A 144,179-nucleotide genomic window follows, 5' to 3' on the forward strand; every position below is an offset into this window, starting at 1 on the left:
ATACCCAGCAGAAACTATTTTGCCCTTATCTCTAATTTTGTTGAAGAGAGAGTATAAGCAATAATAGGAAGAAACAAGGGTTTTTGCTGGTTGAGATAAGGATAGCTATACAGGGCATTGACTCACATTGATTTCCTATGTGTGTGTGTTACCTTCTAGGTTAATTCTTTTTGATCTAACCTTTTCTCTAGTTCCTGGTCCCCTTTTCCTATTGGCCTCAGTTGCTTTAAAGTATCTGCTTTAGTTTCTCTGCGTTGAGGGCAACAAATGCTAGCTAGTTTTTTAGGTGTCTTACCTATCCTCACCCCTCCCTTGTGTGCTCTCGCTTTTATCATGTGCTCAAAGTCCAATCCCATTGTTGTGTTTGCCCTTGATCTAATGTCCACATATGAGGGAGAACAAAAGATTTTTGGTCTTTTGGGCCAGGCTAACCTCACTCAGAATGATGTTTTCCAATTCCATTCATTTACCAGCGAATGATAACATTTCGTTCTTCTTCATGGCTGCATAAAATTCCATTTCTTTCAATAAACATTTTCCTTCTTACTATATTTTTTGAAAAAGCACACATACAAAGTCTGTGACTGTTCCTCTTGGTTGTCAACTTGATTAGATTGAGGAATGATAAGAGATTTTATAAAGCACACTTCTGACTGTGTGTGTGTGAGGGTGTTTCCAGAGACAACTGACATGTGGAAGAGTAGCTGAGTGAGGAGATCTGCCCTGAAGGTGGTCACATCAGCCAACTGTAGGCTGAGAACTGATTGGAATAAAAGGGGGAAAAAGACAGAAGTTCAATAGCATAGGCATGCTGTCTGTCTGGCCACCGTGCCTGTCCTTCATTCCTAAATACAATGTTAGTCAACTAAACATGGACCAAAACCTCTGAAACTGTAAGCTTTAAACTGTTGCTTTTAGATATTTGTCACATGGTGAAAAATGTGACTAGCGCAATATGTTATCCTAGAGAGAAAATTTCTTCTATGAAGATACGATTTTTAAATTATTTTTGTAATTTTATTTCTTTTCTGCTCCCATTGTCTCTTCATATTTACATAATTTTTTTTCTGATACCCTCACTTCTTTTTTGTATAATTACTATAGTTAATAAAAAGTTCTCTGATAGGTAATTAAAATGCCTTCCAAGTAATAGTTTTAAAAAACGCTAGTATAAAGATAGAGCTTATCTAATCTCTTTCTCTGACCTGTGACAGAGCGAAAAGCCAGTGGTTAGAGTCACATGTTGGTTAATTCTTATTTCTTCCCTTGTTTTATTACTCATTCCTCAATTCCTGACAACACGGGTTTCTTCATCCATAAAAGCTGCCATGCAGGGAGTAGAGTTCCTATAACCAAAACACAGTTTGAGACTGCTTTTTTCCTATGACCACTTTCTTGTCTTTCATTCCTCACCTTTTTTTTTATTAGCCTATTACAGTAGTGAAGGGGGATACATTGTGATATTTACATATGTGCTTACAATATTTCTTAATTAGATTCACCCCCTCATGCCTCTTCCCCACTTTTGCAGAGCACTTTCTTTTTTAATTATTCATTTATTCACAGTTTATACATTGTTTGGGTCATTTCTCCCCCCCCCCGGCCCCTGCCCCCACACTCTCCCCCCACCCCCTTCACTTCCAGGCAGAACCTGTGCTGTGCTTTTTTCCAGTTCCATTGAAGAGTAGAAATAAGCAATAATAAGAAAGACATAGCTTTTTTGCTAGTTGAGATAAGGACAGCTATACAGAGAAATTCCTAGCATTGCTTTCATGTACAAATGTGTTACAACCCAGGTTGATTCATCTCTAACTGATCTTTACACTGGTTCCTGATCCCCTTCTCATGTTGACCTCTGTCACATTAAGGTTTCTGTATTAGTTCCTCTGGAGAGGGGACATCAAATGCTTTTATGTTTTGGGTTTTCTACCTATCCCCATACCTCCCGTATGTGCTCTCCCCTTGTCATGTGACTCAAGTTCAACAATATTGCTGTAGTTGCCCTAGATCTAAAGACCACAAATGAGGGAGAACATATGATTTTTGATCTTCTGAGCCTGGCTAACCTCGCTCAGAACGATGTTCTCCAGTCCCATCCATTTACTTGCAAATGATAAGATTTCATTCTTCTTCATGGCTGAGTAAAATTCCATTGTGAATAAACATCACATTTTCTTGATCCATTTGTCAGTAGTGGGGCATCTTGGTTGTTTCCATAACTTGGCTATTGTGAATAGCACTGCAATAAACATGGGTGTGAAAGTGCCTCTGGAGTGACCTGTGTCGCATTCCTTTGGGTATATCCCCAGGAGTGGGATTGCTGGATCATATGGCAGGTCTATGTTTAGATTTTTAAGAAGCCTCCAAATTTTTTTCCAGAGTGGTTGCACCAGCTTGCATTCCCACCAGCAGTGTACAAGGGTTCCTTTTTCCCCACATTCTTGCCAACACATGTTGTTGGTGGTGTTTTTGATGATCGCTATTCTAACAGGGGTGAGGTGGAATCTTAGTGTAGTTTTGATTTGCATTTCCTTTATGGCTAGAGATGGTGAGAATTTTTTATGTGCTTTTTGGCCATTTGAATTTCTTCTTTTGAGAAAGTTCTGTTTAGTTCAGTTGCCCATTTCTTAATTGGTTCATTGATTTTGGGAGAGTTTAGTTTCTTAAGTTCCCTGTATATTCTGGTTATCAGTCCTTTGTCTGATGTATAGCTGGCAAATATTTTCTCCCACTCTGTGGGTGGTCTCTTCAGTTTAGAGACCATTTCTTTTGTTGTGCAGAGCTTTTTAATTTTATGAAGTCCCATTTGTCCATTCTTTCTCTTAGTTGCTGGGCTGCTGGGGTTCAACAGGTTTCCTTGTTCTATTTTCATGCTTGAATACAAAATACATTACATCTACTATATTCATCTCCCTTCACACTTTCCTTATGTCCCCCCTCCTCCACTGGTATCCACCAATGCCCTATTTTTCCTTCCTGTCCTTCATATTTCCAAAACATTTTGTTAGTCTATGATAGTTATACAGGGGGTTTCATTGTGACATTTTCATGCAACATGTTTTATACCTCAAATTGTTTCATCTCATTATTCTTCCTACCCAATTCCTTTCTTAAGGGTCCCTTCAACAGGTTTCAATGCTCCATATGTGTACATGTATAGAAAGTACATCAACCATATTCATCCTCTTTTACTCTTAACTTACCCTCCCCCTCCTACTAATGCCTTCCCCTTAACATGATCTGTTTTATATTCCTGTCCTTCATTGTTTAGCTGTGTGTTTGTTTTTTAGTGGAGATTTTCTCTTGGTACTTTACCTGTAAATATATTGTGATTAAATCAGTCTAACCCTCACCACTACTCTTCTTCACCTTTTCCTCTCTCTACCCTGTATTGTTCAACAGTTTTCAGTGTGTTTCATTGTGACTTATTCCTACACAGATGTGATGTATTTCATTATTATTCACTATCATTCTTTTCTTCTTTTCCTCTTCCCATAGTTTCTTCTAATAGTTCCACTTTTAGAAACATGTTCTATGTATATTTATGTGTATATATGATAATGCTTGTATTTGTATTGGTCTGTATTCCACATATGAGAGAAAATATGCAGCATTTGTTATTCTGAACCTGGTTAACTTCATTTAAGATGATATTCTCTGGTTTCATCCTTTTACCTGCAAACGACAAAATTTCATTCTTCTTTGTCATTCTTCACCTTTGAAGTAAGAGATGGTTTCTTTCCTGGCTCCTTACTTGCTTCTTTCTTAGCTTCTCACATCTGAGATCATTTCTGGTTTTTCTTTATGATGGACTGTGCACGTGTACACGCACACACATGCACGCATGCACATATCTTTAGCATTGACAAACTGGAAATGTCTACTTCCTTTGATCAACTGCTCTTCCTGGTTCATCCATCAAGAGCTATCTGCCTGTCTTTCATCTTTTTAGGCAGAGCCTAACCTCAATTGACCTTATAAGAAACACTGCTCCAGCTCTCTGAGTTGTATTTTTGAAGATATTCTCACTAGGTTTGAAGTAAAAGAGAGTTCATCCACATCATCTTTCATCCTTTCTGAGCTATAGCCCCTATCCCTCCCTTTCTTATAAATTACTAGGATCATCATAGTAAAAAATAATTCCTTCTTTCAAAATCAAACTTTCTCTGACAAAAGTGAGGGGCAAATTTCCATGTGGTTTGTTGCTTTGTAAATTCCACAGAGTCAAAGATATCTTTTGCTCCATAATGCAGTCTTGGGTTGCAACCTTTTCTAGTCACTCCATTACCCTCCCCAGATCAACTGTACATACTGGTCTCAAGTTACTCATCTTCAGAACACAGAACTTGAATAGGGGCAGCACCTTGTGCAATCAGCATTTGCTTGACTGAGAAGTGTAATAGTATAGTAGTAGTGTTAATTAGCTTCAAAGTAAGCTCATCTGACATGGATTAGAAGGAATACATGGGAAAAAACACAACAGTAAAATGACATTGGCATTCAGCTTTGATGATATGACCATTCTAAAATGTGACCATAATGACTGAGTATATTAATTGAAACCAAACAAAACTCTATCTTTCTAAAATATCATTGCTATTAGGTATGAATATATGCATCTATCTCTGAAAATTGGGAAAGGAAATAATCAGACAATTTAGTGAGACTCATCAAACAATCTTTAGTTAAAAGACTTGAATCCTAGTTCCAAATAGTTCAATCTATGGAGATGAAAAAAATTTACTGGTGAGTTCTACAGGTATAGTTTTTCACATCAATGGCAGCTCAACTGCCAATATTTTGACTCTTCTGTTCTACTGTTCATCCTTTCTTGACTCTACATCTCTTTACAAATTGTATTCTTTATGGTCTTCTCTCTGTAGGTGTCCTTGTTGTAGTTCCCAAACTCTAAGAAATGGATATCACAAAAGAATCATGGAAGTAGCTATCAGTAGCCTACTGTGATTAGCTGGGCAGGGTACATGTTTCTACCCTGTGCTGGAGACACTCCCAATATTATAAAGTAGAAGAGGAGTTTGCTAAGGAAAATAGAAGAGGTTCTGTGTATTAGTTTGCAAAGGTTGCTGTAATGGTACCACAAACCAAATGGTTTGAATAACAGAAATGTGTTTAAAAAGAGACATGTGTTGTCCATAGTTCTGGAGACCAGAAGTCCAAAATCAACATGTTAGGAAAGCTGATCTTTTTTGAGGGCTATTAGGGCAGAATCTGTTTCAGGCCTCTCTCCTTGGCTTATAGATGGTCCTCTTTTCCTTGTGTATTTTAATTTTATCTCACTTCTATGTATCTGTGTCTGTCTGTATTTAAATATCCCCCACATTTTTTGCAGTGCTAGGGTTTGAACCCAGGACCTCATTAATGCAAGACAAGTGCCCTACCACTGAGCTATATCCTCAGTTGCTCCCATTCTGATAAGTTACCAGTCATATTACATCAATACCTCTCATAATAATTTTGTTTTTAATGTGATCATCTCTACAAAGGCCCTACCTCCAAATAAGGCTACATTCTGAAGCACAGGCTTTAGGATTCCAGTGTGCTTTTTTAGGGGGACATAATTCAACTCATAACACACTATCACTTTTAAAGAGAGAGTCAGTATTAAGATGTGTTCAAGCAGTAGAGAAGACAAATCTCTACTGCTGTATTTGTCATATACACTTACTTTGTGAAAAATATGCAAATGAAGCAGTTAACAATGTGCTCACCCTTCTTTTTCTCCTAAATATATTGTGATTAAATGTCCTTATATTTGAAACTTTTAAATATATATCTGAAATTCCTTTATTTTTGAATATCTGTATTATTTAATGTCCTAAGAAAGGAATTACTTGGCAGTGTTCTATGTATGTGTTTTCTGAAAAGTTTTGCTTTTCAAATGGTTAAAATGTCTTGTTCAGACTTTCAGAAGAAGAAAAAAATTTAACACAATGGTTCATTGAAATTATTTATATAATAAAATAATCTTACAATGTTCATTCTGATCAAAACCATAATTTCTAAATAATATCTGTGTATTTTTCTCCTATCCATCTAAATGCTTATATGAATTTCTAACTAAGAGAAGAAACATTTCCTCAATTGAAGTTTGCAGTTACTTCTACAAAATCGAAAAGATTTGTTTTATAGAAATCTAAAAGAACATATTAGAAGTGCAGCATTTGTGTTAATGTACATTATTCTTTACTTAATTGTAAAGTCCAGGACTACTTTATCATTTAAAACACAATTGAGCTGTACTTTGTTCTTGATAAATTTCCAGAAAATTTTTGTTTAATGAATGAGTGAAGGAAATGACAAGTCCTCCATGAAATAAAGCAAAACAGCATCCTTATCTTCATTTTTCTTAAAAAGAAAAAGACAGAAGATAAAAATTGAGTGACAATTTAGAAATACACACACATGTTTAGAACCAATTCCCTATTAAGATAAGTCACTGTTTAAGCTGAAAGAGGTTCTGTTTTAATTTTTTTTTGCTGTTTGTTCATTTTCTTTTGTTTTGTGTTTGAGTGAAGAACTGAAACAATATGGGTTGAACTGAGACTGAACCATTTTGGGTTACGTGTTAAATATAATTTGAATAGAATGTATACAGAATGGTTTATTTTTCAATTCAGTAGTAATATATCCATGGGCTTTAAAATACTATTGGAAACTGTCTTTTGAAATCATACTATTTTAAACAATGTTCCCTCTGGAGCTGATATGAATTATCTGGTGCCAGAAGATGTGCCCTCACAGAACTCTGTGATGCTCATCTTACTTCCAGATGTTCCTATCTTCCCTCCTTACACACAATAACCCAGGAAAGAGTCATGTCAGAAATTTGGAAAGCAAATAAAATATTCAGATTCTGGTACTTTCCATTAGTAGACTAAAAGAAGTGAAAATGCATGGTCCCAAGCTCCTTTGTATCTGAGTAGGTAATTGTGTTTTACACTATTATTGAAGTGTGCACTATGCACTTATTGTTGACATTTTGTGATTAACATTATTATAGTCTGGGATTAGTGATTAGTTCTTTTTAATTCTAAAATGTCTGATGTTATGATTTAGCATTTTAACTGTATCTCAACTTTAATTTTCTGGCATCAATTTTATCATTTTAATTTGAGAGCCAAATACATTCTTTGAAAAATAAAGGAGACATTGCCCACTTCCTTGTTTTCAACTAAAAATAAGAAGTAAGCCTACTTCTAAAACATTTCATTAGTTCACCAAAGGTAATATAATCACTTCTAAGCCTAATGCACAGAGATCTGAGCTTCAGATTTCAGGTACACTATCTTACGGAGTGTCTCAATTTGGAGTAATACAACTAATATTTTGCAAGTCAGATTTTTGTCTTTGCAAAATGGAAATTATAAAAAACTACTCATTTCGTGTTGCAAAGAATTATTTGCTGCGACAGAAAGGTGTCTGGGTCATAACAGGCCCCTGAATGCTCACTCCTTTCTTTTTCATTTGTGTTACAAGGCAAAAGAAAATTATTCTATTAAGAAATAGAAAATTGGATGCACTTGAATAGATTTTCATTTATTCTATCACTTTTTAAACAATACCTTGAAACTTAATCACAAGTACAAAGTCTTGTTTAACTTTTAGTAGGGGGATGTGTAATGTAGGAAAAATAGTTAAGACTCTCAACTGATTTTGTGGCAAATTCTTGATGTTACTGGCATGTATTTATGCAAGAATATCCCACAGTATCAGTAACATGCAACTATGTCTTGTCCATTATAATAATTATGGAAGAAAATGATTTATTTTCTATTTATTACAGCAAGAGATGCTGGGACAAAATTAACTTCTTTCTCACTAATAATAAATTTATTTGATAACTTAAAATTCCACACGCCTCTTCTTAATTAAGGTTTTGTCAATCTCTTCTTGTCCTAAAAATTGGATATATCTGATCAGACCTTCTGAAGAATGAACTTATCTTAACACCTATGTTTATGACAGAGGTATTCTAGACTGTCAGACACATGGTATCAATCATTCAGATTTAAGTAACATCCTTACAACATGAGTGCTACAATGCCTGCATGACGAAGAACGATTAAAACATAGAATGGAAAGCTGGGTGCCTAGCTCAAGTGGTAGAGTACTTGCTGGCATGTGTGCAGCCCTGGGTCCAAATTCTAGTACCACAAAATATATATAATAGACACATATCATGTACACACTATATATACATATACGTATGTACAGAATTGATAAGATGCTAGTCCATGTCAGCTACTATAATTCACTACATTTATTTTTAAAATACAAAAAAACACTATAATTGAATTATTAAAACTCCATTTCTACATCCAGACACATCTTTAATAATAGATGTTCTGGTAAATATTCCCTCTGAAAAGATGATTAATCATTTGTATCAGTTTTCTGTTTACAGCCTAACCCTTAGGAAGATTTCATGACAAATTGCATATTGGGCCAAAGAAATGGCTTGTCTAACCAAATGTTATGTTTTGGAATAACACCAAAGGACATTTAATTAAGATGGTAACAAAATTGGCGATAGGACCTATCCCTAGAGAATCCTACTGTTTATATTTTTCCATCCAAAAATGAATTCTTTTTTTAGTTTACTTGTCTTTAAGCCAGTTCCCTAGTTATGTCACAATATTTTTCATAATCTTGTGATTTTCTGTAACAACACTTGTGTGTGCACACCACACACACACACACACACACACACACACATTCAATGATCCTCCTTTGTCAAACCTTTTTGCCCTCATAAAAATTGAAGATAATGTATGAGGAGCTTTCCATGCCTACATGACCATAATTGATATCTGCTTAAATACTTTTTCAATTCTCCATGGAACATCGTTGGTGCTGCAGGGTAATTGCTGAGGAACTATTGCACAGCACTTTCCACTAATTGAAAAGGGAACGTGCATAGAGATTGATGCAATTTCCTGGAACCCAACTCATGCTCCAAAAGTAGAGCATAGTAATGAGCACTTATGAATATGAGGTGCATTTGGAATGTGGAACTGGGAACTTGGACTCGATAGTGATCTTATTCAAATACCATCATTACCAGTATTCTTAAAATTTTTTAAATTGAGAAGTCCAACATAAAATTAATTATTTTTCCTTTATTGTTGTGCTGGGTAGGGGTACAGTGTAGCATTTATAGTCAAATATGTCATACTTGAATTCATCCCTTCCACTGCTCTTATAATCCAAGGTGTATGTACATATAAATCTCTCTATACCTCCCAGTAATTCTTGTGCTCACTTCTGATAAACATAAATTTCAATTTACAATACTTTATTTAGGGCTGGGAGTGTGACTCAAGCAGTAGGGTGTCTGTCTAGCAAGCACAAAGCCCCAAGTTCAAAACCCAGTATTGCCCCCCCAAAAACAAAAAACCCAAAACTTTCTTTAGTTAAATGATAACTCTCTAACAACAATTGTTAAAATACCAATAAGCAATGTCTAGTAGGTAAAAGAAATTGCATAAATACCATGCTTCATCTTCTGTGCATAAGTCATTATGCACATAAGGCTCTGCAATCAGTCATTATATCATTTTTTTCAAACTGTATCAGTGATTGGTCAATGTGGCATGTTACCTAGTTACCCATACATAGCAAGGCCTATGTCTCTCTCTCTCTCTCTTACTCTCTCTCTCTCTCTCTCAGAATGGAGTTTGAACTCAGGGCTTCATGCTTGCAAAGCAGTCACTCTACCACTTGAATCATACCTCCAGTCCATTTTGCTCTGGTTATTTTGGAGATGGGGATCTTGTGAACTATTTGCCCAGGCTGGCCTCTAACTGTGATCCTTCCAATCTTGGTCTCCCAAGTAGCTAGGATTGCAAGGGTGAGCCACCAGCTCCAGCCCTTCCTCATCTCTCAATGGTGGAGCATGACAGTTTACAACAAAAACATAAGCTAAAAAAATGAGTTGAGCAACAAAAACTAAGGAGCAGCAAAGAAACATAAAGATATTAGAAATTCTAATTTTGTAAACAGCGTTATAGAAGCAATAGTCAATTACAGCAATAATGATGGGAGTGTTGTCACTGCTGCTATTTATTTGTGAGGACCTAGTCCTGCAGGCAGAAAAGCTCAGTTAAGGTGAACAATGCAAATCAGAGAAGCAGTTTTGAGGAAAATACTGAGGAGGTCCCAGTAGAAGTGATGTTTGAAAGAACCTTCATGCTAAAGGAGTTTTCAGGAATTGTTTCCTGAATGAGAGCATGAGGGATAAAATGGAAGTTGATCCAAACATAGATATGAATAGACAGTTTGCCAAAGAAGGGAAAAGATGGCCTTTCAATATCATAAAGTATTTGATAAGAAGATAAATTGTGTTCAAACTATTCAATAATGTCTTTACCTTTTATTTTAAAGTAACTGTAGATTATAGGAGGTTGCAGGAAAATATACAGAAAAAGACCCACTTGTCCTTTTAGCCTCTGCCAATAGTAAAAATTGTGCAATATCAATATAAGGAAATTGTCATTGGAGCCAGGCACTGGTGGTTTACACACGTAATTCTAGCTATTTGGGAGACTGAGATAGGGAGGATCACGGTTAGAGGCAAGACTGGGAAAATAATTCATAATAACCCATCTCCAAAATAACCAAAGCATAATGAACTGAAGATGTGAGTCAAGTGGTACAGTGCTTGCTTGTGAGCACAAAGCCATGAGTTCAAACCCTATTCCCCAAAACTACAAAAAACGTGACTGGTATAATCTATACATAATTTGTTCACATTTCTCAAGTTTCTAAGCACTCATATGGGGAATTATGCATATGTGTGCACACATGAGCACGTGTATGTATGAGTTCTATGCCATTTTATCACATATGTAGCTTTCTTTAGCCACCACCAGAATCACAACTGTTCATCACCATAGGACTTTATAGCAACACCATCCACTCTTTGGTCTCATAACTCCTAAATCCTAAATTGTTGGTCATATAATTTTGTTAGTTTGTGAATATTTTATAAGTTGCAGCATGCAGGGTATTACCTGTTAAGACTGGCTTTCATTTCCCTGAGCAGAATTTTCTTTGTTCCTGACATGACTCCCAACACTTCCCATGTAAGAGTTGAGTCTATTAATAGTTCATGCTATTTTACAAAGAAGTGAAAATAATTCCTTTCTCAATGTTTCAAACATTTTAAATAACAGAATACTAAATAATACTAATTTTATTGTTTTCAATTCTCATACATTTATCATCAACAGTAAGAGCTTACAAGGTTTTGACAAAATTTTGAACAATTATTTTCCATATTCATTGTTAAGGCTATTTTGCATGGTTTCAATTTGCATGGTTGCTTTCACTTTCCCATACTATTGTACAAAGGGAGCACGGTTTGTTTCTGCCTGTAATAGTGCTTGGATGTATTGTGTGTCTTTAAAAAGGATTTCAAAGGAAAAACTTCTTACTACATGCATTACTTTTATTGCTGTCATCAAAATTACCAAAACATTACTGACAAAGGACTACACAAATTTATTGCTTTATGATTATATAAGTCTTAATTTGGGAGGACTATATTTCTTTAATTTTCTTTCTTTTTGTTTTTTTGTTTGTTTGTTTGTTTTACTGGGGGTACACTGTGACATTTGCAACACTTTTTAGAATGTTTCATAATTGAATTCACCCTCTAACATTTTTCTTTGTCTCCCCTCCCTTCATTCCTGAAATAGTTTCAACAGGTCTCATTTTTCCATTTACATACATGTACGCATAGTATTTCTAACATATTCACCCTCCTATACCTTTTTCTTATATTTTCCCCCTTCCCACTGGCACCCACCTCCCAGACAGAACATATTTTGCCTTTCTGTTCTCCAGTTTTGAAAAAGAAAAAAATTGACATTTTTGTTTGTTTAAGATAGCTGTACAGTGTGTTCCATTGTGACATTTTCATGTATATATGTATTATAACCTGAATTGGTTCATCTCCTTTATTTAAAAATAGGCCTAAAAATTCTATATTAATTGTTGTATAGGAAGTACATCAACTATATTATTCACCTTCTTAATTTCCTTCTTTTAGCCCCCCTCTCTGGTTAGTGAGCGCCCCTTACCGTGTCCTGCTTTTCATAATATTACTGTATTTATATTGGGTCTATATTCCACATATGTGAGAAAACGTGTGGCCTTTGGCCTTCCGAACCTGGCTAACTTCACTTAAGATGATTTTCTCCAGTTCCATCCATTTATCTGCAAATAACAAAATTTCATTCTCCTTTATGGCTGAATAAAATTCCATTGTATATACATACCACATTTTCTTAATCCATCATCAGTTGTGGGGCATCTTGGCTGTTTCCCTAGATTAGCTACTGTGAATAATGCTGCAATAAACATGGATGTTCAGGTGACTTTATTAGGAACAAACTTGTCTGTAAGCAACAGAAATTGCCTCTGGTTAACATTTGCAACAAAGTTAAAAATTACATAGAGAAACATGAAAACTTTGTGAAGCTGGGGAACCAGATGCATAAAACAGTCAACGATGAGAAGAATCTACACAGTACATTTCTTTTAGAACCTCATTGCACCACAAGACTTGGAGTTAGCACTGCTGTGTTACACTGTGGGTAGTTGTTTAACTGCTAATGGTTCCGTGCTCCCTGCTGGAGATTCAACACCCAAGCAGGAGCATCTTAGTAACCACGTATGTCAGGATGTGAGAAGATAAGATATCTAAGAAACTAGAGGTTTGTTTGGATTGGTGAGCTGCTAAAAACAAATGACATTAGCCATTGAAACCAAAGTATATCTGTAATACAGTAATAGAAGCTAATGTTTTGACCTAAAAGGTTGAGAACTAAATATCTTTTTTTCTTCATTCTTTCATAAAATAACCAGTTCTCAATGATGGGACAGCTCTTAAATATCATCTAATCTGACACTTCCCTGGGTTTCACTGAACATGCAAAGGGTAATAATGATAGAGAATGTCCCTGTGATAGTCCATTTTATTTTATTTTTTGAGTGAGGAACAGTTCCCTTCCTGAGAAAAATGTTCCTTGTGTTGAAGTTTATTCTTCAATACAAATTCTACCTTTTTTAGCTATAAAGGACTAGATTTTATTACTTTCCATCTAATCATGCCCTCACATTGTGTATATATACATGACTTTTGTATCATTCTTAAAGTTAAATAAAACCTAGTATGTTTAGCTGTGATTCCTATGACATGCTCTTGACTCCTTATTCCTGCTTCTGCAATTTCTGTTTCTACTCATAAACATCCATGCACACACACACACACACACACACACACACACACACATACACACACACATGATGGTTGTCAGATTTTTTTGTTGCTGTGACAAATTCCTGAAACAATGTAAAAGAGGAAAGATTTATTTTGGTTCATAGTTCAGAAGTTTCAGTCCATGATCAGCTGGCCCTACTGTTTTTAGGCCGATGGCATGGCAGAGGAAAGCTATTCACTTTAGGAGAGCTAGGAAGCAAAGAGGGGAGACAGGAAGGGGCCAGGGCAAGATATAGACCTCAAACACATACTCCCTCCAGTGATTTACTTCTTCAACCTGAGCTCCACTTCCCAATGTTTCTAGCACTTCCTAATACAGTGCCACCAGCTGGGAACCAAGCCTTCAATACACGAGCATATGGGGGAATGTTTCATATTCACACTCTTAAGATACAGCAATGCATACAATACACATGGACACACTGCTACATCCAGTAGAACCACCAACAAACACACCACTATACACAGTTACATGCACACACAAATATTTGTGCTATTAAGAAACAAATACAAAGCTGGAAAAGATCTGACAAGTGCATGGTATGGAGTGAATTTTATATTTTGTAGATAACTAGCATTTTATATTTCTATAAGTAACAATATTATATTTTATATTTCTACAGATAACATTATTTAAGGTTTTGTTTGGGGGGATAGACACACAGCACTATTTATTCATATTAAGCATTTTCCCATAATTTATCAGAATGTGTTGTCTTCTAGAGTTGTCTCTCTCCCTTCATGAGATGTGTTTATCTTGGTCCACAATGTGGACCCAAATTTTAAACTAGACCTTTAGTATATATAGCACTGTAGATATGGGTACTGAACCTAGTTTGGAGACATTCTTTCCCCAAATATTATAGCAAATCTGTTAAGCAAATCATCAATGTCTTCATTAGCTCCTGGTATATAAAATATAAAATGAGTAAGAGAAGGACAAACTGTTATTCTTTCACAGTCTCTATCATGTTATATTACGAAAGACTCCAGTAGATGTCTTTTTGGAATAAAGACGCATCAGTTTTGCCTACTGTTAGCTGGTGAAGAATTGTCAATATTCCAATTAGGCATTTAAAATACACACATTTCTTTCATAACCTAAAAGTTAGAGTCTCCCTCAGAATATGTACAACTTACATGATATGAGAAATGGGTTGACCCTATGTTTTTCTTGAATTCCATTCTTCCACCTACCCATCCTTCCATCCATCCATTCATCCATCCATCCACCCATTCATCCAAGTGGTTGAGGATTTATTGTATGTTAAATCCTATTCCAAGTCATTATTATGTAATTAGGAGAGGGTGATGTTGTCGCCAAATAATATTTCATTATGAAAGACTGAAGAGGATTGAAGCTTTCCCCCAAATTAGAAGCCAATCAGATACTGTAAATTAAATAGCATTAAATGTGTATTATTTTTCATTTAGATTAGAAAATATTTTTCTATTTTTTTAACCTTAGGAATTTTTCTGTTTTATGTTGATTTTGATAAAGATATAGTCTTGTATTAGAAATATGTCCCTACAAGGTGAAACTAGAGGGAAAGTGTGGTAACAAATGGCAACTGATACTTAGGTTCAGGATTGAAGAATATGTTGGAATGGTGGGGACTGTGGCATGGTGAAGAGTACATTCTTTTCTTGTTGGAGAGCAACTACCTAGATCTAGCCAATTGTTGTCATACAAGAATGTGAACCTAGTGTTACCAGATCTTCTATTTCTTTTTTCAGCAGAAACCAGAAATCTGGGTTTTTATGTGAAATTTCTGCATTTATAATGCTGGTAATATTTTCTTAAACAGTATAAAGGCCAAATAAAACATCATGTGCCAGGTTCAGTTGCAAGTTGCCAGCTTTCAACCTGTGTTCTAGAGATGGAGCTGGAACCCAAGTCCAAAAGCAACCTAGTGATTGTTGCTCCCTAAGACCTGTGGCTCTTAACAGAATAGTACCTTGATAGACTCTCCTGGTAGCCTGCCATTGTCTATGCAGATTCCAATGTTAGTAAGCTTAATGCCCTCCCTGAAGGTCTGGCATGACATGGGACTTAAACCACTGCTTTCCCCACCAGACCACGAATTCTTGGAAAAGATAACATTTCTGTGTTTCACAAGCAAATTGGACAGCAACTAAGGATGTCAACTGTCATAGATGAGCCTCACTTTACCAATGTTTTCATTCTTTGTCAGCATTGTGTCTATAAGTAACATTTTTTAAACATTCCTTTCCCTGTGTTCTAAGAGATGACTCTTATGAAACATTGATTTATTGTTTTTTGTTTATTTATTTGAATGGGCCTTGTGCAACTTAGGCAAGTATTCTAACACTAAGCTACACCCCCAGTCCATCTGTTTTTTTTTTTTTATGCAATAGATTGAAAGATAACTTTTGACCTTTTGACTAACTAATCTTTCTAAGCAACAATTAATTCTTTACTGTTAGTGTCATGGCAAGCAGAAAAGAATGCTAAGTGACTTCAAGGTCAGTAGATAGTTATTGAGTGTGTACTAAGTATTAAGAGCCATAGATGCCGAACCCAGTATTCAGATTGTGAGAAACGAGTGTCAACCAAAAAATCTAGCACATATAAAGGAACAAGTATCTGTCGAAATTTGGATAGAGATCTCTCCACAAATGTCTCTGTTTATGCTTGTCTTGAGTGGAAGTGGCACCTGAGCACTGTTACCTGAAACTAACTTGCATCTTAGCCCAAAGCCACCATGAATGTGTTGCAACTGAATTCTGCCCCTTGGATCTGGGGGTGCCAAGAGACTGTTCTCAGTGTCCGCACCCCTACCTTTAGATTCTCAAATCTCTTTACTTCTGCCTCTTCCATAAATCCCACTGGTGACATTGGACCACATATACATATATTAAAATAAAATTGTTAGAGACAATATATGCAAAGTGGTCATTAATAAAGATAGGCTTCTAGGTGCTCAAATCAAATAAAATTTTGAACTAATGTCATTTCAGGAAAATAATGTTAAACTTAATAGACTGGTAATAGCTACTATTTATAGACTGAGGACTACATATGTTAGATGTTACTCATATTCTAACTATGTTGAATCCTCCCAAAAAATTATCAAGGAATGAATAAATGTGCTGGATGCATGACATGTATAAACATTTCATTACTTACCAAAATAATATAAAACAAAATAATAAGGAAAGTATTCATCAGCTTCACATTTGAGGAAAATGAGACTAACACAGGTTTAAATATGTTGATTAAATTTACTTGGTTATTTTAAGTGACTATGCCTGGATGGAGCTGAACACCCAGAAAAGGTCCTGGATTTTCCATCACACTGCAAAATCTCCTCCTCTGGAGTTAATTTCACAAATGTTCTCAATACCCACAGTCCTGCTATTTCAATAGTGGAGACTATTTCGTAGTGTGGAGGCTATTTCAATAGTTTCATATGGTTATGAACCTATCCCAATAGGTTCATATAGCCATGAAAAAATGAGGTATAATAATACAGTAGTTCACCTTCTCCTTGGTTTTACTTCCCACAGTTAGTTGTATTCAAATGTGGTCCAAAAATATTAAATGGAAAATTCAAGAACGAAACATTCTGCAAATTTTAAATTGCATGTTGTGGAGGGTAGCATGATGAAATCTTGTGCCATCCTGCTCTCTCACATCTGGGATACGACTCACATCACCGTCAAATGAGTCTATGCTGTATATATCACCCTTCTGTTAGACACTTCATAGCTGTCTCAGATGTGAATTCAATAAGGGTGCTGCTGCAGGACTTATGTTCAGGTAACTTATTTCATTTAATCATGGCCCTAAAGCACAAGAATACTGACACTGGCAATTCAGATACACCAAAGAGCAGGCATAGAGTGCCTTTTTTAAGTTAAAAAAAGAGCATTTGATTTGACAAAGAAAGAAAAATGGTATGCTAAAGTTGCTAAAATTTATGGTAAGAATGAATCTCCTATTCATGAAATTTTGAACACGAAAGAAATTGTGCTAGTTTTGCAGTCACAACTCAAACTGCTGAGGTCATAGTCACAGTATGTAAGTGCTTAGTTAAGATGGAAAAGTCATTAAATTATAGGGTTCAGTACAATATGTTGGTTCAGACATCTCCCACAAATAGGAGAGAATTCTGTACCGTGAAACCTAACCATGGATTAAACAATATTGTAAATTGGTTTTTGTTAAAAGCTGATCGGAGACACATGAGCATCTGAAGTTTTCATGTGAAGCTTAAGACGCATCTCAGAAGCATCTCCCTAGGCAAAGTGAAGGAAGCCATACTCTGGGCACAGGGAGAGCTGGGCTTACAGTTTCTTTCATAACAAGGATTCAGCCAAGGTTGTGGGGTACTGCACAGACTGTATGGCCCTTCAGAGTTACTCTGTTTTGAGGAGAAACACCTAGGTTTTCATACTTGCTCATCAACCACTTGCTGGATGTAAGTGTCACAGAAGGGGACATGTCTTTGGGTGAGGAGGCTTTCTTCAGCTGATCCAATTCTGGAAGAGGCCTTGAAAATTGAGAAGACATAACTCATAATCTTCATGGAAGCATGAAGAATATGTTCTTTGATACTGAAGGAGAAATACAGGAAGCACTTAATAAGAAATCTGGATGCTAGTGGTTGCTTAGAATTTTGGTTCACCCATTCAAAGATGTTATAATTTCTGTATATCAGTGTCACTGTTCATCTTTATGATAACAAAATGGTGAGCCAACTGTAGACATTTAGAAGAGGAAAAGAGAGGAGAGGTGGTACCAATTATCAAGGCTCCCTTTATCAGTTGGCACTGAAATCCTCCAGAAGACTTGCCCTTTATTCTTTTTGGCCATATGTGGGTCAGTGACTAAGAGAAATTGGAAAATTTAATTCTTTGACATGGGAGTATAAAGGATCTTATTAATTCACTTAGATTATTTTTCTGAGGCTGGAAATATTGTTCGCTGATAAGGTCTATTAATAAAAGAGAAGTAGGAATAGATATGTTAGAACCAAAAGAACAGGATTAGTTGTGGGTCATTTTATTCAGCTCTTGTTATCACATTGACCTCTAAGAAGCATATGCCTTACAGCCGTATGTGGGGCATCTGAGAAGGGAGGATATGATGTGTGGAAAGAACAAGTTATCACTCCCTTAAACCAGTGCTTATCTCGACTCAATTCCTTTGATTCTGCAGAATATGATGGATGATGAAAAATAAACTGGGAATGGAAAAGAGAGCAGAGATGATATCCTGGACTTGGGTAAGAACTCCAACCTTATATGTAATAGGTAATAAAAATAATGAAGAAATCCAGTTGTATTCAACAAGAGCTAAGATGAGCTTTCATTTATATCAGTCTCTGTTTGCACCATCAAAAATATTTAGCTTCTTATTAGCTGTTTCTCAGTGCTGATGTTTACTGGCATTGATACTGAATAAGGATACATCTGCAATAAATTAACTTTGCTTAGTGAGGCTTGAAATATAGGGTCATCGAGTCCTAGAAATTTACAGTTGGAGAGACTTTGGAAATCATATAATGCAAACTCATCATTTTACACTCAGGAAACTTAGGTCAAGAAGGGTGAGTTGCTCACAATTTCTGTTGCTCACAAATAATCTGTTTTTTCCTCTTTTTCCATCAACCTATAGTTATGCATTTTTCTGGTTTTGGACTTCTCTTTGTATGGCTTTAAGCAGAATATGAATAGGATCATCCCTTAAAAAATTGAAAGGATTCATTCTTATTCAGGGAAAAGAAATGCAGATAGATTCAGAAATTTTCATAAAATTGGAGTCTACCTTAGGAGCCAAAAACATCAAATATTAGAAGTACCACCGTTTGACAAAGTAATTATTTTAAAATAATACTCAATGATCATTAAATTCACAGAACAATTAAGATGTTTCTGAATCAGCAGAAAAAAGCAGATATTTCAGCAAGCATCTATTTAACTTGGTGATGTCCCAACAGTCCAAATCTAAACATAAATTTCAATGGCTAAAGTTTGTTTAATGGGAAAACCTATCCAGAGAGAAACATTTGTTTCATCTGTAGTGAGGAATTATCCATCTGCTATTACGCTGGCACAGAAAGCCAAGGGTTTTGCAAAAATTTCCACAGGATCGCTGTTGCTATGATCCAAGTAAAGGAAATATATTTTTTTTAAAAAAATCAATGGGGGTGGGTCAATCACTTTTTAAAATGTTACCTTGACAAAAATTTATGTGGGTAGTACAAACAAGTAACATTTTTTATGTTACTGGATGTGCTATGTTGGATAGTTATAAATAGAGTTCCAGCATGAGTGAATTGGTAAAGGTGAATAGTATAATCTAAATAGCAAGACGGATGATGCTTTTTTAAGTTACTTTTTGTTAATTAGCAAACCTTGCAAATTATTATGTTCCTCCTGCATTTCTTGTGTTAATATATGTATTTCTTTTTTTCCTTTATTGTTGTGCTGGGTGGGGGTACATTGTGGCATTTACAAAGGTTCTTGCAATGAATCAAATATATCACACTTGAACTCACCCTTCCAATGCTCTCCTTTATCCCCTGGCCTCCAATTCCTAGAATACTTTCAGTATGTATCATTTTTGCATTTAAATACATGTATACACATTTTTTTGCACTGAACACAACCTCCTATGCCCTTTCCCTGGCATTTCTCCTCTCCCACTGGTACCAAAGCCCCCTTGGGTAGGACCTGTCTGCCCTCCTGTTGTCTGATTTTGTAGAAGAAAAAAGAAGATAAAAAAGAAAAATATGACACTTTTTTACTTGTTTGAGATAAAAGTAGCAATACAGAGCATTTCCTTGTGATATTTCCATGCATATGAGTATTAGAACCCCACTTGGTTTATTTCCTCTAATTTTCTTCATTCGAACTTAATCCCTTTCTTATGTTGCTTTCAGCCGGTATAGGATTTCTATATTCATTCTTGTATAGAGAGTATGTCAATCACATTTAAGTTCTTAGTTTCCTTCTTTGACCATCCCCCTCCTGGGAGTGACCTCCCCTTAGTGTCACCAGTGTTTTTGCTGCTTTTGTCTTAGGTCTATATTCCACATATCAGGGAAAACATGGTGTTTCTGGCTTTCTGGGCCTGGTTGACTTCACTTAAGATGATGTTCTGCAGTTCCATCCATTTACCTGTGAATGACAAAATCTCATTCTTCTTTGTGACTGAGTAAAATTCCATTGTATAAAAATAACCACATTTTCTTAATCCATTCATCAGTAGTGGGGCATTTTGGCTGTTTCCATTTCTTAGCTATTGTGAACAGTGCTGCAATAAACATGGGTGTGCAGGTGCCTTTGTTATAACCTGGCTCATATTCCTTTGGGTATATCCCTAAGAGTAGTCTTGCTGGTTCATATGGCAGTTCTATTTTTAGTTTTGTAAAGAGCTCTATACTGTTTTCCATAGTGGTTGTACTATCTTACATTCCCACCAGCAGCATATGAAGGTTCATTTTGCCCACATCCTTGTCAACATTTGTTGTTTGTGTTCTTGATAGTAGCTATTCTACCAGGAGTGAGATAGAACCTTAATGTGGTTTTGATTTGCATTCCTTTTTTTTTTTTTTTGTGGCACTGGGGCTTTAACTCAGGGTCTTCACCTTCAGCCACTCCACCAGTCCTTTTTTGTGATGGGTATGTTCAAGATAGGGTCTTGTGAACTATTTGCCCAGGCTGGCCTCAAACTGTAATCCTCTTGATCTCTGCCTTCTAAGTAGCTAGGATTACAGACCTAGCTTGTGAACCACCAGCACCCAGCTTGATTTGCATTCTTTATGGCCAAGGATGGTGAGCATTTTCTCATGTGTATTTTTGGCAATTTGGACTACTTCTTTTGAAAAGGCTCTGTTCAGTGCAGTTGCCCATTTCTTCATTGGGTCATTGATATTTTTGGGAATGTAATTTTTTGGGCTCCCTGTATATTCTGGTTATCAGTCCCTTGTATGATGTATAGCTGGCAGAGATTCTCTCCCATTCTGTGGGCGGCCTCTTCAGTTTAGAAACCACTTCATTTGTTGTAAAGAAGCTTGTTAATTTCATGTAGTCCCACTTGTTGATCCTTTTTCTTAACTGCTAAGCCACTTGTGTGTTCCATTGAGGAGGTCCTTGCCTATGCCTATTGCTTCCAGTGCATTCCTTGCTCTTTCCTGCACTAGCTTCAAAGTTTCAGGTCTTATATTAAGGTCCTTAATCCAATTTGAGTTGATACTTGTGCAGGAAAATAAACATGGATCTAGTTTCAGTTTTCTATTGGCAGACATAAGTTTTCCCAGCAAAATAAGAGGCTGTCTTTTCCCCATCGCATGTTTTGGATAACTTGGTAAAAATTAGGTGGGCATAGCTGTGTGGATTCATATCTGGGTCCTCTATTCTGTTCCACTGGTCTTCATACCTGTTTTTTGTGCCAGTATCATGCTGTTTTTATTGCTATCATTCTGTAGTATAGTATAAAGTTGGGTATTATGATATCTCCAGCATTGCTCATTTTGCTCAGTATTGCCTTGGCTATTTGTGATCATTTGTGCTTCCAAATGAGTTTTAGGGTTTATTTTTCAATTTCTGAGATGAATGTCACTAGGGTTTTGTGGAAATTGTATTGAACACGTGGATAGCTTTTGGTAGCAGATTTTTACTATGTTGATTTCACCAATCCATGAGCACAGGAGATCTTTCCATCTTCTGTAGTCTTCTTCGATTTCTTTTTTCAAAGATTTGTAGTTTTCCTTGTAGAGGTCATTTACATCCTTTATTAAGTTTATTCCTAGATATTTGATTTTTTAGAGGCTATTGTGAATGGAATTATTTTCCTATATTCTCTTTCACTCTGTTCCTTATTGGTGTATAGAAAGACTATGGATTTTTTAAGTTGATTTTGTATCCTGCTACTTTGCTGGAGCTGTTTATGGTGTCTAGGAGACTTTTTGGTGGAATTTTTTTGGGTCTTTTTGGTATAACATCATGTTGTCTGCAAATAAGAATAGTTTGAGGTCTTCCTTACCTGTTTGTATTCCTTTTATTTCTTTTTCCTGTGTTATTGCTCTGACTAGGAATTCCAAGACTATAATGAATAATAGTGGGGAGAGTGGGTACCCTTGTCTCATTCCTGACTTCAGGAGAAATGGTTTCAATTTTTTTCATTAAGTATAATGTTGCCTATGATATGAGGTCTGTCATAAATAGCCTTAATTATGTTGAGGCACATTCCTTCCTTTCCTATTTATATTAGAGTTTCTATCATGAAAGGATGTTGAGTTTTATCAAAGACTTTTTCTGCATCTATTGAGAACATAAAGTGGTTTTTATCTTTTCTTCTATTAATATGGCATATTACATTTAAGGATTTGTATATGTTGAACCATCCTTACATCCCTGGGATAAAGCCAACTTGGTCATGGTATATGATGCTTTTTGATATTCTGTTGAATTCAGTTTGCCATTATTTTACTGAGGATTTTTGCATCTATGTTCATTAAAGAGATTGGCTTATATTCTCTTTTTTTTGTTGTTGTTGTGTCCTTCTCTGGTTTTGGGATGAGTATAATATTGGTTTCATACAATAACTTTGGTGGTGTTCCTTTCCTTTCTATTTCATGAAGAAATTTAAGGAGCGTTGGTATTAGTTTTTCTTTAAGGTCTGGTAGAATTCAGTGGAGAATCTGTCAGGTCCTAGACTTTTCTTTTTTACAAAACTCTTTATTGCTGCTTATATCTCTTTAGGTGATAATATACTCTTTTTTCAGTTTTGGATGGTCATATGTATCTAAAAACTTTGTTCATTTCTTCTAGATTTTCCAAAGTATTTGGGTGTAAGTTTTCAAGATAGTCCATGATGATTCCCACATTTCCTTGGTGTGGGTCATTATCTCTCCCTTTTTGTTGCTGATTGTATTAAAATGAGCTCCCTTATTTTGGTCGGGGGGGTTATCAATCTCGTTTATTTTTTCAAAGAACCAGCTTTTTGTTTCTTTGATTCTTTGTATGATTTTTTTTTTGGTTTCTGCTTCAATGTTTTTGGCCCTTATTTTTATTATTTCTCTCCTTCTGCTTGTTTTGGGCTTAGCTTGTTCTTGTTTTTCTAAGAGTTTGAGATGCAGCTTTAGATTGTTTATTTGAGATCTTTCTGTGTTTTTAAGGTATGCAGTCATAGCTATAAACTTTTATCTTGGTACTGCTTTTGCTGTGTCCCATAGGTCCTGGTAGGTTGTATTTTCATTTTCATTAAATTTCAAGAACTTTTTGAGTTCCTTCCATATTTCTTCTATGACCCACTGATCTTTGAGCAACTTGTTGTTCAGCCTTCAGTTGAGCATTTTCTGCTGCTTTTCTGGTTGTTAAGTTCTAGTTTTATTGCATTGTGGTCAGACAATATATAGGGGGTTATTTCAATTTTCTTGTATTTGTTGAGACTTGTATTGTGCCCTAGGATATGAGTTAATTTAGAGACAGTTCCATGAGCTGCTGAGAAGAATGTATATTGTGCTGTTGCAGGATGGAATTCTTTGTAAACATTTGTCAGGTCCATTAGATCTATGGTGTCATTCAATTCTAGAATTTCTTTGTTAATTTTTTGTCTAGATGACATATCTATAGGTGATAGAAAAGTATTAAAGTCTCCCACTACCACTGTATTGGGGTCTATCTGTGTTTTTAAGTCTTTTAGTGTATGTTTAATGAAGTTGGGTGCACCTACATTGGGTGCATATGAGTCGATAATTGTTATTTCCTCTTGATGTATCACTCCTTTTATTAGTATGAAATGTCCTTTTCTGTCTCTTCTAATTTAGGTTTGAAGTTCACTTTATGTGATACAAGTACTGCTACTCCTGCCTGGTTTGGGGGGCCATTAGCTTTGTAAATCTTCCTCCACCATTTTACCCTAAGCCAGTGTTTGTTTCTGTCAATAAAATGGGTTTCTTATAAACAACAGATTGTTGAGTATTCCTTTTTAATCCAGCTTGCAGAACAGTGTGTTTTGATGGGAGAGTTGAATCCATTGCCATTCGGTGTTAATATTGAGAGGTACATGGTGTTTCCTGCCATTTAGTTGTTTTTGTTGTTTTAGGATTTGTATGTTTACAGCCAATTCTGTGCTACTCTCTGAGTGCTTGTCTGTTCTTTTCTTGAGGTTTAATAATTCCTGTCCTTTCATGGTTATGTTTGTTTTCATCTTCTATGTGTAGGATTCCTTTCAGAATCTTCTGTAGTGATGGTTTTGTGGTCATATATTATTTTAGTTTCTGTTTATCATGGAAAACTTTTATTCCTCTATCAATTTTGAATGATAGCTTTGCTAGGTGGAGTATCTTAGGACTGAAATTGTTTTCTTTCAGTGCTCAAAATACCTCACTCCATGCCCTTTTTGCTTTTACAGTTTCTGTTGAGAAATGTGCTATTATTTTGATGGATTTACCTTTATATGTTATTGGATATTTCTCTCTAACAGCCTTGAATACATTTTCCTTGTTCTCTATGGTAGTTGTTTTAACAATTACATGCTGTGGATAGGTTCTATTTTGGTCATGTCTGTTTGGTGTCCTGGATGCTTCCTGTACTTGAATAGGCTTCTCTTTCTCCACATTTGGTAAATTTTCTGATACCGTTTTGTAGAATATATTTCATATCCCTTTGACTTACACTTCTTCAATGCCCATAATTCCCAGGTTTGGTCTTTTAATGGAATCACTGAGTTTTTGAGTATTCCTTTTGTAGCTGTTGAGTCTTTTGTCTGAGGAGTCTTCTGTTTTTATTCTTTAATTTCCATTTTGTCTTTGAGCCCTGAAATTCTCTTTCATGTGTACTAGTCTGCTGGAGTGGCTTTCAACTGTATTGTTTATTTAATTTAAGGAACTCTTTATTTCCAGAATTTCTATTTGATACTTTTTTCTGAGGTTTTTAATATCTTTGTTAAGCTCCTCTTTCATTTCTTGTGCTGTTTTCTTTATTTCATATCTCTCTTTTTTATAATCTCCTTAATTTCATTTTGGAGTTTTTTGAAGTCCTCTCTGAGTTTATTTCATTGTTTCTGTGTCTTCTTGAGTTTTTTATTTGTGTTGTCTTGATACTCTTTGAGTTCTTTCTGTATATTCTCCTTAATATTCTCTTGAAACTCCTCCATAAGTATTTCTATGAATTTTTTTTTGAGCTCATCTTTAAGTATTTCTTTAAAGACCTCATTGAGTTCATTAGACATACTTATCCTTGTTCTACTGTGGTCAGCAGCTGGGTATTCATTTCTTTCACTCTCCACTAAATCCTCCACTATCTTCTCTTTTGAGGGGTTGAATTCCCCTGCCTTCTTCTCCCCATGTTTGTATTTTTGCCATGTTCCTACATTATTGACTACTTGGGAATTTTAATCACCTACTGTCCTTTCCTTGACTTAATTACTGTGCCATGACTGGAATTAGTTGTTAGCTAAGTTGATGTGCTATTTCTGTTCCTTGACCTGGAGGCATTAATTAACAATAATAAATTCACTGATTCAGTACCAGACAGGTTATTTACAAAATATATAGAGAATACCTTGGTGATATTATCTATAAGCAGTGGCAGTTAGAGGGATAACAGTTGTTTGGATAGAGATAGATATTCAGTAAATAAAAAGATGGCACTGAGGGGGGAAGGGTTGTGAGGTGTGAGTGTTATAGGGTAATAAGTCCCTAATGTGTGTTAAGGTGTAGTTCAGTCATTGTGGAGAAAGGTGTTATTGTCAGGGATTGCTGAGGGTTAGGAGGATGGGGAATGTGTAAAGTTGTTATAATATACTATTCATTGGTTGGTGAGTATTGAGGAGGTAGAGACAGTGGAAGGGAAGGGAGGGGAAGGATGGGAAAGGAGAGAAGAAAAGAGAGGAGAAAAGAATTTGGGGAGAGAATAGAAAGTGAATTGGTGGTTGGACAGAATGGAAGAAGGAGTTAGCTATTAATAAAGTGGAATAAAAAATGAAAAAACAAAAATTAAAATTAAAAATATATATATATATATGTGTATGTATACCAGTTCAATGAATGTTCTGAATGTTCTGGATTCTTTCCTCTGATTTTGAATTCAGGTACTGACACTTTTTCCAGGGGCTTTGACTGTGACCCTATTCCATCTTAAGGTTGGTATGCTGTACTGCATGACAATGGATGTTGCCCCTCCATACCATATAACTGTGGGATAGGAGAGTGATCAGCTCAGGGTGTTTGAACCTTGGCTTCCCTTGGTGAGATGGATCCCTTGGTGTGAGCAGGTTCTCGGATGCGTTCCCTCAACGAGCTGGTATATGAGTAGTTGCCAGGTCAGCCCCTTCCACCCACAGGGCAGGTCTGTGAGCTAGAATTGAGCTTTTCTCTTGGAAGATCGTCAGTTTCAATTTGCTCCCATTTTCTCTAAGGCAGGACAATGTGTAGTTTTCACCAGTATGCTGCTGAGTTGCCCAGCCCTACATATGCTAATTCAGCTCGGTGTTCTTCCCCTTTCCTTTCAAAAAAGAGGGCAAATGTTCCCTCCATGTATTTAGTCATCAGTTTTGTTCAGGGGATGTGCAGTCTAGTAGCACTAGACTATGTGGTTCCCGCTAAAGCACATGTGTCCCACTCATCTGGCAGGTTTGTTGCATCACTCAGGGGGAAATGGTTCAGCTACAGATCAGAGCAGGCAGATGGAAGTCAGAGGTTCTGTGCCCACACATATTATGGTGAATCCAGGTCATCCCAGATGCTCACAGATCTCTTTCTGCAGTTTTCTGCTTTGTGTTTTTGTTTTACCACCCAAGATAGGAAGGAAATAAGAGAAAAAGAAAGAAAAAAGAGAAAAGGAAAAAAGCACCTTCCCAGCAAGTGGACCAGCAACTGCTTGTCCCTACTCCCAGCTGTTATGCTCTATAAAAAGCTAATTTAAGGGTCGATCACTGAATATTATGTGCCCCTTATGTATTGATGGTATCTTAGTTGGCAGAAAAAGCAGGGTTACCTGATCTTTGCTATCATGAAAATCTGGAATATTTGTCTGAAATCATACAGGTCAAGGTCCCCGGGTCCATCAGCTATCCACCATTTGGTCTCTCTACAGATATACTTTATATTAACATTTGCATTGCAAAATTTTACATTTAAGAGGGGAATTTAGAGAGGTTGTTTGCTTCTGTTCTTCATTTTATAATAAAAGTAATGAAGGCAAGATAAGGAAAATGATTTTGCTAAGATCACATGCCTAGTTTGTGACAAGCTTGCAGGTTCTTACATTCCATTCCATTAGTCTGTGAGCTTCTTCAACACTAAGTTGGCCAAATCATATAGTATAATCTTCAATTCCTAATTGTTGAAAAATAATGTGGGGTCATGGCTCAAACAGTAGAGCACTTGCCTAGCAAGCCCAAGGCCCTGAGTTCAAATCCCAGTATCTCGAAAATAATGTGCACACCTCACATAATATTGTGTATAGGAAAACATTATTTTCACTCAAAGTTGTTAAATATCATAACTTATTTCTGTAATTTGAATGCCATGTTGGTTTAATGTATAGTTGTATATAAAAATCAATATTATTTGCTGAGTACTATTTTTATTGATTGCAATTAGTAATCCAAAACGGTCATCTTTAGTCATTTTACACAGTGTACTACTTGGAAAAGAAATATGTGCTATTGTCAAATGTGATTATTTTGCTTCTATAGTTCCAAATAATTTTAAAGTGATTAGCTTTTCATTTTCTAATAAAACTTGCTGAATATCAAAAAAAGAGAAGGAATGACAAGAGGCCTCCTCAGTCTCTACTGTCTAACATAGTTTGTAAAATTAGACTGTTCATTGAACAAATATATATAGTTTTACAGAACAGGACAAGGTATGAAGGACAGTCCAAGGGCCAGTTATTAAGAATTGACAGATAAAACAGAAAGCATGGCCAGGTGTGGTGGTACATGCCTGAAATCCTAACTACTTAGAAGGTAGAAATCAGAGGATAGCATTTTCAGGCAAAAAATTAATGATACCACATCTCAACTATTAAGCCGGATGTCTGTATTGCTAGCTATGGAGAAGGTGGTAGGTAGGAGGATGTGGTCCAGACTGTTGTGGACAAAATCATGAGACCCTATCTGAAAAATATTAGAGCAATAAAAGACTGGAGGCATGACTGAATTGGTAAAGCAACTGCCTAGCAAGCACAAGACCCTGAATTCAAACCCCAGTAGCTCCCTTCCCAGGACAGGAAACACAATGCTGTAAAATATGAAGGTTTAGTACAACTATCCTAAAGAAAATAGCTGTGTTAGTCAGCTTTTTGTCATTGTGACAAAATCCCTGACACAAACAAAAGAAGAAAGACTTATTTTGGTTCACATTTTTAGTCCAAGCTCTGTGGGCTCCAGTGCTTTTAGGCCTGTGTCTAGGCAAAAGAATGGCAATGAGAGTGTGTGGCAGTGGAGGCCCACCTCAAGGCAGTCAGGAAATAGCAGGAGAGACAGAAAGGTGCCAGGAACTAATGGTATGCTCCCAGTGACCTCCTTCCTCCAACTAGGATCCACCCTCTAATGGCCCAGCTATGAACTCATCTATGGTTTAATCTCATGTTCCAATCATTGATCAATATTGCTCCAAACCTCCAGCACAGGAACATTTAAGGACATTTTATGTCCAAATCTTTACAACAATTTTATATATTTCAACAGATCTTGAGAATATGTGTGCACATGAAACATGAAACAAATTTCAGTCATTAAAGTTCCTATGAATGGTATTGAATTCTTAAGGCATTTTAGTATACATACGTTATGTTTCATATATGACGAAACTCTAAGGAAAGAAAAGCTGTAGGGGGGATTTAAAATCTGAATTGGACAAATTTTGCATACAACAAAAGGCAATTCAGTGATTTTCATAGGACTCTGAGAGAAAATCATATATTGACATAATTTGAATTAATGCTATATACAGCATGTTGTTCAACTGTATTTTATTCAAGTGATCCTAATATTCTGGCTCTTAGCAATTAAAATTTCTTTAATGCTAATTAGAGATGAAATACTACCAACTATTAGTTCAGATGTGCTTTTTCTTTCCTCTTGCAAGTTTTAACTAAGAATTTGGTTTTAGCAACAATCATAAATAACTTCTATTTCATTGACTTAGGCATTTTTAGTACAGGAAATATGTGATTTGATTAGCAATTGCTATTCTATTGTGACATACACTGTAGAGAAATTTGTAAAGTAAAAAATCATAGGTCCCAGAGTTTTTTTAAATCAGTATTATTTCATGATCTTGAAGTGTTGAGCTTATTAAGCTAATAATTAGAACACTAAGAAGATATTGAATAAAAAAAAAAACTCCCCCAAAGGACATATCTGAAATTTCATTTATTTTTATTTTCCTGCCCCTTACTCTTCTCCCAAATTAGCATGATCCCACCCTTTCCTTTGAAATATATTTATATTTTTGTAATTGCTATAAATATAATAATCCCAACAATGTGTCTTCAAATTTTAAATGCAACCGAGACTTCCAGAATTGAGAAGAACAATGTTTGGAAGCAGGATTCTTAATACAAATCATGACGTTTTTATTCTTTCTTTTTTTTTCGGTTGTACTTGGGATTGAACTCAGGGCATGAGGCTTGCTAAGCAACTGCTTTACTGCTTTAGCCGCTCCCCCAGTCCTTTTACTGTTGGTTTGTTTTTTAGAAAGGGTCTTACACTTTTGTCCACACTGGCCTTAGATCTCAATCTTCCTACCTCTACCTCCCAACTAACTAGAATTATAAGCATGTGCCATCACACCCTAGCTTGGGTTTGAGATCAAGAAGTCCTTGGGTTTGAGATCAAGAGTTCTAACCTCTGCCTCTGGAGTAGCTGAGATTACAGGCCTGGCTGATCATTCATTTCTGACTAAAATTAAGCAAGTAATTTTATTGTTGTAGGCATATGCATAATTATCATTTCTAAATGTTAATCTAGAAATACATATTCCCATTTTTGTCATTATAAAACAATGAGATCAAAACATTCTAGCACAACGATATTCCATTTTCCATCAAATATCTGCTATTAATTATGCCTTCATGGTGATATGAAGGGTTATACCAGAAGAGAGAGAACTATAACTTGTCGCCTACATTTATTATGATTGGTCTCTACTATCTTATCAGTTGTTTAGGACACAGATACCTCCAACAACGTCCACTCCTGACATGAAAGTAGATTGTTTCATGTGAAAATGTTGCAAGTTAATTCTCCAATTTTGTAGTCAAAACCATGAGATTACTTTAATCAATGGTTAGTCATGGAAATTGATGTTGACAAAAACTTTATAGTCCAAGAATAATATGAACATGTGACAAGCCCGACGCCAACATCAAAGAAGGAGTAAATGTTTAGTAGGGACACCTGGAAAATAGCTCCCAGATTCTTTTTAAAACACTCAAAAAAAAAAAAAATAGAGCAATAGAAACAGAATGGCAATGACAAAAAAAGCGGAATGAGTGTACACTTTAACATAGTTCACATCCCAGAAACAATTGATCTAAAAGAGACAGCTTTGGAAGTTTTCAAAATTGCTATGTGTTTATTATAATAACAACTTGCACAAACTTTGTATTTATACGTTTGTAATTCAGGTAAATTACCATCTTTGATCTTTCAACGTATGGTTTTAAAATCACTATATTTAAACTATCACGCAGAGATAAAAGAATATGGAACATGTCCATATTCTGTGAAGGTCTCTTCATGGAATGAAAGCTGAAAGATTGACTTACTTCTTGTCAATAGTGGATCTGAAAATTTCCTCTTGGAACTTAGCCTCAAACGTATATTTTTTTTTCATTAATAAGCAGCCTGACATATTTGTGTCCTACACTTGCCACACATATAAACTTAGTAACGTTTAAAAATTATTAAGCCTTACCGAGTTCATCATACAATAATTAAAAGCTGGATACATCATGTCACAGTGTTCTACCATTTAGGGATTATGTTGCAATTTTCAGGTTGGTCAATGAAAGAGAGAGAGAGAGAGAAAGAGAGAGAAGAGGGAGGGAGGGAGAGAGAGAGAGGGAAAGACAGTGTTTATTGCTGAGGAGAAAGGACAGAAATTGCAGTATTACTTGAAAAAAGGAGAAAATAGGGAAAATTTTCTAATTTTTAATTATATTTGGTTAAGTAAAAGACAGTCAATAGTTCAACTCCATTTGTTCCTATCACCTATTTCTATTAAAGCAAAATACACCAAGATTTTGTATCACAGTTTATATAAAGTCATTTAAAAATTAGCTTTATGGCTTAAAAAAGCCTCTTCTAATCCAAAACTTCATTATCTATCTATAGATAGATAGATTGATATGCAAATTTTAGATTAGAAAACTCTTGAGCCTACCTCTTAAATTATGTCAAAATATATTTAGTAGGAGTATATTGTGAATCACCTAAATATCAAGTTATCTTTTATATAAAATATTCCATAGGCTGTAACGAACTATCCTAAAATCCAGTGGCTCAATTCAAAAAGCATTTATTGAGTTTATCGTGGATAAGCATTTAAGCTGGGCTTTGCTAAGAAGATATTCTTATCAAACTTCATTTTCTCACATGTGAAGTTGTTGGCTGGCTGTTATCTTGAACAACTAAAAGGATAACTCTGGTGAGGGATGGCAGATCATGTCTGACTCCCTGTTACACAAGAGGCACATGTAGGAGGATCCCAGTCCAGATTGATTCTGGCAAAAATAAGAGAACTTACCTCAAAAATAACCAAAGCAAAAAAAACCCAGAACATAGCTCAAATAGTAGAGAGCCTGCCTATCAAGTGTAGGTCCTGAGTTTAAATCCACTACCACCAAAAAATAAATAAATAAAATACAAAATAAATAAATGTGTTTTCTCTCTCTTTCATCCAAAAATAAGTTTTCCTGTTTAATTTAGAGTCTTAAGAGTAAAACCAGACAAGCATGGGTGCCACAGTAGAAATGTATACACACTCTGCAAACCTCAGCTTACATCACATTGACCATAAAATGTCACATGGTTGATCCAAGAATGAAAGAGGAGGAGCACTGCAAAGACACATTTCAAAGAGGATGCAAATGAGGGAGGTCATTAATTGGGGCTTTTAATGCAACCAGTCTGCTTGTGTCCTTCATGTTCTTATATTTCTACAAACATCTACTTCTCTTACTCAAAAACCACCAAGTTTACCTAATGTCTTCTATTGAAATGTGTCTTTAAAATTATTTATAACTAAGTTTGTTGGGGTATAATTTACATATAATGAAGTTTATCCATTTTGAGCATACAGGCACATGGATTTTGAGAAAAGTACCACAAATAATTGTGCTACCACTGCTCCAATCAGGCTGTAAAATATTTTTATCATCCCCAAAAGTTCATTCATAAGTCTTTTCAAAAATGACCAATGCCCTGGGCCAGGAAAACTTAATGTGATTTCCTTCTGACTAAAAACACTGTATATTTAAGTTAAGTTATATGTTCACAGCAAAATTAAGCAGAAAGTACACGTGTTTCCCATATACCTCTTACCCCACAAATGAATTGCCTCTATTATTATCAGTATCTCCCACCATTGTGCTCCATTTATTATAGTGGGAGAATGTATCTGACACATCATTATGACCTGAAATCCACAGTTTACCTTAGGGTTTTCTCTTAGTCTGTACCTTCTGTAGATTTTGACAAATGTAGCAGATGTTCCTACCATTGTATTATACAGGGTAGTTTTGCTGTCCTAAATAGAACTTTTGACTCAATTAGTCATCCCTTTCCCCTTCTGGCAACCACTGATTTTTCTCCTGTCTTTCTTTTTGTAACTGTCTCCAAAGTTAGGTTTTTTTAGAATGACATATAGTTGGATCGTATGGTATGTAGCCTTTTCAGATTAGGTTCTTTCACCTAGCAATGTATGCATTAAGTTTCCACCATGTCTTCTCATGTTCATTTTCCTTTAGTGCTGAATAGTAGTCTATTTTGTGAATGGATGATCATTTATTTAGCCATTTACCAACTGAAGGCCGAAGGACATCCTGATTGCTTTCAGATTTTGGCAATGAAAAATAAAATTGCTTTCATTCATGTTTTTGTGTGGCCTTGATGTGATTTTGTTTTGCTAAAGATCAGTTTTCTGTTGTAAAATTTTACACATATGGAATCATTCCATTTGTCTACTTTTGTGTTTTGCTCCTTGTGCTCAGTATGCTGTTCCATGATCCACCTATGCAACAGTTGAATACATTAGCATTGTTATATTAAATAATGCTCCACTGAGTGAATATAACATAGTTGGTGTATCTATTCAGTTGTTAAAAGACATTGTGTCTTCTTCCAGTTTGGGGGCATAATGAATAAAGATTCTATAACATTTTTGTATAGGCCTTTTGATCAATACATTTTTATTTCTCTTAACTAAGCTTTTCAAAATTGTACTATTAGCTCATATGGCATGTGTATTTTTAGCTTTGTAAAAAATACCAAACTGTTTTTTCAAAATGATTGCACCATTTTACACTTTCAAAACCAAATTTTGAACTGGTGCACATTCTCTTCAACAGGAAGTATCTAAAATCAATTGGCAAGTAGTCAATCTTTAAAAAACTTCAGCAATTATTCTCTTTGTGATAGGTTTGTGTGGTATTTTTAAAAGAAATTAACATTATTGAAGCATAACTTACATAAAATAGCCACATTAAAACTGTAATTTGATGAACTTTACTAAATGTACAAATTGATGTAACCACCACAGTCAATAAATCAAATTTATCTCCCACTCTTGCTGTCAATCTTCCCCACTCCTCAATCCAGGCAACCACGGACCTGATTTTTGCCACTTTCAAATGTTTTAAACTACATGCTATGTAATTTAAATCATATTATATGTGTTCTTTTGTGTCTGTGTCTGGCTCCTTTTGTTCATAATAATGCTTCTGAGATCATCTGCATAACTTTGAGTATCAGTAATTCATGTTTTATGTCCAGCTAGTATTAATTGCATGACTATATAATCATTGCTTTTGCAAAGTAGTGACTCCATTTCATATTTCCACTAGCAGTGTATGAGAGTTCCAATTTAGATTCAGTTCATTATTTTTTCTTGCATAGTTAGTGACTGTATTATGACAACAAATTTTTTCCTACATTTTTTTCTCAAAGCTTACATTTCAGTTTACCTGTTAAATCTGCAGCCTGCTTTGAGTTCATTTGTGTATGAACTTTATGGTGTAAGATAAGGATAGATACATTTTTTATATGGCTATTTTTCTACCACACTGGGAGAGAATTTTCTCCCTCCACTAAATTTTAGGACTTTTTGAAAAAACAGTTGACAACAACACATACATATAATGTACTTTGATCACATTTATCTCCCCATCACTCTCTTCTTACTACAGTTTTATAATACATTTTGAAAGGTGCTGTAAGCACTAAAATATTTTAAATTGCTTTCTATTTCCATATAAATTTGAGAAACACTTGGTTGAGTTCTTCAAAACTTATGTTGAGGTTCTTTTTTAAATTTAGTTTGAATTGAATCTCTACCTCAACAGTTCTGAAGGGTATAAGTACGAAGTCAACGTATTGGCAGAGTTCTAATGGGTCTAGAGAAGAGTCTGCTCCCTGCCTCACTCCTAACTTCAAGCAGTTACTAGCAATTCTTGTGGTTTACTTGGCTTGTTAAGGCATGTCTCAAATCTCAACCTCTGTCTTAATGTGGTATTTTTTTCTTTCCCATGTCAGTCTTTGTGTCCAAATTTTTCCTTTTTTAAAGGCTATCAACCGTCAGGCCTACCCTAATGTAACATGACCATATCTTATCTTGATTACATCTGGAAAACCCATTTCCAAATAAGATCACATTTACAGGTTCAGGTAGACATGAATTTGGGGCACAATATTCAATAGTATTGTACTAATATAAAGATTATATTTTAAATTTCTTTTTATAATTGCTTATTATCATTATATAGAAATACATAATCATTTTGTGTATTTACATTATACCCCATAATCATATTAAATTTATTTCTTATTTGCTATCAATGCAGCCAGTCTCCACAGACAGCTTGCTTTTCTATTTTAACTTGATTCTTTTATTGCTAAGTATCTTAGCCTGTTTTCTTCTGTTATAACATCATACCACAGGCTGAGTAAATTTTAACAATAGAAGTTTATTTGGCTCCTGCATCTGGAGGCTGGAAAGTCTAAAACTGATAGGCCACATTGAGTGAGAGCCTTGTTGCTGCTTCACAACATGGTAGAGGTGTGTCTACTCACACCACAAAAGAAAGAGAGTAGGACAGACCTCATTGCTTTTATTAGAAACCACTCCCGATCAGTGTCAGTAATCCAATCATGAGGGCAAAGCTCTCATGATTCACCTCTTAATCTTACTACAATGGAAACTTAAATTTTAATGTGAGTTTTGGAAGAGGATTTCAAATCATACAACCAAGTCTTCAATTTTTCTTCATGTGTTTCTTTCGGTTTCACACAGGCCTCTCACTATAGTTGCATTCAGAAAGCGGTAGTCATGGTAGGCTCCACTGGAATGCTGAGACGAATTTGCTTCTCTCCTTCCTACATGGTCCCAGGCCACCTCTACATAGTTCTACGGTGATGTCACTGGACACCTTCCATGGTAGCTCTGGGTTCTGCAGGTCTCAAAATTGGAAAACAGCTTTTTTTAATGTATAAGTTGGAATTTGCTTACTTTTTTTTTTTTTTTTTTGAGACAGGGTCTCACTGTGTAGCCTGGATTAATCTCAAACTCATTATGTAGCCCTGGTTGTCCTCAAACTTGAGATCCTACTGCCTCAGTCTTCTGAATAGCTGGAGTTACAGGTATGGGCCTGATGCCTGGCTGGCTCACCATTCTTTGTGGTCAGGGACTATCCATGATCTGGGAGGCTGTTTCCTTGAGGGTCATTTTGAAGACATTTTTCTAGTGTACCATTAGCCAAAATATCTTAAATGCTTTTTTTAGTGATTTCTATAATGTGAATTCCAGGTTTTGTCATCCCAATGTTATCTAATAGTTCTAGGTAATAGATCGCAGTTAATTTTTTTTAATCAATGGATATTGCACTGAATTTTCTGAAGTACTTTGAAGTAAATTACAGACGATTCAATATCACAGATGTACACTCTTACTAATTAAATTCTGATACATTTACATGAAACAGTAAACCCTTACTTAATTTTAAAACACTATAAGAGATATTTGAAACTATATCAAAATAATCACATTTATATGCAAAACACTCAAATAACATTTGTCTTTATCTATAAAACTCAAAACTATGAAAAATAATCATTAATCAAATAAAAATAGAAGAAGAACTGGGAGACTAAATTTTAAAATGTCCAAAAGATTTAACATGAATGGATAACAATATGACTAAGAAAGAAAAATATACTTGATTTTAAAGTGATGTCATATTTATAAAAAAATGAAAAAAGTGACCACAAAAAAAGTAAGCAAACATTTCTCAAGTGAACCTTTAGACATACCCTTGCACTGCAGAGGGTTTATGCAAATGGTTGTCTTTAGGAAATTTTGACAAAGCAGACACCGCGGAGAGCAATAAAATAGACTATCCCTAAGTTTATATTTGATTCCTATTTAAATGAACATAAGAAACATTATATAGATAAGCAAATTAATATGATCCATGAATATCATTTCCTCAGGAGTAAAATTTAGTACAAAATGTTATAGCTAAAGCCATTTTCTGGTTTCTTAAATAGTTTCCAAGGAAAGTGGCTGGAGTGGTAGAGTGCCTGCCTAGACAGCTCAAAGGCCTGAGTTCGAACATGAATACCACCCAAAAAAAGAAAAAAGTGTTTTAGCCAGAATCTGGTGGCTCATGCCTGCAATCCAGGCTATTTGTGAGGCTAAGGTTGGAAGGATTGCAATTTCATGCCTGTCCTGTCAAATAATCTATGAGATCCCATCTCCAAAATAAACAAAGCAAATGGACTGGAGGTGTAGCTCAAACAGTAGAATGCCTACTTTGCAATGGTGAATCCCTGAGTTCAAACCTCAAAAAAAGGTTCAAACCTTTTTTTTTGCATTAAAAAAAATACAAGATCTTATTGCAGACTAGTTGTCCTAGGACTTTGTTCTCCTCTCTACCTCCTAGTTCTTATTCATCCTTTTTGAATTCTCAGTACTCAAACTATTGTGTCTTCTCTTTCCTTCTTTTGACATATTTAAGTCAAGTAGTGACAAACAGGACTCGTAACTGTCCACCAAAGTGTCCTTGAATATATCAGTCTAGAATCAGCTCTCTCGTTTGCTCTGAAGAACTGGTTAGATCCACTCACTTCCTAAGATCAACCGTTTATGCTGTTACTTCTCTGCTATTTTTCTATTGAGATCTTCTCATTAACTTTCTTAATCACTTATGACTAGAGAGCAAACTTTGAAGCTTTTATATCGTCTATATTTAAAACTGTACCAGCATGTTTAAGACTGTAAATATTTGTAAAACTGAACTAAACTTTGACATTATATTTCTCAAAAATCAGTAATAGAAAAAATGATTTACAAAAAAAAAACTTGAGCATATAATGTGGTATGTGTGTTCAAGTGATTCACATGTTATAGAGTGCATGCATGTTCAGATACTTCATATTGACAAACGATGAAATGCACTGTGTACATCATTTGATCAATTCGTATATCATAATTGTAAAGAATGTCCAGCTAAATACCCTGTGTTTTAGATAATCTTCAAAATAATAATACCTACTAGTAATTCTTAAGAATGTAATCCAAGCCCCAATAACTATGAATTTAGTGGTTGAGCTGGACCAAGCAAATAACTCCTCTAGGCTTACTCACTCATTCAGAAACTATGTGTTAATATCAGTGTATTCTTAGAATTTTAAGGTGACATTATTTTATTATTTTGGAGGGCAGTACTGGTGTTTGCATTCAGGGCCCTATGTTTGCTAGACAAGTACTCTTCCATTTGAGACAAACCTACAGTCCTTTTTGCTGTAGGTTATTTTTCAGATACCGTCTGAAAACCTTATAAACATAAATTTTTATCTTAGCCAGACTTGGACAGTGTTCCTCCTACCTATGCCTCCTTAATAGCTGCAATTACAAGCATGGACCACCAAACTCAGCTGTTTCTGTTGAGATGGAGGTCTCACTACTTGTTTTGCCAGAGTGGTCTCTAACTTCATTGTCTCGAACTTCACCTTCTGAGTAGCTGAGGTTACAAGTATGAGCCACTACACCCAGCTATGAATGGACATTATTGAATGAGTACTCTGGAAGACTTCATGAGAACCAATCACATTTAAGGCACTGTTTGGACTTTGAGAGTGTGTTTGGAGGTTTTAGCAGTACGACATAGCTACCTGTAAATCCTCAACAAGACAATTCTCTTTTTTCAGGGAAGATTACCCCTGCAGCTTTGGGAGGAACACACATGGAGGAGTGAGGGACACTAACAGATGATCTGAATCTACCCTGTTCCTGACGGATTGACAATATTGCAGTCAGATCATCCCCACATCCTGGAGGGGATATCTGTGTGTTTATAAACATTATTAAACTATTTTTTCTGCAATCTTCATATATTTTTATTATCATTTCAAGTCAACAATGATATTCTTATAAAATCTACTGAGAATAAAAGCATAAATAAATTCTTGTTATGAATGCAAACATTTTATATAGAAAGGACTTCAAATAATTTTTTTTCACTGGATGAAAGAACCAGAAGTTCAAACCTATTATTGACAATAAATCTTTCTTGTTAGAAATATAAAGGAAGGATGTCAAAACTATGAAATAATTAAAGAGGCGCTATGATAGTTTAATGATTCAGTGGCAACTAACAAAGTCTAAAAAGAAAATTCTTACAAACTGCCAAGTTTTGGTCCTCAACCAGGAGATGGTTGCATTTCCTTACCCTCAGGTCACATAAAGAGAAAATGAAAGGCATACTTAGCTCATATGAAACCAGAAAATTAGCTTCATGAAGTGCAGCTGGACTCTTGCTTTCGCCCTGTACCTTCCGTTTTTTATTCACCAGTCACCTGAATTTGAGTCTGATTGTAGTCCTAGAAATGAAAATCTGCATTACATATAAGCAGATCCTTTTGGTTGCTGAACTAGTCAAAAGTCCTTGACTCTGTTTGTGTGTGTGTGTGTGTATGCGTGTGTACGTGTGTGTGTGGTTTGATTTAACCAGACTTTCAAAATACTACTTTTGGTGTGGGAATTCAGGTTTAGGGAAAATACTACATTTTGGATATATGTCTAATTATGTCTTAAATAAATTTAGAGAGTAAGGACTATTCAAAGGAATCTTTGTTACTTCCCTCACCTCCCCACTGTGTTGTTCTGCAACTCTCAGTGCACTTTAAACTTTCAACTTGGTCTTATTTTCTTTTGAATAGATAGTGTGGTACAGGTAAGCTATAAATTGTATTATTGTACACTAAATACTTTTAAAAAGCATGGTAGGAACTAGCTATTGCAAGAACTATTATGTATCCTAATTGATCCCAGCTGAGCTTGGAAGGGAGCCTGGCCCGAGAGCCTTCAAAGACTTGCCAAAAAGCTGTCAGATTTGATAACTCGCACTACTCTGAACTTGGCTCAGAGAGGTCAGTTACAGAGTGAACACTAAGCTCCCCCCATAGCCAAGCCTGCTTAAAAATGCAAAAACCCTGCCAGCTGACTTGCAAGCCACTAGATTTTCAGCTTTGTTTTAAGAGGCTCATGTTTTCTTGGAACTGGGGATGGGAGAGAGAGCAATGAGAAGAAGTTCTCATGTGGAGCTATGGAGCAGATGTAACTGTCCTGTGTGCTGGGAAGCATGTGTTTTTGTTAAATCATGGTTTATGCATTGGCCTAAAGATATAGAATGAGCCGGGGATATAACAAAGCCTCAAATTATGCTTATTGGACTAAATAACTGAATGCATCCATGCAGTTGTATTTGATTATTTTATGTGACATTACTCTTTTTCTCATAAAATTTCTCATTTACAGAGTACACATACAAAGACTGTGCTGTTCTAAATTACCAAAAATCCAGTTGAATGATCTTTAGAGTGAGAATAATTTATAATATTAAGTTGTGAGCACCATGAAGAAAATAAAACAATATTTGTCCCTTCGTTGTTGCAGTCTCTTTGCTTAATAAAACCCCTGGCCTCATAATAGGACACACAGAGATGTATTTGTTGATGAATTAATGGGTACATGAAGAAATAATCACGTGAATGAAGAAACTGGGAATCTATTTAAAGACTTTTTTTCTTAGCTTAATGAATTTCCTCACTATTGCCATTTTTTAAGACGTTTTTGTAGGAATAAATTATTTCAGCCATACAGTCACAGGTTTCTACTTGGAATTTCCTTGCACTTTAATACTATTCAGGGAGAAGATTTTAAGTAGGCTAGAAACTTGAACGTTCTTTTTCTCCATTTTTATGGATATATACAGTTTCTTCATATATTTACCATAGTACCTAAAATCTGGTTTATACATCATGACAGATTAAAGATGACCACAAACTATTTGCCCTTCTTCATGGAGAGGAGGGTTCTTCTTCCCTTCACCTAGAATCTGGGCAGGCACTGCAACGGACTGTGACCCACAAATGCAGTAGAGTGACATTATGCACCTCTTGATCTTGAGCCTAAAGAGTTTCGAAGTTTTTTATGATACCGCGTGGAGTTTTATCATGCCTCTGTTGGAATGATCTCTCTTGGAAGCCAGATGCCATGTAAGAAATCCAGATGACCACCATCTTGCGTGGAAGGCCAGTCTTCTCAGATGGATAGGAAAAGACCACAGAAAGGAGGACATGGATGCAGACTTGAGTGGACTTCTTGTATCCTCCAGCATGGTGATGGAAAGAGTGAATGATGCTGGTACTACATGGCTCAGACTTCTCAGCTTATTCATTCCCAAATCCCTGATCTATCATTATAGCTTTAAATCACAAAGTTTTAGGACACTTTGTAGGCACAGCATATAACACATATATATTTTCATTATTAAATATTAACTTGAAACACAACAAATATACTTTTGACTCACACTTCAAGTAAAAAAAGAAATAATTCCATGTTATATTAAGACAATTTTCAGTGTGATACCTCTGCAGACAGATTATTTACTCCAGTATGTATCTTTCATGTTAAATTTTTACACTCAAAGTCAAACTCATTGAATTATTATCAGGCCATTAAAACACTTACTATTCAAAAGCTCAGCTTTAGAGGTGTGGCTCTGTGATTAAGATTTTCACTGGAGTTTGTAAAAGATTTGACTTTAGTCACATCTAATTTGAGTTGGTTGTATTCCCTTTACCATAAACAGCTATTTCACATATGAGGGTCATGTGTAATTACATGTGCAGTCCTTCTTAGTGATCCATCAAACACAAGTCTTTCCTTTAGTTTTTTAAAAAATACATTAATGAGTTTAGTCATTCAAAATTTGAGGTTCCAAGATAGATTAAGGTCACTACTTGGAGTTTCTTATTAGTACAAATAGCATACTTGATATGTACTGATATGTCAATCATCTCAGGATCATCACTTTATCTAATGTAGCAGTAGATCATCCTTTTTATCAGTTCATTCACACTTAGACCTTCTGCAACTATTGGAGTTCCATCATAAGATCATCAGAAGAAAAAGAGAGGGATAAATTTCGCATGCTGATTATTTAAGTTTCACCACAACTGTACTGTTGGATCAGATGGAGCTCAGTGATAGGTCACTGGCCTAGCCTGTGCAGGACTTAGGTTCAGTTCTTAGCACCTCAAAAGATTATGTGGGAATAGTCTGTTTCTTCCATTCCTTTCACAGCATGAAAGCTTGTGTCACATCTCATCCTTATCACTAAGCCAGACTTTTCATTAGTGTAAGTTAATTGCTCAAAGAAGCTTCATCGTGATATTCTGATACATGGATATAATGTACTTTGACCAAACTTACCTCTTCTCTTACTCATTCTTTTCTCCTTCTTCCTCCCTCTCTTTAAATGGTTTTTAATGGGTTTCATTATGCTATTTTCATATGGTCGAGTCTGGTCAAAATGAGTAAGAATGTAACATCTGTCTTTAGCAAGCATCTAAGAAATTTGTGCCTTTAATACTAATAAATAAGTACTAATAAGTCATATGACTTAGACCTCCTCAGATTTCCCTTTTTTGACCTGTATGACACAAATATAGCACATACGTTATTCCTAAATAATTGTTCCAAGAGTCCATACCCCGTCCCCATCTTAGATAAAGTAAAAATAAGCACATATTTAAAAGATTACTGTATCCTTCAATTACCAAAGGAGGTTTACACCCTGATAGCCAATGTTAAGGAAAAAGATTAATTTCATTTAAAAAATGTTTATTTAGAACATTGTAAAGTTAAATATTGATGCTAGTAATGAAAGCATAGGCACTGTATTATACATAGAAGTTCATTTTTTGTTAGAAATAATTCTTTTCTATCTTCAATTATCACATGTAATATATGTGTAAAGTTGTGGTCTGGTCAATCTCATCTACTACTATCATGGACTATTCAATTTTCTTTTGGAATATTTCATTTCTATCTATATCATCTATCATCTATCTGTCATCTATCTGTTATCTATCTGTCATCTATCATCTGTCATCTATCATCTATCTATCATCTATCACCTATCTATCTATCATCTATCTATCTATCTACCTATCATCTCTCCACCTACCCACCCACCTCTACTCAAAAGATCAGAGAGAACAAGAAGCCAATAGAATAGAAACCTTTCAACCATAGTTGTCATTTTCCAAGATGAACACCATGAAGAATTTTGTGTCTCTCCCTCCCCGAGCAAGTGCTTTGGCATTGGGACCGGGGGTGGAACTCTGTCTTCCACACACTTCCTTCAGCATGGAGGCTGTGGAAAGAGCTCTGACATCTATCTGTCTTTCACAGAAATAAGGTAGCATCCTTCTCCCACATAGACTCTGACAAATCTGCTTTCACTTCCACCCTCCTGCTGAGGTGACAGAGAGGTCTCTCTCCCCAGTGGAGCCTCTGTGCAGAACTTGGCTCCTATTTCCCTTCTCAACAGCAATGTGGCACCCCTCCCAAGCAGGAAAGGCAGGCAGAAGTCCTCAACCTCTACCCCATAACAGGAGGTACCTCTTTCTGTTGACTACTGTGGGCAGAATTCTGCCATTCATATTGGACTATACCAGTGAGTGGATGCCTTTCCCTATGTTTTTGTGAGTTCATCATCTCCTTGTGGTAGAGATGATTTCTCTCTTTCTCCCAGTCCACACTGAGAAGAATATAGGGCAGAGTCCTGTCGCCCGAGTAACATAAACCTGAGGGAGATCAGACTGTACTGCATTGGATTTATTAACTAATTCGAAATTTTAAACATCAACCCAACAAAGAAAGCCATAACATCTACTTTAAACCAAAATAGGTTAAATGACTGCTTTATTTTTACGTAGAAGATTTAATAAGAGTTTTTAGTTTTACAATGTAATTCTTAGAATGCCCACGTTGAAAGGTTCAAATTGTTTGAGGAATGACAATAGCAGGGAAAAGAAAGTGAAAGATTTCTTGTTGACATACTAATTTCATTTCCTTTCAATATGTACCCCCTAGTGGGACTCCTGGATTATATGGAAATTCAATTTTTAGTTTTTTTAAGGAATTCCATACTGTTTTCCATGATGCTGGCGCTAATTTACATTCCCAACCAACAGCGTGCGAAAAGAACATTTCTGCCACGTTTGCCTGCAATTTTCTTTTTTGTATTAGCTGTGCCTCCTGGAACAAGGTTGTACCTCATTGTGCTTTAGATTTATCTTTCTCTGACGATTACTGATGCTAAGAATTTACTTATATACCTGCTGACTACTTGTATGTTTTGAGAAATGTCCATTATTCAAATAGACATGGGGGGAAGTAGAAGGATGGGAAAGGGTTTTCAGTGGGCAGTAAGCCATAACAAGAAGTTGTGGTGTGGAGCTACACAGTAGGATGACTACAGATAATCATAAAGTACTACATATTTCAAGAGTTGGAGAAAAGGATTTTGAATATTTTCACTATTAAGAAATTATAAATGTTTAAGGAGATACTTTAACCTTTTTTAAACGTTATATTGTGTCTACAAGTATGAAATACCACAATACTTCATAAATACATACGATTGTGTTTTTATATATCAGTTCTGTTCTTAGATTTTGTAGGAGAAAAAAGAGACAGATAAAATGAAAAACATGACATTTTAGCTTTGGATAAAAGTAGCTACATAGGGAGTTTCCTTGTAAAATTTCCATGTATTATAACCCCAGTTGGTTTATCTCCTCTAAAGTCAGCTAATTATAAATTGTGTTTTTAAAGAAACAAGAATCTTGAGACTTAAGCAGTATTAATCTCATAAGTAAAAATAATTTATTTTGACAATAGCTATTTAAAAAGCCTATCTTCATCAAAGGGTTTGATGAAGTTTTTAAGTTTATTATGGTTAGGTTTATTATATTATATTTATTATGTTCTTTTTAATCCAATCATTGTCTTCTTATGGCTTAAGGACTCACAGAAATAAAGTGATACAGAGTATTTCATATTATCTGGTCTCTTTTGTTGACATCTGGGATGCAAACTTCAACATATGCCTGGATGGTTGTATGTATGTATGTCGTACCTGTTTTTATTAAGAAAACAGGTAAGAATGGCTCCAAAGGCACCTGGGTTTCCGTAAGTGTTTGAGAGGAAATACAGTTTTTATAACTATTACAACTTTCACACAGTATGCCACTTATAGTGAAAATTTTTAGTAAAGATACTGATTTTTTTCAGAAGTCAACATTGTGTGCTTTAGCCACCTCTCCCACAATCATGTGAATATTTTTAGAAGATATATATTGATATTATTGTGTAATCAATGAGAAAACATCGATACTAACACTTCTTTTCTTGGCCATATTTTATGTGAGAATTTCTTCCACATTTCTATTACTGAAGCTGAGTTTTCTCTGATAGTTAAAACTTCACTGTCTTTTAGATTGAGGCTCTTTTTCTACGTAAAGAGGAAGTGTCAAGACTACTTATTCATGGCCATCAGTTTTTTCAACATCCTTTCTTATTTTTAATTCTTATAATAGCATATATGCCTTCTAGTCTAAGAGCCATCAACTTGAGACCTACCAACATCCTCATTTTTTGAGTACCTGTCTCATACTCTTTCTTTCCACTGCAATCCTATCATCTGCTTTGTCTTAGTAGATGATCCTTTAGCATTCTTTCAACCCACTCTCATTTCATTTTGTTTGTTTTCTAGCAACATAAATGTAATCCTAATTGAAGCAATCATTTCTTGGTTTCATCTTTTGATTCAAATAATCAAAAGATGTAATTTTGAATTACATTGTTTTCTGCTTAAAACTTAAAGTAAAACAGATACTTTCTAGGGTGGATACCAGCGAAAGAGAATAAGGAAAGGGTGAATAAAGGCAAATATAGTGGGTGTATCTTATATTCATGTATGAAAATAGAATAATCAAAACTGTTGAAGTGGTTCTAAGAAGAGTGGGGGTTAAGGGAGAACAATGGAGGGAGTAAATCTAACCAAGATATATTGCAAGCACATATGTAAATATCACAATGTAGCCCCCTGTACAACTATTATATGTTAATAACATATAATTAGGAATTGTAGAAAGTGTTCTTTTTATGTGCTTCAACTCTCCTTCTTCTATTAGTCTTCCAAGTTTTGAGATCTTAATACCAATGTCTATAATTTCTATGATTTTTAAATCCAAAGCTTAATTCTCATTTCACTTTCCTCCATTGCTAGCTACAATGCCAATGCAGTTATCCATAGCTCCAAGGGCACAGCACTGTGACTGCCATGAATAGTTTTTGTACACGTGTTCTCCTAATTGAAGTTGTTGCTAAAAAAAATTTCTAAAATACTCTGACCATATCCTCTTTGAGTTCATGTTATTCTCATCACTTCCTACCTTTTCCTTCTTGAATCAATTTCATATTCCTTTCAACAGGTGTTTTAAATTGATTCTCAACTAACTGCCATCTCTGCTATTTCCTGTGGAGCTGGTTTCCTCCATCTTCAATGATAGAGATGAAATCCCATGACAGGAATTACTTTACCCCCATTTATCCATTCTGTAAACATATACTGAGAAACATGCCTTCTGCCAGGTGCTAGAGAAAGAATATAATAAGCCAAAATCATTTATTATAAATTTCATTTTGATTAAGAGAAATGCATAAATAATACCTTTCATTTAGTATTTTTCCCAATTCTGTTTTTTCTTTATTTCCATGTGTTTTTTACTTCTCCATTTCTTCCCATGCCCTTTCTTTAACTGACACTTTTGCCAGTGCCACACAATTGCTACACTGTTTTGATACACTGTGTGTAGTCTCTAATCCTCCAAAAAGTTGTTTCTTTGTAATTAAAATTATTATTAGCTTTAAGGTAATTTTTGGCTGGATCTAGATATTTCTTGATAATTCTTAAATAATTTTTTTTCCATTCTGAGCATGATTTTTTTCATTGTAATCTTGAAAAGTAGCTTCTGTTCCCACTGCTATTGAAACTTGCTATGCTGTTTTCCAATCCAGGTACCTTTATTCTTTTTTTTTTTTTTTTTTTTCAGTACTGGGGTTTGAACTCAGGGACTTTCCCTTGAGCCACTCCACCAGCCCTTTTTTGTTTTTTTTTTTTTTTTTTGAGGTAGGGTCTCTCGATCTATTTGCCCGGGCTGACTTTGAACCATGATCCTCCTGATCTGCCTCCTAAATAGCTAGGTTTACAGTTGTGAACCACCAGCACCAACTCTTTATTCATTCTTCATCATCTTTAAATACCTTCTTTAGTGAAATTCTTTACAACTCTTCTTTTTTTTTTATTGTTCCTGGCTTGAAAAATCTATTCATATTTCACTTACTGATTCTCTTCTCTCTCAAGATCCTGACACCCACAGCCTCTCAGAATTAATATGCCTAATTTTACTCATGGTTTGCTCTTACTACTAACATAACTAATCCGCAATTGGTTATATTTTTTAAAAAAAATCAGTAATATGATCAAAATGAGAAAAAAAACTATTAAATTATTATAATAAGTCATTGGAGTTTAGATTTTGAGTTACCAGGTAAGAAAAGGTGAATCTTGGAAATGGATGTTGACGGTGGCTCACTACCCAATTGTGAGGACCTGGAAAGTCATACTCAGACATCTGGGCTTTAATCTTACTTGCATTTATCGATATTGAATGTACAAACCATTTGGTTCAACTGCATTAAATATTCATGTTCTTCAACAAAGTAATTCAACCTCTAGGAAACCTATCATAAGAAAATGATCAGAATGGAAAAAATTGTTTACATACATTATTTTTAGAAGTAAGATAGTAGCGAGAATCCAGAGGTTTCACATTAGAAAAGCTAGACATATATATTTTGACATAACTATCTGGAGATATATTCTAGAACCATTAAGGTACTTAAGGGTAAAATATTGCATGGAGAAAATAGCAAAATTAGAGATAAAATTCAGTAGCTATTAGGAAACTATACTCAAACAAATGCCCACAGGTATGAATGATGTTTTTCAGAGTTAGAAGAATACAGGAATTTTAAAAATCTTAGTATTTAAACCTCTGTCTTCCCATTTTAGGATTCCTATACAGCATTCTTATTAGCCTTTCATCATAAAAACTTCCACATAAATTGCTAAGTGTTGCCTGTAACTCTTGCTACTGCAAGTGTGATGTGGTCTAACATTGACTTCATAAGAGACATGGCTAGAAACTCAAAGCCTATGTGGGAGAAAATGCTATTGAAAAACTTGAAAAAACTGATGGGCCTCAGTGATCATGCTGAAATTCCTCTGTGGGCAAGGAGACAGCTTTTAATCCCTGCTCTCTACCAAATCACAGTGTTCATTCCTTCCTTCCACATATTTTACTTTAATATCTTTGTGTTGTGATTAATTCCATGTCTGCACAGACCAAAACACTTTATTTTAAAGAAAGCATATTGCTATTTTGGCCATAACTTTTAGATAATGGAGGTTCTTTGAAAGCTGTGGGTTTTTTTGTTTGTTTGTTTGTTTTTAAGTAATGTTGTTTGAACTCAGGACCTTGTGCTTGGTAGGTGTTCTACCACTTGAGTAATACTCCAGCCTTATTTGCTGTAGGTATTTTTTTAAATAGGATTGTTCCTTTATGCCCTGGCCAGTCTGGACCATAATCTTCTGTTTATGCTCTTGCTTAGCTGAGAGGACTGGCATGGACTACCATGTCAACTTTTATTGGTTGAGAGGAGGTCTTGTGAATGTTTGGCTCAAGCTGACACTGAAGCCACAACTCTGGATCTCTCCCTCTTGAGTAGGTAGGATTACAGGTGTGAGTCCCCACGCTTGGCTGCAAAGCCTTTTTATATTTCAATAACAATGGTGATGATATTATTACTGAGCATAGTATTTAAAAATGATTTTGCTTTGAGTGGAGATATAAAATATTTCCTTTCTAGCATCAGATATAATTCAATTAGCAAGTAATTAAATTAAATATCACATTCTACAAAACTTAATTTTCTCAATTGAAAAATCATAATTTAAAAAGTTTCAAAGTCCTTTGTTAATCATGTATTGATCAAGAATTCATAATTTTAATAAATTAAAATTTATGCTTTAAAATCTCCAATGACGTGCTGGGTCCGTGGCTTTTATAGAGAGATGTTAGAAACGATTTTATCTGATGACATTGACCATGGTGTTATGCAGCTAGCTAAATAAAATTTCCCTAGAAAAATATCTTGCTTCTAGGAAAAAATGAATTTCTACTGCTTCTATATATCATGCCGAGAAGATAACTCATGTTGTGTACTGAAATGCATTTTACTTTGTAGTTTTTGAACTCACAAATAGTACACTACTAAGAGTCCAGTGATCTCTTAATTCCTGATGTCTTGCACATATACCTTTTTTCATTTATATATCTTTGGACTATTTTAATTAGCTTATGTTTATACCTCATCTGTAAAATGCAAATCAGGATCAGTATTTCACAAGGTAAGTTGTGAAAATTAAATGACATAAAACATTCTTCAAAAGTTCCACTGTCATGTTTACATAGCTGCCAATTTTATTATACATTTTCAGTTTTTGAATCATTTTAAAATATAATCCAACAGATGTTTTTGAAAGTGGATATTAATATAAATATCATTTTTATAAAAATTATTTTAAAATCGTCTTAGAAATATTCTCCTAAATATTCCAATATGTCTTCAGGTATGTATAGTATTGTGATGTTTTAAACACTTATTAAAAAAGGAATATTAGTTTCTTGACCATTAATCCTAAGGCAAATTATATGAAAATTACCAATTTTTCATTTTAATCATACAAAATCATAGGTTTCCTTATGACATTTCCTTACATGACTGTAAAGGAAAGGGTGACCTTTCTTATCTCCCTCCTCCCTTTTACCTGTGCACATCTCTAATAGTAACCATTTACATTTATGTCTTCTCTTTTTCCTCAATTCCTTGTATGAGAAGCATGTAATGCCTTTCTTTGTGGGACTGGCTTATTTCACTTAACATCTTGATTTCTAGTTCTGTCCATTTTCCTGCAAGTGACATAATGTTGTTTTTCTTCTTGATTCAATAATATTCCACTGTGTATACATACCACATTTTCTTTCTTTTATCCATTTATGGGCACCTAGATTGATTCTTGGCTTTTGTGAATAGTGCCACAATAAACACAGGTACACAGCTATCTCCATAGTAAGTAAGCTGATTCATTTAGGTATATAACCAGAAGTGTATAGCTGGATCATCTGTAAATTCTGTTTTTAGTTTTTTGAGAAACCTCCATACTGATTTCCATAGTGACTGGACTAATTTATATTCCCACCAACAATGTGCAAGTTCTCCTTTCCACTCTCATTCTTGCCAACCTTTGTCTTTTCTGTTCTTGATGATAACCATCCAGACTGGGGTAGAATGAAATCTCAATGTAGTTTTATTTTGCATTTCTCTGTTAGCTAAAAATGTTGTATGTTCTTTCATGTATTTATTAACAATTTGTACTTCTCCATTTGAAAGGTGTCTGTTCAGTTGATTTGTCCACTTATACATTGGATTGCACATTCTCTTGGTGGAGCTTTTTTTTTTTGAGTTCTTTATATATTTTGATATTAATTCTTTGTCAAATCAGTAGTTGGCAAAACTTCCCTCCCATTGTGTAGGCTCTCTCTTCTCTCTGGTAATTGTTTCTTTTGCTATACAGAAGTTTTCAAATCTGGTGCAATCCCATTTGTCAATTCTTGCTATTATTTCCTGAGCTACTCAAGTCCATAAGCCAATTCAAGTTTTTATTCCAGTTAACCAAATCATTTTTTTTCTTTGAGGCTTAATTTCCTCATCTCTCCTACAATAGAATGAGAACAGTTTCTTGCTAATTTCTCCTGATGCAAAAATTTCAAAAAGTCATACCTAGCCAAATGGAATTTAGTTCCTCAATCAAGAATAAGAGCTTTAATTCTCAAAATTTTATCTATTTATTTTTCAAAACATATATTAAATCTTCAAAAATACATCTGCATTCTAAAAATCATGTTCCAAACAATACTTTAAAGGAATATCACTATCTCTGACCAACTAAACTCCAGAATACTGAATATTTTTAAAATTTTGATCAGTCTACTCAGTGGTTTATGGCTCATATCTGCTCTTAAACCTGGTCTCAGATTCAACTGTTTACTCAATGATGCAGCAATACAACTGCAGTTGGCGTATTTAGTCAAAAAGCACAGAACATCTTCAGCAGAGTGCTAGATTAAGTTTTCAACCCAAACTGAGATTAACTATCTATCTATCTATCATTCATCCAGCTAGCTAGCTAGCTAGCTATCATCTGTTTGACTCAATAAAATATCTAATTTTCTGCATAGCCAATAGCCAGTGCATTTTAAAGAGGTAAATTTTGGTCATGTACATGGCATATGCCTCTTCAATGTAATAATACATTGAAACCAAAGCTGTCTGTGTGGAGTAGTCGTTGGACAGTGACATGTACTTAAGCACAATGATGAAGTTCTAACTGCCATACTAATTTTGTTTTTGACTTCACAAAAAAAAATCACATATTGAATTGCTTGTGAAAGGATGTATTTGTTATAAGTTGTAGACTATGAAAAGCATACTGGCAAGATGGTGATTATATTTGGGCCAGATGGAGTTTTTGGGTGGTCTTCATCATGAAGGCCAGTGTTAAATTCATTGCAGCAAGGTAAAGGGGTCCATGAAAACCATGAGTTGACAGTGTGCGGTCTATACTATTCTGAGAAAGAAAAACCTTGATACAATGCAAGTATTTAGCATGCAAACTCCCTGTTTATAAGATGCATTAATGAACGTCTTCAAGATATTTCAATCTATAATTTAGCCAATCAGATTTTAAAACTTGGACTAAAATAAACTTGCACGAATATGCAAATTTAATTTCTAATTTTGGGATTAATTTGATGCTGTATGTCAAATTAATTCTTAGCTCTCTAAGAGAAGTACAAAATTGTTGGAACACTTTCAAACAGAATTATTCTACTTTCCTCTGTCCTTAATACCACTTTCATAAGATCCTCTGTATATAACTAGGGAAAACAACACTATCATAGGCTTATTTTAATAAATATCAACTCCCACCATAACATTTAATCTAAAGGATCATAGACTAAAGATATGTCATCATTATCAGTTTGGCATATAGACGCTACTTTTGAGAAAGTCTTAAAACCAAAAGTAAAAATATATTACGCAAGTGATGTATTGAGTTCTCTGACTAAAATGCTAATTTTGACTAGGATTTAGAACAGATTTTAAATGAGATCAAGAAGCTTTTGAATTGCAGTTATAAACTTTTCCCCCATTATTTCCTACGTATCCACATTTCAGAGAAATACAGTTTATATGTTGCAGAGATAAGTAGCTTCAATAGTACCATGCGCTACAAATTGCATTATTACCTACAGAGAAGTAGAACTGGTCTTTATGATCTTAAATTCCTTGCTCTTTTTGACAAAACCATAGAATGTGCACCTAGGATTCTCTTATGCTAGTGCAGTTAATTAGGGGGAGGTGAAGATAACTAACAATGCAGGAATTACTGGTAATTTCTCATTTGATTTCCTTCCATTATTAATTTAAAGGAGCTTCAGATTGCAGTCCAACTGGGAACTTACTACTGATAGTAGTATCTTCTTTTATTTATTTTCCATGCATAAATTATGAAGTTTTATTATGTCACATGAACTAAATGATTATATTGTGGTATATCTGTGCAATAAATGGCAAGTATTAGTTGGAACCCTAATTATTGAAGTTATTGAATTATTGAACCCTAATTATTAGTTGGAACTGTAATTTATACCATGGCGTAAAGACAAACCATTGACATTTTGGTTATTTTGTTTTCTTACCCCATATTAATTATACAAAAGGGTTTCATTGTAATAATTTCATACATTCATACAATTTACTTTGGTTAAATTCACCCTCTCTTTTACTCTTTCTTATCAATCCCTTTTTAAAAGTAGTATTAAGGCATTTCATTATCCTATTTCTTACATGAATCTGAATTACTTTGATCATATTCACTCTATTACCCTCCCTGCTCTTTCTGGTTCCCCACTCCAACAGACCCTTTTTTACATTCATGTCAAAGTCTTTTAGATTCTTTGTATGACACAAAACATGTGATATGTGTTTTCTCTGCCTGGTTTATTTCATTTTACATGACAATCTCTAGTTTTATCCATTTTATGACTGAATAATATTTCATTGTGTATGTGTACTATATTTTCTTTGTCCATTCATTGGTTTATTGGCACCTAGACTGATTCCATAGCTTGTCTGCTATGAATAGTGCTGCTGTAAACATGGGTGTGGAGGTATCTCTATTGTGTGCTGACTTACATTCCTTTGGATATGTACCCAGAGTGATACAGCAGCATCTTATGGTACTTCTATTTTAGTTTCTTAAGGATCCTCCATACTGGTTTCCATAGTGGCTGCACTAATTTGTATTCCCACCAACAGTGTATAAGTGTTTCACCTTCTTCACATCCTCACCAGCATTTGTTATTTGTTTTTTTATGATTGGTAACCATTCTAACTGGGATGAGAGGAACTTTTAGCATCCTTTTGATTTCCATTTCCTTTAGGGCTAAAGATGTTGAACATTTCTTCAAGTATGTGTTTAGCTTTGGCAATTTTATATACTTGTTAATCCCTATTCTTTTAGAAATCCATAGTTTATTCATTCATGGCTCCCTGAGCTGCAGGATTTAGATCAATAATGAAGTTTATAATATCACCATTTTTTCAGATGAAACTTTTGGAAATATAACTTAATAGTGGCTTTGCAAGAAACAATGCTTAAAATAATATAAGCTGTTTTTCCAAAAATTTTAACCCAACACTTGATGAATGATGTTTTAATGTCGTAATGTTAATTTATAGTCCCTGAAAATTAAAACACATTTTCTAAAATGTGCTTTAGATTACTGGTACATTACATGGCCAGCATGTTTATTCTGTAGGATACTTTTCATTGTACATTTTATTTCTTAAGTGTATTGTGCGTAATATATACAAGTGGAGTAATGTAAGTAATTTCAGGACTGAAAGTCATTTTATCACCATCAACTAACCTAGACCATTTGATTCGTGCTGCCAAATTTTTTTGCCCAGCAACAGCTACCAGACCAAGCAGAATTTAAGGAGAGTTAATTAGTTCCAGGATGAACCTATTAAATGTTAAGTCAAGTTATCGAAATTCTCTCTTTCTCCGTGCATGTGTGCTGCTTATTTTATGCGCCATTATCGCCAAGAAACATAGTCAAGATGAATTAACTTTATACAACAACTACAATAAGGTCTTTAAAAATGTGAGTTATATAAAGCAGACCATTTAAGCAAGTTCCTACTTAACAACATGAGTCTTAATACAAAGAACAGTAACAAATAGTCTGTCCTAAGCAAAAGAGAGTACTTTGCCAGTTAAACCAAACTCACCATTTCACTCAGCTCATGATGAATATTTTAGTAAAGCTAAACTAAAAACACTGGGAAGAACATGTACACAAAAAGGTCATGCTCTTTAACAGTGGAATCATTCATTTTGAAATCATGTTATCATACTTTTTCCTCTCTTAAACTTAATGTGGACGTAAACCATTAATTTAGGATTAAAAATCAGATATGGGTTTCAGGTATTTAAACATAATAAATTTGAGTAAACTTTTCATGTATGTATTTACAAAACATTTGTATCAAAAGTATGTAGAAAAAATCATATCAAATTATTTTGTGGTTCCCTTTAAGGACAAGAACAGCAATTAAAGGCAGCGGAAAATTAAGGAATATATGTTTTGTGTAGGTGTGTTGTTTGGGAAATTTATTACACTTGTGTGTAAGCAAAGATTTTCCAGCAGCACTTTTTGATAATGCAAAAATGCTAAATAGAAACTACTAAAATAACCGTTAGTCAGAAATTGAATACACAAATTTTAGTATCTTCACAGACTGCTGAAATATAGCTGTATGGTAATATTATTTAACTACATCTGAACAGAGCTTCACTAATCAAAATGGATAAATTATACCAAATTAAGTTGAGCAAAAAGAAGACATAGAAAATATGAATATATTTTCCCAATACAATGCAATACAGTGCATTGTATTAAGGATTTATATAATATACAAAATAACAAAAATATAAATCTGAACAGCAAAATTACAAAAATAATTACCTCTGGGGCACAGAGAAGAGAAATGAAGGTGGTCAAAAGAGATTTAATTATCTTTATAGTATTTTTTAAGTGAAATTTAGTAAATAAATATTTATAAAATATATAAGGTGGCATATAAAGGGTATTAAGTTGTATTATCACATGCTTCCTTGTTTTAATTAAATAATCCTAGTGGTTAGATCTGGTCTCGGAAGTCACTCCCAAGGACCTGAATAAGACACTCACTTTTGTGGGCAGAAGATCCAACTCTTCTCCTGGGCTGAAAATTCATCACAAGTTCCAAGAACCTCTGTTCCTGTCTTTGATTCCCTGTGATACTATTCTGATAAATTCTAAACAATGGTATCTCTGGGACGTGGTGGTGGGACGGATGGAAGTGAGGACAGATACTGGGGGAACCCTGACTGGTTGCATTTCGTGATTTCTGTGGTCTACATTTTCCCAACATAGGCATTTTCAAGACATTATTGTGTCATTGAATGCAGGATTCAGAAGAGTTGCACCACATGCAAGGCCACATGAAACATCAAGATGTAGACATAAAATACATTAAAATGATTAAGAATTGATGAGTTTGAGTATTTCCTTTTTAAAGTATTATTGATTTAATTCTATGTTTATATAATTTACTTTTCAGTAATTCGTTCAACAGTCATCTTTCAAAATTTCTAGAAATATAACAATTGGAACTTATACAACAGAGCTGGTCTTGTCCAGTTCACCACTGGTCCCCCACCTCTTTGCTTCCCATTGTGTCCATCTTTTCTCCTCAAAGGCATGACTAACACCCTGGCCAGGTGTAGGGAAGCCCACTCATCCAAAACTGCATCATTTCAGGCAGAAAAATATTTCTATTTTTTCTATTTTTCTGATATAAAGGTCATGGGTGGATGTGATTTTTTTTTCACAGTAGGGAGTTCAGAAGTACAAATGATCCATGACTATGTGATTATCCCTATAAGCTCAGCAGTATATTCTCTCTCTCTCTCTCTCTCTCTCTCTCTCTGTCTCCCTCCCTCCAGCCCCCATGGTGTTGATGCTGTTCTTCTTTTGTATTCTTGATTCTGTGTGGTAACATGAAAATATAAACTAAGGTTCAGAAAACTGATGCAGATGCTAGCAATACAGGTGGTCTTCAACCTACTGTAGATTTTCTTTCAAAGTAGTATGCAGAGTGTGGGTTTATGCATCTAAGTAGGCCTTTTGATATAATGATAGACTATTCAGAGGCAGGCAACTGTACCCTCTCACAAGAATCTCTGTTCATTCATGAGAGTAGATGTGTGTCACATTCCTGAATTCAAATGGTGCCAATGTACCATCTGGATTTTCATAGGCCCAACAAAATCTTTTTAGAACTCACTCAAGTACAAATAAATCTCTTCTCCACTTTTACTTGAATATGATCATTCTTCTTTATAGAATTGTGTCATAAAGGGGTTGGGCATAGGTTTAATCTCTTGAAATGACTTAATCTATAACAGCACAAATTAACCTTTAAAATATTTGGCAACATCTGGTGATAAAGGTGCCTATTAGTATAGAAAAGTGTCAACAATGTTATCAGTGTTCATTCATATAAATTTTGCTTCCTTTTTCTTTTAAAAGGATTTAATTTTCCTATAATAAACTATACAAGAACTGTGGCATTTACTTTTTAAATTCATGTAGTTCTCTGTACAGAGAGGAGGCAAAACATCAAAGAGACAGAATCATAAAAGTGACTCTTCAAAGTACAAAGCAAGGAATTTCATCTCTTTGTACTTCTAATTTATGAAGGACATGAGACAGTATATGACCAGCAAGGGAAAAGGTGGGTTTGGGGAACTTCCGTCTTTTTTTTTCTTTATAATGTTCCCAGTAATTTGTTTATAATAGCATGCCTTGTCAACTTGCTTGGGTCCAAGTCTTGGTAAAAGAAATAATGAAACTTAAAAATCAAAATGGAGTCTTTTTACTTTTTTCCTCAGTGAGAAAAGTTTCTCAAAGAGGTCCTTTAGAGAAATTCATTTCCTCATCACTTCAGAAAAACTGTAATGTTATACAAAAGGAAAATTGTGCTTTTGGTCTTAACTATAAAAATGAAGACTAGATTGACCAAAGTAAGAAACATTTTCAAATGCTCTAAAGGACTTCTATTTGATCCATAATAAATAAATATTTGTCTAAGAAGAGCTTAACTTAAATAATAATGAATAATAAAAAAATACTCCTTTCAATTTAAAAATTAAAAAGATGCTTTGGAGTTCATATTGGAAAATGGATCAAGAGGAAATGGATCAATTTTGTCCACAGATGAATGCTATTTCTTTTAGCATATAGACGTTGACATTACTTGGACTCCAAAATTTTGTTATGAACCAAAGGTTCATGAAATTTCATGCATTACAGTCACACAAACTCTGTAGCTTTGATCTGGTACATCTGACATGGGGCCTGATAATTTGTATTTCTAACTAGTTCCCAGAGAGGCTCTTTCTGCTGTAAAATAGTTCACATACTAAAAAACCACAAGTATAATCAATATGATATATTAAAGAGAAATATGACCATCTGATATAAAATTATAAAGAAATGGATGGACAAGAAAATTGCCAGCTTCAGAATAATGTGTGCATGTTTAGGGAAATTGATATGGAATATTTACATAGAACTTTCAACTCTGTTAGGGGAAAATATTTCAAACAAACTGGGTAGGTAGATGACTATTTGATACAGCATCCTTTATAATTTCGTATGTCTTGAATATTTCATGCTTCACTTTTTAAAAAATAAAGAAATTGTAACTACTCTGCTAAGGTTTGTAGTACTGATCAGGTACATTGTATTAGCCAAACAATACAGAACTGTTAGCTTTGAAATCTATTTTAATCAAATACCTTAAATAATGTAATCTGAAAAACTAAGCAATCCTTCATAAACGTAGTTTAATAAATGATATTAATAATAGCAAAAAGTATTGGTAATGAGTTCATTCTTTTTTATTCATTAGTTTAGTCAACAAATATTTATTGAGTGCCTATTATGTCTGAGAAACTTTGGTAGGCACCAGGAATATAGCAATGATAAAAGTAGACAACGATCATGCTCTCATGAAGTCGATATTCTATAAAAGTCATTTTTGGGTACAAAACAAAGACAAACAATGTATCACTAAATTGATGGAAGGAAAGGCAAGCAAACCTGTTTTTAAAAAATTAATCCATTGTCAATATATAAAATAGTAATGGACAAAAAATGTGAATTTTAAGAGAAAAATTGCACAGAATATGCTGATATGGAAAAGTGAGCATCATAGCAAATACATCTAAACAAACTGAATTTGTAAATAATATAATTTACACAAGAAAACTGGTAGGAAGACTAATGAAAATTTCCTCTGTTTTTTTTTTCCTCTAAATATCTAAATCAGTCTCATGCAACATTTTTTCTCTATAAACATCTCCATTAAACATACAATTCAATTTTCATGGTGCATCTCTAAATAGAGACAGTGATTGGAGGATTGGAGAATAGGGTTAGGTTGTTTGGGTGTTCTCTCTCAACTAAGCTGAGACATAATGGGTGAAAGGTAGCTAAGCAAAGAAAGCAGGACAAATGTGAGGCAAAGAAGACGACATGAAAATTACTGCAACATTTGCTTTCATTATGTTTGTGACCAAGAAACTCAGGAAAATGGTTAAAATATTATGTGTCTCTGTGGTGTGTGTATCCATGCGTGTGTGTGTATGTGTGTGTGTGTGTTGTAATGTTTTTCATGGTTTCTGCTGACTCTCCATAACCTAAAATTCTTTTCTCAGAGAAAAAGTTCCTTTACTGGGAGCAAGGCACTTTCATACTTGTCAGGCATTCAAAGGTGAATGAGACATGGTCACCCTTTCAGTGAATTTATGTCCTATAGAAGATTTGCAAATTGTTCTTTGCTTTAGAGGTGCTAAATGAATATATTTTACAGGATAAACATCATAAAATACTCTGCAGTAAAAGTGTAAGTATCTTACTTGCTCTTAAATTTTATGTGACTTTACTATGAAAACTGTTCAAAATACCTGCGTAATGAATGACTACATTTGCTTTTTACTGCACATCAAGTTCCTCCTTATGTATGCATTGAATTCATCAATTAAGTGATTTTTGGATACATTTTCATCAGACTTTCAGTACACTACTGTCTTAGTTGGAAATTTAAAACCAAACTAAAGAAATAAACCAAAGAAAAACTGCTTATTTCTCTGACCACAAAAATCTAACAGTGACTTCTGCTTTCTTTCATATATAAAATCATATTTGATAATATATCCTAAAGTATACCTGCCAGCTACACTTTGAGGTAATTTGTGCCTCCTTTTTTATTAATACAGATAATAGTATTCTAGTAAAATCATGTCTTCTGTTTCTTTCTTTCATTTTATCATTTTTACATTTACTTACATGTGCATACATTGTGCCAACACCCCCTCCCCTGCTTCTGGGCAGAACCTGTTCCACCCTCTTCTCCTATTTTGTTGAAGAGAAAACATAAGAGATAATAAAAAAGACATAGAATTTTTGCTAGTTTGAGATAAAGATAGCTATACAGAGAGATTTCTAGTGTTGCTTCCATGTACTTGTATATTGCAACCCATACTGGTTCATCTCTGCCAGACCTCTTCACTACTTCCTGGTCCCCTTCCCATAGTGGCCTCTGCTAGTTTAAGATTACTTTATTCGCTTCTCTAAGTGAGCACATCAACCACATTCAAGTTTTAGGTTTCCTTCCCTTTCCCTATTCCTCCTGTGCATGTTCTCCCCTTAGTGTGTGACCCATGCCCAATAATATTACTGCATTTGTTTTAGATCTATAATCCACATATGAGAGAGAACATGTGATTTTTGGCCTTCTGAGCCTGGCTAACTTTGCTTAAAATGATGTTCTTCAGTTCCATCCATTTACTTATGAATGACAAAATTTCATTCTTCTTTGTGGCTGGGTAAAATTCCATTGTGTATAAATAACATATTTTCTTAATCCATTCATCAATAGTGGGGCATCTTGGTTGTTTCCATAGCTTGGCTATTGTGAATAGTGTTGCAATAAACATGGATGTACAGGTACCTTTGTAATAACTTGAATTGCATTCCTTCAGGGATATCCCTAGGAGTGGTATTGCTGGATCATGTGGCAGATTTACTTTTAATTTTTAAGGAGCCTCCATATCGTTTTCCAAAGTGGTTGTACTAGCTTACATTGCCACCAGCAGTGTATGAGGGTTCCTTTTTCCCGTCATCCTCACAAGCATTTGTTGTTGGTGGTGTTCTTCAGGCTAGCAATTCTAACAGGAGTGAGGTGGTATCTTAGTGTGGTTTTGGTTTGCATTTCCTTTATGGCCAGCGATGGTGAGCATTTTTTCATGTGTTTTTTGCCTATTTCTGCTTCTTTCTTTGAATAAGTTCTGTTTAGTTCAGTTGCCACTTCTTTATTGGTTCATTAATTTATGGGGAGTTTATTTTTTTAAGCTCCCTGTATATTCTGGCTATCAATCCTTTGAGGTATAGCTGGCAAATATTTTCTCCCACTTTGTGGGTGGTCTCTTCAGTTTAGAGACCAATTCTTCTGTTGTACAGAAGCTTTTTAATTTCATGTAGTCCCATTTATCCATCCTTTCTCTTAGTTGCTGGAGTTCTACTAAGGAAGTCCTTGCCTATACCTATTGTTCCCAGAGTATTCCCTTCACTTTTGTGTAATAATTGCAAAGTTTCTGGTCTGATATTAAGGTCCTTGATCCACTTTGACTTGATTCTAGTACAGGGTGACAGGCATGGATCCAGTTTCAGTTTTCTGTAGGTAGATAACCACTTTTCCCCACAACATTTGTTGAAGGCGCTGTCTTTTCTCCATTGTATGTTTTTGGTGCCTTGTCAAAAACAATGTGAGCATATCTGTGTGGATTCATGTCTGGGTCCTCTATTCTGTTCCACTGGTCTTCATGTCTATTTTTGTACCAATACCATGCTGTTTTTGTTGCTATAGCTCTGTAGTATAGTTTGAAGTCAGGTATTGTGATACCTCCAGCATTGCTCTTTTTGGTTACTATTCCCTTGGCTATTCATGGTCTTTTGTGTTTCCAAATGAACTTTAGGGTAGATTTTTCTATCTCTGTGATGAATGTCATTGGAATTTTGATGGGGATTGGTTTGAACATATAGATTGCTTTTGGTAGTATAGCCATTTTTACTATGTTGATTCTGCCAATCCATGAGCATGGGCGATCTTTCCATCTTCTGTAGTCTTCCTCGATCTCTTTCTTCAGTGGTTTGCAGTTCTCCTTGTAGAGGTCATTTACATCTTTTGTTAAATATATTTGATTTTGGGGGAGCTATTGTAAATGTAGTTGTATTCATATATTCTTTCTCAATTCACTCATTGCTGTTGTATAGAAAGGCTGCTGATTTTTGTAGGTTGATTTTGTATCCTGCTACCTTGCTGAAGCTGTTTATGGTGTCTAGAAGTTTTTGGATGGAGTTTTGGGGGTCTTTGAGGTATAGGATCATGTCTTCTGCAACTTGAGATACTTTGAGTATGTCTTTATCTATTTGTATTCCTTTATTTCTTCTTCTTGCCTAATTGCTATGGCTAGGAATTCCAGGACTATGTTAAATAGGAGTGGGCAGAATGGGCACCCTTGTCTCATTCCTGACTTTAGGGGAAATGGTTTCAGTATTTCTCCATTAAGTATGATGCTGGATGTAAGTTTGTCATATACAGCCTTTATAATGTTGTGGTACCTTCCTTGTATTCCTAGTTTTCTTAGAGCTTTTATGACGAAGTAATGTTGAATTTTATCCGAGGCTTTTTCTGCATCTATTGAGATGATCGAGTGGTTTTTGTCTTTGCTTCTATTAATGTGCTGTATTACATTTATTGAATTGAGTATGTTGAATTATATCTGCATTCCTGGGATGAAGCTGACTTGGTCATGGCAAATAATCTTTCTAATACGCTGTTGGATTTGGTTTGCCATTATGTTATGGAGGATTTTGCATTAATGTTCATTGAGGAGATTGGCCTATAGTTCTCCTTTTTGGATGTGTCCTTGTTCAGTTTTGGGATGAGTGTAATTCTGGCTTCACAGAATGAGTTAGGCAGTGTCCCTTCCCTTTCTATTCTGTGAAAAAATTTAAGGAGTGTTGGTATTAGTTCTTCTTTAAATGTCTGGTAGAATTCAGCTGAGAATCTGTCAGGTCCTGCACTTTCCTTTTTTGGGAGACTTGCTGCTTCAATTTCATTATGTGTTATAGATCTGCTTAGGTGGTTAATATCCTCTTGGTTTAGTTTTGGATGGTCATAAGTATCTAGACATTTGTCCAGTTCTTCAAGATTTTCTAATTTATTGGAATATAGGTTCTCAAAGTAGTTTATGATGATTCCCTGGATTTCCTTAGTGTTTATTGTTATTTCTCTTTTTTCATTTCTGATTTTACTAATTTGGGTCTTCTCTCTTCTCATTTTAGTTAGATTTGCCAGGCGCTTGTCAATCTTGTTTATGTTTTCAAAGAAAAGCTCTTTGTTTTCTTAATTCTTTGTATTTCTTTTTTTTTTTTGGTATGTATTTCATTAATTTCAGCAATTATTTTTATTATTTCTCTTCTGCTTGTTTTGGGTTTTTTTTTTAAAGGCACTTATTATTTGTTTAAGATAGCTATATAGGTAGTTTCATTATGATATTTTCATGTTTATATGTATAATAACTTGAATTGGTTCATCCCCTCTGTTGTTTTGGATTTTGCTTGTTCTTGCTTTTATAGGAGTTTGAGATGTAGTTTAGGTCACTCACTTGAGATTTTTCTGTTCTTTTAATATATGCAGTCATGTCTATAAACTTTCCTCTTAGAACTGCCTTTGCTCTGTCCCATAGGTTCTGAAGGTCTCATTCCCTTCCAGTAACCTTTGATTTCCTCTCTTATTTCTTCTATGACCCATCAATGTGTTATTCAGCCTCCAATTATTTGTGTATTTTCTGCATTTTTCTGTATTTTTGTAGTTGAGTTAGTTTTAATGCATTGTGATCAGATAGAATGCAGGGGTTATTTCTATTTTCTTATGCTTGCTTTGTGCCCTAAGATATGATCTATTTTGGAGAAAGTTCCATGGGTTGCTAAGAAGAATGCATATTGTGCTGGTGTTGGATGAAAGATTTTGTAAACATCAGAAAGGCCCATTTGGTTTATGGTGTCATTTAGTTCTAGGATTTTAGGATTTCTTTGTTGATTTTTTTGTTTGGATGACCTATTGGTGTTACAGGGGTATTAAATTTTCCCACTACCATTGTGTTGGAGTCTATATGTGCTTTTAAGTCCTTTAGTGTATGTTTGATGAAATTGGGTTCACTGACATTGGGTGCATGTATGTTGATAACTATTATTTCCTTTTGAGGTATTGCCCTTTTTATTAGTATGAATTTTGTCCTTCTTTATCTCATCTGACCAACATAGGTGAAGTCTACTTTGTCTGGAACAATTATTGCTACTCCTGCCTGTTTTTGCTGTAAATGGTGTGGTTAATCTTCTTCCAGCCTATCATTCTAAGCCAGTGTTTATTTCTGTTAATAAGATGGGTCTCTTGTATAAAACAGATTGTTAGATCTTGCAATTTGCCAAACTATGTCTTTTGATGGGGGAGTTGAGTTCATTGACATTCAGCATTAATCACTATTAACACTTCTGTAGTGGTGGTTTGGTGGGCATGTATTGTTGTAGCTTCTGTTTATTGTAGAAGATTTTTATTGCCCCATCAATTTTGAATGACACTTTTGCTGGGTAGGTATGTGGTGATTCCTGCCATTTAGTTTTTTTTGTTGTTTAAGGATTTGTTTGCAGTCGATTCAATGCTATTCTCTGATTACTTGTCTTTTCTTCTCCTGTGGTTTGATACTTCCTGTCCTCTCGTGGTTTTATTTGCTTTCATCTTCTGTGTGCAGAATTCCTTGTAGAATCTTCTGTAGTGGTGGGTTGGTGGCCATGTATTGTTTTAGTTTCTGTTTGTTATGGAAGGTTTTTATTGCTTCATCAGTTTTGAATGACAGTTTTGCTGGCTGAAGTTATTTTCATTCAGTGCTCAAAATACCTTACTCCAGGCCCTTGTTGCTTTTAAGATTTTTGTTGAGAAAGCTGCTGTGATTTTATAGCTTTACCTTTACGCATTAGTTGTTTTTTCTCTCTTACAGTCTTCAATATTCTTTCTCTGTTGTCTGTGTTTGTTTTTTTAATAATACCTCATGGGGAGGTTCTACTTTGGTCAAGTCTGTTTGGTGTCCTGGAGGCTTCCTGTGCCTGAATGGGTAAAACTTTCTTGAGATTTAGGAAGTTTTTTGTTATTATTTTATTGAATATATTACATATACCTTTGGCTTGCACCTCTTTTTCAATGCCCATGATTTTCAGGTTTGGTCTTCCTATGGAGTTGCTGAGTTCTAGAATATTCCTTTCACAGCTCTTGAGTTGTTTGACTAGGATTTCTTTTGTTTTTTCTTTAATTTCTATTTTATTTTCGAGCTCTGAGATTCTGTCTTCCACTTGTTCTAGTCTGCTCAAGTGGCCTTCCACTGTGTTTTTTGTTTGACTAAGGGACTTTTTATTTCCAGGATTTCTGTTTGATTCTTTTTCTGATGTTTTCCATATCTTTGTTCAACTTCTCTTTTATGTTTTGTGTTGTCATCTTTAATTCATAAATCATCCTTTTTATAGTATCCTTTGTTTCACTTTGGTGTTTGTTGAAGTACTGTCTGAGTTCATTTATTTGTTTCTATGTTTTCTCATGTTCTTTATTTTTGGTGTATTGAAATTTCTTGAGTGCATCTTGTATATTCTGTTTAACCATATATAGTATCTTCTCCATGAATTTCTCAGTGATATTTTCCATAATTTCTCTTTGAGGGTTTTAATGTGGGTGTCACTGGGCTCCTTAGTGACATTTGCCATTGTTTTGTTGAGATCAGGAACTGGGTATCCATTTTCTTCATTTCTCACTGAATCCTGTATTGAATTGTTTTTTGGATGAGAGTGGTTTCTATCCCTTCTTCTTCTTCCCATCGCTCCACTTGGTGCTGTGCAACTATGTTTTTTGGTAAGCTAGTTAGTGGTTTTGATTCCTGATTTCTTTCCCTGATTTAATTTTTGTGTTGTGACTGACTTGGTTGTTACCTAAGTTGATCTGTTCTTTCTGTCCCTGGTCTGGAGGTGCAATGTAGCAATAACAAATTCACATGTTCAATGCCAGACCAGTTGTTTACATTTTATATAGAAAACCCCTGGGAGACAATATCTATAAGCAGTGGGAGTTGGTGCGGGTGATGGTTATTAGGTTATTCATATATTTTGGGGAATTTGTAAAGGTGGTACTGAAAAGGGAGGTGTGGGAAAAGGGGTGGGTTGGTGGGAGAAGTGTTATGGGGTGCTGGGTTTTGTGGCCCTTGTGTGTGTTTGGGTGTATTTTTGTTGTAGTGGAGGGTGTTTGTGTCAGGGATTGCAGGGGCTGGGGTTGTGTGCAGTTGGTAGGGTAGGCTGTCAGCAGGTGGTGAGTGTGTAGGAGAGAGTGATAGTGTGATGGCAGGTTGGGGAAGGATGGGAGGGGGAGGTGAAGACAGGGGAAAGAGTGGATGAGAAGGGGCAGAGAGAGTAGTTGGGAGGGAGAACAATGGATTTTAGTACAGGAGAAGAAGGGAGAGTGAAGAGGATGAGAATAGGGATAAGAGAATAGTGATGATGGAGTTAATAATACAGGAATAAAAAAGGGGGAGAAAAGAAAGAAAGAACAAACAAAAAAGAAACGCAATAAAAAAACACCAGGTTCAGGATCCTCACAAAGTTCAGTCTATTAATAAAACTTCTGGAGTTATGCCTTAGGTGTCCAATCCTGGTTTTGGTGTTCAAGCTGAAGCTTTGATGTGGTCTTACCAGGTGACTGGCTTGTGAGTAGTATTTGGACATTCTGTCCACAGGATATAGTTGGAATTGTGAGGCAAGGTAAGATTGCTAGCTCATGCAGGGTGGTCAGAGTACCTGTTTTCCGCAGGTGACAGTTGTGTTGTTCTTCAGCTGAAGCTCTGTTTGGTCAGGTCATCCCCAAGCAAGGTGGGTAGTTCAGTTTTAAATGCTGCCCTCTGTCCCACAGATCAATTCTGGGATTCACCTCCTGCCCTGCTTTTGGAAGTTAGTTTGTCTCTCTCCTCCCTCTCTTAGCCTTCTTGCCTCTCCCAATCTCTTCTGGGTGCCAGCAGGTCCTCTATGTGGCTGGCTTGTCAGCCTGTCCCCACTCTCAGCCTTTGTTGCTTTATGGTGCATCACTGAGAGTTTGGCATGCAAAGCACAGTTCTTTGCCACACCCCTGACAGTTCAGCAGTTAGAGATTGACTCTTTGCCTCTCCCCTATTCTCCAGGGCAGGTTCAGAGTTCCACACACCAACCATCCCCCTAACCTCCCTGCTCCCCCTCCCCAATTTTGATATTAAATTACACTTCACTGCTTATGGTTTTCAGTTTTGCTGGGAGGGGTGTTCAGTCAGCCCAGGGGCTGCCCTGGATTATCTTCCCTCAGTGGGGGATAGGTTAAATGAGGTGTGATGCTTACCTGTACCTTCTGCAGCTTCATGCAGGCAGCTTTGGAGCTAGCTTTTGGGGAGAAATGATGTTGTTTTCAGTGCAGCATGGTGTAGGGAGGTTTTCCATGGGCTAAGGATCCAGGATGTCATAGGGTTTGATTCTGATTAACGCTTTGTTTTCTGCTTGTTGAGAGAAGAAAGAAAAGAAAAAGAAAAAGAAAAAAAAGAGAGAGAAGTGGCTGGGGGCTTTTTTTCCAAGGCCAGAGGCCAGACACACCTTGCTGTTGTGCCAGGTGGGATTGTCACGGCTGATAGGTACAATTAAAGGCTGATTTAGGGGTCAGTCTTTGAATTTTATCTGCACCTAATTTGATGGTGGTTATTATTTTGGCTAGGAGCAATCGGAAAAGTTGGCACAGTAGGCTAGTCAGTAGGAGGGAAGGGTAGAGTGGTGACAGGGTGGGGGAGGATAAGGAGAGGTGAAGATAGGTGAAAAGTGGATGAGAAGGGGCAGAAAGAGGATTTGGGAGAGAGAACAATGGATTGTTGCACAGGAGAAGGAGGGAAAGTGAAGAGGGTAAGAATAGGAATAAGAGAATAGCTATGGTAAAGTTAATAACATAGGAATAATAAAAATAAAAGTTAAACAAAAAAAGAAAAGAAACAATAAAAGACAACAGGTTCAGGAACCACAGAAAGTTCAGTCTATTAATGAAAGTTCTGGAGTTTTTCCTTAGGTGTCCAATCCTGGTATTGGCATATAAGCAGAAGCTCTGATGTGTTCTCACCAGGTGACTGGCTTGTGCATAGTGTTTGGCTCCTCTGTCCACAGAATTAGTTGGAATTGTGAGGTGAGGTAAGACTGCCAGCTCATGCAGGTTGGTCAGAGCTGTTTTCACCAGGCAGCAGCTGGGTTGCCCTTCAGCTGCAGATCTGCTTGGTCAGCTCTTCCCCCAGCAAAGTGAGCAATTCAGTTTTGAATGCTGCCCTTTGTTCCAGAGATCAGCTCGGAATCCACCACCTGCTCTGCTTTGGGAGGTTGGCCTGTTGCCCCACTCCTTCTCTCAGCCTTTATCCCTCTCCCAATCTCTCCTGGGTACTAGTGACTCCTTTGGAAGGTTGACTTATCACCCTACTCCTGCTGTCAGCCTTAATGCCTCTCCCAATCTCTACTGGGTGCTGGTGGCTCCACTGGGAGGTTGGCTTGTTGCCCTCCTTCTACTGTCAGTGCTGGATTTTTTCCCTAGGGGTTGGTAGTGGATATGCATGTCTTGCGTGATGCTCACCTGTTCTTCTGAAGTTTCATGCAAGTAACTTTGGAGCCAACTTGTAGGGAGAAATGGCCTGCTTTTTTCAGTGCAGTGTGGCATAGGGAGGCTTTCATTGGGCTAGGGGTCTAGGATGTCGCAGAGTTTGATTCTGATTGGTGTTCTGTCTTCTGCTTATTGGGAAAAGGAAAAAAAGAGAGAGAAATGGCCAGGGGTCTTTTTTCCTAGGGCCAGAGGCTGAACACACCTTGCTGGTTGTGCTGTGTGGGGTTTTTGCAGCTGTTAGATGCAATTAAAGACTAATTTAAGAGTGAGTCTTTGAATTTTATCTTCACCTAATGTGATGACAGTTATTATTTTGGCTAGGAGAAATCAGAATTACCAAAGTGTAGCTCCAACATCTCAAGGAGGTTTGTGGTGCCACGAAACTTAGGATTTTTGATTCTCTACCTTACCGCAATTTTGGATCTCTCCTTCTCTTCTGTTCTTTAATATAACTGAAATTGTAGCAACTCAAGGGAGGTCACCACCCAATCCATTATGAAATCACTTATATAAAATACATAAAACAAATGATGGATATGGTCTATGACACCTTTTTCTCTCTTGTACAAGTTATATTCATCTGGTGTAGTGTAGTTCATAGAAAAAGTATGCGGTGCTTTGTAAAGTTTGTATTCTAAATTTGATCCTGCTGTCCTCAACATTGAATCCTTTAACATTTTAATTCATTTTTTCTTTGATAGAAGTATTAAAGTTAATAATGCACATAATTTTTTAAATTATGTTTTCTTTTTTTGTATGGTACTGGGGCTTGAACTCAGGGCCTCATGCTTGTGAGGCAGGTGTTCTATCACTTCAGCCACTCCACCAGCCCTAATTAGGTTTTAAATGCAATGAAGACAGAAACTATATTTGCATCCTTTATAAAATTTATACTAATAAGCAAAGCTAGTCCTAGTTATCAGCATGAAAAAGAAGTGAGCTTTCTTTCTACTTCTAAACTTCAGGTGTAATTTTATAAATTTTACAAATACTTTAATTGTAAGCAAATTTCAGAATCATGATTAGATCCATACTTACGCCATCATTTCATATAAAATGACATCATGAGAAATAATTCTCTTTAAGATAAATGTTCTGATAGACTAATAAAGGATCAGGGATGATAATCCTTGCCCTTTTCATTCTACACTCTTATTTCATTCTAACGAGGAGGTGCAGGTGTCACAGAGAAACCTGTAAGTTGCACCATCACTCATTCCATAGTAATATTTTAGGTACTGCTACTCAATTAATAAAAAGAGCTACTAGGCACTCCTGACATAAAATGCTCAAAAGCAAAAATTATTATGGTGTATAAATCCTCATAGGAATTTATTACCAGCACCAAGACTTTTTACCTGGTAAAAGCTGGCTTAACATGTTTTTATGTATTATCACATTTCTAAGACAAATAACTTACTTTTAGTTCTTAATCACTAACTCAACCTTGTTCATGTTGAATAAACAGATTTATATAAGAATAGTAAAAATATCTTTGTACTGGTATATCCTGAAAATCAATTATAAATATCTTTTAATATATATGTAGGTTGATACTGAGAAAATAATCTTGCAAAAGAGTCAAGAGTCAAGAGTCAAAATACCCCTCAAGGCTCATCCTCATTTCTTATTCTTAAGTAAGCAAGTAGGTAAGATAATTTGTTTGCTATCTTCACTTTTCCAGCCTGTTCTTGTGTAGTTACTACTCTGGGCAACTTCCTTATATCTTGTACTTAAATATATTTGCTGATTTCATAACTATTAAATGGAAGCAACCCATGTTTGATTGACTCCTTCTTCCAGCATAGTTTTCTTTACTTCTGCTCCTGTTTGCATCAATTTCCTCTTGGGATCATCATCAAAGCATTGTTGAAATATAGTTTAGCTGTCTTCTGAGAGGTTTAGCTGTAGTTTTCTGATGATGTCTGCTTCTTACCAATACTGGTAAGTTGCATTCTTGCAGAGACTGTGAATACCTCACTGGTGGTCATAGTAGATGGGCAAGAGTTTGGTCAAAGAACTGTCAATCTCTCTTCTCACTCTTAAATCAGATGGGGAGCCTTCTGAAATAAATCACTATTTTCTTCTACTCCTTTTTATTTATGTTAACTCTTAAAATGTAATCTGTGTTGCTTAGTTGGAAACATTTGGAAATCCTATTAGATTTTGTTTCCACAAAAAATATAGCAGATGATTGAGACCTACTTGTACTGTAAAAGCTTTTGATTTAGTCAAGATCCAAGACAACTTCAACACTGCTTCTTAGAAGCATCCCTTTCATTTTGAGATTCTTTTTTTTTCCTTTGTTGTGATGTGTAGGGGGATACATTGTAGCATTTAAACAGGTTATTACAATGTATCAAATATATCATGCATGAATTCACCTCCTCTACAATTCTGCTTCATTCTTCCTCCTCCCCTGATTCCTGGAGTAGTTTCAACAAGTATCATTTTCACATTTACTTACATGTGTACACATTTTATTGTACAGTAGGTAACCTTCTACCCCCTTTCCCCATCACCTCCCCTTCTCACTTGTGCCAGCCCTCCCCACTGAGCAGGACTTGTTCCACCCTCCTGTCCTCTAATTTTGTAGAATTAAAAAGAGAAAAGAGAAAACAAAAAACACTTTAGCTTGTTTGAGGTAAAGGTAGCTACATAAGGAGTTTCCTTGTGACACTTCCATGAGATTTTTAATTTAAAAACTTGGCTATGAATTAAGAATCCATGACTATGCTATGTTCACTGATACCCTAAATTAGAACCTCATACCCTCTTAATTCCCTCTCTATTAGAGTTCACTGTTTTCAGGAATAAGCTTCATTTGCCCCCTCTCTAGTAGCATACCTTTTCTTGTTTTATCACTTTAGCCAACATGTGGAAATGGACTCAATGGGACTCATTCAAAACCAATTTCCAGCATACTTTTAAGAAGTAAGTGTGCTTCTGGAGGACCAGTGACCCAGGATTTCAAATAACAAACTCCATTAGTACATTGGAAGCTAGCTGATGCTACAATCTATGTACACCTGACTCAGGTGCCTTGATGCAAGATGTCTATGGAAATGGTAGGTTTAAAAGGAAATGCCTAAACCAAGAAAAATATTCTTTTGTATTTAATTTACCTCTGTTTTCCTCTTCTGTTTATCATTTTTCTTATGTGGATTGTCTGATTTTGATTCAGGTTGTCTAACCTTAATTAATTATAATCATGACAAAGACTTTGCAAATTTGCATAATGGTAAGACTAGTAGATATGAAAATAAATTTCAAATTACTCTTATAAACATATCTGATTAGACTTATCATATAAAATATATTTGACACATTGTCAGATTAATTTTCTTCAAAGAAGCAACTTTTAAGACCCACAGAACACTTTGGAATAGTAATAGGCTGTCACTATATTTTGACAAATTTCAAGAACAAAAGTAAAAAATATAAGAAATAGATTAATTTTCACACTTACTCAATGTTTTGCTTTCATTATGGTGCAGGAATAATGCAATTTTTAAGGATTTTGTATATTTATGTTGTGTGATTTTCCCTAGACCAAACTGTATCCTCTTTGACTTTTGGTACTTTATAACAGGAAACAATTCTGCAGCAAATTTAGCTAGTTAGATTTTATGTTTCTTCCTTGGAACTTCTTCCCACCCCCATCGTTTCTTTCATCAAACAGCAATTATCCAGAGTCCACACACATTACTTGAATTTTTTTTATGAGACTCCCTAGTCACATGCACACACACACACACACACACACACACACACACACACACACACACATTTTCCTTCAGAATGTTTTATTATAGAATTTTCCTTTCAAAAAGCATCAATCTCTGTCCCTTATTACAGTGATTAAAATCAGTTTCATGTGGTGCCAACAGAAGGATCATCTCTCTCTCTCTCAAAGAACTATTGTAAACACTTAATCTCCTTTATATTATTTCTACTGTAGACGGCCTCTTTTATGATATCTCATCCTAGGGTCATATTGTCATGTCCCTGATCTTTATAGGTACATGAGTTCTTTCATCTAACTCCAGTGTGTGCTTCAGACATGGATGAGATTTGATTTTGACTTGGGGAGCCTACCCTACAGCAGTAACTGACTTATCAGGATCCAAACACTCTCCCTGCCATCTGAGGCGAGTTGACACATTCAGATTAAACAACAGATCACATTTTCAAGTCTCTGAACACATGGATTCAAAACAAACCCCTAGTTCCTTATCACATTAGGAAAATTGGAGACATACTGCCTTCTAGCCCTTTCTTTTTACCCTTTGTAACCAGTATTTGAGCAAATACTTTAGAAACAATTTTTAGCAGACTTTATTCAACTTTCTACCTTGGGATGAATAGTGTGAGCAGTCACCTGCATGGTACCATGTTTGCTAACTTCCTGGCAAGAAGTTTTCTCAGGGAGTAGCATCTACCATTCCCACTGAAAAAATTATCCTTTGGATGCTAACTTCCTCTATCTTTGTTTTCTCTTCTAACTAGGTAGATACTAGCTAGGATTAAACTCTATTTTAAAGGAAGAATATGTCCATTCAAATGTGAAATGGCTTTCCCCCTCTAGCTAAAATACTGAAGGGTTAAGTGAATAGTTCAAATCAGAATACCAGAATTCAAATCCATATTTTTCCACATATTATCTATATGGCTTTGGGAGTGGTTTTGTTACTTAATGTCTGTGAGTCTGAGACACAGCTTTCTCATCTTTAAAACAAAACTAGTGGCAGGGCATGGTGGCTCACACCTGTAATCTCCCGGACGCAGAAATTGGTGGGATTATAGTTGCATGCAAGTCTGGGCAAAAAAGTTATCAAGATAAGTATCAAACCAATATCTAGAACAAATTATGTTATTTCTTTTTATATCTTAACTTACAATATAGCAGTAGGACATAATAAATATGTAATATTGTTTGATATTTTTGCATAACACATGCATATATATCAAATGATTTCATTAAATGTTAAATTATTAACACAATTATTTTATATTATGCAGGTATTTTTGCTAGGTTTGTTTTTGTTTTGGTATTTAAGAATGTTCTATAATATTTACATATGGACTAGGATGTTGTGCTATTTTTTCCTCAAATAGAAGTCTTTGCTATCTGAAAATTCACTATTCAACACGATTTTAGAAATGAATCTAAATAACAATGACTGTATTTTGTACTTGTCTCTTGTAGGCTATCTCGCACTCTATTAACTTTCACTTAAACTGGTATTTTTCTGACTTGCTCACTGTGTAGCACTCTATTCCAAGAACTAAGACTGTGTTTGCAACAGGCCCTTTCCTGACTTTCTTAAAGTCGACAGCTTCCATTGAGTAAACAGTCTTTTATTCATCTATTTTTGCTCCTTGGTATCTGCAATATATAACATTATTGACCTCTGCTGATTTGATACTCTCTTTTTCTAATTTCTATGATATGAGAAAGGTGTTCTCTGGTGTCATTTGGTAGCCACTTGGACATCAATTTTCTCTTCTTGGTTGGTTCTCTTCTGTAGGTTTCCATTTTCTCAGAATACTAACCATTGCTTTGTAGTTGGATGCTGCCTTAGTAATGACCTCATTCTAAAGTTCTCATTCCAGTTTTTCATGCAGTTCAGTGTTTCCATACATCTTACATTTAAAATAACCAAAATGATCTCACTTGTCCCACAAACCAAGGCCTTATTTTTAATACTCCTGTTTGTATTCATTCTGGTATGATTCTTCCAGTCACCAAGATTTAGTACTGTAGTCATCACAAACATCCCATTTTCCTTATTGCTTACACATAATTAACCTCATCCTACCTTCTTAAATTCATTATTTTTTCTCAGTTTTCATCACTTTAGAGCAACCCTAACTGTCACTGTACTGACTTATTGCAATAATCTCCCAACTGATATTATCAAATCTTGAAGATTGATCAGAATTTTGACAGATAGGTATAGTGTTCATGACTCCCCACTTACTTATCCACAGGGAATACATTCTGAGACTCCTAGTGAGTGTCTGAATCCACAGATAGTACCAAACTCTATCTATACAACTGCTTGTTAGCATATAATAGAGGGTGGTGTTACATTGTGATAAACCCATTGTGATTTGAAACTGTCATACATCAAGAATGCATTTAATTTGCCTAACCTTCCAAATCTCAGAGTTTAGCCGACCCTACTTAAACATGCATGGAAAATTTACATTAGCTTACAATTTGACAAAGTCATCTAATAATCCTATAATGTATTGACTATCTCCTGTAATTTATTAAATACCTGTATTCAAAAAAACACTGTAGAATTTTGGCCGTTTACCTTATGATTACATGGCTAACTGGAAACTGGCTCACTTCACTCCCTTCATCACAGGAGTAACTTTGTCATTTTTCTAGGCAAAGATCTAGACTCAAAATCCAAGGTATAGTTTCTATTTAATGTGTATCACTTCTTTTCCACTGTAAAGTTGAAAAACTGGACATTACTTCTAGTATTTTCTCCTACACATATGTATCTATGTTAAAGTCTTATGTGTAAATTAGGCATAGTAAGAGAGGAGCAACAATAATTTATAATTAGGTAGAATAATTATAACAATATAATGTATGAAAAGTTATGTGCATATGGTTTCTTTCTCAAAATATCTTTTTGTTCTTGCATCTTTTCACTTAAAGGAAGCACTTCAGTTTCTTTTTTGGTATATCTGAATTTTCAGCATCATGAATTTTGCACTTTGGAGACATTATTGAATAAAATAAGGATTATTTTAACACAACACTATAAAACTTCTACAATCAATCTGATAACCCAGATGACTAAGTGACTAATAGGTGGGTAGCATATATGGCATGGATACACTGGATAAAGAGATGATTTATATCCTGGACAGCACCAAGCAAGATGGAGAAAGATAATACTTCACTACTCAGAATGATATGCAACGTAACAGTTATGAATTTTTATTTTGAGTATTTTCTGTTTAATATTTTTGGACTGTGGTGGAGTGTGAGCAACTGAAATAACAGAATGCAAAGCTACCATATTGTGTACAAAATACATTCATTTCTTTCAAAATCTAAGGCCATTTTGATAACTTTAGTTAGTTATACTAGGAAAATTTTATTTAGGTAGAAGAGTAATAGGTTCCTAAAGGAATCTAGAACTAACATCTACATTTCTAGGCTATTGAAAAATGTTTGTGAATATGCTTTATCTCCCATGCTTATTCTTTTCTTTGGTATCCACAGTACCTAGTAAAGTGCTTTCCATATTTTTGATGGCCAAGAAATCCTAATTTTAGGAAACAAAGGAAAGTATTTTAAGTATAAAACTACTAAGGTGTACTTTATTTCTTTTAAAAATATCTAGGACATGGGGTGTGTCTTTTTATTTTACTTGCAGAGCTTACTTTTTAATAGTTAAATGATAAAATACAAGTTTTAGTGTTTTCTTAATTATTGATTTTTGTATATAGAGCACTGAATATTTAGCACACATAAACATGTAGTTTTATGTAGTGCATGAAAATATAAGGTAATAATTAATTGAAGAGATTGTTTTGCTTTTGAAATCTTATTTCAGTCTGCTCTCTTTATTCAATATCTATCTCTGTATAGTATTTGAAAATCGTCTGTGCTTAAAATAGTAACTTCTGGGAAAGAACTCAGCCTTTGGTACTTTGCCACATCATTCATCTTCTATGGCTGATACATTTGTAATGCACTGTTTCGAATACATGTGGCTTTTAAAATTGTTTCAGAAAATATAAGGTCATACATCATAGATTAATATTCTTTTCGTGCTTTCCTCCCACATTTAAACACAAAAGTCTCTTGTGGTTAGTGATATTAATCCATTCCTGTGGTTTTGCAGTCAAGGGGAATATAGTGCAGTGTGCCTCCTGGGTTAGAACAGAAAAGCTTATGGTGTTCTTTGGCTTTATATCCCATTGGCTTTCTCCAGAGACCAGCATCCATGAGAGGGGTTTGCTTTGTTTTTCTAATTATCAACAGCTGGGTGAAACAGCATCCAAAAGAGAGGAAATAGGACATAGAGAACTTTAAGCCATGCTACTAACAGGTGCTCCTAAGGATCAAGTTCTTACACAACCATAGGAGTAAGATGATATGCACTTTGCAGCTGAACTCTCCCAGATGATAGAGAAAAAACATCAGGAATTTGCATACAATGGGTGATTTGGTTTCCTTCACAGTACATTAAATGGATTTAACATTTTAAGCAAGCAATTTTGGGTATAGAGTGTGAAAGGTATACTTACCTGAAATGCCCACACAGAATTTCATTTGGGCTTAGTTTATTACTAGTATCCTCATCATATACAAACAAGCACACACACACTTCTATGTGTACACACTCATGTGCATCTACATATATTTACTGATAACCTTGTGTAAACCACTGTGATGACACAGGCCACTCTTCTGATATTTAGTTTAAGTTATAAACTAAATAAAATTCATAAAGAATTGCAAAAATAATCAAATTATTTTGAAACACATTGGGTTCATAAAAGCTTGTATACATTTTAAAATGACAGATGCAAGCAAAGAAAGGAAGATTATATTAAATATTACTTCATAAAATTATTTTTGTATCCAGTACTGGGTACTCACACTTGTTAGGCAAGCACTCTACCACTTGAGTCATATCCTATCCCTGTTTCAAAGTTACTTTTCAGATAAGATCTCTCACTTTTTGCCTGGACCAGCTTCAGACCTAGTCCTTCTACCTATACCTCTTACCACATCTGGCCCTGAAAGTATTTTTAGGGAAAAATAAGCATGCATGATCCCAGAGATTATCCTTCACATAAAATCCTATATGTAGATATAGATGCTTATGTAGATAAAATTTTAATATAGGTATTTTATTTATAGATATAGATATTTATATAGCACTATATAGATATGTGTTCTTCCATAACTTTTAAGAGGTAGATGAACTAACCTTCAAGCTTCCATCACTGGTAGGGTTCTTTCATCAACATGTGTTAATGATTCACAAATCACCAACAATCATTTTAATGGAGGAGCAGAGACAGTGAGAGAGAGAGGATCTCCAGAGTACGTGGTCAAGTGAAGACACTCATCCCTTTATATGTTTCTCCCTACTCCAGTACAATGAGGTTAGGAGGAGCTCCAGGGAGGAGCTGTTTCCTGGAGAAAGGAAGGAAAAGGGTGCTGAGAATCAGACTTTGCCACCAGCTCCAGCCTATGGTAAACATCTGGGTCTCAGTTCAAATACAAGCCAGTGCTCTGAAGATGACAAATTGAGTTCTACATTGAATTTGAGGTCCAATAGCAAAAGGTATATATTTCAATAGTTAAAAGTTGCCTGACATTTTAGAATCTGATTAAATGTTAGGAAAAGAATACTGATGAAGTGCATTTGAAATTGGTGATTGTAGGAAAATAAACCTACCAAGTTGAAATTCCATACCATTCCCCTCTCCTGTGCATATACTGACCTTGCTCTCTACTGAAGAAACCTGGTAGACTTGACAAGTTCCTAAAACAACCTTTTCTTCTCTGTCCATCTTTAGCATAAATTTAAAAGAAAAACAAATTTCTGGAAAAAGCACAAAATCTCTGTTTAAGACTGTTAATTATTACTCAATGATTAAACCTGAATTCATTTATCATGCTGCTTTAATATCTAAGTTGTCTTCGGCATTCAACTTTGCTATGAATATATTAGGTGCAAGTCCATTTTCTATATCAACATTGCCTTTTTCTGATAGTTTTTTATTAACATGGATAAAGACAGATATGGTTTAATGTCCCCAAAATGTGATGTTATTATTACATTTCTACCAGTTTTTCTTATTTAGATTTTTATTTTATTATCTTTGGCAATATTGGGGTTTGAACCCAGGGCTTCATGCTTGATAGGCACGTTCTCTACCATTTGAATGACTCTACCACTTACCAGCTTTTGGTAAGCACAGTATCACAGGTGCTTCTGCCAAGATCTTCACATTTAGCTTTCCACTAAAATCTACTCCTGAACATATGTTGTTCAAATCATAAGGCTAATTTCCTCAATAGACTTCTTTTCTAGATAAAGAATTTCTTTGCAAATAAATGTCAAAAATAGGTTACATTTGTATCAACAAAATACTAGTAACTAAGATCACTTCCCAGGAAAAATAATTTCATAGACTTTTATCAAGCAACTGTTTCCGAAGGGAGCTGCTTATTAATTTAAAAATTAGGGGAAACAATTTCTAAAAAAAATATGAAACATTTTCCCAGTTAACCTTGCAAACTTATTAAGAGAACATGAGTTTTCTTTTAGCCCAGCATGGAAAACAGTGATCCCACTAACCTTCTTTTCATCTTTTTCTATCATCAAACTACAAAATTTTTCTCTACTAGTTTATTGGTTTCCCTGGCTCTCTCAATCCAAAATCTTCACTCCATCAAGATCATAAACATATCTAAATATAAATATATCTATAAAACTAAAGTATGTCATAAATTCTCTTGAGTACATCCCTAACTTAAGTAGTTTATCAATAAGAGTGAGTGTAGTATGGCTTCTACTCTGTGAAGGTGGTAGTGCCAGCACCTCACACTTAATACATTTTAGCATCTGTGGTCACAGTAGGACTTGAGGCTTTGAATATTCTTACTTGTTCTGCTTTTCCTGCCTCTAGTTTTCCAATCCCCATGCCCCTGCTTCATAATTTGACAATTTCTGCCATTTAAAAGTTTTTCAGCCTTTGCAAGTTCAATTTTCTTTGTCAGCTATTTCCCTTCATCTTAGATCTTCTGCTCAGGACACAGATTTTTCCACTTACTTCAACTTTCTTTATCTTCTGAGCTCTAGTCCTTGGATGACTGGTTTTCTAGCCTTTTGTTCAGTGGTTGGCTACTCCTTTGGATTTAGGATCTTCTTGGTTAGTGAACTGAATGATCACCATGTTTTCTTTACCTCAGCTGTAATGAACTTGACTTGAACTATCATTTAGTTTTTCCTTGGGCTGCCACTTCTGCCCTTGAAAAGACAACTTAAGGGTTCTAGCTAATCAAAAAGTTACTGTACTTGAAAAATGCTCTAACATAAGTGAATCTGGCACCCAAAGAAAAATAAAATTATACATTCAATCTGAGTTTTATAGAATTAAAAAAAACAAATAAAGGATACAGCAATGTTTTTTTTAATTCCGTCAACCAAATCAAGGCTGCTTTCTTTATCCTTTTTTTTTTTCAAAAGGCTTGAGCTGAATAAAATGCACATGATTCTTTGCCAACTGATTCTTTTTTTTTTTTTTTAATTTTTAAGCCCATGGGTATTTCAAGGGAAATTCAACCCACATGTTTCTGATTCATTTACACTTAATTCATTAAAATGTTGTTTTGTAAGAGTTATTTGAAGTCCAAGGGCCTTATGAGTCTTTTTTATATGACTTTTTATGCCATTTTTTCCTTCAAAAACAGGAAGTGGTATTTTGCTAAGAACTCAAAACTCCAAAAAAGATTGAATTGCACATGAATCACATAAGGCACACCAAAATGATTGCATCTCTCCTGGGTCAGCTTTGCTTTAAGAGCATACCTGAAACAAGTTATCTGAGTGAGATTATGTATTTTAAATGAAATTTTAAATATCTCTAACATGAGTCCAAAAATTTTCTGAGAGGAAGACTTCCAAAATTATGCTTTCAAAGGATCTGCAAAATGAATTCATTTAACTCAATATTCATCTGAACACACTGTTGTTAAATAGGAAGGATAAAGAGTTGATAGCACAGACATTTAATATACGAGAGTGTCAGGAAACTGATGGAGTCTGTTTATTTAAATCTAAATCTTCCTTGTTTCTCTAATCTCACCCCAAAAAAGGAATATTCCATGAAAAGGGACAGGGAAGAGAGAAATTGTATCAAATTAAAGCAAATACAAAGTATGTGTTCCATGTCAACAGAAACACTTTATCTCTTAGTCATGTTTTCTGATATGAAGGAAATATTGTTTTTAATTAGAGACTACTTTAGTAACAGATGTCCAATATTTTGTTTATAGCAAGGAACTTTGAAATGCTTGTATATCAGGTCTGTGCTTCCTTGAATATGCTTGTTTAATTAGGAGGCCACCAAAGGTTTTCTTGAACCATTGAGTTCAAGAGCTGCTCTGCAGTCCTTAAGTGAAATCCAAGTCCAAGGACATGCCCAAGTGTTCTGACTGGCTTGGTTCTTGGTGCAGGCATGTCCAATAAAGGAATCCAAATTCCACTGAGAATAATGTATAGAACTATTTTGGATTAGATCTTCTGCAGCTAAAACCAAAACTGTTAGAAGCACGAAAATCATAGAACACTCACTCTTAATCAAATGGTTTGATTTATCCAGGGTTGGACCTATGCCCAGGTAACACATGTGAGATCCTTATGGACTGGTAGTGTTCTCATTAGCCCAAAAAGACTTTCAAGGTAGTTACTTGATTTCTATTTTGAATAGGCTAATATATTTATACATGGTGCACAATAACATCCCTAATCACTTGTGATTAATTCTTTGTTGTACACGACCTTTAAAAACAAAAAAAATATTATCCCAGTCCTAAACTATTCACTAGAGATACAGAAAATGTATTTTAAAGCTCTAATAAAGAAATTCAAGAAGTTCTAAGGTCATATTTAACATGTAAATTGAAAAAAAGCTCTAATTCCACACCGCAAAGGAAAGCTGAAGTGATTGCCTTTTGTAGAACACATTAAGTAACAGTGACATTTAAATGTACCACCCAGGAGGGAAATAGTGTCTCATTCAAAGAATATATATTCTTTGAAGATAAGATGCTTTTCTTACTGCATCATTTAGCAATCCTTATACCAACAACCCTGAAATTAAGGGATTAAAACCATTCAACATTCTCATTTGTTCACAAATCCAGAGTTGGCTACATGGATCTACTAAGCTCTGCTGGGTTTTCTTCTGCATCTGAAGTCAGTTGGCATATTGCCTGAGGGCTGGTTGGTCAAGAATGACCTTGGCTGGCAGGATTGGCATCTCTTTCATGTGGTTTCTCAGCCTCCAGGAGTTTGGTCTGGGCTTGATCTTCTGTTCAACAGCAGGGGTCTAAGAAAGGAAATGGAAAGTCCAATTGCGTTTTTGAGGCTCTGCTTGCATCAGATTTACTATCATCTCATTGGCCAAAGAAAATCTCATGACCAATCTTGGATTCAGAGTGGGAAGAATGAACAAAAATTGTAGCAGAAAAAAATAGGTTCAGAGAAACTTAATCTAAGTCACTCATGAAATTGATTTATCACAATTATCCTAGAAAAATCCTTAAAGATTTTCTCACAAAGAAATCCTTGCTCCAAGTTCTCTGGGTGAGTTAGTGAGTTAGTACAGTAGATGCTAACTTTCACCTGAGCATTTTGTTATTTTATTTTTTCAAATCACCACTGGGATTTTATTCCGTTTGCTTGCAACTTTTTTTTTCTCAAGAAGACTTTCTCTAATTTTAAAGAATAGTTCATCTTTCTATATGCTGTCTCACTTATTCTTTCCTTCCCCATTCCTAAAATGCACCCTTTAATTTGAAACTCTTAAATGAATATTATTAGGAGACTGTCAAGTACTCTGTAAAAGGGGATGTGTTTTTCATTTTCCACTCTTATTTCCTTAGCACTTGAGGAAATTTCTGTCGTAGTGTAGGCACAATAAGGAGTTAAATTGATGTTAGCAAACATGGTAAGGATGAAAGGCATGGAGATAAAAAAATAGAAAGTTACAGAGAACATATAAGAGGATTCAGTTGGGATAGAAAGAAATAGATTAGATACAAATTTCTATGTGAAAGAACATTTAACATAGAGAATGAGCAGAAGGAGAGAAAATCATACAAATACAATGGGTAAGGTACCTGAAATAGAAGAGAAAGCTGCAAAAGAGAAAAGAAATAAACCACAATAAGCTGGTAGATGGCAGGAGGAAAGCAAATATTAAAGCTGAAATTCTATTTCTTTAAATCCAAAATATGTAGCTTATGCATTTGCTTGACAATTTATAAATGAAACAAATGCATTGATTACAGTAATTTGAGCATCCACAATGTTCTGCCATATCCAGTTATTTTGTATAGAGCCTGAAAGCAGATACCTATGCCAAACCTTTGATGTAGTTTCACATAGTAAGCATTGAAATTAATGTTTTACAGAACACCCAAACATACCACATGTACAGAAACTGGCTCACTATAATGTAGATATCTAGGGAGGGATCACACTTTTACACTAACCTTGTTTATTCTGACATTAATGCAGTTCCCATAATCCCTAAACCATAAATTCATCAATCATATTAATATTGTTTGTGTCTTCCACACTATCTCATGGTGTGTACCTTTAACATTGGCCCATAAATCTAATTCCTTCAGAGAAAGTAAATCTTGAATGAGGGGCTAATATCAGTACCAAATGATTCATTATAATGTCATACTATTTTTATTATGCCTTAGAAAGACTTATTATCTCTGTGTCCAAGTTATCTTTCTATACACTTTAAGAGATAATATTACATTTAAAACATCTTATTTCTTCAAGAGGATTGGGATTTATCTGAGGTGAGAGGCATGAAAAGAATTACAACCCAAGAATGAGTATTAAGCTTTATAAAGAAGATACAAATATATTTCAGTACCTGCTAAAATACTACTAATAATAAATAAATTGGACCTCTTCGGAATGGTTTCATGAAAGATAGTACATGAGTTAAAAGAATTTTAATAGGTATCAATGGGAAAAAATAAAAAAAGAATGAACAAAAGCAGAGAGGTGAATTAGAAAAAACAACTCTACTGAAGATCATATTGGAATCTGAGTTAGAGTCATGCTGTCGGTGAGCATGAATGCCAGGACAAATAGGCAGAGTCACTACAGAGTGGGTCAGAGCATGGGAACATTGCAAATCCTTTGAAAGCAGAGAGGATCATGGTTACATTGTGTTTTAGATCTTCAGTAAAACATTGGAATTCTTAAGCCAGAATTTGAGCACTTTTCAAAACTTCAAGAACCTTCAGAAAATTGACACACCTGATACATTTCATATCTTTCATCATTTTCTCTAAAACAATATGATATTTCCACATTTTGAATAGTCATTGGGATCTGTTGTGATGCAATACACCATGAATAATTCTGCTTTTCAAGCAAAGGGTACTGACTGACACCTAGGTTAAAGGATAATTGATAGTAAACATCCCTAGGAAGTCAAAGCCAGATAAAATTGTGGGGAGATATAGAAATTTAATTTTATGGATCCATTTGCTAACATTTCAAGCTGCTAAAATAGTGACTTTTATCTCTTTTCCCAAAGACAATTGTTCAGATTCTAGAACAAAGTGTTTTCACTCTTTCATGGAGAATGGCAGTTATACCAGTAGCACCTACATAAATGCTAGTTTTCCTGACATGGGGGCTCTTGCCCTATGTTGCAATCCTCACTGCAGAACAGGAGATGACTGAGTCTCAACCAGTTTACTTGTAGAAACAGTGTTAACCAGCATAAAAGCTGTTTTGTGAGAAAAGGATCTGTTCCGCAAACCAGAAGACTTGTTTTCACACACACACACACACACACACACACACACACGTATGTACCTATATCTGGCATATCAACTTACTAACTTTTGTGGTAACATTTCAGACTCTTCTCAGTTTCGAACTAAACAGAGTATAAAAATATATTTATAGTATCATGACCAATTAAAAATGTTTCTAGGACTAGCAGTGTGCCTTAAGTGGTCTCACCCGCCTAGCATGTATGACATCCTCAGTTCAAACTCTAGTACCACCAAAAACTGTTCCTATTAATGCACAGATCTCAACATTATTAAATCCATTCAGGTACTTCATTACAGGAAAATATTGAAGGAAAAAAGGAATAACACAATCATATTATTAAATTGGAAAATTATTAGATTAAAATTTTGTACCTATTTCTAATCTAACAAATATTTAATAAATTAAAACAGAAAATATTTTGTTTCTGTTTATATAAGGTGCTGGAATCACACTACAAACATAAAAAGAAACATTTTAGTATACTGAGGTACACTAAAATGGAAAGTGGAAAGTGCTATCAACACACATAACAGAATAGAAAAACATTAACATGATCCTGGGAAATAAAAGGCAGATACCTGCCAGTTGCCATTTGATTTTTCAGTATGATACTGCAGTCCTAGCTAATATTGATGACAAAACTCTCATTCTTTGCAGATTAAGGTATTATTATATAAAAATGTAGTTTTTAAAGTGTAGTCCTCAGCATGTCACAAACTGTCACAGATTGAGGGGCCCAGCAATCTATGCTCTAACAGGCATACTGGGTAAACCTGATGCACCTGATTTGAGAACCAATAGAGAAAATTCAAGAAATTTTAATAAAATTGAAGAGAATAAGCAGAAATAATATTAGAGCAAAAGAAATGAGTTAATTAGAATACAGTAAATTGCATAAAGATTTCTTATATAACAATTTGAAATGAAATACAAACATCCATTAAATGATATAATAATAAAACTCATCTGAAAACAGATTTGTAAACAAAACTATTAAGTCAAGCTGTGTGTAAGAAAGATACATAGGGAAGAAACATTATAAAATATGTACAATAAAATATCAACATAAATAATATACAAAAATTTTTCACATGAACAAAATAAAAAGGGACAAAATACAAGTATAAACATGGAACATACAAATCTGTTGAAATCACCATAAGAAAATTACTAAGGCAGAAAGGAGAATAATAGAAAGAACAGAAGGGATGAACCAATTTTGGGGAAAATACACACATAAGGAAATGTCACAATGAAACTCCCTGTATAGCTATTATAAATAAACAAAAATGTCTTTTTAAAAAAGTTAAGGACAGGAAGGTAAAACAAGTCCTGTGTGGAGGTGGGTACCAGTGAGAGAGGGAATAGCATAAGGAAAGGATGAAGGAAGGCAAATATGGTAGAAGTACTGTGTATTCATGTATTAAAATGGAACAATGAAATCTGTTGACACTGTTCTAAGAAGTGGGAGAGGTGAGATAAAGGAGAAAGATGGAGGGAGTTAATCTAAAATATATTGTAAGCACTTTTGTAAATGTCATAAGATACACCCAGTGCAACTATAATAGGCTAATAAATCACTAAAAGCAAAAATGATCAAATAACTACATAAAACATTTAATCTTACACGTAATCATGGAAATTTGTGCACTAATAAACTATTTTTCATCCATTAACTGACAGCTGTAATGAGCCTAATACATGTTTTTTTCTAGGATGTAGAAAAATGCACTCTTTGAAGTTAGTAAGAAGAAGGAGGAGAAGGAGTAAAGTATTAACAATCATTAAAATTGTGCTTTTTCTTTAGCACAGAAGGATTTTGTGAGGGGGAGAAGAGGAAGAAATGACCCAAACAATGTACATACATGTGAATAAATGAATAATAAAAAATTTTTTTAAAAACATTCTTACACACGTACAGAAAGATGAAATTACATGTGAATTTATCAAGGCATTATTCAGTGGCATCAAAATATAACAACCAAAGTGATCTTTCAAAGGAAAATCATACAGTATGTATGTATGCATATGTGTGTGCAAATGTATAGAAAAGCTACCAGAAGAAATGACTCCTAAAAAAGAATGCGTCACTGGAAGAAAGGAAAAGGAGAAATAGTATAACGAATGTGAGAAGAAGAATGAACGCCTTTGCTCCCAACACCATTGGTAAGTTTCAAGTCTTTGGCTTTGCTTATGAGAGTTTGGTCTTGTGAGTGTGGGGAGCCTGTCCCAAAGATCTAGGTACATTGATCTAGCTCATTTGTTGGGAAGAGAAACTGTGAGGAGCACTTCTAATGAGGTCAGAGTCGTCAGGCAGACAAATGCACTTCTCGGCATTTGGGCCACTCAGATGGGGTAACCCAAATTTGCAGCAAGTGTAGAAAAAGTGGAGAGCCAATTCCAGTGCAGTTTAGCTGTCAGTGAAAATGAAGAAAAGCTAATGAGAATGAGTTTGAAATGATATCTCTCAAGAAAGTGCCTTCATAATGGAAGAAAATATTCAGATTTTCGGTAGGTGACAGGACCACTATAATAGGTGGATTTTCTACCCATCTGATTCCTTACTATGTTCCCAGTCTCTTTAACAGATTACTAAGATTTTACATTTTCTACTGCTAAAAATATATAAGGCAAATTGATCATACATTATCCTGATTTTATCTAAAATAATTTGAGTTACAGTAACAGAATAATAACTGGTTTTTAACATGTTAAAAAAGTACAACTACTTAATTTACAACTATGTCACAAATTTTTAACAGAAAAAAGTAGAACAAAGTTTGCTTTTAAGGACACTCAAATTTTGAAATAATTGTGGCTCTTAATTTAACTGTAATATGAAAATAATAGACAGATTTCACTTCTGTAAAACCCAGTAATGCCTTTGGCAGTCTAATTTAGAGACATTGCTGAGCCACCAAATTGATATAAAAAATAATTAGAAGAGAGATGGAAGCATGGATCAACCTTGCAAGTATGAAATCCTGAGTTCAAATCCAAGTACCTCCCCAAAATAGTACTAATATTTGGAAGAGTTATCATAACTAGCATGCCACCCTGCTATTCATAGTGAGAGAGTTGAGTTTCTCTGAGATTTTACACTTCCACTATTCATTATGTGTATTTATTCATTGTTCATACCTAGAGTACCCATTAAGCACACATTATGTGATTATCTTTATGCCAGGTCCACAGTTCCTGCCATACAAAAGGTAAATGCTGAGCTTGGAAATGAGACATGACTGCCCAGGTTGAATGACATCACCACACAATGGATTCTTCAGTGACAACCCCTTAGCACACGTGGAGGGTTATAGTGTGGAGTTTACTAGCTACCTCAAAGTGATAACAAAGAAGTCTTCATTATGTTCAATTGTCTCAACTATGAATTTGGAAATTCATTGGAATTTAAAGGCATCTTAATTCTAGAGCATTGTCAGCAGTTGGCGTAAATGTGAAATGAGTAGTAAATTTATATGGCAGCCAGATTGTAAATTTGAGAATGAGAAGAATTCTCATATGAACTTCTCTCTAGGGTGAGTATCATAAACTGTTAAAGTGCAACTTTTTTAGATGTAATTAACATATCTTAAAATTTACATATTTAAAGTGTACAACTCACTAATTTCAGCATATTCATGGAGCTGGTAATCATCACCAAAATCAATTTTGAATATTTCCATCACCCTAAAGAAATCTTGTATCTTCTCCCCCATATTCTCTAACTCCACAAGTCCTAAGGAGTCAACAATCTATTTCAACCACTGCAGATGTACATATGCTAAACACTTCATATAAATGTAGTTGTATAGGATGTGGTCTTTTCTGACTGAATTCCTTTTCTTAACATATTTTTAAGGTATATGTTGCAGTGTGTATCATAACTCTAGTACTTTTTATTGTCCAATAATGTTCCATTATCTGGTTATACTACCTTTTATTCATACATTCATCAACTGATAAAAATTTTAGTTGTTTCCATATTTTGTTTGTTATGAAAAATGCTACCATAAAAATTCATATGCAAGTATTTTTGTGAACATTTATTTTCACTTTTCTTGGATTATATGCCTAAATGTAGAATTGCTAGATCACGGTAACTGTTTTTGGCAAAGCAGCTGAACTATTTTTCATTTCCATTAGAAGTATATAGGATTCTTCTTTTTATTATAAACATCATAAAATGGTGCAAAGTGGTATCTCATTGTGCTTTTAACTTGAATTTCCTTATAGCTAATATTGGCAGGTATTTTTTATTTGCATTACTTTTCTCTATAATATTACATAAATTATTTATGTAATATTATTTATTTATTATTTATTATAAATAATAAATAAATATTTATTATTTATTATTATTATTTATATAATATTATATATTACATAAATTATTTATGTAATATTATATATTGAATTCACAAAGCCTTCATCAAATATTTTATTTTCAAATGTTTCCTCCTGTTTCATGAGTTATCTTTTCACTTTCTTGATTATATTATTTGAAACACATAGTTTTTCATTTTGAGGAAGTTCAACTGATCTACTTTTTTCTTTAATTTCTTTTGGTGTTGTGTCACAGGAAGCATTGCCTAATTCTACATGACAAAAATTTATACCTATAACCTCTTCTAAGAATGATGTAAGATTAGCTTTTACATTTAGGTATTTAATTCATATGAATTAATTTTTGTGAATGATTGTAAGATAAGTGTTCAATTTCATTCTCTTATAAGTGAGTTTCCTAGTTATCCCAGGACTGTTTGCTTGAAAAGATTATTCTTTACCCATTGAATTTTTTTGGCACTTTTGTTGAAAATCAATTGACCATAAATATGAAGTTTTAGTTCTGGACTCTCAAACTTATGCCATTGTATTTGTACAACACTGATTGTTACAGTTTTATAGCAAGTTCTGCAAAACATCAGTGAGAGTCTTCTAACTTTGTCCTACTGTTTTTGAGATTGGGCTACTCTAGATTCTTGAGTTTCTGCATGAATTTCTGCATAGAAATCATCCGGGTGGTTGATTGTATTGCTTTGAGTATGTCATCAGATTGGAAAGAATTGCCATCTTAATATTACTAATCTCTGAGCACATGGACATGCATTTCATTCCATTTATTTAGATCTTCCTTAGTTTCATTCAAAAAGATGCAAGTATAATGGTACATGTCTATAATCCCAGCACTTAGGAAGCTGGAGTAGGAGAATCTCAAGTTTGAGTATAGCCTAGGATATATAACAAGACCCTGTTTAAGACTGCCCATAAAAAAAGAAAAAAAAATAGAAGAAGAAGAAGAAGGGTTGGGTGTTGTAGCATACCTTCATAATCTGAGCTACTCAAAAAAAGAGAGATAAGAAGAAGACTGGAGTTTAAGGCCATGGAGTAAAAATTAGCAAGATCTTATCTCAAAAACAAGCCAGGGTCTAGCCAAGTGGCTCAAGTGGTAAGAGCTCCTGTCTAGCAAGAGTGAAGCTTTGAGTTCAGACCCCAGTGCTGCCAAAAATAAAATAATAAAAATAAAGTAAAATAACATACACAAACCAGGATGGCTGGGCACTTTGGCTTATGCCTGTAAACCCAGCTACTAGAAGAGTTAAGATCAGGTTTGCCCTTTGAGGCCACCTCAGACAAACATTCAGTGAGAATCCATATCAACAAACAAACCAGGCATGGCCTTTCAACCCTGTAATTCCAGCTTCATGGGAGGTGTATGTAAGAGGATTGCAGTCTAAATCAGGCACTGAATAAAAAGCTCAAAATCCTATCAATGCAATGACTATAATCCCAGCCACACAGGAGGTGTATGTAGGAGGGTCCCAATCCAAGGCCAGGCTGGCCTCAAAAGCATGAGACCTTATCTGAAAGATATACTAAAAGCAAAAGGACTAGGACTAAAAGCATGCTCAAATGGTAGTGTGCTTGCCTGATAAGTGCAAAGCCCTGAGTTCAATCTCCAATGCTGCCAAAAAGAAAACAACAGTAGTTTTCAGAGTATAAATTTTGCCCTTGCTTTGTTAAATTTATTCATATATATATATATATATATATATATATATATATATGTTGATATACTCTATATTGACCTTTATTCTTGAATTTTATTTAGTAAATTCAGTTCTTAGTTCTAATAATTTTTACTGGACTCTTTATTACTTTCTGTATATAAGACCATGACTTCTGCAAACAGAGAGTTTTCATTCTTCCTTTTCAATTTGAATGGAAGCTCATGAATGTGAACCTTTCTTTCCTGACTCTCTGTTGAGTTGTCACTTACTGGCTGAATCATCCACTGAATGTCAGAGCTCCTGTCAAATAACTTTGACCTAAGCTGATCTCTATAGGTGCTAATGGGTCCCTCTCTGTTTCCTTAGACTCGTGGGTAGTAATGGCTTTTTTCTATTCCTAGCCCTAGGGGAACAAATCAACTCTTGTTCATTTCTCCTAGCCTTAGCCATACAATCTTCCTATTTTAGAATCTCATCTGATTCATACTTTAATTTATTAAATGTATAAGGATCTAGAGCATAGTAAAAAATGATAAGAGAATTTGCATTGTGCATGCACTACTTTTCTAATGATTAACATAGAAAAACTTAAATATCTGAGGTGCTAAACCCTAAACTATTGCAAATTTGCATTTTTCTTAAAAATTCAGAAATACTACTACAAGAGCTGGTGTGTGTGTGGCTCTGTGGAAGAGAATTGAATTTGCCTAGCATATATAAGGCCTGCATTCAATCCTCAAAAATTCTTTGCATAAAAGAAAATTAATGCAAGTACAATAAAATAAAATACAACATTTGTAAATGGTACTGGGAACCATTATTTTGAGACGTTTTCTTACATTGAGTTGAAAATTCAGAATGTATTTAAAACATTATGACTAAAGCTATATTTGCCTTTCAATAGGTAGTGAAATATGTAAGCCAAATATACTAACAGGCACCAGAGTCATAACAAACTCTTTTTGCAAATTACATATTAGCTGCAATTCAAATTAACACATAACCTTAGTTTTAGTTGAGAGAGCAAAACATTAGAGCTGAGTAAATATCAATGAGTGACTTGCCAGAAGAGTTCATATGACAGTATTACTTATACTTCAATATCCACAAAAATATTAGTCACTTTCATTATAGCTTATGTTGAAATTCAGCATAATTTTCCAAGAAAATTGAGGATAAAACAATTATTCTTTTCATATTAATATGTTAAGTGTCTTAGAAACAAGCCAGTTATTAAGTGAGACAGATTTTTAAATAAAAAAAGAAGTCATTGTAAAGGCTTACTTTAGTTGGGAGAATTACAGATTTCAATCTGAAAATACTATGATATTTCACATTGCCTATATTTCAATTGCCTATATTTTTCAATTGCCTATATTTTCCACTTTTACTTAAAAGTATAGCAATATTGGATATTAAGAACAAAACACAAATCCTATTTATTAAGAATAAATAGGATTTTTCATTTGAAACATATTTAAATTTTATTAGAGTCTCAAACCTGGCAGAAAGATATATTTTTCCAAAAGGTGAGTATGTTCTTTTCTGCTATTGCTCCAGTACTATTCTCACTATAAGAAAGTCAGGTCCTCTGGCACTTGCCAGCTTTATGGATTTTACTATATTTTTCCACTCTTTAACTTATAGTCCATTTCACTCTGTTTCCCATAATTCAGCATGCAGAGATGTGTTACTGGCCTGTGGAACATTATCCTTCAACATATGCAGCCGATTGTATGGGGTCTGTATCCCTGTTGCTTTGATCTTTCTAGGCTAAAGGAATGCAAACGTCATTATTCAGGATCACTTTGGCAAGATCTTAAATCATAGGTAAGTTTATCTTTTTGTGTGGGAATGATTGTCTGCAGAAACTGGAAAGGTGGGGACACATAAAATTCCTGGACTCATGTATGTTTATCTTATGTAGGTTGCATGCAGGGTCATATCAATTTATGTGTATAGATAATAATGAATACAGATGACTTTATAGTTTCACCTTATATGGTATCCACAGTTCTCATGTCAGGAACAAAAATATCATTGGCAAATTTCCTCCACAGCTCACATGTACTTTCATTCACATGATTCTAGAACTATCACTAGACATTCTAGTTAGGACATTCAGAACTTGCCAAGTGATGACCCCAAACCTAACCTGTTGACATTTAGGTATTGTCCTCTTTATATAAAAAAGGATGGGAAAGAAAGGGTGAAGTTTATTCTTAAAGGAATAGTTAGTGTGATTGCCATTCTATTCATCCATCACCATGTGCGGAAGAGAGGAAGTGAATATTTTCCCTTTACCTTAAGTCAGGTGAGGAGGGAGATTACAGAAAAAGAAAACACACACACACAAACACAGAAAAAAAAATCTGGGACTTTGATTTGACCACTGGATTTCAGGAGACACTAGTTATTTGTAGCTTACTGAAAAGGGACAAGATATAAGTGATATTTTTCATAACTACAAAGGAAAGGCCTAGATTTCTGTAGGAGAAGACCCAAGAACATCCTGACTTGTGTTATTATAAAAGGGGCTTTCACCAAAAATAAACATCAAAAGCAGAAATTTGTCTCCAAGAAAATAGAGAGATAACCTGAATTCCAGTGGCCCGTTTCAAAGAATAATGGCTAAAAGACCCCAGAAATACTCTCTGAGGAACCTGCAGTAACATCCCACTGGAGGTCAAGTCCACTTTCAACAATCCTAAATCATGGAAGACCAACACCATCTTACCACTGTATCCCACATGTAAGCCTATGTTTAGTACTCCATAGTAACTAATTTGGTCCTGTCTGCATCAGAAGATAAGTAAGGTAAGGAGGAGAAAAGGAAATCATTGGACTTCTGCTGTAGGCTCTGAAGACTGGAAAATCTCAAGTTAAGGAGTCAGGAATCATTAAATAGATAGTTATTTGCAATATTGATTGTTTTACATGGAATTGCACTATAGTTATTGAATAAGTTGAACTTTAATATGCCAAAACATAGATATTAATCAATAAGCTGTTATGTTTTGTTCTGCTAAATCTTTTATTTTGACAGAGAAATAAAAAATAAAAATTCTTTCTGCACCGTAGGGAATCCAGACCTTGTTATTTTTATCTCATAGAAACAGTAAGTTCACATGCAAGTGTTCAGACAAACTCATATGAGTCCCCTCTTGCAGCATAAAATACATGTGGTTTTGACTTTTACAACACTGAGGAGCAGAAATTTCCTTTTTCACCTTCTTCATTATATTTTTGTGGACACCAGTCTACCAGTAATTAATGATTCTATGTCAAAAATGCCATACATCAGTACTAGGTCAGCCCACGCTTATTGCAACCTAATTATTCTACATGTTGAACACATTGTGAGATAGATATTTTAATAAACTAAGGGCTTTTTCTAAAAATATATATTATTAAAAATGGCAGAGATTTAAGTTTTATTACATAATACATTTTCAGTTAAAATTCCATTGCAAATGCAATTGAGAAACACAATAAGAAGACAATTTTTAATAAAGTGCTGAGTATGTCTTAAATATCTGACTTTACTAATGTGTTGTACCTCATTTGAAGAATTAGGAAGCTCACAATGCTGATGACGTCTCTACCAGGTAGTTAGTAATGGATTTTCAAAAATCAGGTGCTGGATATTTAAGAGAAGAAAAAAAAGAAAGGAGCAGAAATTAAAAGGAAGAAGCAGGTAAATAGACATATAGCCATATAGCACAGAGATAACCCCCACTTTGGTATTATTGTTTGGCTCAGACTTAAAATTATATTACATATTCCTTTAATATCTGTTATTCCCTCACAGCAAACACACTCCAACATTTAGGATTATCAATCAAAAATATTTCTTGAGAAACTGTCACGAGACAGATAGTGTATTCAGGCTATAATTCCTTCACTATTTGAAATAAGGCTTAACTAGAAAGTTTACATGGAGTTAAAAAGTGACCAAATATTTAAAACGACTCAAACTGAGAATGCTTTGTTTAGTTCAAGTCTGTTAAATATCAAGGGTGGACATGCCAACTTCGCATAAGTTCAGCACTTAAATCAGTCAGCTATCTCATGCTGATAAATAACACATAGACCAAGATGACATTTTAAAGCTAAATGACCCTGAGAAGGTGAGGATTGAGTCCTCTGGAATCACAACTGCAAGTGTGCACACAAACATGCACACACAGCTCTCTGTCTCTTTCTTGTGTGTGCAGCATAGACACACACACATCAAATTACTTCTCAGGAAATATTTTTCAATCACTATGGAGGAAGACAGGGGAGTGTCAAATGTAGTGGAAGCAAAAATAACCATAGTATTTGGCTCTTTAAATTGGATGCTTGGGTTAGAACAAAGACTCTGATGGAAAGGGAGTTTAATAATCACCAAACTTCTCAAAGCATAGGACAGAACAACTACCGTGGGATTTCAGATCAGTCAGCAAGCTCTCTTGTAGTTCACTCATCACAGGGCCCCTGAGTTTAACAAGCACCCACTTCAAAGACCAGGAGAAACCCACCTCTTCAACAAAAGTCTCCTTTGAGCCTATGTGGAGTGATTGTTTTTCTTACTCTTCATCCCAGAGGTTAATTCCAGGATTTGCTGATACCATAATCTTGAACAATGGACTCTGCAAACCTAAACACTTACTGGCTGACTTTCTCCTATTCAAAATGCATAGTAAGTTATTGTAATTCAATTTATGTTTTCCATGCTGATTTTTAGGGAAGCCTGTAACTCAGGAAATGAAACATTTAATTTGGTTCATGTGGTGAAAAGTGTGTCTTGCAGTTACAGAAAATTCAAACTCAGTATTTATTTTATTGCCAGATTTCAAGCATTTTTGGTCATCTGCTTGACATAAATTCTAAGATTTCAAAAAATATATTTCAACTAGACTACCATAAAATATTAACATCAATTTTCAAATTCTCTGAGAGAGATGTATTGGAATGTAATATTTATTTACTAATACTTTTCTCTTAGCCTATTTACCTTTGTACATTCTCAGGAGACAATATTTGACTAAATACTATTCTTCTTTCTTTATGTGTAATAAAAATGACTGATAATTTTCCATGTGATTGCCACTATGCTTACCTTCACCATATGAAAGGGATGTTAAATATTACTTTGTTTTGCAGATGAAGAAGCTAAATTCTTAGCACTCAGGAAGCTGAGGCAGAGGATTGACAGTTCAAGGCCAGGTTGGGTTACATAGCTAGAAACTGTCTCAACAACAACAAAAGTGAGAAAAACTACAATGAAGGAAGAGCAGCTGTGTAGCTTCCCTAGATCCCCGTGGAGAGCCAGGATTCAGTGCAACTTAGATCAAGTCCCATAGTCCTCCTCTATGATCCCGACTCTGACTTCTCAGACTCCAAACTCTTTGTTGTATTCCTAAGAAATCATCTGTGCCATTTATTTGGACACATGGATATCATGTACCGTTTTCTATTGTCAGTCTAACCTAAGCTGATGAAGTTTCTGGGAGGCAGATCCCAAAGCTTAGCAGTTGCTTGTTTTATATCCCTTTTAGAAGGTTCAAAACTGATTTATGTAAAAGGTTGTTTTAAATATGACATAATAGTCATAGATATCATTAGCTTTAGTATTTGCATATATAGAGAATGTTTATTGTCACACAGAGTATGAGAAAGAAAATTGAAAGTGTTTATTCATTTTTGCATCTGATAGTAATTATCTGAGTCAAATTCATCTGTCAGAAGTAGATGCTGAACACAGGCAAATAAGGTTTCACAAGACTCAGTGAGAACAGATTGCTGAACACAGAGGCAGATTGTGATTCTCTGACACATAGAATGGGAAATAAAAATGATTAAGGAAGTGTTCTCCCCACCTTTGGAAGTGCAAGACTTCTGTGTTACTTTCCTTTTGATTTCAGGACTAAAGACTCCAGACTAACATCGGGTTTATTTTCCCCTTCCTCACAGTGATTTCTCCAATTTTTTCAGTTTCAACCACTAGATGTCATGCAGAGATCACAAATCAGATCATCTTGGACTTTTCACGTCAACCATTACCAACTTTGTGAACTTCAATATTTAAGGTGGTTCAGTGAAATAAATGCTAGGCATTAATAATGAAGGTCAGTACAATTTATTTCACAGGATGCAAGCATACAATTTCTGGCAAAAACCTACAGAATAGAAAGACTCACCTCATCTTCTGAAAGGTGATATTTCAGGGATCTAAAAATTAGTGAAAATGGATTCAAGAGGAAGAAATTCTATAGCCTCCTTGAATTGTTAATAATGTACTTTACTCTGGTAGGAAAAAATGGATCTCAAACAATGGGAATTAAGGTGACACAGAATAGAAAAAAAAAGACAAAGGATTTGAACTCAAGGAGCATTTTGACCAAATATTAGCTTGGTCATGTGCTAACTGAGTAAACCTGGTATAATATTTTACTTCTTTGAGTAAAATAAGAATACCTGATGTGCAGTGATTGTGAAAATTCAATAAAATACTGAATATTGATAATTTGGAAGAGTTCTTGGCATATTATTGGTGCTCAATCACTGTAACTAATTGCTGTAATTTTGTCCTCATCATAATAAAACTAATGTAAAAAATGTTATAATACAAATGTGAAACCCAAACAGGGAGCTTATTATTTAGAAAAGGAGAGTTAAGAATGATTATATCAAGTAGTGAGTTCAAGATTAAAGGATGGATAGCAGTTATTCAGAAAGAGAAGGGAGGTTCAGACCATGAGCATATATATGCTTTGCTTGAGAAAGAGAAACAAGTGTGGTTCTTTTGAGGGCAGTACTTGTTTTTTAAGCTGAAATGGGGTGGGTAGCATACGAATAGAATGAGTATGAGAACAGATTTTTTACCATACAAATGGAAAATCTTAAGCGTTCATATAGACCATTCTAAGGAATTTAGGAATTTTTTGTATATGCAACAGTGTGTCTTTTAATTTAAAATGAGATGAGTCCCAGAATTAGATACATGTTTTTAAAAGCTTTGTCTATATTCACTATGTAAGTTGTGTTTAAGTAGTCAAGGTTAACTGAGAGACTTGTCAATTGATTACAATGATGATTAGTGTCTATAGTAGTCAACAGAAGGAGTGAATTCATGAGAGCTGCAAAAAATGAAAACACATTAAAGAGAATTCACTGTTTTCACTTAGGGAGTAAGTGGGAGAAATATTTACTGAATACCCTTTCAGTAAATATTTGATCTAATTCATCTTCCTTTTAGGGTAGATGAATTCCATAATCTGTTAGGAATTGTCAGTGTATTTCACACTTTCAGAAGACAGTGGAGGAGAGTAGGTTTGGGACTCGGGAAGTTGTGAGAGATGAAGCCACTGGAATTAGAATAAGCTGTCCAAATAAATTGGAAATAGAAGAGCATCTGGCTTTAAGCACAGGGACACTTCAGAAATGGGAAAGTGAGTGAGAAGAGACTGCAAATACCAGCTTTGTTATATAAACAAAGAGAGAATTTAAAAATCATTTTTATTGTTTATATTTGGATAACTCTGCATTAGTGGACAGGGAAAGTAAGAAGATACAAAAAGAAGGAAATTGACCTATAAAAATTGTCAAGGAGGTGAAAGGAGATGGGATCCAGACCCAGAAAGGGCTGCTTAAAGAGATAAAGATCCTTCCAAACATATAATTCAAATATAGGTAATAATAAACCAAAATAAGTATAAGGAAAACTAAAAAAGTTTGCAGAAGTAAAAAATAAAACATCTCACTCACCACTCCACAAAACCAGTTTTGAATCCAGAGAAAATTTATAAAACAGAAACATGGTCTTTATTACTAAGACTCACACTAGACATAAAAATCTGTCTGTAGCAAGTGCAATGCTCTGAGTTCAAACCCCAGTACTTTCAAAAACAAACAAACAAAAACCTCTCTGTAGTACATGATATTTATTGAAATGTGTATATGTAACTTAAAAATAAAATCATAAAGAATTTCCCCTGCATACATTTTTGTTTACATCAATAAATCTTACAAAGTCAACTTGAAAGAAGCCAGTTTTTCTCAAACACCATAGCACTGCTTAAATACTTATGTGAAACACTTGGATTAGATTTTATTTTTTGGAGGAAAATTAAAAGCAATTTTATGGTAATTTTGAGTTCTCTATATTTAAAAATATCATTGAGATCACTACTGTAGAAATAAATTAAATACATTCTTCTCATTATAGAGTACATTAAAATACGAAGCACTGTAATTTGTAGTTTGTGATATACCATGTAAGCTAAGATAAGGAATTTTGAACAAATGAAAGAGGAATACAGAAAGAAACCTGTATTTCATCAATAAAAAAGCATGTTGAGTTGTGCAATTTACTTTTTCAGCTTTCAAACATACTTACTTTTTAAGACTGTAAGTCATAAACATGTTTGATGCTTTTTATAATTCATCAAAATAATTGAATTATTATTGGATGCCATTTTTTATAATAACTTCATTGACCAAATATTTCTTTGCAATGTTTTACTCCCCAAAGATACATGTTTGCAACTTAAGTTCCTGTTAATAAGAACTCTTCTAATGGTTTCTTAAAAAGTAGCAGGAAAAGAAGATAGAACTGATTTTATTTCTACCCACAGTTTGATTTCAAATATGCACACCCCAACTACGTAATCCTGTACACAGGGATCTCATTGTTTATTTTCATAGTCACTGCTTTATTTAAAATTTGGTCTTTAAAGTTTATATTTGGCAAGACCAATAATGAAAATAAGCCATTTTGTATTTTTATTACTCCAAGGTGTACAGTGTATACGTGTGTGTGTGGTGTTTTAATTTCTCACGGTCTATCCAGATGAAGGTATTGCTCATGGCAACCCACGCAGGAGTGTTTATACACACTGGGGTGGAGAAGCCCAACTATGCCCAATCCTAAATTAAATCACTTTCACCTTGGTGATGTTGAAACTAGATGACTTTTCAAGTTCTCTGCTCCTTTTTCTCTTATTCTCTTGCACAGAGAAGCATTTAAGTTTAACTCAGGTGTATTTATTAATAAAGTCCCTTGATTTAAGGTTTTATGGAAGTCATTAGAACTAGATTCCTTCTCCTTATAAATTTCTACAATAAAATATTTACTTTTGTAGGCTATGTGTAGCTAGATGCTGATGTTATTATTAAGGAAAAAAATGAGAGCATTTGGTTACTAAGGCAACAGAGATGTTTCGAAGGAAATATGAACTCTTTTTCCTTGAAGAAATTAGATATTTTCCTGGACTGGTCCTTATGGATCCAAGTCTAGAGAAGAAATGGATTTTTTTAAAGCTCACTATTTCAGTCTTGCTACTTTGGAAATTGTTCACACAGCCACATCTGACAAAATAATAGATTATATTTGATGCCATAGAAATAAAATTAAATTGCTATTGCAATTTACCAGGACATAGTCCATGTTAAGGTAAGCAAATACAGTTGATTACCTTTTGTCTAAACTTCAAGCAATCACAACGCTCAAAAACGGAATTTTTCTTTTTGACTTCTATTTTTTTCTATAACATACATTTACAAATGAATGTTATGATTAGAGACATTTATTGAATAAAGTTACTTCTGGTTTCAGTCATTACATAATAATCCTACTTCTGTGAACAGTTTTGAATAAATACTTTTACCACAAAGATTCTGAGATACTCTACGACTATTAACTCTCATCTAAGTAACAGTAAACTTTTGATATAACTTTAGTATGCACTATTTGTATATAGTGTCTCTGAAAATGATGACATTAGGTAAGGTATACATCGGTCCATCAGACTATGTCAGTACTTGTGAACTCAGGAAAGAAATGAACACATTGAAGTGTGGGTATATGTGGGTGGAGCTGATGCCCAATGTAAGAAAGAGCTTAAATAGTATTCTTTATTATTGGCCTTTCCATATCAGTTGTTGGTAAGACAGTCACTATGTGGAGCTCACACAAGACTACAGAATCAAGTTTGTGAGGGGGTATTTTGAATTCTTCTGAATAGGAGATTTGTGTCTTCTTTATCATTTATGTATTTTTTTCAACCATTTATTTACATGAATGTGTCCTTTGTGCATTTATTTTATACCTTGGTTTATAAACCAATATTACTTTATTTTGTTGCTTAACCAGAAAGCTTTGGCTTCTGGGGAACATTTCTGTTGGCTTCTGTGCCATTTGATAATTGTTTTAATTTCCAGTTCCTTAATAATAAGTGATGTCAAATGTCTTAATATACTTATTTCTACTTGTATTCCTTTTTTCATGCAGTGTCTGATCAGATTTTTGCCTAACCTTTTAATTTGGTTGTTTTCTCACTGTTAAATTTTTAAAAATTATTATATATTTTGAATAAAAATCTTTATCAGATATATGATTTGCAAATTTTATCCCAGTCTATGACTTGTCTTTTAATCAAATTAATTAAAAATTATGGATAGGTATTATATTTTGTCAAATATCTTTTCTGTATCAATTGATATGATTATATAACTTTCTTCTTCATTAGTCAATAGTGTTATAATGAAATCTCATACTTGGAATAAATCCCCACTGGACCATGGTTTAGAATTTTTTATGTATTATTAAGTTTGATTTGATAAATTTTATTGAGAAATTTTGTATTTGTGCTCATAAGAGATTGATATCAATTTTTTATTTTTACCATTGCCATTATGTGGTTTTAACATCACAGGAATGTTGGCTGCCTAGAATAAGTTAGGTGACATTCCTTTTCTATTTTATGGGTAAATTGAGGAGAATTGGTACAATTTTTTCCTTAAATATTTAGTAGAATTTACCAGTAAAAGAATATGGGCCAAGAACTTACTAACCTTCTTATCTAGAATGTTATTAATCTGGAAGGTTATTAATTGTGGGTTAATTTTATCTGTGTAATCAGTGGGTCACAAGATCCAGACAGTTGATTACAGTTGTTGGGGGCATCTGTGAGGATGTTTATGCAAAAGATTTTTAATCAATAGACTGAGTAAAGAAGTTTGTCTTCCCCCATGTGGGTAGGTATTATCCAATCTGGTGAGTGCCTAAATAGAACAAAAATATAAAGAAAAGGATGACTGTGCATGACTACTTGAGTTGGGGCATTTGTCTTTTCCTGTCCTTGGGGGTATCAAGTCTTCATTCTCAGACTATAATAAAATCATCCTCATCTCTGTGGCTTTCAGGTTTCAATTTATACCATTGGGTTGTCAATGTGAAGACCCTGTGTGATAACACAGATATTGGAACTCATTTTGTTATGAATACATTTGTTTTTATGTTTGTGTACATTATACCTTAGTTTTCTTCACTCTCTTAGTTTGCTATGACTCTGGAGAAACAGAATTTTAAGGACTAATTTTAAGAATTGAGTCTATGGCTTCTATAATCAGTTATTTATAATATATTGATTGGATAAAATATGCTAATGAATCTATGTCCGTAAGTAAACAGTCTTGATAGTACATGATATGATTTGGCAAAAGAGATATAAAAAATATCCACATTGTATACTCCTCATCATTCACTTAAAAGTCAGAAACTATGTGTCTATGCATATGATACTTCTGGATTTTTTTTTTAAGTAACAAAGAAAAGGAGGAATTCGAATTCCAAGCGTAAGCATGGTATAAATGACCTGAAGTCTTCCATGTGTTCCAAGATGGAAAATCTTTTCTTCTTTTCCACAGAGTTGAGGCTGCTGAAATCAAATGAAGATTCTGAATTACAACACAAGTTAAACTTGAAGACTCTTAGGGTAGCTACTGTTAAAGCAAGACCATTGGTTGGGGGAAAATGGGCAAAGATTCTCCAAAGGCCATGTTTTCTCTAAATAAACATCTTATATATGGTGCTGTTTCTCTTATATCCAGCATTAATAGATCCAGAAATCAAAAAGTAGAAATGAGAGTAGAACCCTCACTACTACCCCTTGTGACACTCTAGGAAAATACTAGCTTTCTCTTTCTGAAGCCTTACGCTGTGTTAATCTAGAGGTCTTAGGCTGTGTTAATCATTATATAAAATGGAAGAATACTTCCATCAGGAGACATAATAATAATTCTATTGAAAATGAAAAAGACCTGGCCAGTTTGGACTCCATTGCCTCTCAATCCTCGGTCAAAGAAGGAAGCTACTATACTTTTTAGGGCCATGATTTTGACTACCAAAGGGAGATTGGACTATTACTCCATGATGGTGATAAGGAAGAATTTCTTGAATATAGTTAATCCTGTAGGGTGTCTTTGTGATTAAGGCTAATGTAAAACTAGAACAGCCCGATATGGAGTGGCTGTAATGACCCAAACCCATCAGGAATGAGAAACTGGGTCACCCTACTAGGCAAAGAACCTTTTAAGATGTTTGTTGAAGTCACAGGAAATACAGAATGGTTACTAGAAGAAAGTTACAAATACCAACAAAGACACATGACCAAGTGTATAAATGACAACTGTCATGATTATTTTCTCCTTATTTTGTTACAAATACATTTGTTTATATATTTGTGTATGTAATTATCTTTTTTTTTCTTCATTCTCTTATTTCGTTATCACTAATATAAGATGTATCAACTTTATATTCATAATGTTTTTCTTGAATATTTTCAGGTTCCATTTTATCTCCTTCTTAGCATATCAATTAAACTTCTCTTTAAGAATATTTTGAAGGTTGTCCTTGAGTTTGACTCTACACTGAACTGTGTTCACCTTCTCATATAACACTGTCTACCATCATGTAGGCTGCAAGTATTTTATAACAGAAATTCTCATTTTTCTATCCCACTTCTTATGACATTGCTTATATTTTTATTAAAATCACCAAAAATTTTACTATTGTTACTTTTAAAATAGGTATTTATTACATTAATTAGAAATTATCATTTCATGAATGGTGTTTATTTTTCATGAGTACTTAATATTATTCATAATTATTTCAGACACTTTTATAGTAACTTAAAAATCTATGTTAAGTCTCAACCTTGTTCAATGCTTTCTTTGTCTCCTTGGATTAATATTGTTCATATTATTTTGCCTTTTAGAATTTCTTAAAATTTTATGTTGTAAACCGTAACTGTATCTCAGATAGTAAGAATTTAGGTAAGCCAGCATGGCGGTACATGCCTGTAATCCAAGCTACTAGTGAGGCAAAAGCAGGAGGATCATGAGTTTCAGGACAGTCTGGAAAAAATACTTTGCAAGGCCCCACCTCAAGAATAACCCAAGCAAAAGGGACTAGAGGGTGGCTTAAGCACTAGAGTACCTGCTTTGCAAGCTCAAAGTCCTAAATTCATACCCAAGTCCCACCACAAACAACAACAAAAGAATTGAAGTTAAAGGTCTGGAATAGTACCACAAAAGAACTTAGGTAAAATGCATTTTTTTATTTTTATTTTACCATTTTTAAGTTCACTTACACGTGTATACATTATTTGGGCCACCTTCCCTCCCCCCAACACCACCCTGCCCAACTTCCAGGCAGAACCTGTTCCACACTCTTGCTCTCTGATTTTGTTGAAGAAAAAACATAAAAGATAGAAGAGAAACAGCATTTTTGCTAGTTTGAGATAAAGATCCTTATACAGAGAGATTCCTAACATTGTTTCCATGCACTTGAGTATTTCAACCCATTTTGGTTCATCTCTGCCAGACCTCTTCATTACTGCCTAACTCCTTACCATAGCGGCCTCTGCCAATTTAAGATTACTATATTCCCATTTTTACTATGTTGATTTTACCAATCCATGAGCACGGGGGATCTTTCCATCTTCTGTAGTCTTTCTCAATCTCTTTCTTCAGGAGTTTGTAATTCTCCTTGTAGAGGTCATTTACATCCTTTGTTAAATTTACTCCTAGGTATTTGACTTTTTTTTGAGACTATTGTGAATGGCTATACTACCAAAGCAATCTACATGTTTAATGCAATTCCCATCAAAATCCCAATGACATTCATCACAGAGATTGAAAAATCTACCCTAATGTTCATTTGGAAACATGAGACTATGAATAGCCAAGGCAATACTCAGCAAAAAGAGCAATGCTGGAGGTATCACAATATCTGACTTCAAAGTATATTACAAGGCAATAACAATAAAAATAGCATGGCACTGGCATAAAAATAGACATGAAGACCAGTGGAACAGAAGAAGACCCAGATACTAATCCACACAACTAACTATACCTACCTCATTTTTGACAAAGGTGCCAAAAATATAGGATGGAGAAAAGACAGCCTCTTCAACAAATGTTGCTGGGAAAAGTGGTTACCCATCTGCATTAGATCCATGTCTATCACCTTGTACTAGTATCAACTCAAAATGGATCAAGGACCTTAATATCAGACCTGAAACTCTTACTTCAGGAAGGATCAGGAAACACTCTGGAGCTAATAGATATAGGCAAAGACTTCTTCAATAGAATCCCAGCAGCCCAGCAACTAAGAGAAAGAATGGACAAGTGGGACTTCATAAAATTAAAAAGCTTCTGCACAACAAAAGAAATGGCCTCTAAACTGAAGAGACCACCCACAGAGTGGGAGAAAATATTTGCCAACTATACATCAGACAAGGGACTGATAACCAGAATATACAGGGAACTTAAGAAACTAAACTCTCCTATAATCAATAAACCAATAAAGAAATGGGCAACTGAACTAAAAAGAACTTTCTCAAAAGAAGAAATTTAAATGGCCAAAGAACACATGAAAAAAATGCTCACCATCTCTAGCCGTAAAGGAAATGCAAATCAAAACCACACTAAGGTTCCACCTCACCCCTGTTAGAATAGCCATCATCAAAAACACCACCAACAACATGTGTTGGCGAGGATGTAGGGAAAAAAGAACCCTTGTACACTACTGGTGGGAATGCAAGCTGGTACCACCACTCTGGAAAAAAATTTGGAGTCTTCTTAAAAATCTAAACATAGATCTGCCATATGATCCAGCAATCCCACTCTTGGGGATATACCCAAAGGAATGCAACACAGGTTATTTCAGAGGCACCTGCACACCCATGTTTATTGCAGTGCTATTCACAATAGCCAAGTTATGGAAACAGCCCAGATGTCCCACTACTGATGAATGGATCAAATAAATGTGGTACTTGTACACAATGGAATTTTACTCAGCCATGAAGAAGAATGAAATCTCATCATTTGCAGGTAAATGGATGGAACTGGAGAACATCATTCTGAGCGAGGTTATCCAGGCTCAGAAGACCAAAAATCGTATGTTCTCCCTCATATGTGGACTTCAGATCTAGGGCAAATGCAGCAATGTGATTGGACTTGGATCACACGACAAGGGGAGAGCACATACTGGAGATATAGGAATAGGCAGAAAACCCAAAACATGAAAGAGTTTGATGTCCCCACTCCAGAGGAACTAATACAGAAAACTTAAAGTGACAGAGGTTAACATGAGAAGGGGATCAAGAACCAGCGTAAGAGTTAGAGATGAATCAACATAGATCATAACATGTGTACACGAAAGCAATGCTAGGAATCTTTCTGTATAACTATCCTTAACTCAACTAGCAAAAATGCTTTGTCTTCCTTATTATACTTCTGTCTTTTCTTCAACAAAATTAGAGATAAGGGCAGAACAGTTTCTGCTGGAAGTGAGGGGGGAGGGGCCTGAGGGTGGGGGAGGGAGGAAGAGAGGGTAGAGGGGGTCAGGGGGGAGAAATGACCCAAACAATGAATGCACATGTAAATAAATGAATAATTAAAAATAAATAAACAAATAAAATAAAATTAGACTTTTTGAAGGAACTTTCTTTTATATATTTGACTTTGGTCCCATATAATGTTCACATAATTATAAAATATTATTCAATCAAGCAAAAGTACAATCATTAAAATTTTATCAAAACACACACACACAAAGATATATTTTGGTATATTTAACTTGAATGAATAAAGAGCAATCTTGTGATTTAATTTATTTAAAAATAAGATATAAGGGGCCAGAAATAAATAATTACTTGAAAGATATTTGATCTACTTTATCAGGCAGTTCTATGGTGTCAAGAGTTATTTTAATATATCTAAAAATGTATATTTTAATAACTATTTCTGAGAATGAAATATGACTGGAAAGATTACCTATAAAATGGGAAAAATCTCTCATAAAGACATTAATAGTCAAAATAATTTGTTGTCAACTTATTAAAGCATTGATATCTTTGTATTCAGGCCCAGTGACCATGGTCCCAAGTTCAAATTCTCCACCCACATTATTAATAAATACAGTTAAGTTTCCCCCATCACACACATTTTTTTAGGCCATAAAATGTGACTAACCCATACCATATTAATCCTTCAATGAAATATTAAGGAGGAAGCTAACTGATCTCAGGTAAACCAGGAAGAGTATCCATAAAAATTTCCCCACCTTATAACAGAGCAAGTTAAGAGCCTCAAGAAAGATCAAGTTAAACTTGGAATGATTGTCATGTTATGGAAAGAATTTGAAAATACTACAGCAAAAAAAAAAAGGCAGACATAAAGCATCAAAGGACAGAAGTCATTCTAAAAGAAAATGTAATAAAAACCAAAAGAAGAAAGTTTCCAAAAATGTTTAATATTATAAAAAACCTATAAGCATGTTTTTTAATAAGAGAAAAATGTAAGAGAATAGGAGAAAAATAAGAGAAAAAATCAAATATAAGGTAATTAGAAGAGTGAATGAATGAAAGACAGAGGTTGCAAAAAATAAGTGAACAGAGAATGGGGGTGACACCATTGCCAAGCTAATTAAATAGAAAGTATAAGAAACAGAGTAGATAATACATAAAATAAAATTATATCAGAGACAGCATGAGTTAGTCTTAGTTAAAAGAAGGAGAAAATAAAAATAAATCATGTAATCACAACTAGGTTAATGTTCATATTATACATAAAATATTGATCCAAAATAAAAATAAAGATAACTGAAGAGGAAACCCAACAAGTGGAATTTTTTAAATAAAGTAACAGTAGAAAGTATTTGCGAAATTAAAAATAGTATCTAGAAATCTAAAGGCATACTGTTCTCAGAAATTTGTTACAATAACCAATTTCATGACATTCTGGTAAAGTGATTGAATTTCAAGGATAAAGGAAGAATCCATCAGGTATCCAAGAATTTATAAAGGGGATAAATCTGGCTGGGAACAAATGCCTCCATGGAAAAATGAAGTGCCAGAAGACAATAGAATAATGTTTACAAAATTCTGAGGGGAAAGTATGTCTCAAGAATATTATCACTACACAAGTTGTTATCCAAGTAAAAATGGCAATACTGGCGTACTTAATTATGCAAAAACTCAAGCAACAGATCAAAGCTCATACTTCCTTAGAATGATGAAACAGTTGTAAAGCAAATTCATGGTGAACTTTGAGCATTTTATACAAGGTAAGTCAATCAATCCATCAATACAAAGGCAATATATTAAAAAATAATAAATTCAGTTATTAAAGTTTAGATTAATACTCTGCACTATAGACTTAAAAGTTTCCTAACACATATTTCCTATTATGGCACAATTTTAGAATAATTTTATTTTTGTAAAAACTCTGGTAAGTCTTTATACTTCTTTATAATTTATTGATATGTGTTAGTTTATTTTGTGAAATACACAAAATTAGTGAAGTTCATTGAGAATCTTGAGTTTTTTAGGAAAAATCTGCTTATGTAGAAATACTCTGACATGATGGTTCTAAAATTCTCAAATGATTTAGAAAAAAGAAAGAACCAAATGAACCACTTTAAAATGATTAAAGTGGTGTGGTGAGTATCCTACCCACAAAGCTAGCCATTAATTCTGAAGGATTTATTTGCAGTTCAGAAATTTAAGGTCATGCATTAGCCACTCTGTACTCTAAAAGCCTGAAACTCACATTGGACTTTCACATAAATAGCTTCAACTTAAGGCAGCTCATTCAGTTTCTAAAGGTTGCATAGCTGTCATGTACTGTTAAATTCCTGTGAAGTCTCAGATCTCATTTTGGTGTAGTGGTTTGGCTAAACATCACAGAAGAGGGGACTTACATTGCATTTGGATGCATTATTGGGATTTGGAGACACAGAGGTGACCATGAAGGGCATTAAAAATTTGGAGTAACAGCACATGGAAGAAAACCTAGGCCCATTCAACTGCTAGGGAGAGTGGTTCATAAAATAGAAGAATAGTGGAAAGTAGATGAAATGGAGTCCAATCATAAAGAGCTCTGAGAACCTGTTGAACATTTTGTACTTTTGAGTGCTGGCAGTAAGTAAGGTCATTGTGGATTGTGGGAACATTAGGATTAAGGGAAGATCAAGGATTAAGGGAAAATTCTGAGACTGAACGTGCTGTTTCTCTGAAGAGAAAGTTGTCTCCCACAATATATTAAGTTCTTGTGAAAGAAGCAGAGACTTGTGTTTTCATTTTTTTTTAAGTTTATAAATGTTTGACCTTTACTATTTAATTTTCATTTTATTATCTAACTCTTAATTTATTGTTTACAAGTAGAGTATTTCTTTTTTCCTGATATTTTCCCACTCTTACCTCAAAACTTCTTTTTCATCTCTAGATTTGATGAGTATTCAGTTTTACTTTTTTGTACTTTTCCAATGATTTTTAGTTATGTTTACTATTTAACCTGTCAGGAATATATTTTGTTACATGGTTTAAAGAACACATTTTTATAGCAATTATAACATACCTAGTGAATTTTCCTACGTTCCTCATATACTTGTGATCTTTTTTATTTATTGTATGATTTATATAAGAGAATTTATTTCTAGAAGATAGATTTCTTACCATAGATTTGCTAACTTGTCTGTGTTACTAACTTTTCCCTCAGGATAAAATAGAAATTTATGAGACACCATTGATTTGGTCTGAGCTCCTCTACTTGAGTAAGTCACTCGTGCTAACAGTCAATGTCTCCAAACTGAAGCTAAGTTATTTATCTGACTTTCTGAGAAATCAGGAGAAAGATGATAGCTAAATGCCCAAAGAAGTCAGTTTTATCAGTGTGATTAGTAAGTTCCCTGGGGTTTATCCCTTATAAGGAAAGTATCCTGAAGTAACCTGTTGTCAACTAAACCACTTTTTAATCTTATTGTTTCCTTGTTCTTGTTCAAATTTCCTTATGAAGGGAGCAAATTTTCTAAATCTTTAGATGACATGATGTTTGGCACATTAATTACTAAAAGTAGATCTCCAAACTAACCTAAATCATTAAAATTTGGTTTTTAAACACCACTATGTATGAACTATAATTTCTGGCTTACTTTCTTATATACTTAAATACCTTTCTACTCCTAGTAAAAATAACATCTTCTGGGTGATTACAAAGAAAGCCAGTTTTAATCCATAGGCCAGCCAACAGAAGTAAAATACACATTTAAAAATGTCTCATGTTTGAGGAAACAAACATGAGAGGCACAATTCTGACTTTTGAAGATAGAGGTTATCTTCTTCATAACATCATCAGCCACTGTGACACGTATGCTATATTCCTGGTACATGGTAGCTACTGAGTAAATATTTTAATGAATAAATGAGTAGAGATATGAAAAGATTATAATGAAACCCACTTAAAATTGCAAGAAAGATAAAAAGAAAGGCTGGGGGAAGGAAGATAAGAAAGAATAATAGTGTGGATGAATGTGAGCTAACTATATTACATGCATGTATAGAAATATCACAATGAGACCTCTCGCATTGTATAATTAGTATGCACTAGTAAAAATGTGAAAAAAATGTGCTGACTGCATGCACTTTAATATAAGTAAAGAGGTGCTTTTCATTATTTCTCAGGAATATAAGCGTGTCCATTTTAGTGAAGTAAGCATAATTTTGAGGAGCCATTTAAGTGTTTAGGAATGCTTGTCATGCTGGTTAACAAAACTAAAAAAGAAGTATGTGTTGTGACTTGTTTTCTTTTTCTTGAAGTTTTATATAACATGATCCCTGCCATAGCAAAAACTTAATCTTACTACTAATAAAAGTTGGAGACATTATTTTCATTTAGCCTCAGTCATGAACAAATATGAAAGCCTAACTTTCTTCAGGAAATGGGGCCTGAACCTTCTGTCTTTGAGGAGAGATTCTATGTAACATCATAGTCATTGTCCTTACTTATTCTGTCCCACTAACAGTGTCTGTTTACCTGTCTGAACCACTACAATGTTATCTCCTCAAAGGCAAAGGGCTTTTTAATTATCTTTGAAACTTTTGTGGAAGAATATCCATTTATGGATTTCAGTGATTCTTACTAAAAAAGGAAAATTTTATTTTATAAAGAACATAAGGATTCCTACACATATTTTTATATTCCCAAGTAAAATGTATCTTAGTCAACTAGTGCTACTGTAAAAAAAAGTATCTGAAACTGGATAATTTATGAATTAAAAAACCTTGTTTTTCACAGTTCTGGCTGCTGAGAAGTCCCAGGGTAAGTGACCAGCAGAACTGGTATCTGATGAGGACCTCTCTGTTCCCAAGATGAAGCCTTATTGCTAAATCTTCTGGTGGCTGGACGGCACTATGCCCTCACATGACAGAAGGGACAGAAGGAAGCAAACCCATTTACTCAAGCATTTTTTAATGAGTTCTAATCCCACCTATTAGGGCTTTGCCTTTATAACTAGATCACCTCCTCAGTGCCCTACCTTTTAACACTGTCACATTGGCCATTAAGTTTCAACAAATGAATTTTGGGGGGCACATACTGAAATAATCGAAAACAATTTGGATGTTGTTCTGATATTAGAAAACAAAGTTTGATTAGTCAATGTCTCACCATACATAAGACATTAATTCTCACCACATTTATATTATTGTGATTATTACAATCTTAGCAAAACTGAAGAACACTAAAATGCATATAAAGCTTGTATACTAGAAATACAAGAAAACAGTTTTCACATATTTTGCCACTTCATTCACAAAACCCTTAAGGTAAAGTATCACTATTATGGTTATCACCAAATGCACGTAAAGACAGAGATTGAAACAGCTACATAACTAATAAATTGTGAATCTGAGGCTGGATTATAAAAGTTTTGTGTCTTTGGCACACAAAAGGAGTCCCGAAAACAACATAAAACAGAAAAAAGTGGCTGATTTCACTGAAGGTTTTAATATGTGTTGCAAAACAGTGAGAGTAAACATCCCTGAAGATAAATCACCAGATTACTTAGAAATTAACTTCTGCCCATGGTTCATGCCTGTAATCCTAGGTTCCTTAGGGGACAGAGATCAGGTGGGTCAAAGTTCGAAGCCAGCAAATAGTTTTCAAAAACCTATCTTGAAAAACCCTATCACCAAAAATTGAGTGAGTTCAAGCCCCACTACCCCCTCCAAAAACAGGAAATCAACTTCTGTTGAATCTCTAGTTTTCATATATGAACCTCAGTATACCTGTAGCGTAAGAACAGTATAGCAGGAGGAAGAGACAGAGGAATAAAATTAATGTCAGCTTTATTTAAAGAGCTATTTAGAAATATTACCTGTTCTCATGTTTAGATCTTTGCTTATGGCAAAATTCCAAAAAAATTGGACATTTGTTAGATTAGTAAATATAGAGTGAGTCAATGTGGCAGTATTTCTGGGTAAAGCGCATGTATTTCATAAATTCAAAGAACCTTATTGATTCTATATTAAAAATCAGTATAATACATTCATGGATGCATGCTAAAATGTTTGCGTAGTTTCCATTTTCAGAGTAATCTTACCAAAAATTTATTCTACTAAAGACATGAAAGCAACAGAGTTAATCAGGAGTATATTTGATGTTTGTGGAGTACTCTGTCCATTTGTCTATTTCAGTGTATTATTTAAAGAGCACTGCCAGTGCCCAATAAAGGCAACAAGTGAAATCATCACCATGGCTATGCAAATTGATTCCTTATGTGGAAAAAAACTCCCCATCAGCTGATGGACCATTTGATAACTTAGTTCACATGATATTTTCCTGGATTGTAAAGTTAATTTTGCCAGGCCCCAGTTAGTTGTCAAATATTTTCTCATTGAATTAATACATTACTTAGAAGCAATGAATATAAATGTCATTATTATAGTGATCACTGCTAAATGGGGAGATCTTCTTCTTGGCATTATTGAATAAATGTGTCAAGGCAGACATTTAGAGAATATAGAGTACAGGTTCCAGATGGCTCATGGTTGGTTTTGCAGCTGAAAGGTACAATCCGTGACTTTGCTAGGTGTTGTTCATCTTTGCACTCTGTCGGACTCAGTCTATCAGCCATCTTTAAGTCCATATTTCCAAAACACAGGCATGATCGTGATGTGCAGGAAGTCATGATCATGACCACATCTTCAGAAGGGCTCTTCCTACCTTGAATCCCATTTTGTTAAAGAAGAAAATCTCTTTATGTGTTTGGTTCTTACCCTGAAGACATTCACAGTTCTTACTTTTCAATAGCAACAATTTTTGCTTGTTTGAAAATAATTTATGAGCACAAAATATGCAGTGAAGGAAATGACTAAAATATGTTAAAGAAAATATCAAAATTATTCCTGCCTTGAATATATAATAGTTCAAACCAGATTGGTCCAGAAACTAATTTATGAAGTGCTAATATAAAGATAATCTTTCAAAATATGTCTAATTTCATTCATGAAGTGTAGAAAGTACGATTATGAAGTATTTGCTATGAATTAATGCTTAACAAAGGAATGCCAAAATACTTTTTCCCTGTGAGACTTAGAGATAAACAATTTGAAGAACATTTACATAGAATTATCTTGACATAAGAATCAGTATTTCTATAATCATTTTTAGCATAATCTTGGAATTAGAACTGGTGTTAATTCACTATTCCCCGTGTTTTTGTTTCCTGCTTCCTGTTTAACAAATTACCAAAACTGGGTGGCTTAAGCAACAGAAATTTATTCTCTCAAAGTTCTGAATGCTAGCATCCAAAATCAATATCACTAGACCAAAAAAATCAAGTGTTCTGGAGAGTTGGGATCACTGAAAATACCCTAAAGGAAAATCTATTCCTCATCTCTTCTGGCTTCTGGGAGCTGCTAGGATTCTTTGGCTTGTGGCCCATCACCCACAAGTACGAGGTAATGTAGCAAGACTGAGAGACTTACAGGACCAGATTAGAAAGATAATTGTGGAGGAAGAACTGGGGAATATTTTAGAAGCTCTGATATAAAGAAAAGGAAATTAATGGGACAGAAAATGGAGAGTCCATCATCAAGAGAAGGTTGTTGTTTGTTTGTTTTCCTGTGAGCTATTATGCCTGCATAATAGCAGGAATTGCCTTTAAGAATGGGAGAAGTTCATAATAGATACTAAAATTAGTACAAATTCTGTAAGAATGTAAGTGTGATCTAGTGAGGGGAATACATCCTTGGATGGAGTCATGGGACAGTGTTCCACAGTGGCAGGAAGGATAGCCAAGTGTGGGGATAAATATTGACAGAGTGGTAGTTTTTATGATGGGATTTTGTTTACTTGTTTATATATTTGTTTTCATTTCATTTTGTTTGTTGACACAAGTTCTTTCTATGTAGCCTAGGCAGGCCTTGAACTCACAATACTACTTCCTCAGCATTCTGAGTGCTGGAATGCATACACGTGAAACTGTGCCCAATTTATAGTGGGATTTTGTAGAGTTTTCTTTGATTTTTACTACTGTTTTTGTAAAATAAGAATCAAGATCATTTGGCAAGACAAGAATATGGCATGAAGATTTCTGGATAGGGAAACAGGTATGGGAAAGACTGAAAATCACCTAAGGAAGTAAAAGGGTCACAGAAACAAGAAAATACATATTAATGGTGATTGCTAATAGGTGACTTGAAGTGTGTGTTTAGAGATTTAAGTGACATCTGGCATCTCGTTGTGCATGCTACCATGTGTAGATGGCAAAGAGACAGTAGGTACAGAATTAGATTTAACCAGAGTAGAGGTTTTCCCAGACATGTATGATAAAGGAAGACTAAGGCAAGAGAATTGGATTACATTTAGCAAAGGTTTATAAGCTTAATGAAGAGCATCCTGCTTGTTCACTGTTTTGATGTGACACAGGCACCCAGGAAACTGACAAGCACCTGTAGGCATGCAGTACACATTTGCTGAATGAAAGAAATCTATGATGCTATGAATATCATGTGGGCTGAGAGGAATATGAAAATAGGATGAGGTTGAGAATGGTGGAATTCGTGAATCCTATGTATCAGATTTAGGAGACATTTAAATGTGGGAGAGCGACTTATCTTTATAACTTGTAATAATTATACACAATTTTGGGCTACAGTGTGATATCTCATCACATGTTGTGGCATATATTGATCAAATCAGGGTAATAAGTGTTATTATCTCTTTATCATTTCTTTGAGTTTGGAGCCTTTGAGCTCCTTTCTTCAAGTTCTTCATAAAATATATAACCAGCTATTGTGAAATAGTGTGTAATGGGTATTTATCATTTTGGAGGCTTATTTCCTTCAGTGGTAAAATTGTAGTATGTAATCATGTGGAACTGTTGCAATAACCTATGAAGTATATTTAGTACAGTACCTAGCATGTAGAAGGCAGTTACTACCTATTCTTTGCTGTCATTATGAAGAAACAGGTACGCATTATTTTCACTTTAATTCTTTGGCTTTAAATAAAAACTTGTTGGTATCATATATACCTCTTTATATTATCACCAAGGGAGTGCTTTTATTACTAAAATAAAGACAGCGTATTGAATTGGATTTATTAAGGATTTCCAGAAACATGCAACCCAAACTATTAGCATCCTAGTGTATATAAAACTTTCCTTGAAATTTCTCTTGTAGGTTAGATATTTGATCAAACTGTGTCAAGAAGCATTGAGAATTTTAGTTAACCATGGCGGATGACAGCATCGGCATTAGTAAAATGGCTTAGATTCCAGGTAATGAATACAGATCTCTGTGAGATGTGCAAATACATAAGGGAGCAGTGTTCTTCAGCTTCTCCTGCTCATTGTTATCTCTCCATCATTCGCTTTTAATTAAAAGATTAGTGGGTAGTTTTGGGAAAAAAAGAGCAAGTTCCTGTCTCATTCTATGATTTCAGGTAGTGGGGTTACTCAAAGAAAGACTTGTACAAAATACAGAATTCATCTTTTCATACATGTGGCTTTTTTCTTGACCTGTGTTATTTGAAGTCATGAATCAGTAACAGAAGCAATGGGAATGGCTTTATACTTAGTGTTTAAGGTAGGTAGAATGCTAGAGGTTGTTTTTCCTGAGTATTTGGATTCTTTTTGGTGTGTTTATATTTGACGTCTGGTTCTTGATTGCAAGTGAGTTAAGTTTATGCATTGAATTGCTAAGTTAAGGTGAGTCAGACTTGCTCGCTCTAATTCCTAGCCATTTACAATAGTTTTCAATAGTGCCTTGGTTTCTTTTTTCAAGTCCACTAACTAGTGAACACAGATGTTTACATAAACAAGGAATGCATAAGTTCTAAGGCTAAGAAAGTATGAAAATTTTACAGTGACTTGGAAAAACAAATTATGAGACATGGGATTTAGGTCTTTATTATATTTCTACAGTTAACACAATGGAGTTTTATTTCCTTATGCTTTAAATTAGAAGTTAATCTTGAAGTTCTCCAATAGTCTTTCCAATGTGACTATTCTGCAGTGGTTACAAGAATATGAATAGATTACTAGAGTTCATCTAAGAATGTTTACATGTGTATGACAGGTCTGGATGATTGTGACATTCAAAGGCTAACCTAGGTGTATGTATGTATGTGAACATATTTTTGTATTTGTAAAAGGGTAAAATGAAAGCCTACAGCTTAGTCAGTGACATACACTATGTTCTAGGTGTGTGTATGGGAGGACAATGCAGAAAAATGTAGGACTTATCTTTATCAGATAAAATCAGTTAAGAAGATGCACAAGTATTTTCTTCCCTCAAGAGTAAGGCTGAGATCATTCCATTAGTGGTCCTTGTTCTTGCCTCACTTTCTTATAATTTTCATCCACAGAGCCTTTAAAGACAAATGCAAGGAAGAGGCATATCTCAGCCGTGCTGCAGCAGACGATAGAATTGGCAATTTTTCTTCACTTTCTTTGTTAGCAGGTATGAAATTTTAGTAGTCCCCAATTGAGGAAGCCACCTCAAGTATACTTTTTAAGAAAAATACTCAAATTATCATTTACATATGTTGATATGAAAATGTCAGTATGCATTTTATTTACAATTCTTAACTTATAACAAAATAATTTGTCAGGGTATATGCTGTTATCAAGAATATTTATGGTCATCAACATTCTAAATAATGGAATAAATTCATCAAAATAAATATGGTGACTTATTATGAAGAGAAAAGGCTCATGCTTAGGGACAGAAAGATAGTGTCAATGTGACTGACCAACCTTCCTCTAGTCTTCCAGACTTACCAGGTTCTCAAGTCTTTAACATGTAGCCTCCTGGGTCACGAGGCCACTGCAGTTATCTTGGAACCTGCAAGCCAGACAGGAGGAAATTATGGAGGAGCAATTGTGGGATGTTTTTATAAGTAAGCTCAGTGCGTATCACTTCTGCTTAATATTACATTAGCTAGAAATTACAAAGAGGACAGCATGTTAATGATTTATTAGGAAAACTTTCAATACTAACAGTATTTATTGTACTCATTATTCTAAGTAAGCCAGTAATCTAGGATAGAGTAATTGTTAAAAAGAAAATATAGTAAATCATGAAAGTAGTTTTGTATAGTGGAATTTTTTATTATAAATGTTTAATATTTGTCACATTTTATCATCATGATTATAATTGGAACAGTAATAAAAATTATGTTTTAAACAATGTGAGTAATTGTTTTACATAAACAGATAAAGTACATGTATAGTTATAGAGTGTTATATATAGAAGGGTCCTATGTACTCTTTTCATATTTTGCTTTTATCTCCTCAGTTAAGTTTGCAAATTCATCCAACACAAAGAAATGCACTGTCACTTTTGGAATTCATCACAGAACATACATTTTCATAAATAGATAACATTTGTAAGGATATATATTTACTATTTCTTTTTAAATGAAGAAAATCAGGTTATTAATGTGGATCTGACTTACATAATTAGGAGTCACACTGATATTTCTTCTGAAAATACAAATTACTTTAACTTACAAATTGGAACCACTTTCAAATTGATATTATGCACTAATAATTGTACATTGGTAATATCAAGTTATCTTTCTATCTTAGAGAAAATTCAGTATATCAAATGAAGATGACTTATCTATCTCCAAACAAAATTAGAATTTGGGAAATTATGTGAATTTAATAATAAAATTTTCAGTGCATAATAGTTAAAGAATTTTAAAGAAGTTGAGAAGTACAAAAACTGAGTATGTTATACAAATTACAAAATGCTAGTTAAATTTTTAGTACTTTGTTAAAAACTGACATTGGTTGTGAGAGAATTTCTCAGGATTTCCTCAAGCTGGAACACAATTTTTATTGAAGGAAATGCATTTATGATTACGCCAGTGCTCAATGAAAATTCCCTTTACCTTGTCTCAAGACGTCATATGTATTTTTTAATTTGTTGGAGAAAAGGACTTTTTATTGTGTGTATTTAAAGTATTCAACATGATCTTTGGATGTGCATATACATATTTAAGTGTTGATAACAGTCAAGCCAGTCTATATGTAATCATCTCAGTTACCTTGTGCATGTGTGTGTGTGTGTGTTTGTTTGTTTGTTAAGAGCACCTAAAAACTGCTTAGCAAATTTCTAGTATACAATCCAGTAGTATAAACCACAGTTCTCATACTAGACATTATATCTCCAGATTTAGGCATCTAACATAACTGCAACTTTGCACCTTTGACCAAATTCTCCTCATTCCCCACCTCCACTTATGGTAACCGTTGGTCTAATTCTGTTTCTATGTGTTTGACTCTGTTTTAGGCTCCACACACAAGAAAAAGCATGAAGTACATTTCTTTCTGAACCTAGCTTATTTCTCTTAGCATAAATCATCCATGTAACAAATGGCTAGGTTACTTTCCTTCTTAAAACTGAATAATATTCCATTCTTTATCTCTTTTTCTTGTCATACATTATTGGACACAGATTGTTTTCATGTCTTAGCTATTATAAATATAGCCATATTCATAATAGAGAGGAATACAGATACCTCTACAAAGTGCTGATTTTATTTCCTTTGTGTTTATACCCCAAAGAGGAATTGCTGAATCATATGGTAGATTAATTTTAAAGTTTTTGAGAAACCTTTACACAATTTTCCATATGGCTGCACAAATTTGCATTCCTATCAACAAGCCATGCAGTGGTTTTCTGAGAAAAGGATATTTTGGATATAGATAATGACATTATTTTAAAAGAATGGTAGTGTCTACAGCTAGAGTTCTAAGAAATACAAACAACCATTAAAAATTTATAGAGCAGATATATAACATTCATTGTTTATAATTAGTTATTAAAGTCCCTAAAATTTTATTTTAATTTTGCCAAATTGCTCATTTGAAATTTGAACTATGATGCTTTTGTAAGAGATTCTGGGAATTAGCTCAAAGCTTATGCATGCTAACTGCCAAGCTTCTACATCTTGACCTGATTTTGTGGTAGTCTGTTATGTCTTGTCTATATTTTATAAAGAAAATTACATGCTCTGTGAATTTGAGATTTTATAAAGGTCTCTAGATTCCTCCTGAATGCCCAAAGCCTACTTTATTATAGGTTTTGATATTCTGGGTAATTTTACAAATGGTGATATAGTTAATAGTTAGTAGAAAATGTAGCACTGAGAGTATATGTTACAAAGCACTTTTTGCAAGAGGATGAGTGTACAGAAAGACAGTTAAAAAACAATGTATATATGTGTCTTTGTTGTGTACAACTATATATTAGATAACATCCATAGTGTGGACTTACCTCTTTATTAAATAGATGCGGCAATACAGAAGTTTCATCAAGCTTCATTCGCACAATCTTTGTTGGAATTAAAAAACAAAACATTCACTGTTTTCTATTTTTCACAACAAATGCTGTATTAATAGTTCTTGTGCTTAGAATAACAATATATTATAAATGATTGTAACTAAAAGAACTAAGAAACAAATGAGAATCATACACTTCTAGGGATGATAATCATTTTGACCAATATAAAATATTCAGGATTGAATTACTTTATATTTAAGTACACTTTCCAGATGAAATTTAAATAACAAGTGTAAGTCAAAATTTTCAACATAACCTGTGCAGTTATCAATGTAACTTAGTGAACTGTTTAGTATCCCAAACCTAACTCATGTCCTTGTTGCCATGACCTTGTTTCTTTGTTTCTTCTTCTACTACTACTTTTTCTTTTTCTTTCTTTCTTCTTTCTTTCTTTCTTTCTTTCTTTTTCTTTCTTTCTTTCTTTCTTTCTTTCTTTCTTCCTTTCTCTTTCTTTCTCTTCCTTCCTTCCTTCATTCATTCTTTTTCTTTTTCCCTTCCTTCTTCCTTCCTTCCTTCCTTTCCTCTCACTCCCCTTCCTTTCTCCCTCCCTCCCTCTCTTCCTTCCTTCCTTTCTCTTCTTTCCTTCATTCCTCTTCCTTTCCTCCCTCCCTTCCTTCCTTTCTTTTTTGTTTTTTTTTAGACAGAGCCTTACTATACAGACCAGGCTGGAATGAAACTGGGATGAAAAATGTTTGCAACTGTACCCTGAATAATTTTTTTTCTTTTTTTTGTTAGTGTCATAAAACCCTGCAAATAGTTTATATTTGACCTTATGCTTGGTTTTTGTAATATGGCCTCTATCAGTCAATTATTTTCAGGAAGAGTCCACACTTCTGCCTGGTTTCTTTTGACTTGACATTTTGACTCATCTCTCTTCCATCAGTTCTCCTACTTGAAACTGAGCTCTGGATCTCCATCTATGGTATTGATTAGAACTAACTCTCTGCTCTTAGGACACATGACTGAAATTGTACCTCATCTGTTTTGCAGCCTCTGTCCTATTTTCTTCTTATATCATTTTCTGCCTGTTGTAAAATACTTATTCTTACTGGATATTTTGGATATTACTATTTTTTAGGGCTTTTGTTTTTCTGATTAATTTTCCAACAATCACATTTTTTCCTAAATTGTGAAACATAAAAATACCACTTTTCAAACTAATATTCAATCCTGGGATGTTCCTGAAATAAATTAACATATGACAGTAAGTAAACGTGGTAAAACTATAATTAATTCCTTGTTACAGATTTTACTGTCACTTTTTCAAGTGATAGAAGATTCAGGAAAAATTTATCTTTATTCCTAGTAGCTTATGCTTGAATACATTTATATGTCATTCATTGTCACATTTTTTTTGAAGAAATCTAGCCAAATAAAGAGATAATGGACTCTGTTTTGAAGTTTTAGGTGGGAGTTATATGAAGGGCTTAAAGAAGAAGAAAGTCCATGAGAGTGGGGAGCAGGAGGGAAAATGACCCAAACAATGTATGCACATGTGAATAAATAAATAATAATAATTTAAAAAGAAGTTGAAGTAACTGCTGTTAAAAATGCATGACTTGCTGAACTATGCTAGATTACTTTGTTTTAGGTTTTTTGTTTGTTTTGTTTTGCCTCAAGTCATTCAGCTCAAATCATTTTGTCTTCCTCTAACAAGACTTCAATAGTGTATCACTGGATACTCAGACAGCTTGCTCAAGTGAGGCAAACAACACCTTGGGTTCTGTGGAAAGTCCCTATCCACATATGAGCCTCAACTACTTGTAGACAGACCATGATTAAGTGGATAAAGAGTTTGTCACTGAAGTCTAGGGGAGGTTGATAGGTAATTCTTCAGATTCTAGTTGCTGTCTAAGCTTGATAGCAGTAAAGTTCTCTATTTTTGTACCAAATGCAAACTCTGGGTCACTTTGCTTTTTTCATTGCTTCAAGAAAATAATACGTAGTTTGCCCATCCTCTCTAAGTCCTCAAATACTATGAAGAGCAGCATTTTATAATTACATTTCAAATTCATCAGCTGAAGGTCTGTTTCTTCCTATTTAACACACCAAAGAAAAGAGTAAGAATGAGGTGGGGCACTGTTCTCAGTAGTAGTGATACTTCATTCACTATTTCTAGAGGATCAGAGTTCCATTTCCCAAAGACACTTTAAGAGAAGTAATGTGAGACTTTTGTTTGAAGAGATATACTTACTATCACACATAAAGCAATTAAGTAGTTATAATTGCTTTAGACACTAAAAAAATCAAGCCAAAAATAGTATTTGGATAACTCCCTCACCCTCACTTAGATTCCACTTGTTCAAGACCAATTAAGTCTACCTATCATAGCTTTTACTTAATTAAGCAAGCGACCAAGACCCTAGAGTATAGTAAAATGTTTTCAAAGCACATGTGTGCATGTGTATGTGTTTGTGTGAAGAAGAAAAATAAGACAAGAACAACGTCATGTCTTGGTGTGGGAACTGGATGTCAGGACTAACAGGCAAAATCACCTGCATTTTATCTGGTTTCTTACCAGCATGTTTGCTGCTACACATTTGCCTCTGAAATTCAAATGCATAGTTCCCTAGTAATAAATTATAATATTGTCTTTCAAATCTGACCAAACCATAACCAACATGATATACTCGATTACTGATCCAACGGAACCCTGAATTGCTGGATTATAAAGCTATTTCACAAAAGGAACAATGTTCCTTCCCTTCCACAGTGAGCACAGTTCTCCCCTCTACACTGTTGTCCTCAGACCTGTCCCAGGAGTGTCACTCCATGTCAAGCTGGATTATGAGATACAGTAACACTCAAGGACATATTGCCTTAGCAATAATACAAAATTATTTTGAAAATTAAATTATTCTTTTGTATTACCAGGTGTGCTTATTAGTTTTATGTGTGAACTTACCTAGTCTACAGAATCTAGATGCTTGGTCATACATTTTTCTGAATGTTTCATGAAGGTAATTTTTATATGGAACTAACGGTTATATCTATACAGTTTTAGTTAAGTTAATTATCCCCTGTAATGTGGGTGAGCCTTATCTGATTAGTTGAAGTATTTAAAGGACTAGATTTTCCTGAGCAAGAGACTTCTGCCAGTGAACTGCCTTCACAGTCAAATGGTAGCACCACTCTTTTTTGTGTCTCCAATGTGTCAGACTACCTTGCAGAATTTGGACCTGACAGCCCCCACAATTATGTGAACAAATTCCCTAAAATCTCTCTCTCTTTCTCTCTCTTTCTGTCTGTGTCTCCTTACACATGTCTCTATAAATCTTTCTTTCAGTCTCTCTTTCTCTCCCTTTCTGTGAAAATACATATGTATGCACATATATTTGTTAAGTTGGATTATAAATGTATGTATACATTTATATACTCAGTCTATCATCCATCTATTTACCCATCAATTGATCCTGTTTCTTTGGAAAACCCTGAGTAATACACCAGTCAAAAAAGTTAGCTGTCCTATTGCTGGGAGAGTGGCTCAGGTAGTAGAGTGCCTGCCTAGCAGGCATGAAGCCCTGAGTTCAAACTCAGTGCCACCAAAAAAAAAAAGTTAGCTGTTCTAAAATTATAAATAGCTCTAAATGGTGCAGCTAGATAAAATTATCATTCCGTAGTGGCTTTACTGTCTCTCAGTTCCTTATAGAAGCACTCAATTCCTATATATTATCCAAAGGAGTGATATACTAATCCTTTTGTACTCATGAGCTGCTTAGTATGAATTAATTTGTCATATCACTTTGGTTCAAAGTGGAGGAATGGTTTAGCTGCCACTAAGTGACTAGGTTGTGAAGAAGAGAACCTCCTGTGCATGTGGTACCTGGGAAGAAGACGGGTAAAGACTACCTATTCTACTGAGGGAACTTTGTTGTGGAAGGGGTTGGAGCTGGGGAGAGTTCAGAGAGGACCTTGTTTTTAGATGTATATTTTATAAAACATACTCTATAGCTTATATGAAAAGGCTGACATTTGTTAAATTGGACTATAAAATATTTATTATACTATTCTGTGTTCATTTATGCATCTTAAACTGTTTTCTGGATAAAAGTTTTAGAACATAGGGAAAAATTATTTTATGTTAGTAGGAGAAGAGTGTGAGGAGGAAAACTTCTAGAGGAGATGTGCATGTTATGTGGTAGGGACAAAGCAAAGATATTTTATTTGAAGTTAAGTCCTCAAGGATCTGAGAGAGTTCTTTATAGAGAAACTATACTTCACAGATTCTGAAGTAGGAGACATTTCACTTTGGATAATACCATAAAGTCAACTAATTTATTTTTCTACAATTTAGTTTAGTTTGGTAACTGAATTACAAAATGATTGTCTTACTATAAAACTCTCATAGACAAAGTACACATTTTTTGTTTTCTTGGAGCATATTTAAGTGACTGGATGCAGTGGCTATATGGACTCTTGAGGGTCAAGTAAAACAATGGATTTATTCTTAGCTTAATGATAATAATGCCTAGATGAGATATAGAACTAAACTTTTTTCATTTCTTTTATTGATTCAAACCCTAATAAAAGTCCATGTGGAGATTAAAGTAGATCTATGTTACTGACTTTCTCATTTGCAATGTATCAAATATATCATAGTTGAATTCACCCCCTCCATCATTCTCCTTTATCCCCCTCCTCCCTCTCCTGGAATAGTTTCAACAACTCTCATTTTTCCATTTACTCACATGTACACATAGTATTTGTACCATATTTACCCCCTACACTCTTTCCCCATATCCTTCCCCTTCCCACTGGTAGCAATCCCCTAGACAGGACCTGTTCTACCTTTCTATTCTCTGATCTTATAAAACAAAAAGGGCATTTTGTTTGTTTAAGATAGCTACACAGGGGATTTTCTTGTATATATACGTATTATAACCCAAATTGGTTCATCTCCTCTATTTTTCTCCTTTCTACCTTAGTCCCTTTTTATGGCAATCTTATGTAATTAATTGTTAAAAAGATAACTTTCAAAAAACCAACCCATCTATCACATAATTCTAATAATTTTAAGCAATACATAGAGCACAATGCCATTGTTTGGGCTTTTAGTCCTTTCTTAACTTTTATAACTCATTTAACAAGTATTTAGAAAATGCTTTTTACTGTCTTTGGTTAATTCATAAACTCAGAAATATATTGATGGATTTCATTTGACAAGATAATTTCCTACTTTTTCTCTGCCTATATCAAGTCTTTAGCAAGAAAAAATAGCAATAGAAGTTCTAAGGAGATGAATTTTGCTTTGAAATGATTTATTCTCAACAGTAATTGTCAGACTTGAAAACATCAGTAAATGATTAACAAGTGCTAACTAAGTGACTATTTGAGGGCAATATTTGCACATGGCTAAACAAATAGATCTTTGCAGACCATAATGAGAGGTGCGCCTGCACTGCACTTTGTTCGTGATTTGGATCACTGTACCATCATTATGCTGGTCTACCTAAAAGGCCAGAGAGGGCTGCTGGCCAGGAACCACTTTGGCTGGCTCTCCCATGTTGTGGTCTGTTTGGTTCAGCCACACAGACACGGATTAAGATAGAATTATAGGAAATCCTATTGAATAAAGGCCTATTGGATGAGAACAGGGAAAATTAATTTAAGCCCTTCTACTCCTGCAACATAACCTTTTAAAATACTAAGTTACATTGTGTTCATTTCACTTGTAATTCTGATATAAGATACTAATGGAAATGACATTTGAAAAGGGACGGACTTTGAGTATAAACTGGCATTGGCATGTCCTAAATGTACCTTTCCACATGGACCTTTAAAATTATAACATTTTCCAGGCTGTGAGCATAGATTAGAAGTTATTAAATACTAAGCCTACAAAGATAGCTAGATTCAATCTCTTATCTCTTAGAATGTTAAGAGGTCTAAAATGTTGATTTATAGGATAAAATATTAACTCAGGTTATTGTTACAGATATGTAACATTTTAGTTGCTGTTTTAATCAAGAGATGGAAACTTAAAAGGCAGCATTGTTTTACTTGGTCTTCAAAAAGCCTATTGTATTGTAGTCTTGGCATAGTGAATTGAATCTCTTTGGGTCACATACCATGTGCTGTGGTTGAATAGGAAAAGTCTCCTACAGGCCTCCTGTGTAAAGGTTTGGTCCCAGCTGGTGACACTGCTGAGAGGTGATTGGATCTGATCTAATCAATGGGTTAATCCCTTGATGGATTCATAGCATGGCATTATTGGGAGATGGGGCCAGTTGGAGGAAGTAAGTCACTTATAGCATATCCTGGTAAGATAACCCTGGGTTTTTCTGTTTTGTGCCCCCCATTAGGAGAGCCCCTTTGCTCTGATACACCCTTACGCCATGATTATCTGCCTCACCACAGCCCAGAAACAAGCCAGCTGACCATGAACTGAAGTTTCTGAAACTGAGTTAAAATAAGCCTTCTTTATTCCTTTAAATTGTTGCTCTCAGTTATTTGACACAGCAACAAAAGTCTAACAAACACACCATGCATCTCGATCAATCGTAGATAAGGAGTCATCTGATATAACAGTAATATTAGCACATTGCAAGTTCAAAACCACAGAATTTTCCAAGCTCTTTCACATATATTGACTATTTTTTCCTCAAACCATCCTACAACAGGGCTCATTTTGCAGATAAAACTACAATGGCTGGTATATTAAGCAATTTTTTTTCCAATATCACTGAGTCAGTCAGTGATGGAGCTTAGAGATAAATTAAGCACATTCAAATCTATGCTGATGTGTTGTCCAGAAGTATCAGCTATCAACACTCAGATATATGTAGCTCATATTAATTCAGGAATTAATGATACAATAAAAAATGCAAAGGACAGAAAAGAAAGAAACAACTTTTGAGGTTTTGGTAGAAATAGGTTTGGTGCCTTAAAATGAAAAGAAAGCTTCAGATTCCAAAAGCAAAGATATGTGGCATGCAGTGAAATGGCCATCAGCCATACAGCCAAATCTCCATCCAGGGAATGCTCTGTTCTGGCACTACAGGAATAATGTGGGAGAGGGGCAATGAATGACCTCTGTGCTCAATAAAATGAAAAGGTCAAAATGTTGCTTGCTCAGCTTAGCTTACTATTTTAATCTAACTTTTGGATGCTATAGTTAATTAAAATATACAAAAAATGTTTCAATAGCTGCTGTATGAAACAGGCTGGAAAATAAGAGGGGAAAGGCAAACAGCAGGAATGAAACTGCCGGCTTATGTGTCCTTCATGTGACAATAAGAATAACTCAGCTCATTGGAAACATACAGAGGCAGAGGAAGATGGTCACTTCCTGGAGCAGTTGCCTGGAATTCTTTTTCCAAGTGTCTCTGTATTTGACACGTCTAATTATTTTAGTCATGAGTGAGGAAACAAGCAATAGAAATAAAATGTAGAAAAATCAGAATTATTATTTTTAAAGACTAAACAAGTCTTCTACTTCTTTAGCAATAGCTTGTGCTTAATTAACTGAAAATGACTTCAGACTTGGCCATGGGAAACTTTTCTCTTTTCCAGTCAGACTTAATTCCTTTCTGTTTTCATTACTGATGTGTACTTTTGAGACGTTCAAGGCAAGAGTGGAAGAATAGAGCCTGTGGCTTTAAAGTTTCAGCCTATTTTTTCAATTGATTTTTTATGATGAATAAAGCATGTAAAAATTTTAAAAATCGAAGCTACTTACTTTTTTAATTTAAATTTGTCAAGTGTCATGCATGAGTCCTACGGAATGCTTAACAAGTCATTAATACAAAAAAAATTCCTACTTGAAAATGCTGTTTGGACACACATGTGTATGTGTATACAAGTGTGTATGAGTCTGTGCATATGTGTACATTACATACATATGTGTGTATTTATAACTTCCTTCCTTTCTAATTATCTAAATAGTGGATGAAATGGTCTTTACCCAGCATCTCTACTCCAACAAACAGAAACACTGTCTGTAACTGTGCACGTGTTCAAAGCTCAATTATTTATTAATCATTCCTTTCTAGAGGAAAATATTGAATGAATTTGATTTTTGCCTATATTTGTTTAATTTTTAGTAGTAAAAACACATTTGGCAAAATTTACAATGTATCATTTGAAGTTTCTTGATTTCAGCTTCTCTTTGTCTAAGTCAATGACATCATTAATAATTTACAAAGCCCCTTTTCTCTTTTATGCAGGATCGCATGTGGCAGTAGAACATGCCTGCAAGACCTGGGGTGAAGATGACCCTTACTTCTTTATTTTCAATCTGTGAGATTCTTTTGTCTACAGGCAGCATGTGAATAGTATCTTTGGAACTTAATTTTAAGCAACCTACCCACTATCTAAGCCACAAGACAACACGATAGATTGCACTTAAGACAGACATGTTATCATACAGGCACTGGCTGTTGACTGCTGAGAATCACAGCAGCAGATGATGAGATGTCTGGGACTGACAGGTGGTGAGTGGTTACTGCTGTTCTGCAAAGGAAGATGTCAAGAAGCATTCCTAGTTGCTTGCCAGATGACAGACCAGTTGGAGATACTGGTGTGAAATGGTCCTTCTCATTCACACTCAGACCTTCTTCAAGCAAGGATGCCAGAATTACTTTTCAGATAAAAACAAAAGAGCATATAGAATGAGATAACCAGTCTGCATAGAAAGTTTTCTTTCGTCCTGGCTACACACCTTTTCTCCCATTGCGTGTTTTAAATAATCTGGGGACTTTCAACACATTGTATGTAATGTCTGGTTTGAAAGTCTTAGATAGAATGTTACGTGATGGATTTTGGAGTTCCACTTTGCTGACTACTCTATCAGACACTACCCTGATTTAAGAATGCCTGACAATCTCATGTGATAAACACTATCTAGGTTTTCTTCATACCCTTTTCTTTATTTATCTCTATAGTAATACTAAAATCACTGCTTAAGAGTTTGGATGTGAATGCACAAAAAGGGACTATCAAACAGATCCTGGTTAGAAAGGGGATATATTACTTACAATGATTCTTTCTTGTATAGCTGACTCAAGATAACCAACTGTGAAAACAACTAGGAAAATATTTCAGGGGTCGATCAAAAGGTACTCCATATGACCAAAAGGTAACTGAAATTGTCTTAGCAAACAGATATAAATGGCAGATTAATATGACCCATGATAATATACTGGAAGACAAGGAATTATACAGATGGTCAAGAAGAGAATGGTGTAGTGGAAGTCAGCTGGGAAATTAAAATCACATCATTGATTAAAAAGTGATGCCTGTAATAAAAAGCTCCATTAAACTATTTGTAACAGTGTTCAAAGCTCTAAATGAAAATCATCCTTAGACTTTGTTTTACTTCACAGGAAGGCAGAATCCCCCTCAGGTATTTACCTCCGCTCTCACTTAAAAACACCTCTCCCAGCACATCCCCCATTTAATTCTTTAATGATTACTATGGATATATTTCAGCCATTTAACTAACTTAAATACATGTGACATTAAAAATTTAGCAAGATCAAATATATAAAACACCCCAGCCAATGAAGCTAAAATATAAAGAATGCATTGTTAGTTTTCTTCTAAGGTTTAGACTATAGATTGTTTTTCTGTTTGTTGATACAAAAGCTATATCTGGCTTGAAAAATGGCAAAATCTTTTTAGGTGAAGTGCATGTACATCACTAGTTACACACTGCTTCTTTCTCATTTCCAGAAGCAGCCAAATTCTAATGTTTACATAAATTTGTTCATTTACTTCAAAATGCCCACAAAAAGAAATGTGACAAAGTTTGAACAGCAATATTATTATGTAGGTATTTTTTCTATGAAAATAAAAAAAGTTACTTTCCCCAAAAATATTTCCCAAAGAAAACAGAGCTTTACCTATTGTGGTAACTTGGGATTTTTCCATAAAAGATATTAAAGTAAATGTAGCATTTAAAAAGCACATTACAGTATATTACTCATCAAAAATCACCTTTAAAAGTGTTTTAAAATTCCAGTGTTGAGCCAGAGAACTCCATCTAATATCCTTAATTGCCTTACAATTTCTCAATAATTCTAGATTGGCAAAAGTCAACAGTGTAACAGCAAAGGTAAAAATTCATTCCTTCATCTCATGATCTACAAATGTAAAAATCCCAATTAGGTCAGTACTAATAGTTGATTCAATCACAGAAAAAATTGTGCTTTTATTATAAATTATATCATTAACTTAGCAATTTGTCACTCAGTAGAATACACTGTAGAATATAGTCCTCTTTGAGTAAATTATTTGTATGTTAAATATTTCACTTATAATTCCAATATTAATGTGATTTCAAGACTTATTCAAACACAGCATATTATATCGTTTCAAGGGAAAACATATTATCTATGGTTTAATAGAATAAAATTCTAATTTACAACAGATTCATTTATTTTCACCTTAACATGATTGCTAGTAAATACTCTTATAAATGTTAACATACATTTTTTCAGATAATTCTTCTGGAATGTAACCAAGTAGTGGCAGAATTTGGGTTCATAAATTATTTAAGTTCAGAAGAAACTTGCAAATGTTTGAAGTACAATCATTCTTACCTTTCTTTCTTTGAAATTAAATTTAATTAACTACGTGAGTACATTTTTAGGTTGGTGACAATTAAGAAAATAAAAACATACAGGTTCCTCCATGACTACAAGTGAAAGGATTGAATTCATGTTATGTAGGTATGTTCTCATATTCTTAACCTTAACAACAGATCTCCTAAGCCATATTTTCAAGTTTAAGTAATAAATAATACTAAAAATACAATACATTTTGGTATTTTGTTGCCCTTAATGCAGAGAAACTAAAGCAGATACCTTAAAGCAACTGAGGCCAATAGGAAAAGGGGACCAGGAACTAGAGAAAAGGTTAGATTAAAAAGAATTAACCTAGAAGGTAACACCCATGCACAGGAAATCAATGTGAGTCAATGCCCTGTATAGCTATCCTTATCTCAACCAGCAAAACCCCTTGTTCCTTCCTATTATTGCTTATACTCTCTCTACAACAAAATTAGAGATAAGGGCAAAATAGTTTCTGCTGGGTATTGAGGGGGGGAGCGGGAGGGGGTGGAGTGGGTGGTAAGGGAGGGGGTGGGGGCAGGGGGGAGAAATAAACCAAGCCTTGTATGCACATATGAATAATAAAAGAAAAATGAAAAAAAAAAAAACAAATAAAAATAAAAAACAAAGTGTGGAACTTTTTTTTTTAATGGTGGAGAAAACCTTCAGGCCTAGGAAAATTTGTACTTTTTTGCTTTTTGTTTTCCTCCTTATTTGTATCACTGAGTTCCTCTTATTCTTTGTACTGTTTCTTGGCTATTTTTTATTTCCATCCCCTCTCCACAATTGGGTGTGGAATGGAATGGAGGTCCTCTATTTTTCACTTACTGGTTTCCCCCAAGGAAAACTACCTAGTCTCTGCATTGTAAAGTTTTACTGCTCTGCATCATGGGAAAACACATAAAGAGCAAAACTATTTCAAATAAAAAAGTTAAATGTCCTCATAATGTATATCCTGAGACTTATGAACAGTTTTGACATCAGATTGCTACTTAATATTAGCTATATGACCTTGGTGAAGATTTTCTTTTCATTACAAAGAGCACAGTTAATTCCCACTACACATAACACTATATAGATTAATTGAAACATGACTGGAAAAGTCCTAATCTCATGCCTGAGGTACAGTGATTCAATACTCATTAGTTACTTTAAAGGGTACCTATCTTTATGTCTATATTCTCTCCCTTGTCATTTTTCTCTTCTGTTTTCAGTCCTCTGTTTGCATTTTACCAAATTAAATCAATTATTTTGTGTCCTGATTTACCATTGTCCATCATTTGCTCAGTTGAAGGTTAAGATAAGGACTGCAATGAATGTCTTCTATGATGCAGACATAATGACTCTGTAGAAATATTTGGATTTGATGTATTTCTCATGATTCAATTCCTTCAAAGTTTTATTCTTTTAATGAATTGTTGCAAGTAAAATATTTGGGTCAATGACACATGGTAGTGCTTACTTAGCATCATTTATTATTATAGTTATTGTTATTACTATTAATGTTTTTATCATCATGAATACTAATATTATTCTTTGAGGGGCATACCATTACAACTTTTGAAACTGCAGTGAACAAATAGTTCAATCTTAACTTTGCTTACTTTGTAGTGGAATCTCTTGAAATAATTCACAGTTCTTGACAATATGTACTTCAATGGACCATTCTCCTCCAAAAGTACCCCAAAGCCAAGAGTATCCCATGTTACCTCTATTCTCTTGTGTTTCCACACTGAGGGTGTATGATGATAGACTGTAAAAATAAGAGCAGTATCAATAAATTATCAGTGTACATGCACTGTATCCCTACAGCTGAGAAGAACTACTGTTGGTGGAATGTAGTGGCATACCCAATATATGAGTCTAGATTAGGGAAATACTTTTTATCCTCGAAGAATTACATTATACTTTAAGGTACATAGTGCCCCGAGAATATAATATGATACTGTAAGTAGTTTAGCTAGGTCCATGTGGTAATAAAATACTGAAAGAACTTATAATGTATTATTGTTTTCACATTTATTTCACACTAAGAGAAGATATAGACACAGTATGTGTTAGAAATTATGTAGCTAACAAGTAAGCTTTTCTGAGTGCCTATTGTATTTGTTTCTCCTTTCTTTTTTTTAATAGAGTGGCTAATTATTCAGAAATACTTCAAAACATTCAGAAAATGTTCTTGAAGATGACTTTCAGTTGTTCTAGCTAAAAATTTCATTAACAGATAATGTGAAGGAAAGATAAGATCGTAGGGTGAAGTTCAAGCAAAGTAGAAGACTCTAGTAACCTGGAAGATTTATTTGACTTACTTTTCTGGGCTTTACATTGGATAGAATTCAAGAAAGAAATTTTATTAGTGGGAAGTATAGAGAGGAGTAAAGGGAAAGATAAAGAACAAGAAGGAGGAGGGAAAAGGCTAAGGAAAAAAATACCTTGTGCTGTGCAGAGTCCCTGAGATGTGATACCTGTCTTGGTGAATCTTTTAGGGTGAACCAAAAGAAATATCCTTACCTTATGCCTGTTTTTGTTTTTTTTTTCCAATACTGGGGTCTGAACTCAGGGTCTTGTGCTTGCTGGGCAGGCTGTCTATCACACAAGCCACACCTCTAGCCCCTACCATTACCTTATATGTAGCAATGGAATGAGTGGTGATAATTACACTTTTTGGACATTTGTTCTTTCCTCTAACAAATATCCATTGAGGCTTCAGACTCATGAGATAATCTAGGGTATTGAGGCAGCCAGTGATGCTTAGGACAGAGAAAAGCAATGATCTGATTTAGTTTTCTTGAAGCTCGAGCTGTATGACTCTTCAAAGAGTAGGTGGCGAAGAGTGGAAACAAAAGTCAATAAAGGAGTATGGCAATAATCTAGGTGAGTGATAATGGAGGCTTCAACCAAAAGGTAACAGTAGAGATGGTGAGAGCGGCTTAGATCCATATTATATATTTAGAAAGATAAAGTTGTCAATGATAGAAAAGGATAGGGCTGCTGGCAAACATTATATTATAGTTTAAAAAGAAGAATCAGTTTTGGACATGTGAAGTTTAAAATACCTCTTGTTAGTTTACTAGTACTAATGAATATGACTTTGATGTTCATTAATGTTTATCTGCTCTCAAATTGTAACTACTTTATACTACTCATTTATTTATACAAGTATTTGTTGAAGGGTTACCATGTGCTCAACACCATGGTTAGCACAGTGTATATCTCAAGAGCAATCTAAATATTTATAAGCCTTGACTCTAATTCCATTTGTAAAAATCATTATTAAAGATATAATTAGAAGAGTTATCAAGATATATTTATATAATCAGTGACACTGCTTATTTCACTTATTACAATTATTTATATAATCAGTCCTACCTAATAGGACTGAATAGCATACACTATACTATCTGATTGAAATATATTTTAGTAGCTGAGTAACAAATAGAAAGGGGTTACCATCCACTCCTATATCTGATTCTTTTATGTTGTGTACATGTATAACTTGCCCAGTTGTATAGACTTTTCTGGCATGTACAATGAGAATGACTTTGGCCCCTATAACTTCTGACCAAACTGACTCCTTAAGTTGTACAATTCCTATTAAGGACATGAGAAAATGAAAAAGAATACAAATTAATGTAGTACATTTCATTATTATAGTTTAATCACAATCTAATTATATTGAGAGATGTTGAGGAATAAGCATTTCATCTCTTCATTTTTCTCATCCTATATTTCCTGTTGGATGCTTGATAATGTCATTCTAGCTCATTGCTCAGATTCACCTCTTTGGCTTTAGAGGGATTTCAGTTTCTGCTAGAATCTGATTCTCAGACTGCTCCATAGCTAAAGATCAAGTCTTAGAGAAATGTTGAATCATTTTATTTTCCTTTTTTTAAATTTTATTATTCATATGTGTATACAAGGCTTGGGTCACTTCTCCCCCTTGTCCCCACCCCCTCCCTTACCACCCACTCCACTCCCTCCCTCTCCCCCCTACCCCCTCAATACCCAGCAGAAACTATTTTACCCTTATTTCTAATTTTGTTGTAGAGAGAATATCAGCCATAATAGGAAGGAACAAGGGTTTTTGCTGGTTGAGATAAGGATAGCTACACAGGGAGTTGACTCACATTAATTTCCTGTGCGTGTGTGTTACCTTCTAGGTTAATTCTTTTTGATCTCACCTTTTCTCTAGTTCCTGGTCTCCTTTTTATACTGGATATTCCCTTTCACTTGTTAGAAGCATATTCAATAACCACATTTAGATAGAGTTATTAATATGGTTGACATTTGACTTTGATTTTCTAAGCTAATACCTATACTCATATTTTGGGCCAGCCATGAAGGCTGATACCATCTGGTTGTAGAATAGACCTATGTCACCCAAACCTTTGTCAACAGCTATGCCAGAAACTTTGGTTTCCTCTTCCATCTTGATAGGATGCTCAATCAAGATCCTGTTTCCTAACTGAGGAACAATTGCAATTTTCCGGTCATTCTCAGATAGATAAAATTCAGTCTTTACTAGTTCAAGTTCACACCTCCTCCTGCTTTTCCTGTTCTCTATCCATCTTCCTCCAATCAGTTTCACTTAGATTAATATATTTTTAGAAAACTAATTTTTAAACTTTAAAAATGTTCAATAGATTGTATGAGGACTAATAAACATTATTTTTAGAAATTATAAATATTAGTATTTTAAAAACAGTAAGCATCATTGTTTTAGAAAGAAACCAATAGTATAGATGTTTTAATCTAAAATTATAAAACAGATGAACCAGTTTGTACAATTTTATGACTCTACAATAAAAAATATTATATCAGCAGAGACTGTTATGTTTTGACAAGTTGTTTCTAACAATAAAGTAATTAAATTAAGTGAAAAGAATTTGGTATCACTTATAAACAGTGACTTATTTTATTACCACCAATGGGGAGCTCACTTTACTGAAGAATATCTTAGACTATTATATGAAGTAATTCAGCAATGATCAGTGAGGCTCTATCAATGCTAACAATACAAAAAAACTTACTAAATTTTAACAGCTGTATGCAATTATCCTTCCATAAGGGGGAACTACTATATAAAAAAGTAGTGTGGCTAGAGGAATCCTTTATAGAAGAGTCAAAAGAAAACAACATGTACAGCCTTATGGGAAGGATTTTGCACACTTCACAAAGAGAGAAAAATATAGAAATTCATATAATCCTACAAATTTCATTATGAAAGCTCTCATTTTATGATAAAATAGCTACTATATTATTAATCTAATGAAAATAATAGTTTTGATATTAAAAGTATGATTTTTGTGTTAAATACACAATTCAATATGGTGCACAAATTATAAACACTCACTGATATTTATCCATTCAGTAGACTTTTCATTGCTTCTTTATATCCAGGGCATTGGGAATACAAAAGATCATGAATACGTCACATTGCTAACACTTATGTTTTTAATGCTACACAGACCACAAGAATGTAACATAATACGGAGTTATTGTCTACAGTGTCTACTGGATTAAAGAAAAAGAGCAAATAGTAAATATTGAGAGGACTCCAGGAAGCTTTAGCACCACTTTTTCTGAGGGGTGAGGGGAAAAGTAGAAGTTTGAAGAATATGAGGAATAGTAATGAGCATTCCATAGACCAAGGAAAACCATGAAAGCTTTTCCTAGACTTGGAGAGGAGAACGCACATCCAGGTTCAAGAAGCTGCAAGTGTTTCATGTGACAATAAGGACACTTGTAGAGTATAGGGATTGGTGAAAGGAAAGGAGTAGAGAGGGAATCAAGAACTAATTTTTAAGACTATGTAGAATATTTTAAAGGGTTTAGTCTATTTTCTGAAAAACACTGTGTGTTTACATACATGTATGTGGAGGAATATGATATATGAAGGGAAAGTTAATGTTAATATTTACATTTTGGAAAGAATACTGGAAGCAGTGCAGAGAATGGCATGAGTGTAGGACAAGAAAAAATAATATAAAAGTTGTCTAGTTCAGAACTGATATGAAGATGGTGAGAACAGAAAATGGTATTTGTAGAATGGAGGAATTTTCCCTAAAAAGAAATAACCAAGTAGAAATTATCAATCACAACCAAAAATGATAAACAAAACATGATATATTTAAGAGTGCAGTATTATTTTGTAAAAGCAGAAAGAAGCACTTCAAGGGGAGCATCATATCCCTGGTAAGCAGAGGAGCAAGTAGAAAACACCATAGGAACAGAATATATATACACGGACAGATGACATGAGGCACAAAAGACAAGATTTACTTGCTTTAAAATTCGACTTTATGATGCTTCCAAACTATTTTACTTCATAGGGAAGACATTGACAAAAATTTATGATTTCAAACCCCTAGAACCAAAAGTTCCAAGAAAAGATATTTTAGCTATCTACTACTACATTAACACTACTTCCCCTCAGATAAGGTCTTAATGAATCAAAATAACAGTAATCATTGGTTTTTGCTATGAATATACCTTAGGCTCCGTATAGATGACTCATATGTGATACCCAAAATTTGGGACTTAAGCTAGCATAGCTCAAATCGCTAAGGCATAGAACAGTTGAAGCTGGTTGGATCTCTCCTTGTCTTTCCCTCTCTCTGTCTCTTCTCTCAACAGGTGATCAGAGAATCCTCCTTTTTTTTTTTCAATAGTGACCCCTCAGGAGAGTCTAACTTCTTATAAGACATCTCAATAATTTGGGAATCAATGTCCTAAGAACTCAAGTAGAAGATATGAGATTTCTTCTGATCTAGTCTCTGAAGTTTAAGAATATCTCTTTTGTATTCTCTTAGTCAACTGATTTTTTTCCCTGTCCACATTCAAAGGAAGGGGAATTAGACCCCACCTCTCTCTAAAAAAGGTAGAGAAGGATTTTTGGCCATCTCTAACCTACCACGGAGAACAGCATTTCATTAGGGTACTTCTGTTCATATTTAACTCTTTCTCCTAAGAGAATAATTTGCCATTGCCAACCTTAATAGATAATAAAATTCATCAATCATAACAAAACTACAAATCATTTATTCCTTTTAAGCTTTGGACTAGTAACTGACTTAGGCTACTTCTAATGGAATAACCAGATTTCTTTTCCTACATAGCCTGATTACTTCCTCTCACTAGAAGGAAAAGTGGTTAACTATTAACAAGTGATATAGGAAAACTGTCACTTACAAGACATTTGAACATTCTGTTAGTCATTTTAACATGATTAATAGATGTAGCTATCCAAGGTAAAGGCAGAAACATCCAAAAAGTTTAAAGGTCTAAGAGACTGAAGTGTTAACAGTAATGTTAATCATGAACTTGCCCCTAACAGAAGGAGGAGCCAAAAGGACATACACAGGGCCCTTGTTTTGAACAAATGGTGATAATAAGGGAAAATCCTGGGTGACTAGTTATTACCTGAAGTCAAAGTTATTGGGTAGTAATAGAATGCAGCTAGTCAGGGCTATGTGGTTTTAAAGAGCTCAGCAAAAGCCAAGTTCCGTGGAGCACTTAAAGTTTTCAGGAGTCCTGGGCCAAGAAATTAGCGGGGTTTTGTACTATTGTGCAACCTGGAGACTTTGCCATGCATGTGTCAGGGCTGAACACTTCCTGCTTTAGACAGGAAGGAATTTTCCCAACAGTAAGCAGTGTTAACTGTTAGAATGTCCTGTGAGAGAACTTTAAATAGAATACATGTCAATTGTCACTTGTCATTCTGTTTGGAAACTAAGATGAAAGACACTTGATTGTGTTCTAGAGTTTGATTACAGGATATAATAGTGATGTTTCAAAGAATAAACACTCTAAAATTATAATTTTGACTTGTCTTTTTAAAGCATGTTTAGAATTTACCATCTTGGTTTTAGAACTTCCAGATTTTTTTCACATAAATTTGATTCTTTCTAAATATTTTTTGAAGAGAAGAACAATTATCTTAAATGAAACCTTATATCATTTCTGAGTAATGCTATAATTTTATTTTAAGGGAACATTAATATACACTTTTTCTTTTCAAATATTTACAGGACAGTGGAATATAATAGAGTCTACTTCAGTTACACTGTTTGAGTTAGAAATAATGATGACTTTTTTTTATTACTTAGGCAATTATGATTATAATCAATAGTGTTCTATACAAAAATGCTTAAGAAAATCATAAAAATGATGCTGGATATTGAAATTCTTCAAATATTCTAAAACATTGAAGGTACAGAATTAATTATTCCAGCTCCTTCCACATTAAAGTATTTAAGTACTTAAAAAGTCCCTGAGGTCATATCTAAGCAGCTTACTAAATCAACATTTTATAAATCATTATTTGTTCTTCATCTGATTCTTAAAGATTAAACAAAGAACATACATCATACCCAGTCTTATGGTTAACAAAAACAAAAAAAAGCAGGAACAATATATCAAAAAGGAAGAGAACGTGTTTAGTAATAAAAGAGATAAGGAGGAAAAAAGGAAAGGAGATCAAAAAGGAAAGAGTAAAATCCAAAAAGGAAACATTACATAAGCTCACCTTTCCTTAGACCTTACTTAGGTGGCCAGTGTATTAGGTATGCAATAACCTCTAGTAAACCTCTGTGAGAATGCTCTTTTGTGAATTTTAAGAGTATCTAGGTACAGTTCCAACTTTAACAAAAAAGGAAAAACCAAAGTTTTCACCCAGATATTATAAGTTAATGTAATCTTATTCTTTTAAGTTAATATGAGTTGATGGTTTAATGAGCAGAAAATTAATTAAGTGAAAAGCACTTTGTAGCCAGCATAAACCTACATTGACTTCAGAAGAACAAATCCAGTTTTCTCTGTTACATGAAAACACTGTGAATTTCTTTTGAATCACCTAAATGTTGTAAAAACTTTTTGGTTGGCATGTACACAATTATGTTCAGTTAGTGTCCCTCACTGTGACTAATTTCCTCAATCATCATGCACTTACAAATGTAATGACAAGAAATATACAATTAGAGGTTTTTTCAGTTCAACGATTGGTGAGATATCTTGTAGGATGATGAAGTCCACACAACATGCAATGCATGTATTCCCAACCCATGGAACATTTTAATAGTCAAGAAGAAACAGCCTGTGTCATAGTTGATGGCAAGGGACTCCAGGCTAGGAACTGAGTCTTAGTAAGATTCAAACCCCTAGATATCCATCTGTCTGACACAGGGCAGTTGCTCATCAACATTTATTGTGCTTAATAAAATCTTCACAAGGAGTTCAGTTCTACTGAAGCATTATTATATATTTAATTTCATAACCTGGGAGAATATTTGCTTCAAAAAGAAAATAAGTGAATAGTGATCTTGCACTATGTGACATTAGCATTTAGGAACAGAAAATAGAATTAAAAGAATACAATCATTTGTAACAACTGCCCTTGGACTATCAAATGTCATGTTTAAGCTTCGGGATTGGCTTGAAAAGACATACAAAGAAATTGATTAATTTCTCAAACATTATTAGAATCAACTGTTCTATTGAGAAAATTTTAGTTGATTAGTGAAAATTACAACTAGGTGATGTTAATGTGTCTGTTCAGTGGAGTTTGTCTTGCTAAATTCTATGAAATGGAAGAGAAAGGGATGTTTGTAAATATTTTCTCTCTCCATGGATCCTCCAAAACCTGGCTAAAGAAAACTATGTCTACCCAACTTCCTTTTATTTCTGGCAAAATTGTTTTGTTTGTTTTTAACTAATTATCTCCAGCTGTAACTGATTCTGTACTTTCAGTTTTTAACTTTTCTCTACATGCGCTTACATTTCTGTATATTACAGAGGGAAATCCTTTGGAAAAGATGAGTACAAAGTGATTATCTAAAACGAAAAAGAAATAAAACACTCTTAAAAGCCACTTTACTGGTATTTGCTACAGTAACAATTGAACATACTCTATTAGACACTGGGAATTTTGACATCATTTCTGTTTTTTTTTTATCTTGTTTTTCTTCATCAAGTTTTCCTTCAAAGAAAGCCAATGTGGCACACTAGAATTTAAATGTGCTAATTGACCCTATGATTTAGATTTTTACCTGTGGCTTTTAAGGCTCTTCTGAAGATTCTTCAAGTTTTCTGGCAAAGAATGATCCTCAAATTGCAATCCGTAAGGTTTGGGCTTATAATTTGGTATTACTTGTTTCATGGTGATGATAAAAACACACAAAAGGCATACAGGAAAATTAGGTTAAGCTAAGGGAAAAATATGCTAAAAAAGAGTATTTCTATTACAGATATGGAAGCAGGGAGTAATCATAGAGGATTTTAACATCTTATACCTCCTCCTGTTGTGTTGGCCCTGTTTGACATTATCCTTTTGTCACTTTTGCACTGACGTCATTATTTACACTCAAGTAAAAATAATGAGAAAAACTAAGAGTAATTTCTTTGACATACAGTGGTGTATTTCCTAATAATTTCAAAATCTTGAAAGTGACAGTTTGGGTAAATGTTAAAATAATACGCATTTCTATAAGCTCTAATATAATTATTTCTAAATGGCAAAACCACTTTTGCATTTTAATCAGAAAAACTGGCTAATTTGAAAACCATGGACTCCAGACAGCACCGTCTTCTCTAAGATGCTTGACATTAGCAGTAATAATAAAATTCAGTCATATTTGATATTTTGCAGATGTTCTTAGACTAGAAATAATAGCTTTGCACATATTTACACATGGTCATTATAAAGATATATTTGTCGATGTAGAAGGATAGGCATATTTAACAGGTTTTTACATTGCTTTCAAGTTTTAAATATTTAAACATATGGTATGGGAACATTTATCCGAATTTTTGTCTTGAACCCTACAAATGTCAGGGGTAGGAATGTCTGAGAAAATTGTTATTTTACTTAAAGATCATGAGTGGCTCATTGCTGTTTAAGAGAAAATTTTTTAAGTGTCTAGATTTCTCACAGCCAGGGAAAGGAGTTGAGAAAGTCATTTAATTGATTCCTCTGTCACTGAGGTATGTAAGAGCTCAGCAGATACCTTTGGTTTATTTCAGAGAGACAACCTTCCTATCCCATGTGGTGATTAGTCATGTTTTATGGATTGCGTGTAACCTAGATTAAATGATAATCAAGATAATAAGATAGTAATTCTTATTGTGAAGGACTCCTCAAAGTTTGCAAGCTTACTCATAAAAATCTGAGTCTCAGCAGAATACACTACTGTTCCTGGCATGGTCAGGTTGGTCAGATTGCAGGATGTCATTTGGTTTTACAAAGGACCACTATTGTAAATTTATTTACTCAATTCTTCTCTGCCCTTCCCATGTCTTATTCTATTTATATTGTAATATTTTTCATGGGTATTGTTTATATTTTGTGTTCTTTTTCAGAAGTATTTTGTTTTTTAATGTACATTTATTATTTTGTGTACATAGCATTGTGCAAAATATTTCACTGCATGTCTCACCTGTTTCACTTGGTGATAAATTTTTAAAATCAATCCAAGTTATTGTCCAGTTATATATTTCCTTATATAGGGAGAATTTTTGCACATGTAATCTATAATCTATGAAACAATATATCCTTTATTGTGGTGATATTATACCATACAGCAGACCCTTGGTACCTTCTGGTGCATGGTTCTAACGAGGCCGCAGTTGAGGGAAATGCATAGAGTTCAAGCTGTACTTAAATGACATTTCCCATAATGCCACCCAAGTTCCACTAAAGAAATGCCACCTTTACACCATCATCAACTTTCACTCTATCACTTAATGTACATTGACATTGCCCTTGCTTTTGAGGCACAGCTAGCTTTTGAGAAGGCATATGTTCACAAAAATGAGGACTGGGAAACAGCAGATTACACAATCATTTAAACACAAACGAGGGTAATGTGGAACTCACTGAGAGCTTTTCTGCATCAACTGAGCTGCATAACATATACATGGAAATTTAAAATGTTTGCTTTCAAAATTTCTTTTATTTATTTGTTTGCTTATTTATTTAGACTATACTTAATCAAAATCATGTGTAATAAGATCACATATATCACAGGTTTGGTTTGAGTTCAGTCTGTTAATAGGATTCTTTAGCTCTTCTTGTATGTTAATGCTGTTTTTATGCTTAAAAAGTATTCAGGGTATCCTTCCTTTCTTGGATTTTCCAATAATTTGTGGGAATTTAATTTTTTTAATGTATTGATTAATTTGACCCTGGGAACTGAATCCAAAGCCCAGTGCACACTAAGCAAATGCTCTACACTGAGCTATATTCCCAGCTCTATTTTATTTTTATTATTTCTGAGTTTTAGAGTAAATGTGTACAATTATATGGAAATGATTGTCATTAAATGATTTTTAAATTAATTTGATGATAATTCCTACATTAAATCATTAAGTAGTATCAATAGCATGAAAGAGCTTTTCATTTGCTAAATATTATTTTGTCTCTAGTTTTTATTGTAGTAGGATGTAACATCTTCCTGTATACAGTGGTATGTAAACTTTATTTTCACAAGTTTTTCTTGAATTAAACCTCTTTTTTTAAATCTCTTTTTCTGTTTAATAGTCTGTCCATAGATTCCACTGGCTTTCCATTTAAATGATGTCATCTTTTTCAAAAGTGACAAATTTTACAAGTCTTACACTTCTTTTTTTGTTTATTTTCTTATTGAACTGACTAAATTACATTTTATATTATAGTTGCCTGTGATTGGGGAATAGTGTTTGTCTTTCCTCTTAACTGTTTCCTCTTAATTCTGTTATAAAGAACATTGCCATGGTCCATACTGGCATTTTTTTGTTAGTAGGATGTTAATAGTGTTGACATTTTTACATGAATTTTCTTATTTCATAAGTCCTTTCCCAGCTGTAGAGACAAGGTTGTTCCATTATCATTAAAAATAATGAAACTGGACAAAATTTATGATATGTATAATGTAGGATTTGTCATTATTTTAGCTTTTATAGAACTGAGGTATAAAACCATTTAATAATGGCACAGGTGAAGGAGAAATTCATTTTATAATTAATATTTTAAAATTCCTTAGTTCTTACTCACTTATTCAAGTTTTCATTTTGTCTTGTCATTTTGTCATTTCATACTCTAGAAATATAAACATTCTTATACATATTTATAAATACACTTATTTGTTTTAGGTTTTCAAATATATTAGTAAGCGGTTTGGCATAGTGAATTTTTATTGCATTTTAATGTCTCTTTCATTCTATATTTTCAGTTGAATCATCTATCTTTTTTCTTAGGCTGCCGGAACTATCTTATTAATTTATTTTAAGATTTTTGTTTTTTCAATTGTTACTACATTTTTTATTTCTGTCCCTTTTATTATTATTTCTTCTCTTTTTAAAGTAAAAACACACCCCTGGCTTTGTTAGCTAAAAATTTTAATTTGAACGTGTATCTCATTTTTATTTCACACTGACTTTAAGTGATGATTTGTCTGCACATAAATTTTTTATTAGATGTTCTTTACCTCCCACATGTGGAAAAAAGTTACAAGATGTCATTATGCATTTTGGTTTCCTTTTTGTGGTTCTGACACCAAACTCAAGGGTGTGTACAAGCTCAGCATGCTCCCTATCACTGAGCTAGATCCCCAGTCCTGCACATTGGGTTTGCTTTTAAGAATTGTGTTATCTGATTCTTAGACTTTCACTGGTGATTTATAACTTATGAAGATGTAAATTTTCTCCTTTTAATTTATGATCTTAAATATTTTCATATGTCTAAGTGTCAGCTTATGTAACTCCATTGTATTCAATGATGGCTTTCAACCTGAGTTATTTCTTTTTTCCTTCATTTCCAGGGAATGTTGTATTATTTCTTCAAATATTTTCTTCTCTTTATTGATTATTAATTCCTCTTTCTTTCTTACTGATACTTTGTTACCAAGACATCAGTATATCTACTAGCATCTGTAATACCTGTTAGGGTTTTTTTGTGTGTGTGTAAAATTTCTTTCTCTTTCTCTATCTCTTCTCTGCATCTTTCAGGGAGAATCTCAATTCTTATATTCCAAAGCACTAGTTTTTTTCTTTAGCTACATTCATCTTGATATTTATTCCTCTATTAATTCTTTATGTAAATTTTCACTTAATTTATTCAAATATCTGAACTTATTTTAAGGTTTTAATTTCTATTTCAATCATTTTTCATTTTCTCTTGAGAGTACTTTATATTTTATAGAGAAACTTTGTCTACTCCAATACATCTGCTTGAGATGATATAATTGTATAATTATTTTTTACTTCATTCAGAATTCCTTTCTCAAATGTCTAATTCAGAAGTTGACAAATTATAATTAGCAGGCCAAATCTGGCCCAAAACCTGTATGTGTAAATAAAGTTTTATTGTAACACAGAGACAACTCTTTGTTTATATATTGGTTTTGGCTGATGTCACAAGCAATGGCAGAGTTCAGTAGTTGGGAAAGAGACCATATGGGGAGGAAGGTCTAAATCTTTATTAACACCACTTTATAAACATTTGTTGATCATCAGTCTAATTAGTTTCATCTTTGAGCTCATATATCTATGGATCATTAGGTCCCCTGTCTGTTAGTGCATATGGGATAAAATTAGAATGTGCATTCCTAAGGTTAAAGAAAAAATTAGAGAGACAGACAGACACAGAGAGACAGAAACAGAGAGAGAGAAATCAGCAGAGACAGAGAGAGATTAGACTTACTAAACTTAGGGTGAAGACTTCAACTATTAAGAACTCTCTCTCATCATGAGGCAACTATTCTAGCCAAATAGTCACCTTTAATTTCCATAAAAGAAGGAGTGACCTAGAAGGAAATACTATGGATATTAAGTGAAGCTTTTTATGACCCCCTTAAGGTTAGAGTCATAAAGGAGAGGGTCACTCATTCCTTATTTTCCCGGATACTAGCACTGTTGCCCAAATCACTTTCCAGAAATTGCACTCATCCTAAGGGAGCTGCCTGATGCCTCCATCAGTTCCCAGAGACTGGCATCCAATGATGGGCACTTGTAACATTCAAAGGTCTCTCAGGA

Source organism: Castor canadensis, chromosome 5, assembly GCF_047511655.1.
Source record: "Castor canadensis chromosome 5, mCasCan1.hap1v2, whole genome shotgun sequence".
NCBI classification, from domain to species: domain Eukaryota; kingdom Metazoa; phylum Chordata; class Mammalia; order Rodentia; family Castoridae; genus Castor; species Castor canadensis.